Source organism: Watersipora subatra, chromosome 5, assembly GCF_963576615.1.
Source record: "Watersipora subatra chromosome 5, tzWatSuba1.1, whole genome shotgun sequence".
Taxonomy (NCBI): domain Eukaryota; kingdom Metazoa; phylum Bryozoa; class Gymnolaemata; order Cheilostomatida; family Watersiporidae; genus Watersipora; species Watersipora subatra.
The window spans coordinates 7,663,639-7,807,817 of NC_088712.1; the positions used below are offsets into that span (position 1 = coordinate 7,663,639).

Sequence of the window (144,179 nt, forward strand, 5' to 3'; positions counted from 1 at the left end):
GTTTTAGAATGAACAATAAAAAAGTAGTTTGATTTCTGATAAAAATTTTGTCACTTTTAACTGAAATACGGCATCATACACAAAAATCTTTCTTGCAAATTGGGATATCTAAAAAGAACATTAAAAGCATGCAGCTTATGTTTTCAATGTTATCATAAAATATGTTTATAAATACCAAATAAAAATATAAAACTATGGTAAAATTGCGGTGTGCAATGAGAATTCGAGTTTGCAGTGTAAAGTTGAAGGGATGGTTTTAATTATAGCTTTTTGTAGTGATCCTTTCTTGAAAATAGATATGTTTCAGAATATGCAAATAGACAGACTCGCATAAATGCCTATAAAGGCTGGTTCAAACTATATCACAGCATCTGCCGTTGATATCACAATACTACGGTGATTGTCTATGATCACAATGTTCACACTATCACAAACTAATCCGCGTGTGCATTGGAGTTGTAGTGTTTTCATTTTTCTTTTTAAATTTTCACAAAAAAACCTTTTAGTTTTCGCATAACTGAAATCAAATAATAGTCCCGCAGCAACGGTGATGAATGGAAATAAACAAATCAAGCTATCGGCGACCGCAAATTACTATAAGCCAAAAATGTTCACATTGGAAATGCGGTTATCGATGCTTGGCAAAATATCAGGAAATTTTGGCAATTGAAAACTTTCTCGACGTATCCAAATTGTTTCGTCGATGCTATCGCTTTACGGTTCACATAAGTGACGATGAACGCCAAAAGGAAAACGTGTTGCTGCGATGATATGTTTGGAACCAAGCTTAAGAAAGAACTGATAAACCATAAATAGTTCCGCAAGCGATGGCAAGGAACTTTTGTATTGATGATCAACGGATTTTCGCGCCAAGTTTTTGCAAACTGAAAGAAGTTTCTTACAGACCTGATGACATTAACTTCATTAAAATAACTAATAATTTGTGAAGATGGCTAGAAAATATAGTAAATTAGAGCATCGTTATATTACAACATGATTATAGAAGTAGATAGTTAGAAAACATACAAAAACATGGAATGGGTATCGTATACCAAAACTACATAAAGTAAATTTTTGACAAAACTGTGGAAATCTGACAGTTGTACTATCAGAAAATTTCCATGTAATGTTGTAATAAAACTTGCTTACAACATCATTGTATGCAATTTCTCATGAAAGGGACAGATGAGATTGAACTGGCTGTCCCTGAACCAAATGACAAGGATCTTGTCGAAGTCAAGTCAAAATCTTTTAAAACAGACCTCGACAAGCAAGTCACAGGTATGTTTTGTTTGCTCATGCAATTTTTTTGGGCAGGAATACATATATCATATAATACAAGTACAAAATATTGTTTGTTTTTTATTAGCTTTTTTGTTAGCTTTTTGTTTGCTTTTTACTAGCATTTCGGCTTGGTTGTCTTATACAAAAATATGAAAAAAGATTATCAGAAGCAAAAATTTTATGCAGGGGTATACAAAGTTAAACAGATTTAGTAGAGTCAGTATGTTAGTAACAAACTTGAGCTTTACTATGTAGGTATTTCTAAATGTGGTCACACTTACTAAAGATATACTTTCGAGCTGACTTTTGACAAAAATCTCCAACAAGTTACACTTTTGCACGCAATTAAATTAACACAAAATTGAGTAATTCATTGGCTACCAAAATTTATGAATTGTAGAAACTGAGGAATTTTCGTTGGCAAATGGAGATGGACAAAATGATGGAGAGCTCACAGAAGCCAATTCAAAATCTCTTGAACCGGATATCATTGAATTAACATCAGGTATGTTGTTACGTTTCTATGAACAATCATGTAACAACCTACTGAAAGGATTTGCACAACCGTGAAGAGTAAAGTTCCTTTTACAATTAGTTACGTAGGCCGATGCTTTATGGTATATAAAAGATCTACACGCCAAGCAAGTGATATTATTTTTTAAAAGCAAATCACCAGTGCTTTATTAAAAGCATTTTCACTTGTTTTCCTATCTGTCCTGATTACTTGTTAACTAGTGATAGCAAATTTGTATCTTTTTAAAATTTTACTTTGCTAAAAAATACATTAAAAACAAGATCGTTTGAAATGGTCAGGCAAACCAACTGAAGCACATACTAAACTCAGTTTCGTCTGATAGCGCTACTCATATTTCTGTCCATTAAACAATATTGTTCGTATAAAAATGCTCCAATAGGTAAATCCCTTTTACCCTAGGACACTTATGTATTTGCCTCATCTAACTGTCGCGTTTTCGCGGAGTCATCCTCTCGCAAAAATTTCATGTGCGAAACTAAACTGTCATAACGAATGAGCGAAAACGCCAAATTAATTGGCTTTGTTCATCGATAGTCCAAGAAATAAATGGCAGCAAGCGATCAAATTGCATTATCGATTTCGCCTACACCATTCTACCTGCGGTTCACAACTACAAAAAAGTCCCAAATTGAAATTTTTTTCTTATCGGTGAACTGAACCTGAGGAATCTAATTATGTTCGTTCCACTGCATTTATTTTCACATCACTATATTTTCGCACTCATCAAAGATGCAAAATTAAGTTTCAATGGAATTTTACTCTGTATGCTACTCACGAAACTAAATGCTAGCGAAATATAAGTGTCATAGGGTATACATATTTCATCATTGATTTTACTAAGAAATGGAGCTGATATCTTGCGGAATTTGCATTGATGGCTTTCTTTGGAAGCGAGAGAAATAAAATAAATGGTTCAAATTAATAAAGGTTAAATTTTAAAATATGATCTCAATTTTACTGTCTATTCCTTATAGACACGGAGTCTAACAAGAGGCCGTGGTACAAAACTGTGCTCTTGTGGATCTGCGGAATAGACCAGACAGTGACAACCACATCTCACACAATGAATTCCTCACAACATACCTCCCTTGAAGAGAAAAGAATATGGTATATTCTCTGCAATGTCTCCGCTGGTGTTCTAATGGCAATTGGAGTATTCCTATTTGCCTTCTGGGCGTGATAACGTCTTAATAAATTAATAGGCCTATAAACAAAATGACCAAATGGTCAAATTGTTTGGCTTAATAAACTCCCATAAACATATTATATGAACTGGCTCATTTCCATCATTATGCTGTATTAATCAAATTGAATGGCTCCATTTTCACAATGCAGATACTATTTAAGTGTTTTATATTATCTTATAACATTATGTATTAAAATATAACAATTATCGTTTAATACACGCTGCCACTTTTAAGTTGATGCTTGATGGGGGGGGGGTGGGAAAGCGAATGTTAAAATGTAATCTCTGTTATGCGATCCTACAGCACTCCGTGTTGAGGCTAGTGCACACTGTATCAGAGTTGTCCTCTCAGTGCTTATTTAACAACAGTATACCATCAACCAATGACATCACCGAGGTCCTGCAGTTCCTGTATGTTGGGGAACATTACAGCTGTGAAACTTTCCTGAGAATTCGCCAAGCATCCGCGACAGTCAGCAGACCAATTTGACAGTAGTGATTGGCTGTCATGAATTGATTAACCTATATTACATTATATATTACATTAACTATTATATTCTATTTGTGATAGTATCTGCTACCAGGATCTATCATCTTAGCAACTGCAATGCCTAATGAGAATGTCACAAAGCGTTCACTGGTTTAAATGTTGAAGGGTTTGGTATTATGTGAACAATTTTATTTCAATTGATCACCCACTTGTATTATGGTATGATGACTGACATACCACAATATATTGTGCACCAGCATTTAGAGATTTGGCTGGGAACGAAGCAGGCCTTGCTCATATTAGCTAGTGATAATTAGCAAGGTCACCTTCACATTCCCAGTGCATACCCTAGAAGGGTATGTGATGAAACATGAACTAAGCATATTAGCATATTGCAGAATGGCGTATGCAACTGGTTGTTTAAAATTAGACCTGTTTTTGAGCTTGGAGTTATCCACTATTCACCCCTTTTAGCCCAATAATCAGCAGTAATTATTTCTTCAATGTGGTCACACCACGGAATCTCAAAAACATTTTAGCTTAGATCAGTGCTTGATTTCGGTAGACTAAAAACATCAAAATATTTGATAAGATCTCATGCCATGGCCTTTTCTGAAGGATTGCCACACAGGCGCTAAGCCACAATCAATGGTCCCTACATGTACAACCAACAAAGGCAAAAACCACAATAATTCTTATAAAACTGTCAGAGGTGTGTGATTGGAAACTAAAGAGCTCACAGATATTCTCTTCGCTTGGGAAGGGAATGCATATTTTAAAGTGTGAACAGTTGATAAATTAAAGTGTTAACAAGTTAAAAAGTGTAGGCTTACCAAGTTTTACTTGTTCTAAGGTTCTATCAGTGTAAACACCTTAAAAGCGTTGGTACAAGTAAATTATTACCGATTTACTAATGCGAAATCCAACAATAAAATGAGAATCGATAACAAAAAGTAACATTTATTCAGGGAGTCAATTATGTTAAATTGCAACTTTCTCTACTGTTTTGTTAATCACAGGGCAAGAGAAGCGGTTAGCAGATTAGATGACTGCCACTTTGGAAAATCATATGATCAGGTTACTACAGCGACATTTGTAAAATATATCTGTTTGCAAAAAGCTATCAAGCTGTCTAAAGCTGTAAATATGCAGATCTCCGTAATAAAAAAAGGCTAGCATGTGTACGAGAAACTTTTACAAAAATGTATAAATATAAATGAAAAATAACATATACGAACACATATAAACATAACATAGAAGCAAGTCATTTCTAGAGAACAATGAAAATGAACTCTGTGATCGAGCAAATGACTCCACTTGCAATCCTTATCAAAGGTGGAGTGGCAGCAATAGGATCCTACAAAAATAAAGGTAAAATTAATCACAGAGGAAGATTGCCTAACATCTCCAAGTCTATTCAAAAGTGTTTTAGCCATGATTGAGCATGTTTGCGCTTGTCATGACGCTGATTCATTGTGTTCCCATGACTCACATAATTCGCATGATTCGAGTAATTCTCAAGTTGAGTTAAGCCTGGTTCCCATATCGATTGCAAGACTCCGGCGGTAACATGTACAGCAAAACTATGCACGGCGGGATCTGTTCACATAAAAGCCACATCGTTAATAATACCTTATACATAATTGCGTAATCAAATAAAATGTTCGCTCCGCCCTGCCGGTCCTATAATGGTGACCTTTACCGGTACCGTGCATTTTGGGAAGGTTCTGCCTGCGGCCGTTTGCGAAATTTGAACAGCGTTAAACTATTGCGGTGCCGCCGGCAACTACCGGCGGTTCCATACGTTCCCATTTCATTGCTAATAGCACGTGTGCTGTCGCTGGTGCTTTGCGACGTATATGGGAACCAGGCTGTACTTTGCAATCAAGCGTTTCAATGAACACTTGCCATGCGTATTTAAACCATAACTGTCACGAACAACTTTTATTGTATTTACTAGGTAAATCAGACACGCTGATTCCGATTTTGTACTCAAAATAAAGATTAGTCTACTAACCTTCAAAGTCATTTAGGCTTTTTTAAAGCGTTTCAATTTCCGTTTCGAAAACAACACAATCGGCATTACAAGCTCCGCCCATAAATATGTGACGAAACCTAGCTTTTTCAGAAACGGAAGTTAGGAAAGTTTAGTCCGATTTAGAATAATAGAGATGGGTGTCTTAAAACCCATTATTATCTAAATCCAGCCTGTAAAATAATCTCAGTTTTTTATGAAAGGGATATAAACTATTTAAAATTGCTCGCAGCTTGTTACATGACGTTTAAATGGGCTGGACGCCGAGAAAAATTAGCTCAAAAAGCGCGGTTTTATCACGAGCTAGCGTTGTTATCGCGCTTTTTAAATATGCAATGCTAGATAGCTTATCTACCTTTCAGAAAAGGCTGATATTATTTTTAAAGCTGGATTTAGATATTAATAGATTTTAAAACACTTATCTCTATTATTCTAAATCGGTCTAAACATCTCTACATAACTTCTGTTCCTAAAAAGCTAGGTTACGTCAAGTATTTATGGGCGGAGCTTGTTATGCCGATCGATCGTGTTGTTTTCGAGACCGATATTAAAACGCTATAAAAAATCCTTTATTACTCTGAAGGTTAGTGGCCTAATCTTTATTTTGATTACAAAATCGGAATCAGCATGTCTGTTTTACCTAGAAAATACGATAAAAGTTGTTCGTGGCAGTTATGGTTTAATGCCAGCGCTTGACCCCATAGGTAAAGTATTAGCCTAATTAATGACTCTATAAATAGCTGCACAGTCTTGTCCCGCTAAGCAGAATGTTGGGCAAAGCAGAATGTTGGGCATCGGGGACTGCGAAAATAAAAACAACTGAAGCGTGAACATGTTTATAATAGACATGATAATGATAATCTAATCCGCATGATTCCCAAGTGCCATTTCCATGATTCCCAAACACGATGGATTCGATAAAATTTTTCGGGTCGCAAAACTTGCTTAGCTTGCAGGTTCATGCCAGTTTCCATGACAAGGATAGCTTGCGGATCGGCTCAAATTTGCGAATTATGCTCATCATGGAAACATAGTGATAGTCTGTGGGTTGCCATGTTATACTGCCTGCAGTTACTAAAATCACAAATTGATACTTTGGCTAAAACACTCAACAACTAGAAGGATCGATCGTTGCAATTCAAATCAAAGTTCTTCATCAGGTTTAGTTTTTAAAGGTATCAAAGATTGACGCATATTATGTCGTTCAATTGCACTTCCGCCAAAGCAGCAATCGATCCCATGACTGCAGTGTCACAAATCCTTCACAGAGCGGAAATATTGTCAGTGAGCAAAATTGGATAGTAACGGAATAGAACATTTAAATATTTCTTGAGTGATGCCATTTTCCTTGTTTCTAGTACGACTGCAAAGCAATTCTAAACTCAGCGCTACAATCAAATGATCTTCAAAAATCACCGATCAAAGAACTACAGAAAGTCATGGAACACAACTTCCGAATTGTGACTGTTTTCAGCGTGACGACAACCTTCTGACGAAGCATTTCCATATCTGTGATGATTATTCACTATCTAGTAACAGCAAATTTGCCTCCTTTGAAAATGTTACTTTGCTAAAAAGTACTTTAAAATACTAGACTGTTTGAAGGAGTCCAACAAACCAACTGAAGCACTTACTAAATTTAGCTTAGACTGACAGCGCTAGTCGTAGTTCCGTCTAATAGACAATATGGTCCGTATAAAAATGCTCCAATAGGTAAATTCCCTTTATACATATTTCATCATTGATATTACTAAGAAATGTAGCTGGCACCTTGCCAAATTTGCATCAATGTTTTTTTTGGAAATGATCAAATATTTTATGATTAACAAAAAATCTTTACTATAATAAGAGTTGTGTCCGTCCATCTGACGCCGCGTATAATGGGCAGGAAAATTGTATCACACATGAATCAAACTAATATTCAGCTTGGCAGCCAGGCACACTACCAGCTGCACTAATCAACCACCTTGCTGTACCGCGGAATAATTGTAGACATACTTATTATACACAACGATATCTCACAACGCGCATACTGCAAGCTCACTAGTATTGCATAATGTTCAGTGCAGGCTGAATATTACAGAAGAGAAAGCAACTTCCAACCAGGAAAAGTTGTGTTTCATTGCTCAAAAACCCTTGATATTAGAGGGGCGTTATTCAACTGAATCTCTATTTTTGAGGTCAAAAGTACTGCTGATAAAAACTTGGTTGTAATAATATCTTCTAAAAGTACTAATCTAGATACATAATAATCTCAACAGTAGACCACCTCAACTTACAATTGTAAATAGTGAATATCATAGAAGCAAAGACACCATAAAAAGTAGAGCAAACTAAAGCCTTATTACTATGACTTCCTTCTTGCTAACCTCTATAAATAGGTATGAGGCTGGATAAACTTGACCCCTAGTCATCAAACCTGGGCAGCCCATTTAGTAAACGAATAAAGCTAGCAATTTGGTGTGCCAGTCTTGGAATTTAGTTTTAGAAAATTAAAACACATTCTTGAATGCCTGTTATACGTGAGAATAGAACTTCAAGCAAAGACATGTAAATTTTTCACGTTAGAAATATTTAACTGACTTGAGCACTCTCAACACATATAAGAAGCATGCAGAAGAACTAATGTATAAAACCATATTTACGCAATATTACAGTATAGTAAATTTACAATATCTTAGAGTATTCAAAACAATTTATGTACTTTTAGTGTCGTTTTCTCATTTATTGAAAATGAAAAAATACAATAAGGAATCATTGAGTCTTGCACAGTTATATGTACGACGAAACAACTCCGCGTGTCACATTTTAACGCAGTTGGTCAGCGCTTGTCTAACCCAGTATGTTAAAAGCCATTCTACTAACCAAGTTCAATAGAAATGTCACCGAGTTCCTTATCGACAGACTGAAAAAAGGGCCATCTAAAGGTTGTTGTATGAAAACACGGAGACCTGGAATATCCGGATAAAACTAAAGAACACAGAAAAAACAGATACCCATGAAAATTGACCCTCAACTCCAAACCAGAAATGAAGCTGGCGCACTTGACCGGATAATTACTAGCTGACCGAATAATTTGCCTTATCCTTTTGACAGCAAACTTCTGCCCACATAACAGGTTATCATCATAAAGTTAAAGGCCTGGCCACACATAACAGGTTATCATCATAAAGTTAAAGGCCTGGCCACACATAACAGGTTATCATCATAAAGTTAAAGGCCTGGCCACACATAACAGGTTATCATCATAAAGTTAAAGGCCTGGCCACACATAACAGGTTATCATCATAAAGTTAAAGGCCTGGCCACGCATAACAGGTTATCATCATAAAGTTAAAGGCCTGGCCACACATAACAGGTTATCATCATAAAGTTAAAGGCCCGGCCACACATAACAGGTTATCATCATAAAGTTAAAGGCCTGGCCACACATAACAGGTTATCATCATAAAGTTAAAGGCCCGGCCACACATAACAGGTTATCTTCATAAAGTTAAAGGCCTGGCCACACATAACAGGTTATCATCATAAAGTTAAAGGCCTGGCCACACATAACAGGTTATCATCATAAAGTTAAAGGCCACACATAACAGGTTATCAATATAAAGTTAAAGGCCTGGCCACACATAACGAATTATTCCTTCAATCTGACCGAATTCACGAAATGAACAAAATTAAACAACAAATAAAATCCACCCGAAAGTAACGAATTATTCGTTATTTATTATCATTTCCTTTATTATTCGTTACATGTGGTAATGCCTTAACAGTGGTTCGAACAAACCAAATGAGAGCTTTGAGGCTAGAAACCACAGATTCGGGAGACAAACAATGCTGGGCATGCCTTATGGTTTTGACCTCGTTATCAGCATTGTCATCGATAAACGGCGAAATAAGAGTTCAGATTTTTTTCCCAGATGAACCAAGACTATTCGTATGCTGTACCCTGTACAAGCTACTCGACAACTCATAGACTACGATTAATCCACTGCTACAATCCCTTACAATATATATATATATATATATATATATAAAGTACTTTATTGGCAATAATTTCATTTCACAAATAGAAATGTTTTTCAAATTAGGCCATACAACAATAGTAAAACAAAAAAAGGGAAAAAAGCAACAGTTAGCCATTAAAATTGAATAAATAGTCTGACAAATAGTGTTTAAACAGCCTTTCTCTGCTAAGAAAACAGATATTTGGTGGAAGATTGTTAAAGCAGCTGGCAATGACATTTTCAAAATGATTGTTAGTGATTGTATGCAATTTGTTCATATCACGTAAGTTGAAATGAGTTAAGAACCTGTAACTGTCATGTAAAAAACGAGGACACAAACCATGAAAAATCTTGAAACATTGAATTGAAGTACAAAAAATATTTAGCATAGGCAGAGTCCCTGAAATAACTTTACTAATATAACAATGTATTGTTATATTAGTAAAGCTATATATATATTACATATATATTACATATGTATTACATATATATTACATATATATAAATAATATATATGTTAATAATCTCTAATAATATCTAAATAATATATCTAAATATAGAACAAAAGAAATATATATATTTAGATTTATCTTTGTAGGTATATATAGTTATAAATATATGATATATTTAGATATGTATATATATATATCTCATCATATCTACTACATAAAGATGTATACATGTATATATCTAAAATGAGACAATCACTCAAACGAATCCGACATATTCATAGCTTTTTAATCAAAAATCGATGATATGAAAAACATAGCTTTATGGGTAATGAGATCATTCACACTCACTGCGGAGTACTCAGAGGAATAAGAACAAACGGTATCAATTATTGTAGCCATCACATCGTATGACAGGAAAGTGGGTGATAAGGTGGACTTGAAAAAGACATGCTACAATATTTCCAACTACCCTTCAAATTATTGCATAATGTCTATAATGTCTGGCCAGAGTGAACTGGAAGTGTTCTTAGGAGGTTGTTAGCTGAAACTTATAACTGTGTGGTGAGTGCTGAACATTTGGACAAATCAATTTTATTACTTGAAACATATTTCACTCGTGTGCAGAAAAATAATCTACAAAAATGATATAAGTAATTGCTTTTCATTAAATGTAACCATAGCTGCCAAATGAATGGAGGTAACAGTGACAGAAATCACAAATTTTAAAATCATGAAAGATCTTTCTCACACAAATTTTAAAAAGTTTATCTTAGATAAATGTTATGTTATGATTTGTTATGCGAGCGGGCGAAAAATGCGATCGCACGTGAAACGACTGTAAAGCGCACGCATGGTTTGCTTTGAAAACATTGATCTAGTTGTCATTTAATTGAAGACTAGAATGAATAGTCAAACTCTTTAAGATACAGTGATGAAAATGTCCCAAATCGGATGCAACACACTCGGGAACAATGGAAACTTATAGAAATTAGGAAAGAACGATGTTTAACCAAAAACTAGCGTTTAACAGTTCTAGAAAATTCTAGAACATTAGGCAATTTTATGTTAAGATGACTCACCAATAACTGGAAGCGCAATAATCCGTGTTCAGATCTGGTCGTATCGTTTAGGGGTATCAGAGCCGATGATTCTTGCCGACTCGGGCTGTAAGCTTTGCATGAACTCCATACCGCTAGGAGTTGTTTTCAGCTTGATTATATGCACGATCATCACCAGCAACATGGTGAAAAAAGCCAACCACGAACCAGCCTACAGTAATAACATCATGGGTATTAAAACAACTACAGTGTCCTTGTAGAGCAGGGGTCAGCAACTTGCGGCTCCGAAGTTGTATGCAGCTCTTTCATTCGTACACCCCAGCTCTGGGTGGCTGGGAAAAAAAAATGACCCTTTGAACCCTGCTGGAATACCAGCATCCACATGGCTCTATTAACAAATTCTTTTCCAAAGTAACAGCATAAACCAATCCAATTAATTCTTGCACAGGGGGCTAGACAAGAAATTTTACTTACATTTTCAGCCAATTTCAAATATCTTTATCTACTTCCTTCGTTGCAGTAACAATTTTGGTAAGACGATATCATAAAACAACTGATATGACTCGTTTTTTCATGTCATAGACTATTGGGATGCACACGAAAAATTATATGATACTAATAATAATTTTGCAGATTATTTGAGTCCTAACACGATGATGAGCGTTTGCTCGATGGAAATAATGTCACAGTAAAGACTTTTAAAAGTTTTTAAAATTTATCATACAGATTTTTATGTTTTTAGCTTGAAGAACTGTGAAACACATTCTTTTTATATATTTGGTGACATTTGCTGTGTATTGTTGGACCTTTTTAACCAGGGTTTTACCAAATATCATTGGATTATGAGCTCATTTAGATATATTTAATAAAAGTTTCAAATCTTCCGATTGTTGGACAAATTGCCCAGCAATACTGACACAAATCGACAAGGTCAGTCATTACAAATAAAATTTAATTTTCTCTGTAGCACATTGTAGATTTTATAAGCTACACACATAAGTTGTTTATACAACATGTAAAGGTAAGTTAAGAAAAAGCAATATATCATATTATCTTTATAGCCCAACTTCACAAGAGTAGTCAAAGCACTACTAAGTGTATGTACATGTATATTTTTCTTTTTAATAAATGTGCTTTTTCCTCATATTAGATGTCAAAAAGTATTTGCAGCTCCCATTGAGTTTGTTCGAGAAAATAGGGTTCAAATTGCTCTTTGGTATCAAAGGTTGCCGACCCCTGTTGTAGAGTATGCCATGAGCGGATGAAGGCATCAGCGAAGAAAGATGGTGAATGGCCAATAAATAAAGAAAATAATATATTACACAGCTAAGTTTTTAACAACAATAACCAGTAGACCATGATAGCAAGTAAAACCACAAAAGTCAATACCAAATTGTCGAGAATCATAGATTGTTCCAACATTGAACATAGAGGACAGAATGTTCAAAAATAAAATGTTCAAGCGTAGTGTTTGAGATGGCGGTGTATGACCATCGACTGTGCAACTATGGAGTGTACAAATACTGAGGGTGCCATCATAAAATGTAATTTACAACAATAGATGTTACGGGCATAGAATGTTCAACCTTGAGATTTATAAGCTGGCAGTGTATGACCATTGGATGTAAAACAATAGTGCACCCCAGGTTACGGCATTCCTTTTTCAAGCTTTTTTTGCCTTATGATGTAGACCATGAAGTTGTTTTCGTACCCAGGTTACGCCATTCTTTTGCCACACAACATGTTAACAAAATTTTTCTATCAAAATTCCAATATGGCGGTCAGTGTGCTGAATACGTCGAAATCATGAAGATCTCGATATGTTATTTGGCGAGATCCTTACCACAACGCCTGAAAGAGATATGATGCTCGCACTCTCTCTTAGTTCAGCATTCTTGGTGTATTGTTAAAGCTTGGAAGGTGCGAGTGAAATGAAAATTAGTAAAAAGTAAGTGGAATTTAATCTAAGTTATTGTTCAGTTACCATGCAATATAATATTTACCATAAATTTAATTCATTATACATACTTATCCATAAGGACCCAAGACTAACAACTCATTACTTTCAATTGTGTAGTCTATGTATATATGGTAACCTATGCGTGCATGTATTATTTTATAAGCCTATATCATTTACTCTTGCTACTGCATGTAATACTATTACTCATTCTGTGTACAATTGCTGTCTCATGAATTGCCGTCTCTGTGTTTCTTACCTAGTGGTTAGCCATTCGCTACGTCATTCGTTATGTCACACCTATTATTGTGTCATTGGAATACCAGCGGTCTTGGTGTCAAGTTAGCTAGTGCACTATACAAGGATAATAGTACTTATTACAATTTGTTAATCTTGGGTCCTCGCATTGATTAAAAAATAGTAAGAAAATTATATTTAGTAATTAAAATTTTATTACAGTTCATGACCACTAATTACAACAAAATTAACGTAGGTTAATAATATAAGTTAATATATTATTGTTAATTTTTAATATGTACAGAAAAGCGTATATAGATTTTTTCACCAGAGGGTGTTTGCATTTGACAAATACTATGTTGGCACCTTATGATGCCAATGCCAGAACGAATTATTATCATATGGCGGGGGTCCACTGTACAGAGCGAACGAGTATCGAGTGTATAATCAAGGAATGTGCGACCGGTGCGTGAAGTACAATGCGAAAGAAGAGATAACTGGAACGTAGAAGACAGAATGAACCACTTCTAGAGAATCAATCAGCAATACCGTAAAAATTGTATTTGAACGCCACCTCTATTTGACCAACAGTAAAGGAGAAAAGTTGAAAAATAGAATGCCACCCTTTACTTAAACGTCACTTCTATTTGAACGCAACTATATGACATTCTCATTCTTTACGAAACCAGAATAGCAAGTGATCTGTTGAAAAGTGACCACAAAATGGTACAAATGATGGCTTGGTTACATCGATAACAATACTTTTGTTGTTTCTGAGTCTAAGTCCGTTTTCTACATTTAGTAACTACTATGGAATGTTGAGACCAAATCTTGCGATTTTTTATTATTTTAGTGAAAAGTTGTTTAAACAGCAAAGCGTAAAGGTTTTGCTATGAAATAATTGTTTGGACGCTAATATTGACTAGTTCAGTGGTACAGATGGAGAGTTGAGGTCAGCAGACATTGTGGAAACTATTGAACAACGAGAGGAAGGTGATGAAATGGTTCCTGACAAGAGAAACAATCGGAATGCAAAAGACTGAACAAACAATGCAAATATGTTCGTTTCAAAAATGTTAATTTTTGTTTTTAACATAGAGTTGGTTTGTTCATGTTACTCGCTCATGATTATATATTTGTAACATTTGATAGATTATTATTATAAAACTTTTTAAATTTCCAGTTTTATAGCGTATTTTTTGATAGCATCCTTGTAGTTATCCAAACTCTGCTCACAATAGATCAACACTCATAACTGCTTTTCTATTGGACGCACAAAGCTAGTTTTGGCCTGAAATTGTAGCAAACATTAATGTTTATCAATGGGCTTTTATGCAAACACTGTTAAATACAGTTATAAAATATAACTATAAATTCAGTAGTTAGATTGAGATAAAAATTGAAAGCTCTAAAAAGTTGCAGCGCAGGCTATGAGATCATTGTAGGTTATCTGCAAGCAACAGAAATCAACTGTTCGAAATGTTCCTCGGCATCCCAATGCACATTTATTTAAAGGTTGACTTGCAACAAAATTCACATTACAGTTATTTGGTATCAAAAGATTGACTATGTCTTACTCTGCTGTGTTGAAGGTGCCAAATATGTGGAAATGTGATTACAAGCTCTTAAAAGCTGAAAACGAACAGTTAACCGCAGCCATTGCGAGAAAGCCGTAGATTGGAACCCATTTCCAAAACGGCTCAAGCGAGACATAGTTGAACAAGATGGCTTCTGTTTACACTTTCATGCAACCTCATTCGCTGAAATGTTTTCACAAATATACTTCACGTATTCAATACAACCATGTCTATTGTCCTTTCGCGTCTATTTCATCATAATAGTAAAACTGTCATTTGAGCAATGATATCTCAAAACTGACCGTGAAAGCATGTTTAATGTTTTAATCTTAGCTCGAAGGAGTGCATACCATTCGCTGAGGAACATGAGGAGCCTGTTGGTCCCCTGCGATAGTCGAAAAATGCTGCAGAAACTGTTCGCGCAATTTGGCAGAACATATGGGTCACATGGTCAGATTACGACTACACGATTAGACTAGGCTGAAACGATACTGTGAAGTAGCTAGCATTTAGATTTGATACAGGCTTTTCGGGAGAACCTGAAGTATTTGTCATAAACTAGTGCCACGAGACGTTTCATATTGAGCCTTTTGTGGCCTTCAATTTCATGTGATAATATCACGTGTCAAAACAATAACCAAGCTGTTGGAGTACGTCAGCCAAATAAAGAGATTTTAAACTACGGAGTTTTTTGTGATGACTGCGATTAACTGTCCATTTTTAAGAGCTTGTAATCACAATCCCACATATTTGGCACCTACAACACAGCAGAGTAAGACATGGTGACCCTTTTGATACCAAATAACTGTAATGTGAATTTTCTTGCAAGTCAACCTTTAAAGATCTACAAGTTGTAGGCCAGTTACAGCAGAACTCTTGCATTCAAACAGGTCAATGTCTCTCCACCCAAAAGAGAGTGCAAAATACAAGCAACTGTCGCTTTGCCCTGAAATAGTTAAATTTATCTTCCCAAAATTTTGGCAAGTTTTTTGAAACATACACCACTTTTTATTTGAATGACACTTAAAAAAAGTGCCACTAGGAAGAAAGGGTCAAAAAATAGAGCGCCAAGGCATTCGAATAAAAGTTTTTTTTCGCTGTATTAAGTATTTATATGGGAAACCAATTTATTTTAGTATTTATAGAGAAACCATTTGAGTACATTCATGAGGGTACAATGGGTAACTACAGAGGTGTATGAGGAAAGGCGCAGAAGATAAACGACAGCTATAGACTGTACAGCATCATCAGTCTTACAATAAACAAACAGAAAAGGGGCTGCAGATTACAATGTTTACCCAACAAACAGTGCACTAACATAAAGTACAGAAATTTCATAAAAAAGATGTTCCGCGGGCGACATGAAAGTTCACAGGTTTCACTCTAAAATGAGCAAGTTAAGGAGGCTGTAGAGACTTTCGCAACTTGTAGAAACAGGGGTATATTGTTAGGATAGGACGTGAAATCTATAAAAATCAAACAAGAGCATCCTGCAGAAGAGTCAGCACAAATGCAACATAATTTCATGTTACAAGCACTTATATCACAATATCATGCATCTGAAGGCTGGTTCATACTGTAGCCCCGAAGGATGGCGTTTTCTTTTCAGCGTTCATCTTCGACTACATGAACCGTAAAATGAATTTTGCTAATATTTCGCCGAGCATCAACCACAGCCTGTACAATGTGAACCATTTTGGCGATCGTAATTCGCAGTCGCGGATAGCGGGATTTATTCATTTCCGTCTATGATAGTTGCCGCGAGACTAGTACCACAACCAAACGAGCATAGCAAAGTATGAGAGTTTTTACGATAAATGCAAGTGCACACAACTTACAAAAATTATTCACCAAAAACGTCGTAAACCCTTGTGTCAAAGGAAACCCTTGTATCGAAATCCTTGTATCAACAAATTTAACCATTTTTTGTAGTCTTTAAAGTATAGTAACGATACAAAACATATATAAAACTATTTAAACATGCTACCAAGTCTTTGAAAGGTTACTGCAATATCTTAAAACTATAACCCATCTGATCGGATTATACATAAATAGACAGATGAATTCGGCCAAAAATCACCACAAAACGCTTGAAAAGCTTGGTTTAATAAAAGTTAAGACCAGCCTACGATACGCCAATTTAGCAGTGCGCATTTCACAAGAAAAACGTGCTCATTTCACCAGTCTATAGCATTGTTTACTTGTAATCGAATTTATCCGAAGGTTTCTGTAATAAACGTAGACCGTTTGAGGCGTAGACCGATTTACAGGTACGAAATTGTGGTACACAGTTTATTAGCCTATGTTTATTGTCCGATTACCGAAGGTTTCATTAAATTATTCAAAACGTTCGCCAAAATTGTAATCGAAATTCATTTTATGTTATCTTGAACAACTTTCATTTACACTATACTCTGCCAATTCCTGCTGACAACTACTTTTTCAACAACCAGCACTGGCATTTCTTTTTTTCCATTATCACTTATTCCATTATCAGGTCATGGGCTGTATGACCGAAGAATTTCTAGTATGTGATTCAACCACGCGAAAACAAAGAGCTTGCCTCATGAAAAGTTAAAAAAGGATAACACTATGTCACAGATTGTTTCCTGATGTAAACACAAATGGATTTGTGATACTGTGAACATCGTTTGTTATCATCAACGATCACTGAAGTATTGTGGCATCAACGCCGAAATGCAGCAATATAGTGTGAACCAATCTCAGGGCATTGTAGAAGCATTGAACTAAAAATCTGACAAACCTCAGTGATCCTGAGAAGGGAGTAGAAGTTTTTCGAGGTGGTGTATGCAACCATCTGTCCATCCTTGTTTAGATAGCTCATCCACTTTGTGGGCTGATTATTGACCTCCTCACAGCTATCAAACACAATCACATTAGCCGTGCACAAGTATCTATTAATGAAAATGCTGAGCAAAAACTTCCTCGGATTTAAACCCTAAAAGTCACGTCTAAGATAACATAGGGCCGATTTGTATTGATGTGATGAGCAATCAAAATGGTTCACATTTATATAAGTACGACCTTCACATGTCAGTAAAATGATCAATTAATTAAACAGCTGTAATTAAAATGAACATGTCTCTATCAATCTAAATGGTGTCATTTCATTGGCAAAAAACAAGTGAAACTCAAATTAAAACTTATGTATACCACAAATAAAAGCCCAAAATGCCTACGTTTGATCGTAAAACCATTACATCATTCTTGCAAAATAAGTGAAAGGGAAGATAGAGCAGTAAAACCCAACTCAGAGGTTTTACTGCAGTGAAACATTGACAGTTGAAATTAATTTGTTTCATTTTCTACATTTGATCCTTTTACAACCCTTCAACGAAAAGGCATAAAAGCAAGCAATGTTCTCGAGTTCCCGTCAGTCGATCCCAAATATATACGGGTGCAACTTGAAAACGATAGAACGATAGATTTGTCTGGCAAAGATTAAATTTTTGCCAAAGGAGATTTTGTTGACATCTGATTAATGCCAGACTAACCTTCTTCCAAAATCTTCGAGCTCACCACAGAATCTAGCGATACCAGAAGACATGATGCAACTCGAGACAAGCAGCATGAAAGAAATAATAGCGGCAGCAATGCCTCCGATGAATGTTTCCTTCCCTGGACTGTAAAACAACAAATAACATATGTTCAAATGAACAGATATAGAGTTATCCAGAGAATGTATCACCAACTCCATTAAACACGCTGGCAGCCTATAAATCCGGGTACTAACTGATAGCCACTTAATTCCCTTCTCTCATTTTGGCTCTCTTGTAGGCCACCATTTTCCTCTCTAGAGCTCTGTGGTACAGATATTGGAATCCAATATATGTACCACGAACAAAGAGTGAACAAACAGCGTTTGAAAGTCCATTGGGGTATGATTAAAGTGAATGTTTACCTATTGAACGATCTGCCTGCAGCATTCATGAAAAATTGTTCAGCTGCATTAAGCTATTGTAAAGATCTGGCCGGAACTACAGGAAATTATAACCGCAGAAAAGTGTTGTATAAAAAACTATAAAAGTGACAGCAAATTAGGTGTTTGAAGGGTGCAAGCAGGTACCTCAGACCAATCAATCAGCATATTCAGCTATGATGGAATTTCATTGGTCAAAGTTGGCGCAGTTTTCAACTAATGTGAATACCAATGTATGCTATGTATACTGAGATGAATTGACTATTACAAAAACTATGGCAAACGTATTTATGATATCTGGTATGTGTATCAGCTAAGCTATAACACGATACTCGACCTACGATTACTAGTACGTATATCACCTAAGTTGTAACATTACACTTCACCTGTGTTTACATTGTTAGCATTGAAATGATAGCGTGATACTATACCTATGGCTACTAGTGTGCATATCATCTTAGATAGTGGTCCCCAACAACCGGGTGGCGGACCGGTACCGGTGCGTAGATCAATCAGTACAGGGCCGCTCAAGAATTAATTAGTTATTAGTTTTATCTATTGTCTAGAACGAAAAAACGTATGTAAAGGGCTCTCTCTATATGTACTAATACCTTACCAATCTAGTTTGCTATTAGAGACTGTCAGAGATCGTCAAGTGTGTCGACAAAACACATAGAATAAGTAGCTGAACAATTATTCATAAATACTAAAGGGGATATATAATTGGCGTAGGCATCTGAGTGTCGATATACCAAACTTGATTTCACGCGTTTAGGTTTCGTCGAAAGCTATCTTTCATACTAACCTCAAACCCTGGCGACGGTCGGTCAGTCTGACACCCGTTCCCAATACGAATAGCAAAGCCATTTTTTTGTTTTACTTTTAGGTACATAAAATATTTTGCAATATTATTCCTTTGCAGAGTAGACAACGCTGTCTAAAAATGAAAAGATGGACATAGAAGGTAAGCGATCCCTTTAACTTTTTGTAAAATTACCGTTATTATGAACCATAAAAAGAGTGAAATTGATAAAAGTAACAAACTTGTCAAAACAAACCACATGTATTATTACTACAGTTACTGTTTAGTCTTTAAAATAAAAATGTTGAGTCTAGTTATTTTGGCGAGACCATAGGCGTGTGTTTTGAAAGATCTTAGAGCATTTTAGGCAATTGACATATACTTTACAGTTCATATAATGTAAAACCTCCATAATATAAACTAAATTTATATAACACTCAAAGCTTGTGTGTCTGTATGTGTGTATGTCCGGCTATAGCTATTAAAACCTTAGAATGAAAAATCCACCTATACACCTATACCTTATCTCGGACCCTCCTGTTCACATGTATAACCCCTTCCCAATTAAGCCAACGCGTTTGATAGAATTATGAGACGATAAATGTCTTTCAATGTATGCAAAATACGCTACTGCTCTCAGTTACGACGCAACGTCATGGAGAGCGGTAGCATAACTTTATGCATGCTCAATTGTGAGAGCAAGTAGTTTGCTGTTATTAGTAAACTTACTCAAATTAGCCATTGACAATGTGCCACATTGATAGCAAGCGGTAGGCAAGTACATTACTTCTCATTGTTTATAAGCTGATTTTGATTCCCAAAGAATGCCGGGCATTAGTATAATTATAAAACTGTAAATCTTACAATGTTTTGTTGGAGCAATGTGGTAATCAAGTTTGATATGAGTAGAAAAAGGATTTACATTCACTATTATTATTTCAACTACCGGGTCCACAATAAAATTGTACAGCGTTGACCGGTACAGGTCAAAAGAGGTTAGGGACCACTGATCTTAGATACAACATTACACCTTACATATGTTTACTAGGAAGTATATCACCAGAAATACTAAATGACTAGCAAGAACCCGGCATTGCCCGGGTATTAAAAATCAGCTTACAAACAATGAGAGATAATCTAGTTGCCTTCCACTTGCTATTAGCCTAGCACATTGCTGATGGCTAATCTGATTAAGCTTACTAATAAGAGCTAACTACTTGCTCTCACGCTTGAGCATGCATAACATTACACTACTGCTCTCCATACCGTACGCCATGCATGATGTCATAACGGAGAGCGGCATCGTGTTTGCATCCATATAACAACATACAGTCAAACATGGATAATTCGCCCTCGGATAGCTCAAACACATGGTTAACTCGAATGGTTCTTTTGGTCCGTTCCCACGTAATGATAAATTGCTTTAGATAACTCGACCTCAACTCTGTTAACTTGGACAGTTTTTGCCCAACGGCTACCGAAACGGTTGTTATCGCTTTAGAAAATCACTTTATTCCAAGTCATAGAGGTAAACCTCAACTTTTCGTAGTTCATAGGCGTCGTTATTACCATCATCGGCAAAATACTTTTGTCAACGACTTTTCTAAAAGTTTGGTGAAATTTGATTTTTACCAAACACCCACTTAGCAATGGCTTTTCGGAAGCAAGGAAAACTGAGGTAACCTTCGCATAAACTTCAAGGAAGTCGGCAAAAGTGATCTTAGTTAAAACGCTCCAAAGAAAAATATGTCTTTTCTTCTGAGCATTTCAACAGCCATCAAGTTTTGCAAATTTTAATCTAAAAAACGTTCTGGCAATAACATCACCTCAAACAACAAACCTATCTCAAGTGATAGAAAAATCTATACTTTTTCATAAATTTTTTTTAAACTTTACATTAGAAGCATTTAATTTGAAACAAGCCATTTATGCTCGTGATTTATATTATTGTTTGTTTATGTACATTTATCTACTAATAAATACATGGACTTGTGACAGTGCTCTGATAACTGGAACGCGCTGATAACTCGAACACTTTCGCTCGGTCCCGTAAAGTTTGAGTTATCCATGTTTGACTGTATGTCGCCTAATGAATCCATTAAGCTCCTGTGGCTAAATTGGTAAGGAATTGAAATGGTGAACAGGAGCGTCCAAGATCAAATATTCTGCAATATGGATTCGTTATTCCAAGATTTTAATAGCTATGGCTAGATAAACACACAGACACACAAACTTTGAGAAATAAATATACGCGACTTAAGAATACTGGCAAATATACCGTCTAGCTGTGGGCAATACTCTACCATGACTACTGGTATGTATATCATCTAAACTAGCATATTTACCTGTGTACAAATAATGATATACTGCAAGTCCAATAATTTGAAATGTTGAAATGGTTACATATAGCGCCTTGTAATGCACTCATTGCATTCAGCGCCTGCTAAATCATAACATTTCAAAAACTCCTTTATCTCACAGTACACTTTGTGTAGCAACGATAATCTCTGGCATAAAAAGAGCATGATTAGTGCCAAGAAGTAAGCATACCTCTGCCATGAATTTACAATGAGAATTGTGTTCCAGACGATGTATACAACGCTGAAGAAAAGCACTGCGAATCCCATAAACTCTGGATACGTACACTTGCTATGAGCTGACACATTATCTTGAACAACTGTCAGGTTGGTCACCGTTCTACAATAACAAGGTCTCTGGATTATGCGATGCACCCCTGATAGGAGATATAAAATTATGTAGCTTGGAGAAATATGTAAAACCTAATGTATCTATCTGGTGATGAAGAAAATAAAAAAAAATCTTGACCTATTTGAATTTTTCAAGAAGCGAAGTAAATTAAAAAAATTCATTTTGACATGGTTATTACCATTATTAAATTATTATAATTTAAAAAATCTAATGTAAAGCATTAAATTTGCATAAACAAATTGAGAATCCCTAATAAAAATCGAAAGCAAGACACGGAAAGAAAACTATAAACTAATTTAAACCAGTTTTGGCGTGAGAGTAAAATACCCCGCATAATCCTCACTCATATATATCACTCACTCATCATGGGATCTCCATCATACTGAGTCTATAGGTAAGATTGAGTGTATACAATAAAATGAAAAACAAAAGCTTTATTTTATTGATAAAAAATATTTACTAAGCCTTTACATAAGATATTTAGCATCGTCATATGAAGCATTCTTACAGCACATGCAGCTAATTGAAATAGAAATTATTTTCTTTGGCCAAAGAAAGAATCTAGCAGGTTAGTACGAAGTTTTGGCATACAAAGCGAAAGTCACAACAGAATCAATTTGAAACTCGACAATTAACTATACCCACTGATATCCAGTTGACTGAAAGACTAAAAATGACATCACTGCAACTTTAATTCAGATATTGAAACATATAGGGAAATACTAACAATAGAACTAACAATAGAACTAACAATAGAACTAACAATAGAAGTGATTAGAATTTATTAAATAAATAAAGGGCGTCAACTTGAAGGCCAAGCAAGAGGAAATGCATAAATAACACACATTCACATCATCAGAGTATTATTCATACCTAGTCAGATTCCTTCGACACTAGATGGCTCAGGTCTTCATTACACAATTCATTACACAAATTGTCTCCCCATGAGATTACACAGGGTCATACACACCTAAGCTCGAGGTATATATTTCTACACAAGTTTCAATAGGAGCACAGAGTGAGAAATTCACGAAACTATATAAGAGGGTGACAACTTTAAATCAATTGCGCGTAATTACCTGGCAAATCTATTTATAACCAAGCAAGGTGCTTGCACATACGCAGTGACAGAAGTAAACAATGACTGCAAAACCTTGACTATTTACTTGACTAGGAAAAACGCAAGACACTGGACACTTTACTGCCAAGTACAAAAGCGTTGTGACTGTACCAAGTTATTAAAATTGTCACGTCTTAGGCTACTAATAAATCCTATTACCTCTATCTTATTTGAAAGCAACTAAAATAAATGCAAAACTGTGATAGCCATCTTGATATATTAGGTGGTGTGACAACTAGTTTTACGCCTGAAGCAAAAAACTTATCAAATATTCATTTGTGAAAGCTGAAAGTTTTGTTTTAATGTTTGAACACTTTCATTTCAAGCATGGTCACAAAAACTCCAAAGAGCAAATACAACTTGAGCTTGTCTTGTTGAATAATAATAAAAATATAGTCAATTTTCAATATACTGTAGCAAAACACTTTCATTCAGGAAATCATTAGAAAAATAAAACTGATATAATGTTCCAATTTAAAACAACTTACAGCATGATATCGAAATGAGCATTAACTTACATTGACTCTACTGAAGCTCCAATGATGCAATGACCCGAAAAATTCCTCAATACTATAGCGACGGGACAAATGATGAGAAAAGCGAAGACCAATAGGAGGATGCATCCCACAGTATGCAGCAGTGTAAACAATTTCTGATCCATATCTGGCAACACAAAAATCAGAAAAATGTGAAAAACCATCTCAGAGTTGAAATAAATGAGCTAAAGAATCCTCAAGATTGAACTCATTCCTTGAATAGGGTTTAAAATAATGCAATGCATGCATGACCTTGTGCAAATTTCATAAAACAGCAAATGCTCAAAATAATAATGCATTTTAGATACTTTGAAGGCCTATATCGCAACTGGGCTGTGTTCTATACCTCGTAACTGCATGGGTGGTAGCGGTATCCAAAATGATGTATACAATGAAGAAAAACTTGAGAGGAAAATAATGTACTAATGGAAAAGGTTGATGTATCTTTTGAACAAAAATCTTGTTTGACTTTCGCAAATTTAGCATAAAAGACAATACATGTATATGTAGGAAGCCTGCACCACCGGTGAAAATTAATCAGGCAAAATGAGCACTCCAGTAGGGCTATGTATGGAAAAGCTGAGTCCCTATGTGTAATCAGAACTTGTCTGAAGCATACAAATATATACTTCATTTATATGAAGTATATATAGTCATATATGCATATGAAGTTATGATATATATTATTCAAATTTATAGTCTGTTTTACTGATGTTAACTTGGTGATTTTAGAATTGAGCTCTTTGCTCGAATTTCACGTTTTTATTCACATACTTAATATACAGTCAAACTCGGATAACTTGCCCTCGGAGAGCTAGAACACATGGTTAACACGAACGGTTTTGTTTGTTCCATTTCTACGCAATGATAAATTGCTTTAGATAACTCGACGTCAACTTGGTTAACTCAACAGTTTTTGCCCAACGGCTACTGTAACAGTTGTTATCACTTTAGAATATCAATTTATTCCAAGCCATAGAAATAAACCTCAACTTTTAGTAGTTCTTAGACATCGTTATTACCATCATCGGCAAATATTTTTGTTAACGACTTTTCTGAAGGTTTGCAAAAAATCCAATTTTACCAAGCATCCGCTTAGCGATGGCTGTCCGAAAGCAAGGAAAAATGAGCTAACCTTCGAATAAACTTAAAGAAAAATCGGCAAAATTGATCTTGGTTCAAACTCTCAAATGAAAAAGAGGTCTTTTCTTCTGGACATTTCAACAGCGATCAAGCTTTGCCAATTTTAATCTGAAAACGTACTGACAATCACATCACCTAAAACAACAAACCAATCTCAAGTAATAGAAAAGTCTCTATACTGTCTGATGAATTTTTTTTCAAACTTTACAGTAGAATCCTTTTAATCTATGCATTTGATTTATATATAGTTTGTATATGTACATTTATCTACTAATAAATACTTGGACTTGTGACAGTGCTCTGATAACTCAAACACTTTAGTTCAGTCCCGAGAAGTTAGAGTTATGCCTGTATATATTTTCATAAAAATATATATAAAAAAAACCTTTAAAGTGATCAAAAATTTAGGCGAGACAACCTCTTATACTTACATATTTTACCCAATAAACACACAAATTATTCACACATAGGGCCTACTACCTTATTCATACATACCCATATTATGCATACTTGTACTGCTTGTTCAAACATACACTACAAAAGCTTTTATGCTAGTTTTCAAAACTATTGTGTTGCTATTTACACACTGCTTGATCATGAATTTAATCTCAAGTTGTTTACAATGCTTTCTTCCGCCTTGATCTCAACAAAATCAGTGGACTCGTCCATCTATCAGTCACACTTGTAAATCTGTCCAGACTGGCTGTAATATTATATAGACATGTAGAATTACATCGTACTGTAATGTGCCACATAGGTTATGTGCACTTTTACAAGAATGGCTGTTTATAGCACATATATCATGTGTACTCTTACTGTCTGCATATGTGACAGATGGCACCATATCACACTGACCAATTAGATACTGTTTTACTGCCTGCATGAGCAGAAGGCCAGTTGTCTGATAAGTCTTCGGATGTAGTTGACTTATAGTTTTGGCAGTCAGTGAGAATATACTTGTGCTGTGTTGGTTACACAAATACAAAGTTTCACTGTGATAAACGAGGTGCATATGTTATCGCAAGCATAGGGAATATTACAATGACGATGATGACGAACCAAGCTGCTCTTGATCATTGAACAGTTAAGTATACATATACATTTTGACGCTTTATACATATACATTATATCATTTTATGTGTCCAGGGGTATAAATAGGACCAGTTTTGATAATTCCGACAGTGGCAATGTAAACAGCACTAACGATGCAGTGGGACCTGTTCAGGGTATGAAACTGGTAATGATGTAGCTGAACTTGCAAGTAAAAGAATTAAGTTTGCGCAAAGATAATTTTTGCAGAAAATGTGGCACCAGTTACAAGCCTACAGAATGTCCAACATTTGGAAAACAATGTTACAAGTGCAAGGGAAGACATCATTTTAAATCGATGAGCAAGTTTAAAGCTAGGCGAGCAAATACTGTGTTGTTAGGTGAACAAGACGATGTGGTTCAAATTGTAGTGAAATGGCCCAGACTCTGACGTTTCATTTTCTTTTCATATTGCTACAACTCACAAAGTTGGGTTAAAAAGAGCAACATCGAATGTAGGTGGTATAGACCCGATATTTATGCATACACATCGCCATCACCCATGAAGGTTTTGAGCCAGTTTTGGGCAGAGGTTCAATTACATGATCAGATAATGAATGATGTACGATTTGTTGTCATAGCAAGCAATGCAGAACCTCTCCTTAGTATTGAAACTGTATAGGCACTAAATCTTGTAAACTTTACAAATCTGGCATCCGGTGAGTACAGTGTGAAGTTTCCTAAACTCTTCTCAGGCTCAATAAGTAAAGCTGATCACAAAATCAAGTTGTCAATTAGAGAGGACGTGTTGCCAATAGCTCAATCATATTGTAGAATCGCAGTTGCCATTATGAAAAAGTTGGAAAAGCATTTAAGTGAGCTTGTAGCCTACAACATTATTGAAAAAGTAGACAGCCCTACTAGCTGGGTTAGCCCCGTGGTAATCGCCTATAAAGCAAATGATAAAATAAGGCTGTGCATAGATATGCAAAGAGCAAATGCTGCTAATATCAGACGTCACTACCCAGTACCTGGACGAGTTGTTGAGGGATATTAATGGGGTCCATTTTTCATCAAAATTAGATTTAAGGCTAGGCTTTCACCAGTTTGTATTGAGCTCAGAATCCTGAGACATAACAGCATTCACCACTCATGTAGGGCTATATAGATACCAGGGTTTACGTGTATGTCGTAATTTCCATTTCGGTAACATTTTCATAACTCAGTTCTATATTATTTCCATTTCCAAATAATTTCCATATTATTTCCATTTCCATAACATTTCCTTAATTCATTTCCATATTATTTCCATTTCCATAATTTACTTCCATTTCCATAACATTTGAATAATTCATTTCCATATTATTTCCATTTCCATAACATTTCCATAATTCATTTCTATATTATTTCCATTTCTACACGATTTCCATATTTCTAAAATAGAATTTCCATATCCATTTTCATAAAATTATGGAAAATATTTATGTTTATGGAAAAGTAAACATTTTCATAATATGTTTAGCGATCCCTGTTGGATACAAGAGAATATTTGGTATAAACGTTGCTCCTGAAATCTATCAGCGTGCGGTTTCAAATATTATCTAGGGCATCACAGGTGTAGCAAACTTGGCTGATAACATAGTTGCAGTTGGGAAAACACAGCCTGAGCATGACTAAATGTTGCTTGAAGTTCTTGCCCGCAATAAGAAAGCAGATATGACCCGCGACAAGGAAAAATGTGTGTTTAGTCCTCGTAGCATAGAGTTTAAGGGACACCGCATATCACCTGAGGGTGTAGATCCAAAAGCTAGTAAAGCCAAAGCGATATTAGAAGCTACTGTACCATTGACAGTGGGAGAGCTAAAAATCTTTCTGGGACTTGTGGGCTACTGCTCTAAGTTCATTCCTTCCTTGCCAAATTAAGCTGAACCTCTACGAGGGTTGACAATGAAGAAAACATCCCGCACGCCCACATCGCTGAACAGTAGTGAGTTAGAAGCCTTCAATAGTCTTAAAAAAGACTTGGCTGATTACAAAACTCTGGCCTACTTCAATATTAACAAAGAAACAATACTGCACACAGATGCTAGCCCATTTGGGATGGGAGCAATACTCATACAATACCATGGAGACATACCACAAGTGATATGTTATGTCAGCAAAGCCTTAGCAGATGTAGACATGACACATGCAAACAGAGCGGGAAGCCTTGGCAATAGTCTGAGCCTATGAGAGGCTGCACCATTATAACTTCGAAGTTCAGTTCACCTTATATACAGACAACAAGCCTTTAGAGGTGATCTAAGGCAGTAAAATCAAACGGACATCCTTAAGAATTGATAGATGGGTGCTTAGGCTAGTGTTATGACTTTAGGATTAAGTATGTGAAAGACGCTAATAACATTGCGGATCCGTTGTCAAGGCTAATTTGTGTTGCCAAAAGGCCGTCCGAGCTGGGGCAACCTAGTGCTACAGTTGGAAACGTCGAGTTGCACGTCAGGTTCACAGTGTTTAACTCAATCACAGCCATGACTGCAAATACGGTTGAGAGAGCAAGTTATGAAGACTCCGTGCTAAGCGATGTCCCTGATGCACTTACAACTAACAATTTTGCTCCGATACCGACAGAGGTACCGTGCATACACCAAACAATTAAAGATGAATTGAGCGTTTTAGGAAAAATACTGCTTAAGGAAATAGGATAGTAATACCACTAGGGTTGAGAAAGGATATGCTATGGCTAGGGCATGAAGGCCACCTAGGCATAACAGGTACCAAGAGAAATTTGAGATGCAGGGTTCGATGGCTAAGTATAGATGCCGACATAGAAAGGTGTTAGGCATTGCCAAGGGTGTCAGTTGACAGGTCAAACCATCTGTAGAGATCCAGTTTATAAGAGTGACTGATATACCTAATGGGCAGAGAGAAGAGTTAGCCTGTGATTTGCTAGGGTCACTTCCAAATGAGGACCACATTCTAGTGCTGGTGGACTTTCACAGCCGCTGGTATGAAATCAAATTCTTGAAAACAAAAACATGCAGCAAAATTATAGAGGTGCTTAAAGACGGCTCTGAAATTTTTGGCTTTTCAGTTTATCTAAAACAGTCAATGGATCTCAGTACAAAGCGCTAAAGTTTAAACAGTTTTTGCAATTGATAGGCGTACATCACTATTCGGTAATTCCGAGGTGACTAGAGGCACATGGGGAGGTAAAGAGGCGGAACCAATCAATAATGAATTGTGTCAGAATTGCCTATGCAGAAGGTTTAGATTATAAATCTGAGTTGAAGAAATATTTACTGTCATATACGAACACTCCCCATAGCGTAATAGGCAAATCATCTGCAGAAATGTTGTTTGACCGTGAACTTAGAACTAAATTGTCCCAGATTCAAGATATACATAATGATGAAATTGAGTGGTGTGATTATGATAGCGAGCTTAAGCAAAGCATGGTGGAAACCAAGAACAAGAAACGACAACCCTGCACCACTAAAGTAGGGGACATGGTTTTGCTTCGGAGAGAAAATCCCACCAAAATTGAAACCCCTTTCTATCACCAACAATTTAAGGTTCTTGAAGTGAGTGGACCGATTCTAGTTTTAAAGTCTGGGTTGGGCATTATTAGTCATACTAGACCATATATGTTGCCTTTTGAAGATGTTGTAGGTGCAGAGAATCCTGATGAAATACAACATGTCGACAAAAGGAGGGTTCAAGAGGCAGTTGCTGATCACCAACCAATAAGTACACCTGTAACGACTACCACTGAACATAGTGAGGCCCCAGAGCCTATGATGTTACCAGAGCAGACTGGTATAAACGATGACCCGGTTTCAAAAACACTGCTATGAGATCTAACAGAGAATGCCGGCCCCACCTTACAAAACTATTTTACATAGTGGTCACCCTCTAAATAAACAATGACTAAACGTGGGATGTGGTATCTATATATATATATTTCTCAGTCTGTTGGAAATCCGGCTATAGCTATTATTAGAACAGCTGAGCTGGACAACAATACAGACTCAAAGTCATGGCTTACCGTCATTGGAAGCCTAACCTTATTAACTAGCTTAGTGGAGTTTTCTATTGGCAATATGCCAGGCTACTAGCTTGAAAGGTACAGTTGTTTGACAAAGTTTTAAAGCCTTTACAGTTGTTTTTATTTTTCTCTTAATTTATTTCAACTACACGACACACTTCTCTCATATATGTACTTTGAAAATTATAATGGCAAATGTTGTTATATGTTAAATACAAATCAATTTTCTGTCCAAAGACTCTTCTATTACACGGGCAACGCCGGGTGGCACAGCAAGTTATATATACATGTAGAATTACATTGTACTGTAATGTACCACATAGGTTAGGTGCACTTTTACAACAATGGCTGTTTATAGCACATAGGTCATGAGTACTTATACTAACTGCATATGTGACAGATGACACCATATTACACTGACCGATAAGATACTGTTTTACTGCCTGCATGAGCAGGAGGCCAATTGTCTGCTAAGTCTTTGGATGTAGTTGACTTATAGTTTTGGCAGTCAGTGAGAATATACTTGTGTTGTGTTGGTTACACACACACAAATACAAAGTTTCACTGTGATAAATGAGGTTCATATGTTATCGCAAACACAGGGAATATTAGACTGGCTAGCTAGTCGAATGTCAATCAACATGTGAATCAACTACGCTAAAAGACCAGAGTCCGATTTTGAGCTTATAATAGTTCGAAAAATCCAAACCTTCGTTGCAGCAAAAAACTTTGGGACTCGTTGCTTTAACAGAAGTATTGGCAAAATTTCTAGAGAAACTTATTGCCAATCATATTAGACCACCTATCAATGTTAGCACATAATTTTCCACGCAGTATGCTGCAGCTATACTCTTAGACAAAATCCATGTAATAATCGAGCTAAAGTCTGGTTTATTTTTTTGTGAATTAATAATTAATAGTAATGAATATTTTGTGAATTAGGTCATGAATGAATTTTTGCTGCAGAGGATGCAGATACTAATAATCCGTCTTATAAAGATTTGCGTAACCGGCTCGAATCTGTTGCTGCTCCTTCATCATGTTGGTTAACTCATTTAATTTAAAATGCTCTGATATAAAAAGACAAGGAGCAAAATAAAAGGCTTAGACCTATCTGTCTACAACTTTTGTTACATTGAGCCGAAGAAATTTTGCTCAACTAAACTATGATTTTAATGATGAGTCTTTTTGTATTTAGTAAAAAGCCTTAAAAGGTTTTATTAGTTTTGCGCTCAACATATCCATTATAGCCTACTGTTACACTGGTGGAGGCTAATTTTGTTGTATGGAAATAATGCGAAAACATTAATTATACCAATAGGGAATGCAGCCAGACCACAGAACAAGCATATAATGCGTACAAGCAGCAAGACGCCTAAAGATGTCAAAAGATCCAATAATTGAAAACGTCAAAAGAAAATTAGAAACTTCCGAATTGGAAGAAATCAGTCATGGAAACTGCATCAGCACCGCCTGTGGAAACCACCAAAGGGAGGTGGAAGTAATTAAACTTACCAACTACCTTCACCAGAAAACCACCAGAGAAACATTAGAGACGAGTCAAATGAGTCACATACAGATCTGCCACTCCTATCAAACATGACCTAGATACCAGAAGTAAGTCAAGGGCTCCACGCTACATGTCAACATCACATGCACCAGCTGAAGACTTACGCAAACAATATATCTTCACATGCCTGATATGAAGCATTGAACCTTAAGGCTAGCCATCCCACATGCCAGACATCTATAAAAGAGAACAGCTCCAATGACTCAGCGTCTCTAGCTTGAGCTCTGACTCTCTCTCTCTCTCTCTCTCTCTCTCTCTCTCTCTTCCCGAGGGCCTCCTTGGACGCTTTCCCATCTGCCTGCTGAGTAGCCTCTCTTCTCTCAACCAATGGAGCCTCCTTCTCCTTTATCAGCTGAGCCTTTTCTACATCACTATCTCAACTGCTGACACTCTCTACATATGGCCTCTCACGATTCTCGTTTCTCTGTCAAAACTCACAGCTGTACAGGACTGATCAACAAGCATAGACGACCGTTCGAGTAAGGATGTAATTTTTATTAGCTCTTCTAATTGTTTGTCATTAATATTATTGTTTAAAAGTTTGTTAGTTGTGTATTTCAGGATTTGACTTAGGACTATAGAATAAAGAAGTAACTTTTACTGGTAAACACCAGTATTGCTTACAATAGCTTAACACCTTCACTATAGCTGAACCAGTAATAATTAAATTAGTTCCCACAAGATAAGCCAATAAGCAAAAACTAAACACAGTCAAAAAAGAATAATATGACAAGCAAATTCAACACTGCTGTTGTGTGTGAATTCGGGTTAGTTATGCATGACATAATTTCTCCACAGCAACGCATAACCACCTGTCAGCGTCATTGGATGTACAGTATTTTCGTTTTTAACACTCACACGAGTTGGGACTCGACCTAACAATATGGAAAAATAAAAAAGCAACGAAACTTCCAAATGCATTAGATTAAACAAAAACGTTTCTTAAGCACGTACACGTTGCTACGATTATGGATACTTTCTTGCAAATACCGGTTGGCCCAAGTAAGAAACGCATGAAAATAACCATCAAATACAAAACCGTGCAGCATATGAAGCTTTTGAGAAAAGCTATAAATATAGAAATTTTATGCAAGTCCAAGATAATAATAATTTTGAGAGACATCCAACGCACCTGAATATTCGAACCGATGGACGGATAGCTTTCTTTCATGAAGTCTCGTGACCAAAATTCCAACCTTGTGAGTAGCCTGAAGTTCTAATCAAGAATCATTTGACTCATGAATAAATTCATGAAGGAAGAAATATGAATATGATCGGTCGTTTTGCTATCTGACTCTCAGTCTACACAAAGGCGCCTTGATGTGATATAAACATTACCCTCACTCACATGACCGCCCCGCAATTTGGGCCGATAAAAAAGTTATATAAGACGCAATATTTTCGGCACGATTGTGAGTCAATTAAAACGTTCTATCAAATAAATAATTTTTTCAAACAAATACCTAGATGTTTGCGAAACATGCTAGTTGACGCAAATCCGAACAGACAACTCCAAAATGAAATCTGTTTTATCTGGTACTAGTGAAAAATAGTAACGGAAAAACAGCTACAGCTTTCCACAATATATGTACATGTATACATTGATGTAGATGAGTCTATTGAATTGAAAATAGTAAACAAATAAGTGCAATTTGTGTTAGAAGGAAGAATAAAATAATTACAACCTAGGATGTCTACATAGTTACCAAATTAATTGTTGCTAGATTTTACCTTGCCCAACAATAATACTTAACAACTGCTAAAACACTGATTGCAATTTACTCATCAGTATGTGAGCTTTCAACTATTTGCAGTGTTTCTCTATATGCCTTGTCCATTGCATGTTTCACTAGGCAAGCCATTATATTTGTTCTGTACCTTATTGCTATGATAAACCAACTTCAAAACAGAGGCCAATGATATTACTGTGATTTATTTTACAATAAAAAATCGACAAATAAAGAAAAATCGACAAATAATACAGAGTACACCAATAACTGTCAAACCTTATACTACAGGATGTTTTCCTGAGGTCCACCTGCACAATGTTGCATCTCCAAGCCAATGGTAAACATTAAAATGACTAGCAACATCGACATGTTCGGTGTAATCAACCTCACAGCTAAGCAAATTCTTACCCAGAAGTCACCAGGTTATCAGGCTTTGCTTTAGCTACATTTGTAACAAATTTACTAACATAAAATGCTAAATGAAAGCTGTGAAAATTACATAAATATAGATGACATCATGTAAAGCACTGCTATGTTTACAATTTTTGCCTACATTAACTGTCATTCACCATACTTTTCAAAACTGATGGCAAGCGCAAAGCAAATTGAATCTCCTTCTGACTAGTATATCCGAGATACAGCAATCATAAAAGTAGACAAACATCTTTCAGTAGTTGAAACTTATTTCAAGTCTTCTTCTTCGTTTATCTGTTTCTTAATTCGCAGGAGTATGGCAGTCATCCAAGAATCCAGTCTACTGATGCTGTCGTAATCTGTAACGGCAGCCGTGAAATCTTCTGTGCTTTCACCTTCGATGGCTGGTAGTATTTTCTATAGAAACAAGTAATCAAGCCGAGATCATTAGAGCACAGGTACAATTGTCATTTATCTGAATAAAGCAACAATTGTAATCTATCTGAATAAAGCCACAATTGTAATTTATTTGAATAAAGCCACAATTGGAATTTATCTGAATAAAGCCACAATTGCCATTTATCTGAATAAAGCTACATGTTTACAGTTTCAATCACTGTCAGATAGGCTGTTAGCAAAATATTAATAATTCCCCTGAAAACATCAACAGACACACCTGATAGCAACAGTCAAACCTCTACATAACAATTGCGGTAACACAGCTAATGTCCAACAAGCGGTAGAACATTTTAACGAGTCCTTCAGGTTTTTTCGAGAGTCCTAATATTTTCCAACTATTCGAAATATCTTGAATCTTCATTGCCTGAACCAAATTTGTAAAGAATGAAAAGCTATAAAGAAATAAATATAAGGTACATGTAAATTGGTTGAAATTTCACCATATTTCCGAAAATTAGCCTCCAGACCTCTACCACCATCTTTTCCTCAGATAATACCCATGAACTGACCTACTCTTAAGTTTGCACTCTCTAAGGTAAATGACCAATAAAAAACATCTAGTAATTGTTTATTAAAGTATCGTTTTATATCTCCAGTAGCACCCTTCTATGCTGCTTGTTTGTTATTGTTTGTTTGCTGCTATTTGTTTTGTAAGTAAATGTGATTACCTACGGTGTTTGTTGAGTTTTATCAGGCTATTTCGACTGAGGAACGAGTTATTATTATTTACTGTAGTGTATTCTCCTCAAAACTAGTTACTATTTACTAGTAGTGTTGAAAAATAAATAACGTGTTGGTTTACTGAAGTATTTTGGAACGCCCAAACACACTTTAAAGGATATTACAAAACGAAATGCAAATAAACATTGTCACTTGACGCGACCAAACTACATATAACTAAAGTTTAAATCACCCTGTACTAAGCCTATCCTATTGTTTCCTTAGTCGTTTTCATCGTCAAACCCTACGAATGATAAGGGCAATCTCGCACTCCTTGTTTTGAAAGAAACAAAAAAGGCTAGCTAAGATAATGATAAACAGGTACATTCAGGATACACGAGGACAATATGCTATTCCAAGGTCATTCTCAGATGAGTTTAATGTTTTCACACAGCAGCAACATAAAATAACAACCAACTTATGATCTTTGACTTCAACCTGCCTCTTCTCGGCAATTATCTGATGAAGTGTGTTTCCTTGTGGAAAAGTGAAACACCCAGATATTTTTTTTAGGATTTATGTCCTTATGATATACTTTTGATGTGTAGAAGAGATGAAAGCGTGGATTAACATCTAGGTAAGTTGTTGCGATGATAAATACATTTTATTCGTCTTCATAATTAGTTCTTGCGTCCCTTAGCCTTAGGCCAAACCCGAGTCTACTCTTAGACTAAGCGTAATCATAGAACCATGGGCTCACCTCCAAAAATTTGCATTCTCGAGAGTCAGCGAAGGCTGGCTGCATCTCTTTGTACTTGTTGAGGGCGAGCTGACCGTTGAGCACGTCAATGCATAGCTGGCAGAGTACGGCCTTGAAGAAGTGGTCTTTGGCGCTGTATTTCAGTAACGTGTTGTCCATGGCAGAGGTACCCAGCTGCGGAGAAAGAACCAGATTAAGATTATACATGAATATATGTATAAAGAGAGGGGTGAAATGGGCACAAAACCAAAAAACTTATTTTCTAAAAAATGACAGATTATAATCGTCTTGCGGGTACTGACTGCCATTATTAATAACTCTGAAGCCAGTTAACAATTAAGCTACGGATGGCAAAGCATTACGGCATTGCTCTTTTTATTTTAGACTTTTTTAAACATTTGCTTAAAAGTTGACTTGCAAGAAAATTCACATTGGACGCCATTTTTCAGTACTTACTGTTTCGCCATAGCAACGGTTTTAAGGTTTTTTATCTGAGGATTGGGGACTTGCATTGGCTAAACTGATTTTCACATTGCAGTTATTTGGTATCAAAAGGTCCACCATGTCTTACTCTGTTGTTTTGTAGGAGCAAAATATTTGGGAATGTGATTACAAGCTCTTAAAAGCTCAAAAACGAACAGTTAATCACAGCCATCACGAAAATACCGTAGTTTGGAATTTCTTTACTTCGACGACATACTCAAACATTGTGGTTATTGTTTTGACACGTAATATTATCATGTGAAAGTAAAGGCTCAATACAAAACGTCTCGTAGCAATAGTTTATGACAAACACTTCGGTTCTACCGGAAAGCCCGTACCAAATATAGATGCTCACTACTTTACAGTTTCGTTTTAGCCTGGTCTAATTATCTAGTCGTAATCTAATCATGTAGGCCTACCCATACTTCTTGCCAACTAGCGCAGACAATTTCTGCAGCATTTTTCGACTACCACAGGTGACCAACAGGCTCCCCATGTTTGTCAGAAGATGATATGCACTCCTTTGAGCTAAGGTTAAAGAATGAATCAAATTTTTACGGTAGGTTTTGAGATATCAGTGCTCAAAGTGACATAATTACAATGATGATGAAATAGACGCCCAAGGAAAATAGACATGGTTTTATTGAATGCGTGAAGTATATTTGTGAAAAATATTTCGACGAATGAGGTTGCATGAAAGTGTTAACAGAAACCATCGTGTTCAGCTACGTCCCATTTGAGCCGTTTTGGAAAGGGATTCCAAACTACGGCGTTTTCGTGATGACTGCGGTGAACTGTTCGTTTTTGAGTTTTTAATAACTTGTGATCCCATTGCCACATATTTTAAACCTACAACACAGTGGAGCAAGACAAGGTGAGTCTTTTAATACCAAATAACTGTGATGTGAATTTTGTTGCAATTCAATATTCAAAGAATCTGTAGGCCATATTCCAGTTCCTTTGGAGAATCAGTTATATTATGTAACTGACCAAAATGTACACCCGTGTTTGGCCATGACTTGGAAAAGAACCTCGGTGATTGGTTGGAGCAATTAGGAACTCAACATAGCACTTTGTAAACAATAACAATCAATTTTCTCATACCACACAAATTTCTAATTAGGAACATAGTCGTTCTCCAAGCCTTGACCAAACATGGATGGACATTTTATCCAATTAAAAGAAAACTAATGCTTCGAATGACCTGAAATTTGCTGATTCCACAGAAAATAATGTGTAACAGCACGACGTTAGCTATTTGTCCATTGCCAATGTTCAACTTGCAAATGACAAACCCAGACTTTTAAGATAGTCAACAGTATATAGTTGCATGGCTTCAGTTCTGTTTTCACAGCATTGTTCGTCTAATACAAAATCAGTGCAAGTAGCATTTGCCATTTTTATTTGTTGTAAACTTGTGAACACAGATTATTTTTTCAATTTCTTATCATATATGCCTGCTGAAAGTCTTGTTCAGATAGAAGTTAAAATGCACAGTTGGCAGCCCTTGAACCGAGGGAAGTAATTCTATAATTGCACATACATAAGCGAAAAAACTTATTAAAGCAATAAAATTATAAATATTGATTTATTATCGGATTATTTGTCAAACACCCCATCATATCTCTGACTACAATACCTTCAAATGCCTTGCAACGACTTCGCAATTATTTGATTTTTATGTCAGGAATGATTTCTATCATATGATGATCCAGAGTCTTTGAAACACGACAGTTTCGTAAGTGCAAACGAAGAGGTTGATGAAAAACAGAAATTAAACAAAACACTACAAAAATAATAAAAATCCTCAAGCGAAATTCGTTAAAAGTTTATATATAGCAGGCTAAAGTGGAGTAAGTTATGCTGTGTATGTCTATTGCTACCTTTACTTACACTGGCTAACATATTTGTAAAGTAACTATGAAAACCTCATTTTATTAATTATAGCAATACTATTAAATATTTTTTATATTTATAATTGAGTTTTGAAAAATAATTCATAAAATGAGTTTTTAATGCTATAACTGTAGTATTTACTAATTCACTACCAAAGGTTTCAAATGAATTGCAGAAATATTGCTCTAATATATACCAGTTTAAACACACAAACATACAGTATACGTTCATATAACGTAAATTCCACATAATGTGAAGTTACGTAATTTTTTTTGGTTCATATAACATAAAAAATTCCATAAAACTTATGGTTTTAATTCGGTGCAACTTCTCGAATTCGATTAGTTAACCTTAAAATAATGCTTTCTCTTTTCCCGCACTGTGAAGAGAAAATGATGTACACATAGAGGGTTATTCCGATTATATATATATATATATATATTATATACAAGTATGTATATATATATATATATATATATACAGTCAAACATGGATAACTCGAACTTCAAGGGACCGAGCAAAAGTGTTCGAATTATCAGAGCGTTCAAGTTATCAGAGCACTGTCACAAGTCCATATATTTACTTATTTATTAGTAGATACATGTACATATACAAACTATAATATAAATCAAAAGCACAAATGGCTTGTTTCAAATTAAATGCTTCTAATGTAAAGTTTAAAACGTTTTCATGAAAAAGTATAGAGATTTTTCTATCACTTGAGATTGGTTTGTTGTTTGAGGTGATGTTATTGCCAGGACGTTTTTCAGATTGACATTGGCAAAACTTGATCGTTGTTGAAATGCTCAAAAGAAAAGACATTTTTTTCTTTTGGGGTTTTACCCACGATCAATTTTGCCGTTTTTTCTTGAAGTTTATGCAGATTACCTTACTTTACCTGGGATTCGTTAAGAGCAACACTCCGAGGCAGTTCAATTAGAAGTTTTATGAGGTTTTACGGTACATTCTATATCACTCACGCTTTTTTAATAGATACTTATTGAATGTACACATGTATCCTGTGTTTAGGTCAAACGATGAATAGTTTTTTGTAGCTCAGACAACGTATACGTTTAATTACAACATTTTTTAAGACGTTTTAAACATTCAACATTCCGACGTTGATTCAACACGGAATCAACGTCGGAAAACTATTCATCACGGACTAGCCGGGTCACGCACTCAAGGATTTTCGCCACGCACATACAAAACAACATGCGACTTTTGTTTTGTATGTGCGTGGCGAAAATCCTTGCGCCCGTGACCCGGCTAGCCTGTGCTATTCATCGTATCGCAGAATAAATCAAATTTCACCAAACTTTTAGAAAAGTCGTTGACAAAAATATTTTGCCGATGGTGGTAATAACGACGCTTATGAATTACGAAAAGATGAAGTTTACCTCTATGGCTTTGAATAAAGTGATTTTCTAAAGCGATAACAACCGTTTCGGTAGCCGTTGGGCAAAAAAACAGTTCGAATTAACAGTGTTGAGTTCGAGTTATCTATAGCAATTTATCATTACGTGGGAACGGACCAAAGGAAATGTTCGAATTAACCATGTGTTCGAGCTATCCGTGGACGAGTTATCCATGTTTGACTGTATTAGTAACATGACGGGCTAGTTCGCCATGCTGGACCGTCAAGTACGTCAAGTACATCAATCAAGTACATCAAGTACGCAGATAAAGCACAGAGAATTATAAGTAGCTGCAAGATTACTCATAAATACTTAAACGCAATTGATTGTTGTAGGTATTGATGTAGTGTTGTTCTACCAATCTAAATGTCACGAGTTAGAGTATCGTTAATGTAGTATCGGTAATAGAGAAATGATGGACCATAAATTGGCGAAAAGTGATAACAAAGGAAGACAGTTGCCAATACACACTAATATTGCAACAGTTACCCAGAGTTGGTATGCTGGCATTGGGTTGGGTGTGTCAGAAACCCTAGCGGTGGGAATAACGGCATTCTTGGGCTCATTTATGGGTCTGTTAACAAATGGTGTTTTTTAAGTAACAGCACGAACCAATCACATAAATTCTTGCACAGTGCATTAGACCTAAAATTTCCCTCCCACTTTCAACTGATTTTAAATATCTATATCAAATTATTTTGTTATAATAACAATTTTAATTGGGACGATAACACAAAAAAATTAATACGACTCGTTTGTTGGTAGGTAGGACATGGATGATAGGATGCGAATGAAAAATTATACTAACTATAATTTTCGAGTTCAATTTGAGTCATGAAACAATAATGAACGTGTGCTCGATGGATACGATGCTACTGTAAATATTTTTGCCGAGTTTTTAAAATCATATGAATTTTTAAGGTTTTAGCCCGAATAGCTGTGAAACACTTTATTCCGTTTGTTGACCTTTGCTGTGGGTTGCCAAATTATTTTACTAGTGTTTGACCAAATATCATTGTAATACGAGCACATTTAGATATATATAATAAATGTTGAACAACTTTGGATCGGTGGACAAATTGCTCAGGGCAACTGACACACATTGACCAAAACGGCCAGGGTTAAAAGGGTTAACGAAACCTTAGCAAATGAGAGAGGTAAAATACGTTCTTAAGTAGTGCAGACAACGCCAGCATCGAAATGTACAGATAATGTAATTCTTATGGATATTAAATATTTTAGTTTGGTAAGAGAAATATTTCTAAAGGCAAAAAATTAACAAGATTTCCTAACAAGGCAGAGGTCGCCATAAGCAATGTCGTCCAGCTTATATCGAATAAACTAGAGATTTTAAACCTAACTTTGAGTGAGTATAACAAATGGACAGCAGCGGATTGCAACTCTGCACGGTTCAAAATAGAACTGCTACCAACACAGTGAACAGATACCTAGAGGTGATGTACGAGACCTTGAAACATGTATAACTATGTGATGAGAAATAGCCAGAGCATATATCATCACACGGTGATAAGGTATGCTTTGGCACTATCATCATTATGCGCCAAAGCATATCGATGATAATAGTGGGACAATATCATTTTCGATACCGAGCCACTAATTAATGCAATCTCATCACATATTCAGCATGACCTTCTGACGTCAGTTTAGGAGCGTGCGATCCCATGGCTGATGCTCTGAATGAAACACCCACTTGGATAGGCCCAGACTTGGATATTGTACCCCCAATCACCTGGTTGGTCAATTTGAAATTGAATATTGTACCCCCAATCACCTGGTTGGTCAATTTGAAATACACCCCCTAAACACTGGGAGTTCCCTAGAGGGCAAACAGGTTCCACGCCCTGCTAAACATATAATATGATTCATGATTCATGCATTAATAAAGCAGAAACAAGGTACAAACAAAATTCTCAATTTTATTTAAATACGTTTTTATTTCGGATTTTCGTTTGTTATGTATCGCAAAAACGATCGTTTTTTCTTCTGCAAACGGATTATTTTTTGTTGTCAACAGAGACCAATATATTTTAGATTACTATTGGTAAAAATTAAACAAAAAAGGCAATTAACTAACCATACACGTATTTGTAAAAACCGGTCGTGTGGCGACATAATAGTCGCGCAGCCCACTAACGTCAGTATCGCAAAACGGCAAAATGTCGCTATGCCTGCAAAAGGGTTAATAAAATTTATTCCAAACATCAACCATCAGAATATCATTTTTATTTATAAAAAACATGACGAATATCAACGAAATAAATATATCATTCATTCTGAGTATATTGATGAAGGGTTGCTGAGATAATACAGTTTCGACTGTCCCTTTTACCTTCCTTTCCCGTCAGCAGGCAAGCAGCAGCAATCTACATTAAAATGAAGACTGGATTTTCGGTGCAATTTCTGGTATTACTTTGGCTGAATAAAACATTAATGAGCATGGGCCCTTTTACTGGCTTGGTTGTGGAAACCTCCCCCTAAAGTAGCAAATTCACTGACAGTGCTCCATGGTCTGAAAACCCCTCTAAAACGTGATTTTGGACCGGCCTTTTAGGAGGAGTATCAGCCCGGGGCGTGCGATGATTAATAGAGCAAACTAAACAAAATTTTAGTTGATTAAATAAGAAAGTATTGATTTTATTGAAAGTATTGATATTTTTCTACTATTTGCAATTGTTTTTGATGCTTGATCTGGCTGCCAGAATATTTCAAGATTAAAATAAACCAAAGTTGATTGCGGTTCAAATGCTCATAAAAAGTAGGTGTGAATTGAAGTAACTTGTTTTTATAGCTGAAAATGATGATATTGGTGATTGCGTTCTAGTTGCGATCAAGTTTTGAAACATCCTAGCAACCAGACAACCTCAAACGTCAAAATCAATCGCAAATGGCAGAAAAATACCGATTCTTTCTGATAAAATCTGATAAAATTTTGTGTAAGTTAAACTTTAATAGGAGGAAATCACATCTGATTCTCCTGGAATGAGATACTGCCATCTCGTCAGAATGAAATATCGGATCAATTTAAGCTTATTCAAAGGCAGTTTTAGAAATTGCCAATACTTTGCCTGTTGCCCGTGACTATAAGCATAGAGCAAAACATCTACAGATTCAGACTTGTATTCTCCAAGACTGTAAGACAAGCAATCTGATAATTGTTTGACAATCAAACGAGTGAGAGTGCCCCACACTAGCTGTCCATTACCATGGCAACTCACCATTTCAAATATCTGTGCAGCTTTTTCGAAGTCAGGTGGATCGACCTGCGCGCTCAATGTGGCGACCTTGAGGCTGCACTTATTAGCTGCGCTAGTAGACTCCTCTCCCCTGTAGTAGTCAGAGGCTGTGGCGTAGTGCTTGATTGCCTGTAGGTCAGAATATGCATGTCCTTGTTATGTAGGTGTGAGTATTGATTAGGTCTTGTACATGCACGCCTAGATAATCCTTCAGGTGAAAAGAAGTGAAACGACCTCCTAGCCTTGGAACTTTCAGTAACAATAGATGTACCTAACTAGAACTAGAAAAGGAAGCTAATATTATAGTGATGCATAAAATGGAAAGCCGATACACGAAAATAACATAGAGGTATCTAAAATAGAGCTGCTACAAGAAGCTAACATAGAGGTATCTAAAATAGAGCTGCTACAGGAAGCTAACATAGATGTATCTATAATAGCGCTGATACAATAAGCTTACATAGATGTATCTATAACAGAGCTAATATCTGACGCTAGCATAGATGTACCTAAAATAGAGCTGCTACAGGAAGCTTACAAAGATGTATCTATAACAGAGCTAATATCTGATGCTAGCATAGAGGTATTTAAAATAAAGCTGCTACAGGAAGCTAACATAGAGGTATCTAAAATAGAGCTGCTACAGCAAGCTTATACAGAAAACAATGTACAATAATAAAATAAAAGCTGATACAAAAAGGTGATTTAGAGATGTCCAAAGTCTGAGGCGGCTAGAACCTGTACAACACTCGAGTTGTATTGGCTGATAGCAAATGAACTAAATGTCAGCAAGTCAGAGTTCAATTCCCTAACAAGGCAACTGACGATGACACAGAAGGCAACACATTTTTCTCTATTTCAACTGAACCCAACAATGAACACTTGTCAGGATGCTGCAAGGGTAGACATATTTTTAATAAACAATCAATTCCGTCCACTGTAGCTGGGCACATCACGGTTGGTGATGCTCTCTTGCCACTAAGCTCAGAAACACTATGCCTCCATGACGCGCATGATCTGCAAATTGAGCCAATCTACATGTTAACTGCATCATGGGAATGACATAAATCCGCAAGCTAAGCGAGTTTTGCAAGTAGCAAAACTTTAACGAATCCATCCTGCTTGCAATAAAGGAAACAGCACTTGTAGATGATGCCCATTAAAATACCGCGCCAGCTATACAATTTTAAACATTCTCAATACTTACGTCGATTTCTCGATTGAGTTTCACATGTTTGCGTCACTAATTATTAAATTATAGCGTACATATCCTTACTTTTTTCAACAAAGCGCCGGAGTCAATCCGCATCATGTGAACGCACATAGAAACACTCAATTTGCTCGGTAACACAACTCCAAACCTGCATGATGCGAGTCATGGAAACACAATGAAAGGCAAGTCAAGATAATAGAGCCATCGTTTGTGCAACAAAGCGTGTCTACCTTATGCACGTCTTCTACTTGCACACTATGTAAGCGAGCAGATGTATTCTCATTCAGGTGATTGCAAACAGCACCATAAAGGCTCACCAATTCCACGTCTGCTGTCTCTTGCTCACATATCTCAGCAATTGTTATATGGTGCTTTGCAGCTATGGTAAATCGTCCCATGTCTGTATAGATCTCTATGGCTTTGAGAAGACAAGCTATGGCCTCTGTAGGGTCACACTTCCTACAAAAAATAGAAGGGTGAGCGCGTTGCAGACAACCATGAGGATTTAACCACAGCAATCTGATAGACTAAAGGTACAGCCACACATGCCGATTTTCTTGTTGGTTTTGACTGAAACCGCGAAATGAACGAAAAACACAGAACTGTCAGAGCTGTGCAAGCAAATCGAAATCGTCAATGAAACACTTTTAATTGGCTAAACAAATTAGTAGCGAGCGCGATTTTAGCAGCTTTTGCAATTGGTATAGTCAAAGAAACGTATTATGACACACAATAAGAGTATAAGCGCAGTTCAACATAGTACATGCAACTGCTTAGATTGCGCTACTGTTAGTTTTTCAATGTTTCATCACAATTACTACAAATCGTTTCTTTTTTAATAATAAACATTTCTTTTCTAGCAGCAGAAGTTGCGTTGTAGAAATAGTTGCCATCTTTAGCGCAATCAAGTCAGTTGCATCGTATTTACTATGGCAAATCGCGTTAGAATTTTTCTTGTGTCGCATTTTGTGCCTCGGATTATACAAATCGCAAAAGCTGTTACAATCGTAATCACTAATAAATTGTTTAGCCAATTAAAAGCGTTTCATCGACAATTTCGGTGTGCATGCACAGCTTTAACAATTCTGTTAATTTCAGCCAAATAATTCTGTGTTTTTCATCCAATTTGTGATTTCGGTCAAAAAAAAACAATCAGCATACATGTGTGGCTGTACCTTAACCTAGTCATGAGCAAATGTGTTATGGCCTCTAAATTATGTACCCAAAGAATGTATGGGTAAAACCATAACTGATAAAGCACAAACTACAAAAACAATACGAGTAATATGGCTGCCTTAACATTCACAGGTTATTTATATACTACCACATTTTAACCGATTACACAATAGAAGGGAGTAACTGAGAGTGCAGTGATACAGACAAGAGCCTGGCTTTGTACACATTCCTTGTTTTGTTTATACGACGTGCCTTGCGAAAAGTGAGTTTGCGCGATATAAAAAATAATAAACTTCAATCAGATAGTCAATTTTCGTTAATCATAAGCATTTTCCTCGCTTTCTTCGGCTTCTTAGACCATTTGGCCAGTCAAGAATGTTTAAAGGTTGACTTGCAACAAAATTCACATTACAGTTATTTGGTATCAAAAGATTTACCACAGTGTCTTACTCTGTTGTGTTGTAGGTGCCAAATGTGTGGAAGAGTGATTACACGCTCCTAAAAGCTCGAAAACGAACAGTTAATCGCAGCCACATGAGACCGCCGTAGTTTGGACTTTCTTTCCAAAACCGCTCAAAGCGTATAAAGGCAACGAGGACAAAAATACTATTAGGATCTATCATCACAGACCAAATTGAAAAGTAAACCATAGATTAACAAAAGTGGAGAACTTATAATATAGCAGAGAAAAAATCGTGTCATTTTGGATCTCGAAGTGAATCACCAAGATGCAGTCAGAAATAAACAATATCAGCCTAAAACTAATATACTACTCATTGAATTAGGCTATGCTATTTCAGCTTGCATTAATCTATTGATCTATTGACTGCATTTCTAGTATTATAGGGTTTGCACTAAAAGACTCCTATTTATATTATTGCAAATCAAGAGAAGAACATTTTAATTTAAGGTTATTGGTGATAAGGGCTCCAATAGAGGAAATTTCTAAGAGAGGACGATCCCGAATTGACAAAATCCTTCATAAGTTCTATCAAATCAAAGCTAAAGTTGGGCAATGAGATCATGATATATATTACAAAAAATGATGCAATCTCCCAAGTCATAGATAATGTAAGCTGCAGGCCGTTCAGAGACTAGTTGGGTAGAATTTTCGTGAGAGTTACTTACTCTTTAAAGTTTCAAGTATAGCATGTCATCATTATAAACAAGCAGCAACCATAATTATAATTCCACAGTTCTTCCTGAAGTACACAGGAAGAACTGTAAAATTCATGAAAAATTAAACAAATGATACCATATAAATTAAATCCTAATATTACCAATATGTCACGGGAGAGGCTGCTCATGAAAGTGAAATGATGAACTAGATAGGCCTATTATCTAGACAAATGCACTCAAATTTTACAGAACGTCTACAGAGTATAAATCCTTATGCCCTCTAATTTTACTAAATGAAAGACGCCGGTGAGTATACGATAGCAATTTTGATTGGATCAAAGACAACTAAACATCCTAACAACAGATGTGTGAAAAGAGAGTAAAACTAGCAACAGTGGTAAGTGAGGGCACTATTAATATGTGACAAATTGTTAATGAAAAGATTGTAACATTTCACAAACAGGCATGTAACTATTTACCATGCCGAAAACTGCACAAAAGCATGATCTGGTACATACAATGGAGTAAGAATATCCAGTGCAAGTGTTTAGTTAAAAGTAAGTACTACTTACCGATAGCAGTTACCGGCGTCGACAAACGCTGTGGCGGCGTCGTGACGACTGGAGAGCTTCAATTGAAGGTTAGCGCACTCACAGAAAGAGCTTCCAGCGCCTAAAATAGCAGCCAAAACGTAATCTAACTTATAAAATTGTAATCACAGTTAAAATGAAGAGAGAAATATTTATAAGAATAAATAAGTGCTTGACGGATGTTCAAGTGTCTGAAAACAATTTTTTTTAGTTATTTAATTGCTAGATGAATATTATTACTTACTAAAGAAAGTTTGAAACTTGAGCAGAAAAAACTATGCTAAAACAAGTTTTTTGTGTTAGAATTCTCCAAAAGTAGCATCTCGGATAACGGTGCATGTTGCACTTCTCTTTGCAAGCTGTCAGTGATAGAAGCAGTAATTTGAGGCCTTATTAAAGTATTATGGATCAATCGATGTCGCCGACACAAATCTGTGCAAGAAAGTGTTTCAAAAGCGATTTGTTTTGAATTCAGATACAACTTTTGCTCCTTACAAATACTGCAAAAACTTTTATGTAACTCCAAAACTGAAAAAAATTAACTTTTTGCGCTTGTCCATCGTTCTTCACCATAAACATTGTATAAAGAGAAAAATTACCATATGAAGCACGTTGAATCTCTCATAAACACTCTACTAATAAAATAAGACAGGCTAAAGAATGTACTGCTGATGTGCAACAACTTGTCCCCCAGACTCAGTCCTTCAGAATTTTGAGTAAATAAAAATGTAATGATAGTGACATGACTTGCACTTGCTGTGACTGTTATCGTCAAGGGTTAATATCCTACACAAAACATAGTCAGTATTTCATAATTAACACCCAACTGTATATACAACTTAAATATCAGGTTTTCTCGACTTATCTCATTGGTGGTTGAGTTTAAAAGTTTTTCACAGCATGGAAAACCAAATCTCAATTACTAATAACTAACAATAATAGACTAATAATGAGGTACACTTTTGTAAGTTACTTGAACGTGTTAGTTCAAAGCGACATTATGCTGAAGCGTGAACTAATTCATTGTCGCCAAACAACTTACTGGGCAGATAAAGAGCAAACATACTAATTAGCAAAAAAACTCATGGAAAATTCGCTCTTTACAGCTTGTTACTTAATAAACATGACGTGGGGCAATTAATCCTCTATAGTAGACTAAAAAACTGAAACTATAATAATTGTTAATATTATTTAGGAGGGTGCATACTAACCTGACCAATTTTTAGCCATTTTGTAATTGTTAGCAGCTTTACTATACAAATCTGAAGCTTCCTCAAGCTTTGTGACTCCTCTAAAACAAAAAGAAAATGATTGATCAATTCTCAGTTAGTTGATTTTTGGAATTTTACGTTTTAAACATAAGGTTTGAAGACATTACGAGATATCATTCATCAGGCAAATGACACATTAAAATACGAATACTTTTGAAACCAGATAAATGATAAAACTAGAGAAGCAAAAGAAATAGCAAACTATGAAAAAGAAAGTGTCGGCCTACCATTTGCATTACGGTTATTGCGTAGCAGCGAGAAACGAGTTGGAACACAAAATGTGTCACACTTGGTCGACATTACCAAGATGCAAAACTGAATACAATTTTCATTTATGGATCAAACAAAAGGTTTGATAAACTCATCCAGCAATAGCGCTATTCATTCGTCCCACTAAACAAGGACGCGAATTGTGCCAGGGGAATATGAAACTCACCCTCCGAATAGATTGTTTAGGAAGCCTGTGCTCGATTTGATTTTCTTTTCCGCTTCAGCTACTAACTGAATAGCTCTACTTTCATTGGGATCACCCGCCATATTGGGGAAAGGTTGAACTAACGTTAAAAGTAAATTACTTTAATTCAACATTACGATACCAATACCAGTAAACGGGATGATTGATCGGCCCATCCGGAAACACATCCCAATCGAACACGTCACGTGTACGCACGAAACATCTAATCACGAAAGACATTCTTCATAGTGCGGTATTGTCATTAGCCATATCCGGGCAACTAGACGCTCGAGCCGTTGCGAAACTCACATACTAGAATAACAGCAGGGTACGCAGGATAACAGCACACTAATCAACCGGATGACCAGGCGTCTTGCATAATTTACCGAATTTATTGCTAGCTTGAGTGTTTAGTTGCATACAACATGGTGAAAAGGTACTCTCTGATTATGGCTTCTGATACAAAGTTTAGTTTTGACAATTTGGCTCGAAGTACAAACGGCTCTGACTTAGTTCTCTTCCATTTTTTTGCTATATCGTTCATTCTGTCTAAGGAAAAAAATGCTAGTTTTTAAATCTTGCCATTCTTTATTGCTGCAGCTCTTTTGCTACACGGATTATGTGATTTTGCATTTTAAATTGGATAAAACCTGATTGTAGCAAACTATAGGCAACGTTTTGAGAATCAAAAAAAATATTAATTAGTATTCATTCTTATTTGTGGCAAATTTTAGCAGCAGTGGAGCAGGGGATAGCCTTTGGGATATTGGCATAGCGCAGCAAGCAGAGTTATCTAGTAAAGAAGAAATATCAGAAGAAAAGCACATGTTAGTTCTTGGAGATAAGGATTCGGTGGGTTATTTGCCCTTCCTATAGATTATTGTTTTCATCCACAGTTAAATATTTCTATAACAAAATCTTATTATGGTTTTTAGCATTCATTTGGGTAGAAAACAGATAACTTCGAATAAAAGCAAAGGCATTCATTGTTTTTTGATCAAAATGATTGGTTAAGTAGGCCTACATGTCTGATGGCCACAAGTTCTATTTGCAAAAAATGGTTATTTGTGAGATTTTAAAATAATATTAATTAATTTGTTCATCAGCAGTATAGGCCTATATGTGCACACATGTATGACATATTGAACACAATGTTCCTTGTTCTACTTTGATGAGCCAAATAAGTAACTTTATTGCAAATGTGCAATAGACAAGCCGTAACCACAAGGTTTCTATACAATAATGTTGATCCATGAAATACATTCATCATTTCAGATAAACAATAAAACAGTGGTAAAACTTGCATGAACTTGAATGGATTGAAACTTTCAATGATTTATACAAAATTGTATATAAAGTATTGTATATTTATGAAAATTATTATAGTTGAAATTATAATAAATTGTGTATATTATATAAATTAATATATAAAATTTATTATAAATAAAAATATAATAAATTGTGTAATCCCACGACCAAACACTCGCTTCTCTTGGTTTTGGGAGTTTTATGATAAATGCATATGTGCACACAACTCTCGAAAATTATCCATCATCGGTCAGACTCAAACCCTTGTATCGAAATTCATGCAAAAAATTTAACCATTTTTCTGTGGAGTCGTTTAAGTATAATAATGATACAAGACTTGGAAGCTTGGTATTTGCATGGTTTTCATATCAACATGTGTGATGCCACTTGTCGGAAAGCTTCATTTAACAAATTCTCTAGTCCTATGCAGATTTGTTAATTTCTAAATTCTTAACAGGAACACATTATGTAATTGGTTGATTATATTTTTTGGGAATCTATCATAAGAACTCTGTTTTGTTTGCAGGGTAAAACAACACTTGTCCTTAGATTTTTAGACCGAGATGAGACGCCTAAACCCACTACTGCATTAGAGTACACATTTGGACGCAGGGCTAAAGGCCACAACTCGGTATGCCTCTGAGGGTTACGCTGCACCAGTTACTTTTAGTTTTATTTTTTATTTTGTGAGGTCACTTTAATGTCACAGGAAGGTTCCCACATCATTACTCCTTCTCTTGTTCATTGAGTGAAGCAGGCTCCATGACTCCATTGGCCTTTTTCTTTGTTTATTTTGTAGAATCTATGGGCTTTATATGACCAGGATTTAAAAAAAATCTCAATGTATCCCAACTGATCTGATAATTAGTGAGGCTTTTGTGCATTCACTTTTGTCTCATTTGTACAGTATTTAAGTACAACCTCTGGCTTATGAACTTATAGTTCATAAGTTTATAGTAGAATAAAAATTCTATAAGTTGAATATTATATTTATTAAGTTAACCCTTTCACTGCCACCCATCTACAAATTCGAGTATCTGCCTAGTGCCAGCCATTTTACCGAAAATTGCCGATATTGCTCTATGATATGTAGACAGTATTTTTTCAATGTCAATCTCTATCTAGAACATTTTTGTTACATATTTTGTTTTGCCAACATTTTAGCCAACATTGCTATGCAAAAATTCAACGGATCTATACTTTGTGCGATGATAAAGCTATGTGAAGCAACGATCGATGCGAAGCTAAAACGATCCTCCACAGTGTTCCTTACTCTTACAAAACTATTACTTTCATCACTATCAGAGACAGTGCTGCTGCTTTAATTACCTGTATAATCATGAAAATCTGAATCTAAATTAGCTAAAATGTCATCAACATAACTAATTACTTGTTTTCTGACTCATGCGCGGTAATTAATGAACTCACACATAAAAATGTTCGTTTTTAAATTAGAAATTCTCAAACAAAAGTTTAAAATTGCTTCGTTATTTTAGGCTAATTTTATAGACAAAAATTCGGACAAAACTGTCAATTTTATAAAAGTCCTAAAGACCGTGGGTTATGCTGTCGACAAATAATAAAATTAGGTAACTACGCAATTGCCGGGAAAGTCGCAAAAAAGCGTCTATGTCAGTCGTCCCACGAACAAGCATTTATGCTTCTACGGCAGTGAAAGGGTTAATACTTAATTAATAATATTAATTAATAATTAATAATAATTTAATTAATACTTAATTATAATTTAAACCTGCATTTAGGTGAACCCCATGTGAGATCATTTTAGAAACATGACTCATGGAAGTTACCATGCATTGTCCTGGGTTAACCTTTTTCAGCTGTAGGTTATTATTAATGTTCATCTCTTCATTTCTACCTTGTTATTAGGGAAACAACATGTAGCATTAGTTTGGAATCATGGACTGTGTTTAGCTGAAGTAATTTGTTTATTCATTGTGTCATCCATCTGATAATCGCTGTCACATGTACCACTTTTTTTGAGATATTTTTATATATGAACTGTATAGGCTGCAAGGCTCATTATTAACAATGTCTAAATTGTGATAAAATAAAAGTTTACTAATCAGGACCCACAAAGCATCCCCATAGAAGAATTATTTTATGGTGAAAAAAAGGTGAGGTTTAGATACTAACATAAAAATTTGGTGTTTCAGGTTAAAGCGGTTGGTCATATATGGGAGCTGGGAGGTGGAGCATCACTCTGCAAACTTATTGATATACCTATCAATCCCCAAGCGATATTGTAAGGTTTCATCCACATTTCGCATTCTTTAACTCTTTTGCTTTGTGACACTGTGCAGTCAATTTGCTTGTTGCATGACAACCACTAACAGTAGCTAAAATGTATTAGCTGCGCTCTATACAAATATATCGCCAAAATGAGTCGTTCTATACTTTTCCAAAGTTTGTAATAAAAAATGAAGGCTAAATAGCCGGAGCCAAGTATCTGTTTCAATTTTTCTTTTTGTTCTGAACGAATAACACAATTAGAATGATTTTTGCTATGTGAAATCTCGAAGAGTATCTGAATCTGCTTCGACAAATCAAAAGTGTTTTTTGCAAAGTTTGTGATCAACCGATTTAACTGACAAGTTACCCTTATCCAACTCTCGTTTTCACAGATGCCTATGGTTTTGGAAGTTTCTGGTTAAGTATTCGGTCTAAAACAATTTTTGTTAAAGTAGCTTCGAAATAGCCCAAGTCAATGATCTTGGATTGTACAAACTTTAAAGAATCTGCGCCTTTAAGCTTCAATGAATACAAAAGAGCATTGATCAAACAACTTCCACAATCCTATTCATAACCCCCTGTGGTGCTTGATGGAAACATGCCCTCTGTAGTTCAAAATAATAAAGCACTTATGGTGGCAAGATTTTAGAGCTCACTGCGATGGACGTGACTAACATGAAAAGTCACAAAACATGTGTAATACTTCTTTTTGTTCTTATAGCTTGTAATCTTTTGAATTTTAGGGGCAATTTAAAAATTATTCCTCTAAATCATTTTTTTGCATTTTCATGGAACGGAAGAATTAGTAAAACTAGCTAATTCATACATCATTAGCAAGAACCTTTGTGTGCTGACTATGATTCATATTTTCGGCTTTAAGGTTTTCCAGTTACTTCTTAGGATATGAAAAATTAAATTATGCCCGTGTCAACTTATGAATTTTTTTTTGAAAGTTAGTTCTGACTTTTGAAAATTAAAGTTGGTGTTAATTGAACAGTCCCAGATATCAAACTTTATTGCCCCCATATGTTTTTTTGTATCTGAGCAATCAGATGGTAGTGCAATGATGTAAAAACCTGTTACACTACAGTAGGAAGTTTGTGGCTGGTGTTATGGCTGTTTGTTTTGATGACGGTTCTAGACAGTGTAGTAAATTTGCAAAACACAACGTTTAGATTGTCGTAACTGAATTTTGATTTTTCACATTATTATCTCCAGGTGTTTGGCCCAAGTTGAAGCCTTTAACTTCTTAACAAGAAAAGCAAATGGGTATATTATGAAATTTGTTGTCTTGACAGGGATTCAAGCATTGTGTTGGTGCTTAACCTATCTACCCCTAATGACATGTGGTCTACCTTGGAACTCCTGCTATCTTACTTGAACAGCAGAGTAGAACAGTGTATTACTGAGGCTAACAGGAAAGACAGCTCTGTATGGGACAAGTTGAAAAAGTCAACAAGGGAGAGGCTTGGAGGGGACCACATGGTATGCCAGTAATCGGTTCAAACATGATAACTGGGATTGTTTCATTAAGGCCTGTTCATATTATACCACCATATGTCGATGTTTTCCTTTGGGCATTCATCGTCGATTATGTGAACAGTTAACCGATGGCATCGACGAAGCAACACAGATATGTCGGGAAACTTTGCAGCTGTCAAACTTTCCCAATGTTTTGTCAAGCATTGACGACTGTATTTACCAATGTGAATTACTTTGGCGTTAGTAATTTGCAGTCGCAGATAACGTGATTTATGTTCGTTTATGGCAGTCGCTGTGGGACTAGTATTTAATTTAGGCGTAGGAAAACAAAAAAGTTTTCTTGTGAAAATTTAAGAAAAATGATAACACTACGTCACGGTGTATCCGCTGATGCAAACGTGGATGGGTTTTTGTTAATGTGAACATTGTTATCATCGATGACCACCAAAATGTTGTGGCATCATTACTGAGATATAGTGTGAACCTGCCTTAAGGTTGCAATTGAAGGCATGGCATAGGAGATGCCAAAAAAAGTAAATTGGAGTCTTCACTATGATATGAGCATCGTCCGTCTATTCGTTCGAAGCCATGCTTGGAACATTAGGAAAAAAGTTTGCCCTGCACTGGGGTTGAACTCGGGTATTCGAAATTGCAGCCAAATGCGGCACAATGCGATATCAGGAAGTAATGCTACATATGGTTATCACACATGACGATCTCTTCAAACAGACGGGACTACCAGCCTACTGGTTACTAATAGATGTTGCATATAAATGTATCATTTTAAAGATATATATATATATATATATATCACAATATTAAACAGTCATTGGTAAAAACATGTGCAACGGCTGTATCTAAAACTGTTGTGGACACAACTGCAACTGTACTGTTGTGTATACAAGTGTACTTGGGTACTACTATAGTGTATCTGCAACAGTGCTTAGGTATATAAGCACTGTTGTATTCAACAGTGCTTGTATACACGGTTGGTATATACAAGTACAGTTGAATACACTAGCTACTATTCAACTAGCAACTAGTGTATCCAACAGTAGCTGCTAGTTGTACTGTTGGATACCCAGTATTCATGGTACTGAATGAACATTCAATAGAATATTCATGCAAGAGAATAATGTTTATTTAGTAGATAACCCGCTATTGGTGTAAAATAATCAGTATCTACCAGATCACTAAACATATTATGGAAATGTTTACTTTTCCATATCCATTTCCATAAACATAAATATTTTCATAATTTTATGGAAATGGATATGGAAATTTTATTTTAGAAATATGGAAATGTTATGAAAATGAAAATAATATGGAAATGTTATGGAAATGGAAATAATATCGAAATGAATTATGCAAATGTTATGGAAATGGAAATAATATGAAAATGAATTATGGAAATGGATTATGGAAATGTTATGGAAATGGAAATAATATGAAAATGAATTATGGAAATATTATGGAAATGGATTATGGAAATGTTATGGAAATGGAAATAATATTGAACTGGATTATGGAAATATTATGGAAATGAATTATGGAAATGCTATGGAAATGGAAATAATATGGAAATGAATTATGGAAATGGATTATGGAAATGTTATGGAAATTGAAATGAATTATGGAAATGCTATGGAAATAGAAATTGTGACATAAATGTAATCCCTGGTATCTACTATGGAATACTCCATTACGGTACAACTTGAGTTTAATTTGATATTTGAAAGTACCAGATGAGCAAATGGTTTAGGTAATCTACCCAAAAATAGGCATCATATAACATTTAGTAGATTGTAGAATATACTTGTATAAACTATAGTAGCTGAGATTGTATGTACATGTAACCATCATAGGTAAAGTATCATGCCATAGTTTCTATTCTATACTTACTAGTAGTCATAGGTCGGTGATCTTGCTATAGCTTGGATTGCATACATTCCACAAATTGTAGGTAGAGTATCATGTTATAGCTTAGATGATATACATACCTGTAATCATAGATATAGTATCATTTTATAGCTTAAATTATATACATACTAGTAATCACAGGTAGAGTATCATGTTATAGGTTGAATGATATGCATGTCAGTAATCATATGTAGAGTATCATGTTATAGGTTGGATGATATGCATGTCAGTAATTATAGGTAGAGTATCATGTTATAGGTTGGATGATATGCATGTCAGTAATCATATGTAGAGTATCATGTTATAGGTTGGATGATATGCATGTCAGTAATCATATGTAAAGTATCATGCTATAGGTTGGATGACATGAATGTCAGTAACCATATGTAGAGTATCATGCTATAGGTTGGATGACATGAATGTCAGTAATCATAGGTAGAGTATCATGTTATAGGTTGGATGACATGCATGTCAGTAATCATAGGTAGAGTATCATGCTATAGGTTGGATGATATACATGTCAGTAATCATAGGTAGAATATCATGTTATAGGTTGGATGATATACATGTCAGTAATCATAGGTCGAGTATCATGTTATAGGTTGGATGACATGCATGCCAGTAATCATAGGTCGAGTATCATGTTATAGGTTGGATGATATGCATTTCAGTAAACATAAGTAGAGTATCATGCTATAGGTCGGATGATATACATGTCAGTAATCATATTTAGAGTATCTTGTTATAGGTTGGATGATATGCATGTCAGTAATCATAGGTAGAGTATCATGTTATAGGTTGGATGATATGCATGTCAGTAATCATAGGTAGAGTGTAACACTCTCTCTCCTTCATTTCTCTGTTAGGCCTCAATTTTTCGCATAGCTTCAGGGTTTATAATCATTGCCATTTTAGGACGACGATTTGTTGGAACCATTCCGTGTTCCTCTAGTCATTATTGGCACAAAGTTTGACCTATATCAGGAGCTTGATCCAGAAAAAAAGAAGGTCATTGCAAAGACACTTCGATTTGTGGCCCATACTTATGGCGCTTCTCTCTTTGTGAGTCCATATTTTCCATCTTGTCCTATATCCATGTGAAGTGGAGTGAGTACAGTGCATCCCGGGATACGATTTTGATCCGTTCCTTGGTTGGCATCGTATAGTGAAAAAGTTTTATGTAGGGGTATAGAAACAATAGCAACTATATAATGCAAACATCCTCTGAGAAAAATCGTCAAAATCTTATATATAAGTGCTAGGCATATTAAAAATTAGTAACAAAATAGTTTGTTAACCTTCGTGGCTATACACATAGTTACCAACAGTAACTTTATTGTATTTAGTGGTTATAATCTTCAATAAAATGTAGCGTTATAATGTACCAGTATGTACCATAGGGTGTTCAAACCTTCAACAAATAGACGTACATATAACATAAACTTTGAATTCACCTCAAACAAAACTAGCTTACCAAACACACACTTGAAGCAAAGTTTTAGTAGGTATTTTTTAACTATTTTACTGAGTTTCAACTTTATATAACTAAAATTCTATCACTTATCGGTTTCTGCGGTGGCTTTTATTATAACTTTTAGTGTTTTTTGCAAACAAATATTTCATTCTAATTCGGCAAGAAAGTCTAAACAACCCTGTTTTTGTAACGAAATGGATTTTTGTTAGCAGGTTAAGAGAAGTTGTCTGACCACTGTTAAAAGGAAATGCAACTCCAACTTTGCTACTGTTTGTCAAGAAAATTTTTACTGTTTTACTTACAATAATTGCTGAACTGAGAGAAATCGGTCATCGTGTCTCTGTCAGGCGTTGTGAAAAATTTTCAACAAACAACATTCGATGTCTTTGTTATTTCGTCGTACGTAATAAGCATACCGACTGCCAAATTTGAACCCTAAAAATTTTTGTTGATTTCATATGGTAAAATAAGATTCATATGGTGAGGTGAAAAAATCATCATGTTCCACTTCGTAACGGGAGAAATTTGTATATCAGGGTAATCATATCCTGAGGATGCGCTGTACATAGTTTCCATCCTGTCTTATATCCTTATAAATTGAAGTGAGTTCATAGTTCCTGTCCTACCTTATATATATATATATATATATATATATATATATATATATATATATATATATATATATATATATATATATATATATATATATATATATATTCCAAAGTAGTGTGTTAAAGCTGCCAAATAGTGCTCAATGAGTGATCAGAGCTTAAATACTTCATTACTATTAGTTTCATGTCTGTTACGCAGACAATCATCAGATAAAATTGTTTTCGTCCAACTGAGTTATATATAAGAAAGGTGTAATTACTATAACGACTGATAGCTATGTAATTGCATTTCGTAGTGTGTATTTAGCAGAATGTCGGCATGTGGAAGCTAGCTCATTACGCTTGTTGAGTGAGCTCATTTCTGGCTTTGTGAGGATGATATACTTTTCTGATATGCACAGGCCACAATGCTTGGTGGCTGGGTCGTATGGCCTTGCGTGTTGAATGATTTTCCATTTAATCGTATACGATGTGTTCAGGCCTTTTAGCTGCCAGATGTAGTTACTAAGCTCTTTGGCAGATTTCTTGTCCTGGTGCCTGAAAGATGATATGTGGCCGCTGAATCGTGTCTTAAAGGAATTTTCTGTGAGGCCAATATAACTTTCTGTAGGTTTGCTACCGTCGTCTGCGGTGACTACAGCTTGGTAAATGAGCGACTTGCTAAGACAGTTTCCTTCGGGAGGGCATTCATTTGGTGCGCGACAGTTGCATGTTTTGTTGTTTGCTGGGTGCGTCGAGGCGTTGTTCAAAAGCTTCTTATTGTGATTGTTGATGGTTTGTTTGATGTTAGGCATGCAGCTGTAGCCAATCTTTGTGTTGTTTCTATTAAATAGCTTTCTTAGAGGGTGATTGCTCGGAAAAGATTTATTTAATATTTTGATGAATGTCTGACCGATGTTATTTGCCACGTTTCTGCTATATGGTGGGTTGAACCATGTGATTTTTCTTCGTCGCCTGTGTTGTTTAGTTGGTGTAGTGGTTTCATGGGGTGTGAATTTCAGCTGGCGTGTATATCCGCTTGTTGCCAATGCCTGCTGGTACGGTGGTGCTGCTCGGTTGAACTCACTAGCATCGGATGAGATTGCTGATAGTCGGTGGTTGATTGCTTGAGGTAGCTGCTTTATAATGCAGGGTGGGTGGTTGGATTGAGTGTGGATGTATGACGGGATGTTATTGGGTTTGTTGTACGGTGAGTATTTCCCAGTTGTTAGGTCGAATGTGACGTCTAGGAAGTGTGTCCCTTTTTTGTTGGTTTCGGCTGTGATGTTTAGTCCGTGCTTCTTGAATATAAGGCAGAAGTCTTTTTTTAGTTTTTCGGCTTGGCGGGGTGTAGATCTTGTTACTGCTAAACCGTCATCTCTATACAGTCCTAGGTTGATGCTGTGCTTTTTACTGATCTCGTGTAGTAAGAATGAGCCAATTAATTCACACGTTTCTGCTCCGTCGTAACTCCCCATTGTCACGTCAAAATGGGAGTTTTCTCCCTTTTTGCCCCATGTTGTATTTCCATTGAATAACACTGATTGTTTGGTGTGCATGATGATGTCTGTGTCCTCAGGTGTAATGTTATCGTAGTTCGATGCAAATTTCAATGCTGATTGGAGGAGTTCGGCCTAACATCAAACAAACCATCAACAATCACAATAAGAAGCTTTTGAACAATGCCTCGACGCACCCAGCAAACAACAAAACATGCAACTGTCGCGCACCAAATGAATGCCCTCTCGAAGGAAACTGTCTTAGCAAGTCGCTCATTTACCAAGCTGTAGTCACCGCAGACGACGGTAGCAAACCTACAGAAAGTTATATTGGCCTCACAGAAAATTCCTTTAAGACACGATTCAGCGGCCACATATCATCTTTCAGGCACCAGGACAAGCAATCTGCCACAGAGCTTAGTAACTACATCTGGCAGCTAAAAGGCCTGAACACACCGTATACGATTAAATGGAAAATCATTCAACACGCAAGGCCATACGACCCAGCCACCAAGCATTGTGGCCTGTGCATATCAGAAAAGTATATCATCCTCACAAAGCCAGAAATGAGCTCACTCAACAAGCGTAATGAGCTAGCTTCCACATGCCGACATTCTGCTAAATACACACTACGAAATGCAATTACATAGCTATCAGTCGTTATAGTAATTACACCTTTCTTATATATAACTCAGTTGGACCAAAACAATTTTATCTGATGATTGTCTGCGTAACAGACATGAAACTAATAGTAATGAAGTTGTTTTTTATCTAAGGTTTTACATGAATAAATTTTATATATATATATATAAAAATTGTTTCCTTACCCCGGATACCCCGTATGGGTGGTAAATTCTGCTCCAACTCGGGTCTCCTACCAGAGACCTAGGAGTTTGAGCACTCGCCTCAAGATCTTAGCTGTTCCCTATATATATATATATATATATATATATATATATATATATATATACTAGCTGCATTACCCGTGTTCGGGAACAGATTTACGTAAAGCAATAGTTTTATTGAGAGTTGTCTTTCATACCGTAAAACAACTCCAAATATGCAATCTACTGAAATTTTTGTGCTGATCTGACTGCATACACATATGCAGTTGTACATGTCAATAATGTTGGAGAGCCCATTGGAGATATGCAATGTGTTTTACAGCTAGTCTACAATGCATCAGTCTCGAACTACTCAAATCGGCATTGTCCTAATTTTGTACACAGAACTGATAATGAAATTGACATTGCTAGGCAAACTGACGCTGTTCAAACTGGCAGTATGGAAAAGTTTTACATATTTTAAGAAATTCTAGAAAATATTTTGCTGTTGCACTGCTTAGCTATCGCCAGCTTTTATTGAATTGAGACTTCTGCATGCTTGAAACACTAATCATGACTCACCAGCTCTTCATCTATAGCCTGTGTTTTGACATGGTATATACAAACTGTGCAGGAGTAATGTGGTTGTTGATAAAATTTATTATCAATAAAATCTACTATATAAACTACATATATGGCCTCTCGCCTTTTCAACGTAAGGCGTTACATCCGGAGCATTTTTGGACATTCGTCCCATAAAAAAAATTCAACCCTATACTGTGTTGCATGACTGTAGTCAAGCGCGAAGTTTTCTGTCCATACACGGCGCCTGGTAGCAGCTGCTGTAGTTAGTGCATCTCGCTGTTGTCGCCGTTTCATCCGCTCTGAAAATTCAGCTCGGTGAGCAGCTGTTGTAGCTAGTGCATCATGTTCTTGTCACCGCTGCATCCGCTCGGAGGTTTCTGCACGTCTGGCCGATGTAGCAGCTGCTCTGAGTCGTTTGAGTTACTGCTGGGGTCAGTCTAGTAGTCTCTGCACTTCTAGCGGCTGCAGCATCTATTCCGGCCTGCTCTCGATGTACCCGTGTTTGTTCGGCGGTTTCTGCTCTTCTAGCAGCTGCAGCAGCAGTTCCGTTGTGGGCGTAGCTGCGTTTGCTCTGCAGTTTCTGCTCCTCTTGCTGCTGCTTTGCAAATTCGATCTCTCTCTATGGGAATCAATCTGTTTTTGCGTTTGGGCAATAGGCTTTTTGGAAGGCATCGTACTGCTTCAAGCATTTCTGACATTGAATGAGATGGTGTGCTTTTTGTAATATACGCTGCTCGCTTTCTTCTCACCGCTGCCTATCGCCAGGCTCGGAGTGTGCGTGCGAGTTCTGTAGTTTCTGTAGTTCTCGTAGCCTAAAAAAAAGTAAAAGTAACTCAGCTGCAGAAAGAAATGAACATGTTTATTATCACAAACAGTGGCAAATCCAACGTTTTCAACCCTTTCACTGAAGTAGACTCCCTCATGCGTTTTCTATGGTCGACCGCCATAGACACATTTTTGCGACTTTCCCAGCAATTGCTAGTAACTGAATTTTATTATTCGTTAATAACATAACCAACGATTTTTAAAACTTGTATGAAGTGACAGTGTTGTCCAAAGATTTCTCTATAAAATTAGCCTAAAATTTAATTTTAAATCTTTGTTTGAGAATTTCCAACTTAACCACTTCGGGTGCATGCACCGCTATAGCGGCTTCGAGTATATTCTTCTCAAGTTCATTAGCCAGTTTTAGGCTTTGCGTAGTTGCATTACTCATCCATCTATATTTAGAGCCTGCTTACAGTTACACTCTATCTGCAAAGCTAAACATGACCTTCAGACATGTTTGCAGACATCGGACTGGTCAAACAGCTATGGTCAAATGAAAGAATTTCGAGTAATTTGGGTTCAAAGTTCAACATCTAGATCAGTTAGTAACAACGCGTAGTAGTTAGTAGTTGATGCGTATAGGCTTCAATTCAGCGATAGAAATGGCAGACTTCCAGTAGAGTGGTGACGAAGATAAGTTAACAGCTATGGAAAAGACTGTAGATTGCATTGTATACACAGTATGTGTTAATTGTTTGTTATTATATATAGTTTTATACATTTTCATGCTACCCTTATTAGTCAAAAATGTTCGTAAAACATGAATTTTAATAAAACCGCTATTTCATGCTACTTTCAATATTTATTATTTTTAATTTTTGAAATAAAGATAATACGATCAGATACAGAATTTTCTTTGCTTTCCAAAAGTATAGGTGTTCTATGTAAAAATGTGAGTGCTTCTACGGACTTCAATGACTTTTGTTGACCCATGTCATAATCTGTAGAGCATCATGATTTAATTGTACCTGAACGCGAAATTGGATTATGCAATTGTACCCGAAGTGGTTAAAAACAACCATTTTTGTGTAAGTTTTGAAAATGCCATCGAGTTAGAAAACAATTACTTATGTTGATGACATAGCTGATTCAGATTTTTGTGATTACACATATAATTAAAATAGCAATAGCAGTAATAGCAATAACATAGTAAATAGCAATAACATACAACAATACTAACCTTTTCGATGTAGAAATTTAGTAGGTAAAACGCAGTAGCAGTACCCGTGCAAGTTCTGTAGTAGCTGTAGTACTCGTAGCTGGAAAAGAATAAAAGTAACTCAGAACGAAGTGAACATGTTTACTATCACAAACAGTGACAAATCCAACGTTTCCAACCCTTTCACTGAAGTAGACTCATGCGTTTTCTATGGTCGACCGCCGTAGACACATTTTGCAATTTTACCAGCAATTGCTAGTAACTGAATTTTATTATTCGTTGATAACATAACCAACGGTCTTTAAGACTTTTATAGTAGTGACAGTGTTGTCCAAAGATTTCTCTATAAAATTAGCCTAAAATTTAATTTTAAATCTTCGTTCGAGAATTTCTAACTTAAAAACGAAGATTTTTTGTGTGAGTTCATTAAATGTGTCCAAGTTAAAAAACAAATAACTACTTATGTTGATGACACATGACAGATAATTAAAATGCACAAAATATAGATACAACGATTTTTTGTATAGCAGTGCTTGTTAACATGTTGGCAAAATGAAATATATAACCAAAACAAACAGTATAGATGGAGTTTGAAATTGAAAAAAATATCGTATAGATATTAAGCAATATCGGCAAAATGGCTGGCAGTAGGCCGATAGCTAAAATTGTACACGGACGCAAGTGAAAGGTTTATGTAATGGAAGTGTGGCAATTCATATACAATACAACATTGATTAAGAAATACCTACCTTTTTTATGTAGAAATGTAGTAGGTGAGAACTGCGTTTTCCCGTGACCGCAAGAAACCAGCGTTCGTGTGACTTTCTCATTACACGTTGGCAGTAAATATTAATCGCATGTAAATTACTATTCATTAATTTATTTTATTTAATGATTAGTACATTTGTATAGCTGTATAGGCTGCCGAACTCAGAACGGTGCTATTCCACACGGCCGCAATTTTGCTGTTCCGAACGCGCCAATGTCGTTGGGCGCCGTAAAGAGGCGTGCTAACCAGATATGACGTGCTCTGTGTAAAACTATGAATAGGTTATGTATAGTAGAGGCGTGTAGTAACCGGAGAATCCCGTTAACGCGCCCTAGATACCTAGTAGCGGCTAATAGTCGGAAAGGTACGGTACTCTATAAAGCGGACAGACAGATACACCGATAGATAGACAGAGAACGATTGCCATTTATATAGTAGATATATATATATATTTATATATATAGGTAGGACAGGTATGTCCTACCTATATATATGGATATATAATTGTTTCCTCACCCCGGTTAACCCGTTGTTCCTGGGCTGCCATGATTAGCGACTCTGCATTGGCCGTTAGGTTTCCTTTGTGCAGCCACATATATGTCTGCGGAAGATCGCCAACCTTGGATATTTGTCGGCGGTAAGCACCATGAAGAGGTTTCGTGTGCCAGTCAATGATACTATGATATATGTATACTATGATGTATATATATATATATATATATTTGAAAAATTATTGCGAAAAAAGTAAACTTTTAGTATTTGCATTACAAATTTGTTTGTAACGCAAACAAATTTGAGTACAATCGCGTCTGATGAGTGCTTCGCACGAAACAAATTTGTAACGCAAATACTAAAACTTTACTTTTTTCGCAATAATTTTTCAAATACTTCATACTCCACTAGTAATCTTTTAGGTTTTTAGTGTAGAGTTCTCTTTATATGCTTTTGCACTTGCTTTTAGTTAATATATATATATATATATATATACCACGATTATATGGTCACGGTTCTTGCAGTACCCAATGACTACAATATAGCCAGCAAAGAAAAAGAAAAGGTAGAAAAATATCTCTCTCTTGGAGAAGAAATTGAAAAATGCTGGAATGTAAGAACAACCGTAATCCCAGTAGTCATTGGGGCACTGGGCGCAATAACACCGGCGCATATAATGTGGCTTGCCCAAATACCAACAACAATCAACTCAGGTGAGTTGCAGAAAAGTGCGCTATTGGGAACAGCTAAGATCTTGAGACGAGTGCTCAAACTCCCAGGTCTCTGGTAGGAGACCCGAGTTAGAGCAGAATTTACCACCCATACGGGATATCCGGGGTGAGGAAACAATTTTTTTTATATTTCTCAGTCTGCCTATCATTCCGGCTATAGCTATTATTAGAATAGCATAGCTGGGCAACAATGCTGACACAATGTCATTGCCTACCGACATTAGAAGCTTACTAATGCAATGCGCTAGGCCAATTGGCAATGGCCTGCCACTTGCTGGAGAGAGTTTGTTTAAAATGTGAAACTTACACAAGCCGAAGAGCTATCGAGTTTAGCCAGTCAAAACTATACCATATCATAAAAGCTTTAGAAATGTAATCTTTTATCACGTCTGAAAAATGTTACTTAATTATTCTAAAGGGATATGGTTTTCACTATGAGCATTTTAATTATAGACCTATTAACTATACTAGACTGGGCAATGCGAAGCCACATTGTCCTACATTAATAGCCACATTTTTCGCGACGTAACGTCAACGCTTTGTTCACTCGCAGCTGGTCAGGCAAGTGAGTCATTATTGTTTACATTGAAAAAATGACAGAAGACAGCTTTGTTGCTACATCTAATTTGACATAACTACTAAAGTACACAAGATATTGGTTTAAAATTTTAGATGCCAAGCTTATACACTATGCATTTCCTACCCTGCAAATTTGTAAACATAAAGTTGAATATTTCATATGTAAAGTGTCAGTAAAAATGTATATTGATCTATTAAAAAAATATTGCAAAATTATCAATGTTGCCCTATGCTATGGGCTAACACGTCAGATAGCTAGGTGTACAAACTGATTTCAAATGCAAACACACTGGTAAATGGTACACTGATCGCAGTCTGCCATGAACATAAATGTTGGGTCTTAGGTGTTATGCAAACAGCATCAGAAAAATCGTAGAAAACAAACGACAAATAGTACACTTTTCTAGACATATTGTGACAGGCTACACATGACTAAAGACGATCAGTCGGCTGAGCTTTGGTCTAAGATTACTCTTGTTAGCTGCTACCTTTGTAGCCTCATGGTGAATTCTAATTCTGACATATCCGGATGTGCTAGTTTTAACTAATGCTGCCGCCCTGCGCTGTGACTTGAGCATGGAAATTCCTGATGCAAATTGCTTTGTAAAACCAATGAAAGAGTTTTAGTGACCACCAGCTTGTGTATGTCTGCAGTGATTCCTTGTAAGTCGACACACTACCGTATGATCTTTTCTGAGCCTAGACATATCTTTGTGATGACAGGATGAGGTGTAAACAGACCACCTCTACCTTTTACACTGATTAGTGTCGCATCATTCCTGGTGCGTAAACCTGGACAGGAGGCTATAAAGCTGGTGCAGTCATTGCAGTTGAGTTTTAAGCTCCGTACCACATGACCTGCTAAATAAATATCATATGCTAATATTATTATAAAAAGTATATGTATCAACCGTAAAAATAAATTTAACTACATCTCACTGATTTGCTGCAGTATTATTTCAAGCCACTCTGCTACCTGTATCTCTGTTCTATACCCTAACAATAAGTAAAAGTAGCTAATACCAAAATACATGTACATACCTAAATCATGTACCACAATATGGGCAGACATGCAGTTTAGCCCATGCAGCAAGGCTGCAATGTGTGCCAGATCTCTTGTTTTGTAGAAAACTTGGAGGCATTGGTTGTATTTACCTACCGATGTACTCCACTATGTCCGAGACAGATTTTGACAGATCGATTTCCAGCCGTTCACTTGATTCCAAATAATCATGGAAGTCATCTTCACTTTCTACATGACTTTTTTTGTTTAGATGAGAGAAGTAGGGAGCAGGAGCCATCTGAGCTATCACAATCAAGAAACCTAGCACTCGTGCTAGGTGTGATGTCTGTTTTCACTAGTTGAGCTTTCAGTGCAGATTTGAAGCTACGGACATCTGGATTATTGTTGAAACCTCCCTTGGCCCGAATCTTTAAGGACAGTGTTTCTATATGCTCCTGTCCAAGCTTGTACAGAAGCAGATACTTGGCCTCGCGAAATGTTTGAAAAATTTAATTCCCTATTCCAAGGTACGAGGTACGCTTATGTAGAGGGTCGGGAATGATCTCTTCAGATTGCTTGGCGGCTGTTGGCTCTTCATAGCAAAGTGAAGGTTCCAGGACTGGCTCATCTCGGTCTGCTGGAGATGATTTAGATAGTGTTGGTCGGCATAACAGTCGTCTATGCTTTGGTTGAGTCGGTTGTAAATATTTTGGCAGATTATAAAATACCCTTGGTACAGCAGTAGGCTTTACTATGGCAGCCATCATCATACCAGGAGGTCTGCAGGGGATCACTGCCGAGCGCAGGGTATTTGGAAGGCATCCAGTCTTTACGTTTCACGGCGTCTATCCACTTGTTACGTATGTCTAGGTGTTTTTCTTCCAATGGAAAGGTGTGGAAACTGAGTTAACTGTCTTTTGCTGGCGTATTAGAACAACCAAATGCACAGCAAAAATTTTCACTCTTCTTGTCCTGCAAAATAATCAGTAAATGATTGCATTCTTATGAGACCATCATAAAGTAAAAATGTTTTTGTTGGGTTTAGCTACACTTCTAAATATAGCACAGCCATCACCATACTCATTTACTAGCCTATTTCCACCTGCCATGGTGATGAAAAACTTCATGAAAATGGCAACAATCAATATACTATGCGCTTGGCAACTCTTTGTGCGAAACAACTTTTCAAATTGTAGCGCTAGCAATGAACTTTAGAAAAAACATTTTGGAAAAATCTATTATTTGTATGCATATCTCAGAAAAATCCCCAAGATTTCTTGCTCTTCATATGTAGGTATCTCTCACAACCACACTTGAAAACACTTGGAGTAAAATTTACCTTCGAATCATTTCCAGTCCTGGTAGTTGCTCAACTCTCCATGGCTTCCTACTTAAAACTATGGCCTGGACTAGGCAAAGTGAACAAAGCAACAAAGTGAACGTAAACCTATTTTCTGATGTTGTTTGCATAACACCTAAGACCCAACATTTATATTCATGGCAGACTGTGATCAGTGTACCATTTACCAGTGTGTATGCAGTTAAAATCAGTTTGTACACCTAGCTATCTGACATGTTAGCCCATAGCATAGGGCAGCATTGATAATTTTGCAATATTTTTTGAATAGATCAATATACATTTTTACTGGCACTTTACATATGAAAGATTCAACTTTATGTTTACAAATTTGCAGGGTAGGGAATGCATAGTGTATAAACTTTGCATCTAAAATTTTAAACCAATATCTTGTGTACTTGAGTAGTTATGTCAAATTACATGTAGCAACAAAGCTGTCTCTGTCATTCTTTCAATGTAAACAATGATGACTCACTTGCCTGACCAGCTGCAAGTGAACAAAGCGTTGACGTTACGTCGTGAAGAATGTGGTTATTTAAGTCGGACACAATGCTGAGCCGTGATGCATTGGATTGCCCAGTTTAGTATAGTTAATAGGTCTATGATTTTAATAGACAATTTATTACGTTATTAATATTTTACCTTAGTTTTTTTGCCTAGCGATAATAAACCTTGTTAGGAACTGCAGATGCAAAATTGGGGCTTCAGTCTAGCCTTTTTATTACTAAACAACTTCACGCCATGTGAGTGTCTTTAAATTGGGGCGATTAGTTGAAGTGTTATTAAAAACTTCTATTGTTGTCTGGTGATGATAATGAACTGAAATAGTTGATTGACATTATAAATGAAACGAGGAAACAGACATGATTCAATGTACTTGTTTTGTTTTTATCTTTCAATAGTATTGTTGTTCATTGATGAGTAACTATATATTATATTCTGGGTTTGAAGAATCAGATAAATAAGGCTAAAGTTTACTGCCTTTCTATAAATAATCATTCCAATTATATTAAATGTTACTATGCTAAGTAATTAGTTATTGCTTTATGAAGCTCATGTATTTTTGTAGCTTCAAGGTTTTCACCTCTATAGGGTATCTGTTAACATGAATTGTTGAGTACACAATTGGCAGCTCAGTAGTTCTTTGGGCAATATGATTGCTTAAAACTAGTTACTCTTTAAGTTAAGTTGCCTGTGTGTAGCCTACTCAAACTTCAATTTCCAATCAGGCTGTTTTACTGTTTAACATTGACTTCCCATCCACTTAATGTAGGAATTCTTTAGCTGGCAGTGCAAAGATTGGCTGAAAGTTTAACTAAGCACTCAAAGTTGTAACTTTTGAAGTTTTTCAAAACATTCCTCGACTTCATAATGAAAACATCAATTATGTTTCACCCAGTTTTTCCTAGTTTCACCCAGTCGGTCAGATGACATAACCTCTAGCTTAGAACCCATTATTTTTCTATTGTGTCTCCGGAGTGAGGTCTTAATTGAAAATCATTAATACTGTTTGCTCATTCATTGGCTTTTCTACCACTAATAAAGTAATACTGTGGAGGACCGGGACATGCCTGTGTACTAATTACTGCACTCACATGTATATCCACACTGTCGTTTGACCGAACCTCTCGAACTTCCCTTATTGCATGCTTGAACTGCCTTTTTATTATTATATAACTGTATCACTGAACTGCCCTTGTATTACTGAACTGCCTTTTTATTATATAACTGAACTGCCCTTGTATTACTGAACTGCCTTTTTGTTACATAACCATCATGTTGTATCTGGCAATTCCTTTGTGCTATAAATAGATCAGTAGGCGGAGTTAAACGATAGGCGCTGGCTATATAAGCCAGCGCGGTAGGCAGGCAGAGGTGTGCTTGATTTCACTCATACTTGTGCATACTTGTATTAAAGATATCGATAATAAACTGCTATATACTCATACGAACTGCTTCTATTGATGCCTGCCTGGTTGGCTCACCGATTGTATAAGCAGACTCAGTGCAACCAACAGACGGAACTGCCAGGGTGACTCTAAGAAGGCTAGGAGGCGATCCACGGCCTTGTCTAGACTCGATCAGGTGTGCCATGGCACTAGAGATCCAGTCTTAAGACCAGCCATTAGTGGATCCAGACTAGCCTGGGATAGAGATCTAGAGGCAGGCCGGGGGTTTGGTTTCAGAGCAAGCCTGACTACTAGATTCTTGTCTTGGACTGACTTGACCGCCACCGGCAGGTCAATCAGGCCTCGGACAAGGTCAGCCAGTAGCCCAGGTTGCGACTCCCTTGTTAGGACGTAAAGCTGACTCAGCCACCGGAGTCAGATCCTTTACAATACTTCCCAATCAATTTTTTATGTGCTTTTATTTCACATAATCTAATGGCTAGCTGTAATTACTTGCAGTATTTATTAAGAAGTTATAAAAGGATTTTTAAACTCCAGAACAACGCAAGTAATTTACAGTGGTTATAACATGGTGTTCTTTAGCAATCCTGTCTATACCACAGAGCTAGTCCATCAATGTGGTGGAAAAGTAGAGGTGAAGTGTACAAATTTATCAATTTTTTTATTATCATTGTGCATGATATGAAGAGAATGTTTAGGCCTACAATTATACTTCAACTAACGTTATAGGAAGGTATGTGTTGTTGCATGATGGTCTCTACTAAATTCTCGTTTAATACAATTTTTAACAGGTCTAAGCTGGCAACACATAGGATTATATATATATATATATATATATATTGTATATATATTGTATATATATTGTATATATATATTGTATATATATTGTTTATATATATTGTGTATATATATTGTATATATATTGTATATATATTGTGTATATATATTGTGTATATATATTGTATATATATTGTATATATATATTGTATATATATATTGTATATATATATTGTGTATATATATTGTGTATATATATATTGTGTATATATATTGTATATATATATTGTATATATATATATATATATATTGTGAATATATATTGTGTATATATATATTGTATATATATTGTATATATATATTGTGTATATATATATATTGTATATATATATTGTGTATATATACATATTGTATATATATTGTGTATATATATATTGTGTATATATATTGTATATATATTGTAAATATATGTTGTGTATATATATATTGTGTATATATATTGTGTATGTATATATTGTATATATATATTGTATATATATATTGTGTATATATATATTGTATATATATTGTATATATATATTGTGTATATATATTGTATATATATATTGTATATATATATTGTGTATATATATATTGTATATATATATTGTATATATATATTGTGCATATATATATTGTATATATATATTGTATATATATATATTGTGTATATATATATTGTGTATATATATGTATTGTATATATATTGTATATATATTGTGTATATATATTGTATATATATATTGTGTATATATATTGTATATATATATATTGTAAATATATGTTGTGTATATATATATTGTGTATATATATATTGTGTATATATATATTGTGTATATATATATTGTATATATATATTGTGTATATATATTGTATATATATTGTATATATATTGTGTATATATATATTGTGTATATATATTGTACAGTGGTGTGCATAAACTTGGAATCACATTGTTTTGTTCACTCTATATCGAATGGATCTTCCATTTGCTTTCTATTTTCCCCGCCAATTATGATGCCATGCCAGATATTATATATCAATCTGATCAGCAGAAGATGTGCTTTCAAACAATGCATTGATTGATTTAACACAATCATTTCTGAGTGATTTATATTAATGTCAATTAATCTACTAGTACTCAGAAAGTTGGTAAACAGCATGCCTCAACGGTGTCAGATGGTGATCAAGAACAAGGGCTGGCCAATAAAATACTAATGCTCAGCTCAAGACACCTTACCAGTCCTTCTGAAGACCAACAATAACCCAACGGCCCTTTTCAGGGCCACCAATTTGTATAAAAGAGTTTGTTTGTATCCTATTTTATCAATTTTCACTAACAACATTCATAGCCTGCAATAAGTCTGCCTTTCGGTAGATCCACCCCCAGCGATAAAAATCTGAGAATATTTTTGAATATTTGGCATCATCTTGTTCTTCAGAATTTTCCCTTTCAAATGATATATATATTGATGGGGCTGAGGCACTTAACTCCAAAGAATTTCTTAGACAACAGAATATAAACATACAGATTTGAAGATTTAACTGGTGATTCCAAGTTTATGCACACCACTGTATATATATATATATATTGTATATATATTGCAATATATATACAATATATATTGCCCTTGTATATATATATATATTGTATATATATATATATTGTATATATATTGTATATATATATATATATATAGATCCATAAGTTTGTATATGATTCTGTGTGTCCAGCTATAGCTATTAAAATTTAGGAATGTAATAACCGTTTCATGCTGGAATTGATCTCAGAACCTTCCTTTCACCAGGCAAATACCTCACTAGTTAAGCTATGGAGATTCATAGATTCATTGGGCGATATATTTTGCTATCTGGGAGAAAGTTACACAAGTTAGTAAAGCTTGGTCCTACGGCTCTAATTAGTAAGTTTACTAATAAGTTTACTAACTAGCTAAATCAAATTAACTATTGGCGATGTGCCAGGCTAATGGCATGTGGCAGGCAACTACATCACCCGTCACTGTTTATAAGCTAATTTTAAATACCTGTGCAATGAAGATAATTCCGCTAGTTCAATCATACAATAGTTGTTTATAATCTGGTACACCAGAGAAGGCTGAAAGCTTCCAAACGAAAATGTCGGTACAAATCTTGCTTCTTAAATGTAAAGGGTGGTAAGCTATAGAAAGCATGCTTATGCTTTATATGACAAAGACATATCAGGATTTCTCTGAATTGAATTACAGTGATATGTGAAGACTTGACTGTTGAACCAAGCACTGACCACCAGACCTTTATGTATATCACAATTCTATTATTTCACAGTTTACAAGTGCAAAGATAGAATCATCCTTAAACAAAATTAGAAGCGTCATGTCGAGTCTCTTGTTTGGAACCCAAACCAACAGAGCCGTACAGATGGACCATGGCAAACCTCTTGCAATTCCTGCTGGCTCTGACTCATTGCAGAATATTGGTAAGGAAGTACTTTCTGTTTTATTTAGCATTTGCGTGAGAGATTGGATGGTAGAACACCTACATAATTTGACTCCTTTTGTCGGCTTTCTGTTGTTAAAATCGCTTTCCTTAAAAATGTTGAGAGAGCATTATCTACATGTAGGTATGTTGTATAATCAGATATATACCACCTTACTTTAGTACGTATAGTGTACTATCAGGCATGCATCAATGCAGTTTGACTCTAGACTTTTTTCCAAGGAAGAATTTAATGAGAATAATATAATCTGACACAAATAGTTGTTGCGATATTCAAAGACATCTAAGGGTTGTCTCTCTATCATACACAGAAAGGCCGATACTCCGAGGTTAGGTAGATTCTCAGCTAGTCTAATTACTGGAAGTAGCTGCATATTTTTATATATCAGCTAAAGTAATCAATCATGGAGCCATTTTGGATAAATATCATACCGCTATACCATCGCCTAATTTTTATACATGATGGTACATCTGGTATGTGTTGCCGATTGAGCATGACCAATCATAGAATGTGTGTATGGCCATGTCCTATGATCATAAAACTGCAAAGTAAATGTGCATATCATGTGCAGATATATAGTATGCACAACAAAATCAGCGGGACATCAACGCCTAACAAAGGCTACAACCATGCAATATTAACAAAACAGATGAAACCTATACTTCCGGTATCCGTCCATACAGAGGAACACAAGTGTAGATTTATTTTTTGTCAACAGTGTACTGTGGGCTTTGAGAAAATTTTTTTTCTTTTAATGAAGTCTGTTTTCGCGCCATCTACAAGGGTAGTGAGATGTGTTTTTGTATGACACGCCTGAGATTAATCCATTTGTTTGTGTAGTCAAACCAAAGGTGATTAGCGTATAATCACTGATAGTTGTTCTCTCTCGGTTCATCGATTAAAAGGAGAAGATGACTGCGTATGAACCGAATTTCACATCACGATTCGATTCAGTGTTTGCGCATGCCCACGCAGCAGCTTCTTAAGCAAAGTTTTTTGAGAGCATTGATTGGTCAGCAAATGTGTCTAGAGTTTTTTTTAATCCAAATTGTAGCAATAGTCTTGACTCTTGCCAAATTAACTCATGTGATGTTTTGTAGTTAAGAGAAGTTTATATTTGCAATATCTTATTACAATGTTAATCTTCATTGATTGTATTTGTCCTGAGCATATTTTAATTTTTTTGTTTATATTTAATTCTTTTTAAATTAATTAATTTGATGTTGATTCATTAAATTTTAAAGGGGATAACATTTATCAAATTGTATTGGTTAATTAATATTAATATAATTGAAAATGTCACCATTACTTAAACATTTTTTGCAAAGATTAATTATTATTTTACTATTTATTAATAAATATACAAATCTCGGTTCGATGCGGTTCATAATGCTCTCTGAGTAAACTGAAGTAACAAATGAAGATTCGGTTTCATTCAGTTTTCAGGAGAAGACAACTCTGAAATTGAATGCATAATGCAGGTAGACACCGAACAGCTCTATTATTACTTCAAAGCTTGCATGAACGACAACAAAGTTTTAGTAAAAGGGTATTTTCATGCTAGAAGACATAAGCCTAGAAAGAGGTCAGCACCAAAAATCAGTGTGAATCTCCAAAATTGCTAGGTTCAGTTCTTTCATGAATAAAGTTATGAATTAAAAGGTAATTATCTCGTCATTGGTGTATAAGTAACTTTGTCTTTGTCAATAGTAATCATAGTATACCCTCGCGATGGTGTGATGGAAAGCGCCAATTTTTTTACCTCCACTGCTGACAGCCTAACTGGGTATTATCGATTCAAAACCATTAACAGTGAGCAGTTTTGGGATGTCAATTAATAGTGTTTTACGAAGCGAAGTATTGTCGAATCCATTCGAATTTTACCGTGTGTATGATTCGGAGTGGAGGAAACTCCTAAGCCATTCAAGGCAAGCTGGCACACAATTAGAGGATAACTAGCGATGACCTCTGTTACACATGGTATTGTACTTCTATAGGCTCACCACCCATCTCTGAATCAGATATTGGTAGTGTATCAGCGAGGAACCCACTGGAGCTTTGGAAGCAAGCGTTTAGCAAATACTTCCCCCAAAATGACATTCGCAATAAACTGCAGGATGATCCCTCAAAGGATGTGCAGGTAATAAGTGTGTCACATTAATCTACACTTGTCTCCTAAGCTGCAACATAGTACTCTATTTATAATTACTGGTATGTATTTCATTTTACCTGTAACACAATGCGCTACCTTTGGTTACTGGCATGCACAGGGTTGGAAAAAAACTACGGTTTTTATGAAAAAAACTGAAAAAACCAGGTTTTCTTGGTTTAAACCGGTTTTTATGGTTTTTATAATTTTACCAAGGTTTGTCAACTTTAAGTCTAATTAACATTGCTTACTATGTGTATGATTGAGTATTGAACATACTTATATGGAATCATATGTTAAAGATGGTACTGTGGGAGTTATTATGGGAAAAAAGAGAGAAAACGAATAGAAATTTTGGATTGAGTCTTTAATCAAACATGATCGATGAAATACAAAGCAGAAATCTTTTCACATAAAGTGAATATTTTACATACAGCTCTATGCCTAAGTAGGAATTTTAATCCAAGTGATTAGTCGTGTGGTAGTGTAGAGCAAAGCATAATGCAGATGCATTGCTAGTGTTTGGAGCAGTGGCAGATGACTCAACTTCTATCACCTGAATACTAGCATCACTGTCTGAATTGGTGTGTTCAGCTTGACATTTTGCTACGTGAGCTTTAAGCCTATCTGCGATGACCTTGCGTTACGACAGCACACCTATTACATTTTGCCTAAAAACCTTTGCCTTTTGCAGTTCGAGTAAAAAACTGCCAAACGGGATCCTGTTTGCGAGGCATATTGGAAATTTGAGGCAAAACTTAACTTTTAAAAACACAAAAACAACTTGATAAACTAAATTCTAACAATCCAACTACTTTGCTTGTGCCCAATAAATGAAATATCAGTTTGCAAACTTAAATCTTTTGCCCAAAAGGATTTTATTGTTTTAATTTTTAGTTATAAGTAATCCTTTCTCACTGGCCAGACTTGAGAAAGTATTCATTGATTATTAAAGACAATGATTGGATTAGTATATTTCGCTTGGTTTTTATATTTCATCAGTAAAGAGATCATCATATCATTTGATAAAACCAATTGAAAATGGAATTCACTAATTCATTGCTGTGCTAGGATTTCATGTAGTTTCAACATGAGCTCTGCCATCACTTTAATACTGTGCCCTAAATAAACTTCCACAGCTGATAATTACATATAATTGCATTTCTATCACACATAAACCACTTGGAGCTTAAAATATTGTTTTTCGCAAAAAATAATGAAAATACCAAAAAACGCTTTTACCGGCTAATTTAAGCCAAGAGGTTTAAACCGAGAGGTTTAAACCAAGCCAACCCTAGGCTGCATGCATATACTTTAGGCTAAAACATGGCTCTCTACAGATGATTACTGGCATGCATGTCATTTAAGCTTTGGCATGATATTCTACCTATGATTACCAGTATGTATATCACATAGTGCTGCGCGATATTACACCACATGTCAAAACGATATAGTGGCCTGTGAGCAATCGATATCATTCAGTATCGAAACTTTGGAGTTATGCTCTCTTGAAATAGCTTAATGTGGCATTTCACAAAAAAACATAAATACAAGGTCGATAATCGTGGCTGAATACAAAAAAAAATTAAGAGTTGTCTTTTCTCTCTAACTTTATTTAAGAAACTTTTGTTCTACCTCGCCGGTTCATTTCCAGAGGATTATCAAAGATAAAGGAAATTTGCGGGCTCGTAAATAAGTTTTCAGGAACTAGTGCTGTGCCGATGTTGAGTCACGAAAGCCGGCGATAATCGATGTTGGTTCTGCCAACTAAACATAGATATTTATCGTCTTGACATTATATTGAAAACGTCGATATACCCGATTACAGAATCGACCTACAAAACGCCCCAAACTGATATCGTCCCACATAAAATGAACACCTATCGTGCAATATCGTTTTATCGTGCAGCACTAATATCACATATTCTCTTCGGTGGCTTGCTCTCTATGATTGATGCTATACACATAGTCAAAGCTATAGCATGATACTCCACGTATTATTACCCAGTATGCATATCAGCTGAGCTATAGCACCACCTATGATTACTAGTAAGGATTCTTTACATATGCCTATTGGAGTATATATTATCGTAGATACATTATTGTACCATGATATTTAGTGGTGGTATGTTTCCGCCTTTGCTATAGCATGAAATATTTCCTGTTTCAGTTTTCAGAGCCTCTCATAGACAAGCTAAGGCTGGAGAAAGATGATGAGTTGGAGCGCTACCGCAAGGCGTCGGAAAGAAAGATGGTCGAGTTGGAGAAGCAAGCTATGCAGGATGGAATTTTATAGATTTAGTTATTGAATCACTCGTTCATCTCCACTGATCAATTAATCACCTAATACAACTGTGATATGTTCCTATGATCATTGAATCATATTTTGTGTAACCAAATTGGGTTTCTGTTTATTATTTATATCAGTTTAAATATATTGAGCATTTTTTATTAATAAAGTATATAAAATCTAATTTATTAAATGTCACACATTCATAGCACAGTTAGAATAATCTCTGTTCATAGCTTACATTAAAAAGTGGCAGTATTACAAATAAATAAATTTGTACTTAGTAGGGCTTCCATTAACCTGTCTTGAAAAACTTGTTTTTGCTGAGTTGTTCACCCGTCGATCGGGTGAGCAACACAACAGCTTGTCACAAGACGTACTGCACCTGATGCATCAGCTGCACTTATAGGGAGTTGTTCTCTTCCGTCTAAGCGGTTTGGCTGGGATGTTATGTCGGTCACTCCAACAGGTAGTCATAATGAATTTCGCGCAAAGATTTATGTAGAAAAATAAGATTGCATTGTTTAACCAGCGACCAGTCTCTGTGGTTAATTTTGGTAGAACTTGAGAACTTAGGCAACAACAGCGACTAAACATGTCGTTATTTGTGCGCTCAGTCAGTTTTATTTCTATCTTTGTATCAGTCAGTTTTAATTGTTCTTATGGATTTTATTTTCAATTTATTTTATTCTTAAATTCTAATAACTCTTACAACAAAGACTGGTCTTTGGTTAAACGTTGCAATCTTATTTTCTTCTACATAAATTTTTGCGCGAAATTCGTTTTGATTACCAATGGAGCTACCGGCATAACATGGCAGCCAAGCTGCATAGACGGAAGAGAACAACTCTCTTTCAGTGCAGCTGATGCATCAGGTGCAGTACGTCTTGTGACAAGCTGTTGTGTTGCTCGCCCGCTCGATGGGGGAACAACTCCACCAAAACAACATTTTGTCAAGACAGGCTAGGCTTCCATATAAAACTGGAAGTAACAGAATTGTCAGTCTAAGAATAATGTAAGTAGTTTTAGCTATTACAACGGTAGTTTAACAATTACTATGTATATTCTTAAATGCTGACAGAATGTCACTTTAACGCAGCTGGGGTGATCGCTAACTGGGTGAAATCTCCAAAGCTGTAGAATTATTCTCAGCTTTCAAGGGTTGTATGGATGAATGGGCCCGGGTAGCTTGTCAATATGCCGTGAAAATAATACAACCAAATACTTGTGGCCTGCATCTTCTAGCATACAGCCTCTGAAGCAGTTCAAGAGGCAAAGAAAAAACTACACCAGAATGCTTAGCACTTCGTCTCCTAAACATTAAGTCTATCAAACATCTTGGAACACGATAAGAGCTATATATTATCAGTTATATATGTTAAATAGCTTAATATGTTAACATATAATACATTATTATACATGGTATGTTAAATAGCTTATCTACATTTCATAAAAGACTGAGACTATTTTGCATGAAAGCTGAATTTAGTTAATAATGAGTTTTAAGACACCCATCTCTATCTTTCTAGATCAGACTAAACATCCCCAACTTCCAGTCCTAAAAAGCTAGGCTACGACACATATTTATGGGCAGAGCTTGTTGTGTCGTTTGTGTCGATATTGAAACGCTGTAAAAAGCCTTAATGACTTTGAGGGTTAGTGGATCAATCTTTATTTTGAGTACAAATTTAGAATCAGCATGTCTGATTTACCCATGAAATAAAAAATAAACCCGTTCGTGGCAGTTATGGTTTAACATATATCACCCTATACATACTATATATACTTCAGATGCAAATTGTGTATTGAAATATTTGTATTTAGAAACTGCTATTTGTGTTTTCTACCATCTAGCTCATAATCTAGTAGGCGTTTATTAAACAATCCTATGAGTAGCCTGTGTGGAACACCATCTTGAATGCTACCTTGTCGCAGTTTGTCACCTGAGCTATAATTTCATACTCCCCCTATCAGTGCTCATATATATAGCAACAAAGCTCTAGTAAAATCACTTGCATGTATTTGGAAATATTCCTACCAGCGTGTAAATTATCTTTTGTATTAATTATCATATTATCTTGTATATCCTATATTGTTTATCTAACACAGAGCTTTGCTCATCATCTTTCAGTTTAAATTATCCTTTGGCCTAATGAGTCTGTGCAAAGAAGAACATGCCTATAACAATTAACGAACTGAATGATGGTTGGTTTCTTGGCACGCGTAGTTTTTATGGATAAATAGTGCTAAGTATGTAACAGATAAACTTAATTGGAACTTATTTTAGAGTTTTATTAGAAAAGTGTTTCGTTACATACATTTGTTTACTTATTCATACATGTCATCTATAATTTACTGTCAATAGTATTGTCTTTGCTATCATTTATCAGAGTCAATTTAGTTATTTAATGCCTTGTTTATAATCCATATGGTAATCCATGTTACCATATGGATTAGTTGTATCAGCTAGCTAATACAACTATGGTAACTTCGTTAATTATTTAGTCCTTTGTTAATAATCTATGACCAATCAGCTAGCTAATACAATTATAGTAACTTCGTAGAATAATTAAATCACATTTTTACAGCAGCATAAGGTTTGTCAGCTTATTATTCAAATTACAACAGTATAAAAATATGGCACATTTATATTAATTGAAGGTAGTTATGGTAATACAGTAAGTAATAGCATATGTAAAATGTGTTATTTTTGTTACTATTACTATTAGGAACGTTGCGCATGACTGCAAAAAAATTGTACCTAAAAAAAGTGTTTTCTATAAAACTGAAATATTAATAGGATTTTCCATATAAAAACAAGTGTCAGAAATAAGAATAATTAAAAAAACATCCTAAACATCTTCTACCTATCATTCTTATAACTTAACATTTAGTTTGTATTTTCCAAATACTAACAGAATTTGATTTTATCGCATTGAAGTATATGCAAACTTGCTAAAATCTACTGTAAAAGCATTTTCGGGACTTAAATTTAGATAATGGTCAAGTCTACACGTGTGTCTAGCAACAAACTTTAACTGACTCAATATTGGCAAATCATCGTCGCGAAAATGGCATTTGCAGATTCAAACCAATTGTGACTTTCAAGTAGTACTAGCTGTACCACCCGGCATTGCCCGTGGAATAGAAGAGTCTTTTGACAGAAAATTGATTTTTATTTAGCATATAACAACATTTGCCATTATAACTTTCAAAGTAAATATCATGAAAGAAGTGTGTCATGTAGTTGAAATAAGTTAAGAAAAAAATAAAAACAACTGTAAAGGTTTTAAAACTTTGTCAAACAACTGTACCTTTCAAGCTAGTAGTCTGGCATATTGCCAATGGAAAACTCCACTAAGCTAGTTAATAAGGTTAGGATTCCAATGACGGTTAGCCTTGACTTTGAGTCTGTATTGTTGTTCAGCTCAGCTGTTCTAATAATAGCTATAGCCGAATTTCCAACAGACGACACACGGACTTTGAGAAATATATATATAGATTTGGTATAACACTTTAAAAAGCAACCACGGCTTGGATACTGTTGTGTGAATGCCTAGGTACAATGTAGGTATGCAATGTATAGTGTAGCATCCCTCATTCAAATATACCAGGATTAAAAAATTGCAAATGAGCAACAATCTTTAGCGAATTAAACCAAAACTTATTACTAGTAAAACTTGGGTCATACATTTAAATATTACTTGTGAAATTACAGTTATGTTAAATTGAAATTTTTATTAGTTAAGCGTATAAAATTTGATCAATTGAATGTCACACATTCATAGCACCATTAGAATAAACTATTTTCATAGTCTATATTAGGTAAAATGTGACAGTTTCCAAATAAATATATTTCACTTAGTAGATCTTCCATATTAAACAGGAAGTAACAGAATACCCTAAATAGTTTTTAGCTAGTTAGTTAAACAATTAGTCTGCATATTCTTATAGTATATTTTATGCTATATAATATAAATATTATATAACATATAAGCCTAATATATATTATATGTTATATAATATATATTATATAACATATACTATACTTATTAAATGCGTGTTTTATATAATATACAGTGAAACATGGATAACTCGCCCTCGGATATAGCGAACACATGGTTAACTCGACTGGATTTGCTTGGTCCGTTCCCACGCAATGATAAATGGCTCTATATAACTCGAATTCAACACTGTTATAACGAACTGTTTTTTGCCCAACGGCTACCGAAACGGTTGCTATCGCTTTAGAAAATCACTTTATTCCAAGCCATAGAGGTAAACCTCAACTTTTCGTAATTCATAAGCGTCGTTATTACCTCCATCGGCAAAATATTTTTGTCAACGACTGTTCTAAAGGTTTGATGAAATTTGATTTATACTGCTATACGATGAACAGCACGGGTTAGCCAGGTCACGGGCGGAAGGATTTTCGCCACGCACATACAAAACAAAAACAGCATGTTGTTTTTGTTTTGTATTTGCGTGGCGAAAATCTTTGAGTGCGGGACCCGGCTAGCCCGTGATGAATAGTTTTCCGACGTTGATTCCGTGTTGAATTAACGTCGGAATGTTGAAAACGTCTTAAGAATTGTTGTAGTCAAACGTATACGTTGTCTTAGCTAAAAAAACTATTCATCGTTTGACCTAAACACAAAATACGTGTGTACATTCAATAAGTATCCATTCAAAAAGCGTGAGTGATATACAATGTACCGTAAAACCTCGTAAAACTTTTAATTGAACTGCCTCGGAGTGTTGCTCTTAACGAATCCCAGGTAAAGAAAGGTAATCTTTCCATAAACTTCAAGAAAGATCGGCAAAATTGATCGTGGGTAAAACGCTCAAAAGAAAAAGATGTCTTTTCTTTGAGCATTTCAGCAACGATCAAGTTTTGCCAATGTCAATCTAAAAAAACCTCCTGGCAATAACATCACCTCAAACAACAAACCAATCTCAAGTGATAGAAAAATCTCTATACTTTTTGATAAAAACGTTTTAAACTTTACATTAGAAGCATTTAATTTGAAACAAGCCATTTGTGCTTTTGATTTATATTATAGTTTGTATATGTTCATGTATCTACTAATAAATAAGTAAATACATGGACTTGTGACAGTGCTCTGATAACTTGAACACTCTGATAATTCGAACACTTTTGCTCGGTCCCTTGAAGTTTGAGTTATCCGAGTTTCACTGTATATATATATATGTCATATAATATATTACATATAATATATATGTATTATAGACGTGTTTTATATAATATATATATTATGTTGTATAATATATATTATATCATATATATGTCATATACATATGATATATAATATATGTTTATATATAATTTATATGAATAATATATTATATATTATTGTATACAATAATATATATTATTATATACAATGCTATATATTATTATAGTCTTTATATTTCTAAATGCTCACAGAATGTCACTTTAGCATACCTGAAGTGGTTGTTTACTGCGCAAAATCTCCAGAGTCAGAAAAGCATTTCCAGCTTTTAAGGAATGTATGAATGTGTGTGCATGGGTACTTCGTTAAAATATTGATGCACATATTTAATATTATGAACTTTAAAATGTTATAAAAATTGATTGGACTAAATATATGGATGCGTCTCGGCTCTTTCCAACGTTTCCTATTTTTATTCTCCCGTTAACAATTGTCTCTCTTTACACAAGTACTCACAGTTTTGCTACCCCTCATTAGGTACTTTCATGAGAAAGGTTGTGTAATAGACACATACTGGCTTTTTACTTGCTACTGATTGTATATTTGTACTAGCTGTGCCACCCGGCGTTGCCCGTGTAATAGAACAGCCTTTGGACAGAAAATTGATTTGTATTCAACATATAACAAAATTTGCCATTCTAACTTTCAAAGTACATATTATGAGAGAAGTGTGTCGTGTAGTTGAAATAAATTAGGAGAAAAATAAAAACAACTGTAAAGGTTTTAAAACTTTGTCAAACAACTGTACCTTTCAAGCTAGTAGCCTGGCATATTGCCAATGGAAAACTCCACTAAGCTAGTTAATAAGGTTAGGCTTCCAATGCCGACAAGCCATGACTATGAGTCTGTATTGTTGTCCAGCTCAGCTGTTCTAATAATAGCCATAGCCGGATTTCCAACACACAGACTTTGAGAAATATATATATAGAAGTAGAATTACTATTTTTACAATGCTTTTCCGTTGTTGTGCGATGTTACAATCTTTTATAAGACAACTAAGTTACAATGTAGCATTAATCGGAATGTTTAGAAATAAAAAAAAAAGATTTGGATGACAACTTAAACTTTCAATTGCTCTCAAGTTGGTTAGGTAAAATTATTTGCCAAACATATGACTATGAGTGTTCAACTTTACTGGTTTTGCCAGGGTAGTTATTGGCACAAATGAAAAGTGCTCAAATGATCTATTTTATACACGGTAGGCGAACATATAAAAATATTTGCTAAATTGGATTTAATTGTTAGACCTGTTGAACTTGTAAAATATCTATAATTGCAATCAGTAAGAGTTAACACTCAGTCAACATGACACATTCGCTTATTTTTAGTTTGGTCATACAAGAGTAAATATGGCTTACTTTGCAATTTGTTTATATGTTATAAATTGGCTTATTTGATGCCATTACGCTTGACATCAAATAAGACTTAGTTATCATCAGCTATGACTGTTTTTTGACATAAAACTCCTTTTAGGTGGAGTTTCACATTACATATAATTGATCTGCCTGGCCTGTTATGCTTACTAGTATTAAGAGCGTTAAGTATTCCATTAGTCTTAGTAAATCTTATAGGCCTAAACATTTGAAATACTTATCAGCATAAACAAGAAAAATTGTAAATGGTGGGAAACCTTTTAGTGGTCGTTTTTTGGTTTGCTTGTTTAGAAATTTAAGCCACAAGTCATCCAAAAAGGTTTACTGAATGTTTTAGCACTGTATATTTTATGACACCTGACAATATTTGCTAGCAATGCAAGGGCAGACAATAACTAGATAATAAAAAAAGTTTTTCTACTGCTCTGGTGCTGGTTTAGTCTTACAGTGCACTTTTAAGTTATGCGGCATCTATAAAATACTTTGTTATTTAAATATAATCGTAAGAAAATGTCCAAATGGAACTAAAAGTGTTGTTATGCAAACCAGTAAAACCTCCGAATGTATGGTTAATCAATTTAAAAAGGGTTAGAAGCATAAATCAGTTCCTGGATATTTTTCTTAGTGATTTAAGCCATTTTAATTGGTTCGCCAATACACTAATATAAGTTTGATTATTTATATTCAGTGGCTAGTAGGAGCAAGAAACATGTAAAAGTAAATTTAATCTAATCTCGTTACTCGCGAATAGTTTGTTATGAGTCAGCAGCATACCTGGGTTACAATTATAAAATTATCACAAATGTTTCTTTATGCTCATTAAAAATGCTGCACATTTTAAAAAGTTTTAAAATGTCACTTTTTATAGAAAATATATAAAAAGTAAACTGTTATAAAAACTTAGTTGATTCATTTTTTCAGTGTATATCAGAACAACAAACTCAAGCCGTGCAGTTTTTTTCTAGTGGCGGTTGTCACTAATATGCGACGTGTTTTTTAACTCAAAAGTTAGTTACTGTTCAGAGTCATGGGAAAATGCTCCATTTTGCTATTTAAAAAAACTATTAATATCAAAAAACGTCTATTCAATAAACCACCTCTAACTTTATCTCGGTCCCTGTTTGTTCAGCTGTCTGTTTTGCCTGTTGAGAAACTTTATCGGCATAAAAAATTTTTTGATAGCTCGTTCAGCTCATTTGAGTCGTCAATAATAAAACGGTGCATTTTTCATGGCGCAGTACATTATCTCCCCTTGGTGAGAAAAAGATAATTTCTTTAGTAGTCTAATTTTATAAACAAATGTGATCATATTATTATAAAAATAAACTGAACATTGCAAATTTCAAGGGTCAAAATAATGAGATGCTAAAATTTAAAAGAAGTTGACCAAACCTTACAATGGACTTTTGATAATAGTGGTGATGTATCAAAACTTTAGTTTCACTTTAGATGCTACCGGGTAATTTTTGAGCTAAAACTTGCATGTAGGAACTTTGATATTTGATAATCATCGAACATCTTCAACTGTTGTCAATAAATGACAAGAGCCATGTCCAAAGCATATCCATGTCGTCAAATAAATTGAAGAGAATGTTTATTGAAATAATACGTAAAACTAAATTATGACAACAACAGTCTACTTTGGCCATACATGTACCTTTTATTTGTATGCAAACTTCTCTATCAATGCGATCTATATCAGTTCCAATTGTTTAGGTAATAAACAATGACTAGTAATTATGATAAAATGTGAGTTTTTTTAACAAACTCTGGTTTTCTGTCAGTGCTGATATCGACCAAAGGTTACGTGCTAAATTTGTGGTTTTATAAATCAATTTATCTATATTGTCATTGTTTGAGGAGAATGCGTTTGTGCTTTAAATGTGCAAGATTTAAAACGAATATGCCTAACACTATAAATCTTTTAAAGATTTCAACAACTTTTTAATGTAATGATGATCATAGTCCTGTAAAAGTAAAAAACCTAAGTACCGACTTTTTAAATATGAGGCAGTTTTTAAGGAAACAAATTAAAATTGACTCAGAAATAATTATTATATCTTCAAATTTTATCAAACAAGATAAACCAGAAAGTGCAAAAAAACATCTAGTCAAAATAGTTTTGTGAAGCGCTGTCTTATTGTGTGTTTTTTTACAAGTTAGGCCCAGTAAAAGTTTAGATAATCAATGAAGATTACAGCACACATATTCTTAGCTAACTGGCTCATCAACTCGTCCACAGTTATTGGTTGATTCTTTCAACATATTTTGTTTAACTAGAATGTCAAGTGTTTGAACACATCTTTATATGTTACATATTTGTAAGTTTTTAAAATTGACTAAATAAAGTTGATTAGCAGCAAGCATGCCCTCTCTAAACTAAATAATATAAAAAAGTAACCAAATTTGTAACCTGATTTCTTGCACAAAAAGGGTCGAGAAATTTGGTAGATAGAAGCTGATATCTTAACAGAAATGCTACAAAACATTTACCGTAACCTGTAGACCTCAAGTTTATTTTAGATTACATAAAAATCTGCTCAAATGAATATTTTGCAGAAGTTTGGTTTTTAACATACAAATTCTACTAGAAGCAACCCGGCACCAAACTAAATGCTAGTGGTTTGTAGGCAAGTATCATGTAGAAATAAACTCAAGCAATTAAAAAATGAGTGTGCTTTATTTTATTTATTTACCGCATTATTCATAAAGTGTTTTAAAATGTGACAGGCAGATCTAGTTTGATGGTACAAACACCAGTTTCATCTAGGCATTGTAAATATGCTTTTGTTACATATCACTGCACGCCCGCAAGCGAGTTCATGCGAATACTCGGACAACTTTTTACCGAGAAATAAGGAAATTTTTCAAAATCAAAATTTTTCAAAGTTAACTTTTTTGTTTTAACACTAGCTTTCTTTAAACATTTTTTATATAATTTTATTGCTGAACTTTGCATCGCAATATGTAACACAATATTAACAGGTAAAGTAAACATTTCTACTGGACTGGTATTTGCGTTGAAAGCATTTTCTTATAATTTTTCATTATGATACACAAGTTCACTCAGTTCACTGATTTGCGAGAGTTGTAAGAGTTGCTATTTGACATTACAATTTCATGCAAAACTGCTAATTAGAGTGTCATCATTAAAACTGTAGCTGTCAAAGTGTTGGTTTTCTGTTTTACATTTGTCTCAAAACCATTTTATAATGCTACTAACTATTCTGCAATGCTATGCACCTAGTGTAACTCTATCTAAACTAGCCATCGAATTCTATTGAAAGCTAAATTTTTCAACTGATACAATAAGCCAACACAAATAAACTATGTAGCACCTACTGATTTGATAATTTATTTACTGTTGTATTGAGATTACACAAAAGACATTTCGTGTGATTTTCAGAACTTAATTTATAGACTTATAGCTTTTACCAGTATATGAGGCAGGGGATTGAATACTGTTGAGTCTTTGCTAAATAATTTGAATCTACTCAACTCAGTCTCTCTAGCAATAAATAGCTCTATGGTTATATCTCCAAGTGCAGTCATCACTATGGGCTACACTTGAGCCTTTATTTTCCTCATTCTGCTCACTTCAAAAAATAGGTTTTGGTGCTTCTTAGTTTTTCCAACTTTACTTTCGTTTTCCTTTTCATTATTATTATTGATACTATTTAATGAATAATTTAATAATCTTAGCATTAAGAACCTTAAAAAGCTCAAATACTCAAGTACTCTTACAAAAATTTTTCCGTTGCTGTTTTGGTAGTGTAGAGAACTTCCAATAAGTGGTTACACCACTTTTTCAAAGTGTTACACTTGCTGATTAGGGAAATAATTTAATATGTAAATATGGATTTGTCTCCACACATATTTTATAAGTGGTTAAAATAGCATGAGTACTATTGAATTTGCGATTTGATGAATTAGTTATTTTTAGGTCAATTTAGTTACCTTATATGCGTTGATGTCTGTATTGATTGCTTCAAAAACGACAAAAAAATATTCTATTTTAATTTTAAATAAAACTGCATATGAACCAGAGTCAATTTAGACTTGGTTACACGCTATATGGCTCCTTTACACTAAAACTATATATGTGTGTTACTTTTGCAACTGTAACAACAAGGTTCAAAGTCTTACTTTATACTAACTTCTAAATTAATTTCAAACTTTTATATTCTTTCTAATTAGTTAGGTGTTATCTTTTACGTTTTATAGCAAATTTTTGATAAATGAATAAGGAAAATTTTTTTATTCAGTGCAGAACTGTTTCAAATGTTATCCAGAATGTTTCTTTTTATTATAAACTTTTTACTTGTGGTAACGAGTCAAATAAAATACTTGGCACATAAAATACAGATCTCATGTTTATCTTATGATACCTAATTATGAAACTTAATGTCCGCAGATGTTCAGTTTTAAAAATACACATGTTTTTGATAATCTCATAATACTTTCCTAAGTTTCAGTGACTTGCCATTAAGTAGGCTTAACTAGTACTTGTCCAATAAATCCTATTTATAGAGCGAAAAAGGCGCCATGATTTTTTCCACATTTTTCAAAGTCTAACCTGGTGGCAATTATGGCTGCGTAATATTTTATGAGGCTTATCTTTGTTCAAAGTTCAGAAAGTTTCATCAAAAAGATCTTATCAAGGTTTCCGTGTGGCCAAGTTTTTGCACGTAAAATGAATATCTAACAAAACATAAATGAATGCATCATCTTTATTGTGGTAATCAATAGCCATATTTTACAATATGTTTTCCACAAGGTACCTCAAAGTATGGAGTACAAAAAAAATTAAAGCTGACTTACATCTGCATACATACTTCAGCTACTACCAAAACATTTGGTTTCAATTCTACACCATCAAACACTGGAAAAGTGAAAGTAGACAATGATCAAAACAAGCAAGATTTGTGAAGGTCGTAGATTGTCCTCAACATTTCTCATTTAGCTGGAATACCTTACTACATGTATGTTCAATCACATGATATGTGATTGAACATATTATGTTAAAGTTGCTACAGAGCGGTGCATGTTAGACCAATTTTGACAGTGGTTTTCTCAGTAAATTTTAAGATTACATTGTCTAGATGCAAGTGAATAAAAATAGATTATAAGAAGATAATCTCTTAATAAGAGATTAAGCAGATATGTCTATAGGAAAAGACTATATGCTAGCATTAGTGACATTTAGAAATAGCGTGTTTATTGACTTTTTATCACATGCAACATAAAAGTTTTTGTTTTGAGCTGGTTTGATGTGACTAACCCTAGCTTTGTCTGGCCTTGTGTGAATGCTTTTGTTACGCTTTACTGCACACCAAATAAAAAAGCAGATGTTAATACTCTATCAATATTTAACTCAAAATAAATATTTTTGAAAATTAGCAACGAGTCTGTTAGTAACCCACTTTGAAAGTTTTTCGGATAGCACTATATGGTGTTACAGGCTCTGTAAATAATTAGCTAATTGGCTTTTATACATTTTTATCACCAACATTCTGAACTAGCTGGAGCCCTCATCTGAGTAATTCAAGTACGCTTGCATCTGCTACTAGTGGTATGCTCACCATTTTATTATTGGGTCCAACATGACCAGATTCAATTTTTTTCATGAAATCTCATTTTCAAGTAAAAACTCGTATTTTTGGCTCCATTAATTTTTATATGACATTAAAGCGTATGAAAAAATATTTATTAGTTTCATAAGACCTTAGGCTCTACAAATACTTATCTGGTTTCACTATGTCTTGTCTGTGGATGTATCTAACACTTTGTTTCAAAATAGCCAAACAACATTCGATATTTTTCAAACTGTTAGCGATAGTCTTTAAGTTTTTAATAGTCCTTGGCAAGTTTTACTAGTTCGACTACCTACTATGACCACAAAACTATAATTAAAATTTCAATGCCCTATGACATTTATATTTTGCTAGTATTTAGTTTCGTGAGTAGCATACAGAGTAAAGTTTTGCTGCAACTTAATTTCGCAGCTCTGATGAGTGCGAAAATATAGTAATGTGAAAATAAATGCAGTGGAACAAACATAATAACATTCCTCAGGTTCGGTGCACCGATAAGAAAAAAAAATTCAATTTGGGGCTAGTTTGTAATTCTGAACCGCAGGTAGAATTATGTGGGCGTGATCGATAATGCAATTTGATCTCCTGCTGCCATTTGTTTTTTGGACTATCAATGAACAAAGCTATTTAATTCCGTGTTTTCACTCGTTCATTATGATAGTTTAGTTTCGCTCATGAAAATTTCACGAGAGGATGACTCCGCAAAAATGCGAAAGTTAAATGAGGCGAATACATAAGTGTCCTAGGGTATAAACTTGCCGTAAACTTTAAATAAAATTTTAGAGATGGCTAGAGTACAAAGTAAATGTGTGTACAGGATGAGTCATGAGTGATTGTCAAAACTATGATTTTAATATTGTTAAACTATTACGGTACTACTTTAATATTACAAAACTACTATTATAATAAACTACTATTATGAATTTAAATGAAAGACGAATGAGTGTTTTCACACTAGGGTAAAAGGCAGTAGCAAAAAGTAGCACAAAGTTGAACTTAACAAAAATGAATTGGTAAAAAAGCAGAATACAGAACTGCATAGAAATCAGTGGTAAATGTTAAACCAGAAGACAATTATTGTAGAAGCAACTAAATGCAAGGGAGAGTTGGAAAGAGGCCTAAAAATGACAAAAAGAGAAAGAACCAAAAAAAAAACATGATCACCCTAAAAGCATTAACAACTTTAAAATACAATATAACTATTCATTGCCTAAATTTGTGAAACCATCAAGAAAATCAATGACGTGGAAATACTTTTCGTAAGGTTGCATAATTAACCTGTTCACACTATCCCTGTATACAATAATTATTTCCTAATAATAACATTTTGTGAAAACATTTGGTAATATAAATGCTTAAAATCGTCAGCAGTAATTATTCAACAGAAAGCTTTTACTTGGTTTGATGTTTTTTTAACCAAGCAGAAGTCTTTTAATTTACACAATAAATAAATACATATTTAATGTTTGCAAAGGGGTTAGTGAAGTAGTTATGCTACTTACCTATAATTTTGGGTATTATTTGAAGTGAAAGTTAGAGCAGAAGTAAAAGCTTGTTACACAATATTCGTATAAATGTTGCATGATCAGTTTGGCATCGAGGTCATTGTTGCCAAAATATATTTTGTAAATACAAACCAAAGAACCGTGTTTTAGCCAAGTCGTATTTTTGTTAAAGGAGTAGTTTAGAACAAAAATATAATTAAATGGAACATTCAGGTTCGGTAATTGTCTACCAGAAAGGCTGTCTAGCCTACACAGACATAAGCTATCTGATGTACAGTAATAGTCAGATTACAACTACATCTCAAGCGATGTTTATTATGAAAAAAGGGACACATGATCATAACCCAGTGGTTGGGTTATGATAATAGCCCAACCACTGGGCGAGTAACATGTAGCTCCATGAAAAGGCAAACTAGTAATTGTGATTCAGATGGTCACATCCTGATCGAGCTAAAACTGTTTTTTGAGACTAAGGCAAATGTTTTACCACACTCAAAAATTACTGCCACACCAATGCTGTTGGTGTGGCAGTAATGTTTTAGGGTCAAATTGATGAGAATGGTTGTTGATTAAGAAAATATGATGGAAATTACATAAGTGGCACAAACTAGAGGCTTTAGCTAGAAGCTTAAGTTGTGGTATTCAAAAACAGCTTTAAGCGATTGAGATTCTTGACCGATTCAGCGACTGTAATTGGACAAGTAAACTTGTTGCTTAGGTGATATGTTAAATATGAGGAATATTATTAAGGTCAAGCGACTGCCCTTTACTGGCTACTGCAATCTACCCCTGTTTCAGGCAGAGAAAGAGTTTAGGAGTTCAAGGTGAATAAGTTTGTATTTGACTGTAAGCGCCACGATCAACGTACAACAGAGGCATTCACGACTCCACCGGGAGCCTGGACCATCTTGCCAAGTGACCCAATTTACTACCATATAAAAAGAGTGTGGATATGTACAAAACAAGTAAAAACATAGCACACGGTCGAAACTAAATATACTAATAATATAAAAAGAAGCATAAGTATGATTAAATAATTATTGGCAATGCCGATTAAAAACGTACAAAGTAATAAGAAATAAGCATATGCAACAGACAGGGGAGACGAGTCACGATATTTAAAAGGACAAGACAGTAGAAGGCATGTAGGAGTAATTAAAGTAAATGCAACGCCCGCCACAATATTCAAGTTAATTGGTCTGTATGAGTTATCTGTAGAGCTTAAACTAGCCAAGTTTAAGAAGAATGTAGCTGATAAGTTGGCAAGGGTTCACATGCAATAAAATATAGTCTATCTTATGTATATGTCTATGTATATGTCTATGTAGTCTGTGCTTAAATGTTCTCACCACCTGGAGGTGGAGAGAACATTAAAACTTCCCAAATTGATTTGGGATGATGCAATTTTAACAGACGATGTGGACTGAGTAGTAAGAAAATGTCAGATGTGTAGACCAGTCGATCTGGGGGCCTGTGAAATGTGAAAATAGTGAGGTGCCTGTAGAGGAGACATGAGCAATTTTGGCATCAGATGTATTTCAAAGTAACGAGTCACTATACCTGACGCTTGTAGACTGAAATCCCGGTTGGTTTTGCATATGAGGACTAATGAAAAACATGATTACCAAAATTGCTATCTAACTATTCGAACAAATACTTTGCAAAGAGCACCTCAAAAGAACTCCTGACAAACAGTGGACTTTATTTCCCAATTACCGCACTTTAAAAATTAATGGCTGTCTAGAACATTCTAGAACATAGACCACATCTTTAGCTCTGCTTACTAACAACAGCGTAATGGCATAGCAAACCTGCAACTCCAAACAATCAAAACAAAGATGGCTCTAACTGGATGCTCTGTGCAGAAAATGCTACATTCGTACAATTTATTCACAAAGAATGGCGATACTACCTAACAGAATCAGTGTACAGATACAAAATTTGTTCACTGCTATAGATAGCTCAAAACCCATTTATACAGCAGAAAGATACTCACTTCAAAATTTTCAATGTGAGAGACAAAGTATTTGTGAACTTGTTTAATGCAAAGTGCACAACCACATAAGCTTATGGGAAGTTACAGCATTCTTACATAACACATAAGTTATGGTCAAATCTACTCTGGGACATATTGGTGAATTGAGAATATGCTACATGATGGTCTAGTGGAAAGGCAATTTGGCTAATGGGGAAAGCCAAATAGATATGAAAGTCGCTAATGGTGGCAATCTGAATAGTGTTGAACCTGATTATGCACACTTTACTAAAGAATACTAACCCCAGAGCGAAATGGCAATAACAGGTATTAAAGAACTGATTTTGAAGTCATGGTGAGGTGTGGATTATTTTATAACGTAAATATTAAGGTTTTCGCAATTTTGTTTGTGACATTAATTGATTTTTTACTTTTCCATTATACAGAGTCAGGATTGGTTCTATGCATTAATCTATGCATGACAATAACAAAAAGCAAATGAAAATATAGCAACTAAGAAAGCATGGACAAAATTGTACGATAAAATATCAATAAAGTGTCTCATGCCAACAAGACTGTGCATAGAAAAGTCATGCGCTGTTACATCTGTCAAATTCAAACAGTGTTTTACAAAAAAAATGGATATGCATTTCTACAAGTTTCATTGGCTAGAAAGATTTTTCAGCTTTATAATCTTTAACTACACCTGAATGGATAGCAATTAAATAAATATTTAAACTTGAGTCATCATATCTACAGTCTATCTCTAAAGAAGAAAGCTTAAGGTAGGTGTTATATATTCTGTAGGATGAATTTTCAACAAATTCTTGTTTTGAAAATATAGTTTTTTTCAACTCAATTTGTGAAGTTTAATAAATAGAACTTTTCTGAATGCGCAACATATGAGAGAATATTTTGTCAACTTACACGTTATATATACTTGACACCATGGTTTCAGCTGATGTTAGAAGAACGACTACTGTAGCTGGAGAAGATGAAGTCTGCTCTTTTTTTCATTGCTGTTCTGAGCATTAATTTTATCTCTGCACAACGTGAGTTTTATAACTCCTATAATATCATTACCTATAACTATACCGTGTAAGTCATAGTTACCTTAATACAGTTAGTAATATACTGTATATAAACCTCTAAATAAAATGTGATTTAACAAAACTTTTGATGTAACTTCAACAAGGTGTCAAAATAGAGCATGGGATATTGTTGTATAATGGTCAACTATACTCGCCCAGTTTTTAATTTCTTGAAAATCTCACATATGTCACTCTTACCTTTACTTATTCGAGTTTATTGTACTCTCTAAGGTTGTTTACAGTTTGATCAACACATCACTGTAGTTTATATTCCAGTAGCAGAAGCTTTCAAACTAAAATCATTAGTTAGTAATGATAAGTCATCATGCAATATATACTTAAATATAATTAGTATAGCTTCACCTGCTCCAGTAAGCAAATAAAAGTTTTAGCTTTCTACCAAATTGCAAGGAATTTATCTGTACAACAGTTGTGCGGCCTTCACATTAAAAATGGAAATCTTATAACAAAAGCTGACCTTTAGCTCTTTACAGAAAATCGCTTCTCAAAATTCAAACCTGTTTTAGACAAACAACAATGCGTTATAATTTTTTGTGCATAAGTTTTAGCTAAATATCATTGACTTGTTTACTTTGTTTAAAATCTTCTATTAGAGCAGAAAGATAGAATGAACAATATATTTTAGTTGCCGATAAACTGAGTAAAAAGCAACATGCAAGAAAAATATCAACAATGACACTTATAACTTATTGTTTTAGAGTGCGCAAGCCGAAATGATTGTAAGGGATTGCTGAGATGTAAAGATTGTGAAACAATGGATTGTGGACGTTGGAATGGTGCCGACCATTGCTATTGTATAACTTGTGAACAAGTATGTGTACGGATAAATGGTTGTGCAAGGACTCGTTGTGTCCCAGGGAAGAGTCATTGCACATGTGAAGGTTGTGAACCTGATGAAAATGAGCAAACATGTCGACAGCATTGTGGAGTAATCGGATGCAAAGCTGGATCTCGCAATAGTGAACGAGAGTGTGTCTGCAAAAAGTGTTTCATGCGGTACTATTTTTTTTATAATGTAAGAGAAATAGAGAAGTAGTAAGATAATTAATAATAATCACATAATGAACGGCATTATGCTAGTATATACATTTTATATTATATTATTAGCTGTATTATATATATAGTAACACATTGACAACTTGCTGATTGGTTTAGAAAAACAAACAAATGATTTACTAATTAATAAACTGTTTCAATGTTTTTTCTGAAGTATAATGTGTCCTTGAATGAACTTTCTAATGAACTTTGTGTCTAACTCTAATTCTGTTAAAAATATTTTAATATCTAATTATGTTTGCTATTATTGTGTTTGTTATCTACAATACACTTTTATAGGAGTTGTACACTCCAGAGTCACTTGCATAAAGGTCTTTGTGAAAGTAATGAAATATAACTAAACTTACTTTTTTGTTTGCTTTATAACTACCTTCATGATAACATGGACCACCTTCATGATAACATGGACCAACCTCATGATAACATAGACCACCCGAAAAATGATGAACTAAAAAGTAGCCTATTAAAACTAATCATGATGTCACACTTTACCTAAAAAATATGTAAAAAGATTTAAAGAGCATATTCGGTATAGCTAAGGCATATCATTGCTCATTTATTAGTTAGCAGCTAGTGGTATATTTCAACATTTCATGAGTAACTTTTTAATTTAGTGTCCTATTTGCTTTGTTGACACTTAGTAAACTGTTTTCAACATCGGCATTATTTTGGCTGATGACTCTTTTTATCAACCCGAAAAATAATTTTTGGTGCATTTTTGGCATTTTAGATAATGGGTTCTGCTAAAAATTAGCAGTAAAATTATTGGCATAGCTATTGTTTGAAAGAAAAACAAGTGAATCTGATATAAAACAAAACAAACCCTTTATAATATTATACTAAGCTTGGAAAAATTGGAAAGTGGTTATGTTATGATTTAATTTGCCTGTTTTGATTTTACCACTTGAATATTTCAAAAAATTTAACTTCATTGTTGCTTTTTCGTACCGCTTGTGTTTAAACAAAAAGTTTGCACCTGTCTTTTTTCTTCATATTTTCATTGTCAACTACAAAAATATTTAGTTAAAAAGTATAGATGTTTGGAAAAGCAAGAACATTTTTTTGCAGTCAAGTATTACCAAAAGTGCAAAAATGTAGAAGCAAAATTTGGACGTCTATCACCGGGACAAATGCTCTCATGAACAAGCTGGTGCAGAAGTCCTAACAACTGTTTGTAGTTAAGAAAGATAATAATAAGGTAGGATAGGTTAAGAGTCATTAGCTAGTAAACTTGCAGCACTGTTGCTAAACTTTGTATATCTGTTGCTTCTTGAAGTGTCAATAGAAGGTTGATTATAAGAAATAAAGGTACCTAGAAGAAAAATTCTGCAGTCAACCAGAAGAAGAAGTGGCTAGAATAGCCAGACTGAAAACAGGCTGCACAATATTAAAATTCTGCAGTCAACCAGAAGAAGAAGTGGCTAGAATAGCCAGACTGAAAACAGGCTGCACAATATTAAAATTCTGCAGTCAACCAGAAGAAGAAGTGGCTAGAATAGCCAGACTGAAAACAGGCTGCACAATATTAAAATTCTGCAGTCAACCAGAAGAAGAAGTGGCTAGAATAGCCAGACTGAAAACAGGCTGCACAATATTAAAATTCTGCAGTCAACCAGAAGAAGAAGTGGCTAGAATAGCCAGACTGAAAACAGGCTGCACAATATTAAAATTCTGCAGTCAACCAGAAGAAGAAGTGGCTAGAATAGCCAGACTGAAAACAGGCTGCACAATATTAAAATTCTGCAGTCAACCAGAAGAAGAAGTGGCTAGAATAGCCAGACTGAAAACAGGCTGCACAATATTAAAATTCTGCAGTCAACCAGAAGAAGAAGTGGCTAGAATAGCCAGACTGAAAACAGGCTGCACAATATTAAAATTCTGCAGTCAACCAGAAGAAGAAGTGGCTAGAATAGCCAGACTGAAAACAGGCTGCACAATATTAAAATTCTGCAGTCAACCAGAAGAAGAAGTGGCTAGAATAGCCAGACTGAAAACAGGCTGCACAATATTAGAATGGTTTTAAGGAAGTAAATCATAATCAAGTAACCAGATAGTTCTGGTTTGTTGATGCTTAAGAAATCACTTTGTGATGGACCATTCCGGGACCTCCCGAGATGGTCCATCACAAAATGATGAACAATCACATAATCCTTTCAAATTTTATGCACCATCCCGGTGCATAAAACTTGAAAGGAAAGAGAACAAAGTGAACAGCAATAAAGCAAATATCTAGAGCTAGTTTAGCAAAGTTGGGCACTCCATTTCTGCTTTTGAAGCCGTCAAAACAATTACACAAAAGGAGAGGAAAGCATTCAGACCGGTTAAGTGGGAGGGAGCAATAGCTCTAAAAATAGAGTCAACAACAAAATTGTCTTCATTTGGCTATGCAAGAAATGCAGAGGATAAAGAAGTGCGGTGGCCAATGGCCAAAAATATATATTTTCCTAAATAGCCGTCAATCTGACTTTCCATTTTAGAGAAAGGCAATTAAAGAAAAGTATAAATCACAGACACTTGATTAGAAACCCAATCAGCTTTAAAGAGAGTTTGCAGCAAGCTCTAAAAAGATACGACAAACTTTCTCAGTGTGTTGAGCAGGCCAACCCTGTTTGCTCAACACAGTTATTGAGAGCGTTTGATGCATTCAAAAAACTGCAAAAAAGCAAAAGGTGGATTGATAGCAAAATATCAGGCTGTGGCATTTTAAGCAAGATCACATGATTTTCAGGTTGGAAAGCCAACTAAATGCTTGTAGAACGTAAAAGTGATAAAAAATAGAACGAAAATACTCGTCTTGCAAAGCAGTCTTGACTATCTAGTTTTGCTGACTTGGCTCTCTTCAAACGCTTTTCTTTGTTTTTAGCAAAATATTGCAGTTATATATTTACTATTTTTAAAGCTTGCTGGTAATATGCATCATAGCTTGATTGGCTGCCTCCCATGTTAGATAAAAGCACCTTTGAAAATCAGCTTGACAATATTGTTCTAATGCAATACTCAGTTTTCCAAGAAACAATCAGGGCAATCGAAGAATGTGCAACTTGGTGTTATATTAGATCCCATAAATAATAGGTATTTATTACACCAGTCAAGACATTGTTTAAACTTTAGCAAACATATGCTTTTTGATTTGACTAGTACCAGTTTGCCTACTTATTGTGAACATCCTTTTGTTGCACCTAACTGCGCACAAGTTTATATTGCTTTGGTAAACACAGAAACTTTCCATTCTTCTGTTTATCTGAACATTCATCAACACGCTTTTTACTGCGTACTTTGCAAATGCTTCGCTGTGAATATACACACAAATAGTCAAAACGAATAATAATACCACATTAAAAAAACATTTGCTACATTGCATTTTTAAATAACCTCTTGAAATTTTGGAAAGATAATTTCAACTCTGTTATAGAATGTTGCCTATATTTAGTTCTCCTTGTTGAGCAGAAAAATATTAACCCTTCTGAATGCAAAATAACATGCTGACTTTTTTTCTAACTTGTCTTAGATCCCTAAATACATGAAGTTATAAAGCCTTGAAAACCTAATAGATATATCTAACATTTGATATTTATTGCTTGCAATTAACTTGTGATGAGAGTTTGTGATGCAATTTGTTGGAGCTTTTAATTTTTTTTATTTAAACTTGTTTCTTTTAAAAAATTCATTTATTTCTTTGTATGATTTTCATTTCTGTATTTTTACATCCTGCACATATAAATATTAAAATACCACAAAAACTTAAATTTGAATGCATGTTGCTCTATTACTGAACTATAATGTCTCCTCTAATAATGCGCCATATAAGGGAATAACGGCGCATTACTAGAGGAGACATTCAAATAAACAGTGGCACAGTATTTTTCAAAAAAGTTTATTTAATTTTTGAGAAGATAAAATCAATGTAACCCTTTTACTAGTGACCTGCATGTTGCCTCTATTTTGTGCACTCCTTTGGGCAGACAGGTACTAACTCTTTTGAATGCAAGGATTTTGCTGTAACTTATCTAAAACTTGTAGTTTTTTAAATATCATAAATTGGAATGCTGAGAAATATGCTTAACAGTTGACTTTTTATTGCTGGCAATTAACGTTCTTATAGCCTGTATTGCGATTTTTTGGTTTTTTAAATTTTATTTCATTCTAAAGTTGTAGCTATATTTTATAGTTATATTTACCCAAAGTTGAATAAAGGCTCATCACATAATTGATTTTTTTCTACTATTTGCAGTCAAAACAGGCTTTTAATGTGCAATATGAAAATTGTTCAGTGCATTGATCTACCATAAGCCAAATTTAGATAACTACAATAATACTATTAAACATTACTCCATCGATCTAAAAATTTACGGGCTATATACATGAATTAATAATAATTCATCAAAACGACAAAAAATATTTTCAAGAGCAAAAGACTTGAACAAGAGTTTTGAAACAAAATATATTTCCATTGTTTGCTCAGCTACTTGCGTTCTGATTGTTGCTTTTGTCTGGAACTATTTCATTTTTTTTTCTTGTGGTTCAACATCTTTCACAGCATCTGTTGACACACACATGTCATCACAAGAACCAGTTATCCAAAAAACAAGCTTTCACATGAAAATGGGACTTCATGTTAAAAGGTAAATCTGGTCATGCTGCGCTGAATAATAATACATTGAACGAGCCATTAGTAGTAGATGCAAACTTACTTCAATTACTCAGATGTGGGTTGCAGCTAGTTCAGAATGCTGGTGGTAAGACGAATAGAAGCCAATGATGTTAGTTAATTCATTGCAGAGGATCTAACATCATATATGGCTATAAGGAAAAACCATTAAAGAATAGAGAAGGTATAATATTATTATGCTTTATTATGTATCTTGGGGTGTTTATTGATGTTATAAAAAATCAAGGAAATTGATCCACCAGAAGCTGAGATATAGCCAGTCAACCATAGGTCTACCTGAAAACGAATTGGAGGAAAAACCATTCGAAAACCCCAAGAATTGTGACATATGAAATTGACTTACTGGACATGTGCCGGAGTTGTGCACCCTTACCTCCATTAGGTATACTGATTGTTTTAGGTTGCGAGATGTGAAACGCTTTTCGCGGTAGTAAAGAATTTACGGACTAGCTTTGGTTTATCAAAAAAATCAAGCAAACATTGTGTGGTTAAGGCATTTGCCCACAACCCACTGCCATGATTTTTCAAAACAGAAGAGGAGATTTTGACTATTGTGCCTCAAACTTTAACTCTATCTGCACCGATATGGATTACTAGCACGACCCTTTCTCATTAATTTTGAAAATATTTACGTTTAAGTTGAAACTTGGTAGAGTATTAACCACAGATTTTTTGCTTTGGTGCGCATTGAAACATAACAAAAACATTTGCACAAGGCTCAGAGAAAACTAGATTTAGTCACATCAAACCAGATCCAAAAAAAACTTTTATGTTCCGTGTGATAAATGAAGTAGATAACCACGCTGTTTGCAAATGTCACTAATGCTAGTATATGATCTCTTTACATGGGCATACCATCTTAATCCTTTCTTCAGAGATTATCTTCTTATAATCTGTTTTTATTCATGTGCGTCTAGGCAATGTAATTTGTAACACCTACTGAAACAAAACACTGTCAAAATTGGTCTAAATTGCAATGCTCTGTAGCAACTTTAACAGGTATGTTTAGCGTAGTAAGGCATTCAAGCCAAACAAGAAATGTTAAGGAAAGTATACCACCTATTGCTGAACAAACTGCTACACCTGTACAGTTTAGAACAAAGCCATTTTTCTTTTAATTTATGTCAGTGATTAATTTCTCTCAGTGAGAAGTCTGTTTCTTTCTATACCTATCAATGTAGCCAGTCGCACTGAAGTAGGACTCACTTGCAACAAATGATAGACAACAGGCTACATACTGTTAAGCCGCTAGTGTTGTTTTGTATGATGCAAACAATATATTGTATCGTGAGGATCGAGAGAGAGATAAATAACTTTATGCATCGTCTGCTCAAATAGAAATATTGATCTAGAAATAATAACGACTGTTGCTACTACTACTACTACTACTACCACTACTACTACTACTACTACTACTACTACTACTACTACTACTACTACTACTACTACTACTACTACTACTGCTACTACTACTATTACTACTACTACTGCTACTACTACTACTACTACTACTACTACTACTACCACTACTACTACTACTACTACTACTACTACTACTACTACTACTACTACTACTCCTACTGCTATTACTACTACTACTATTACTAACACTGCTACAACAACAACAACAACAACAACAACAACAACAACAACTACTACTACTACTACCACTACTACTACTACTACTACTACTACTACTACTACTACTACTACTACACCTACTAATACTACTAATACTACTACTACTACCTCTACTACTAGTACTACTACTACAGATTGTGGACACACTATTTTGGCTGTTTGTGGAGGAAAGAGCCTGGCCTCTAACACTCCATGCAGCCGCATTCTACGCAGGCCTGTATTCCCTGGTTGCAAGTTGGGACAGCTACAAATGTTAGGCAACTAGTTATGAACACTTTGGGGTTTGGGAGGCAGTGTAAGCCCCAGTGGTTTTCGGGGCATTGGCTCAAAGCTCTCAACCTTTCAAACATCAACAACCCTCAAAGTATGCATAAATGCAATCAATCGTAAGCATAAAAATCTACATAAATATTTTGTTTATGGAAGGCAAAACTTTTTCTTTATTCAACGAACGATATAAAACTCATGACACTAAAGATTTCTGTAAGGGACATTGACAGAACAGGAGGTATTGTTTCTTTATTGCAATAGCTCTTGTTCTGTCAATGTGTCCATGGCAGAAATATTTCACAACTGATTCTGTATGAGCCTGCCCTATTTAGTGCTCCTCATCCGTGTTTTGATTCGCTTCAATGCAAAAAAGATCTCTCATTCACTGCATTAGTGGCAGGCAAAACTAACACTAGATTATCGAGCCTCCCCATTTTATTGCTAGTTGTGCTAAAGCGCTAAATTACTAAAACACTAGAGCGCTAATAATTAGTAGTTGGAAATTTCAAGTGAATGAGCTTAGACTGCAATTTTTAGTACTCAGCCGCCGAAATCACTAAAAAGTTGGATCGGCTCAGCCGCCCAGCCACCACAGAGAATACAGGCCTGATTCTATGCAATTGCCATATTAATGCAGACAACTGAGCTCTTGTCACTTATTAGCTCCGGCTACTCCCTAACCAGCTTTTCAGCTATAGAAATGCCAGGTGTATGGTACCAACGTGGTTCCACAATACCTCGAGTCTTAACCTGAGTCGTGGAACAAAATCCCATGGTAGCCTCGACCGGCTCTGGGTCCAATTTATCTTTTTCTTTAATTATGATGCCTTATTTAATGTTATGCATTGATTGTGTATCATGTGATTTTAAGTATTACATATAGTTTGATCTTTAAACTGGGAAAAGCTGGCTGCTTCAACCAATTATAAAATAAAAGTTGGACAGAAAACCATGAGCTTGCAATATAATAAAACCAGCGTGTTTGTACCTCGTTTACAAGCTTAGCGCTTCTGGTCAGTTTTTAGCACAAGTATTGGTGATAACTGCAACTTTGCTTCCTAAACTAGCACTGTTAAGTTGTTTGAAAAAATCTCTTACTATTGTGTAGGTTGAACTATGTGGTGTCAAATAAAAAATTAAGATGAAACTTAGTCCAATTTTCCCCAACAACTTTGTATGTAGAAAAAACTTTGAACTAGTCTCCACAGCCTTGCCAATCATGTATTTTGCTCCTAATTTTTTGCCAGCCAAATTTAATGTTTTTAGTCATTATGTGTACAAACTGACATAGCTATACTGATTTTTAAATGCTCTCTTTATTATGACAAATAAAAGTCGATTTGATCTGTTGTAAGATAGAGGTCGAATACAATTTAATAGCACTTTATTTTCTCTATCTTACGACACTCATATTGTTCACATAAAATACATATTTGACTCATTAGACTCATTTTGAAAAACCAGTTGGATATTACCACACAAAAGATATGTTAGAAACATCTCATTAGACTGTCACCACCTAAATGTTGCAATGAAGACAATGACCGACTGGTAGCGCAATGTTTATGAAATAATCGGAGATAAGTCAACAAAGATTTTCCTCTCCATGATCTTTACGATGGAATCTGTTATAATGATATGTTAATTATGGTCTGGCATGGTCATCCTTCCAATCCGTTCAAGTGTCTTTGTATCTTGCTTCCTGTATGAACAAAGGTTTTTCTATTTAATTGATATCGTAGCCATTCGGTTCTGGGACTCTATTGTTATTGTGAATAGTATATAAGGCTGTGTATGAGAATCAGTAGTGTGCCTAAAAATTAGTAAGCGAGCTGTGAGAGCAATATATAATAAAGTTTGATAATAATCCAAAAGCACATATCTTATTCGATATGAAGACAGTTGGTAGTCTAACAACTACACATCGCACCCAACCATTACACTGTTCATCAATTCAATAGTCTTCCTCGCTTTAACTACAACGAGCTAGCTATTTTGATAAATGTTATATATAGCCAATTTAAAACCATCATCATACCCAAACTTAAAAAAAGTTTTTTTCAAGACTGGAGACATACAAAATTAAAGCAACTCAAAACAAAATTGTATTATGCAATATTGCACCAACATTACACAGGTTGTATGCAACATCTTGTTGTTGAAATACAAGAACTAGACATTCGATTACATTTAGCGCTCATGCATTTTTTGTAGTAGGTTATGATTCAATAAATGATAAAAATTGAAAATATTAAAATTAGTTTAATGACAAACCTTTGGCTTGCTTTAACGTAGCTTTACTGAAAATCAATAGAAACGAACTTTGCTAGGCTCATTTCAACTTTTTGTTGAACTTAGTTCAATAAACAGTAATGAGTTTCTACCTTACAAAATTAGGTTTTTTTACTACAAGATAAACAAAAATTTATTATTCCTCTCTAGAGAATAATTGGGTCTACAGTGCTGCAACTGCTAATATTTTTTTAGGTGATAACATGAATCCAATAAATCAGTTTAATAAAGAAAGTAAGCATTTCAACCTGACATGAAGTAGCAATTGCAGACTTTTACATTAGGTTTACCAACTATACAATTATTTTTCCTTATTAAGATAAAGACGTTACCAAGGTTTATAAGATTTTTGAGATGCTAATTAACACAGATACTTACATCGCTTTTAACTCAGTCAAATGATGATTCACATTTAACGAGCATTAACCCTTCATAAATTTCTTATCATGCTCTTCAAAGTCACGTTTGGTGCAAATTATACTCATTTCACACTTAATTAAGTTGACCTTCATTTCAAGGTTTCAGTTTGGTAGTGGGTTGTTTATACGTTAAAATTTTCTATCCAACAAAAAGTAACAAACTAAAATACATACTGCTGTAAACATAAGCAAAGTTGACCTGCCTCCGCATATGTGTTTTAATAATCTCCAGAAAATGTGTCAAACTCTACATCGCCAGTTATAAGAAGATTAAAAAAGAAGACCTTCATTAAAGCAAGTTGGATATATAGAATTTTCACCAAATTTTTCTTTTAGCTAGAGATTTTAAATTCATAGTTTTTCAAAGTCGCTGTAGAACAATAATTGTTACTTATGGTTAACTTTTATACAAAGCTCCTAAAAAATTCTCATCAGTGTTAGAATGTGGGATTGAGCTCTTTGCACATATCAAGCTGCATGTTAAATCGAAATTGGCTTGGAAAAACAGAGCCAAGAATGAAGCCGCTTACTTGTGAAAGTTTTATTTGCAGAAGAAACAAATGTAAGGTAGTGAGACCACTATTTTTTGCAATATGATAAAAACCCATATTTCTACAGAATATATACGGGGAAAACTGCTGCAAATGCCAAAATTACACTATGAAGGCAGATTAATTTTGAAAGTTTCGCATTAGATTAGAACAACTGAAGCAGTATTGCAACTTACAAAAAACACATTTTTGTATTTCCACTCTATTTGGCAAATTAATAAACCACATCCAGCACACTTACTTGTTAGTAGATAAAAGATTCAGATGTATCAAGCCAGAAATGCACCATAAATTTTGTCTAACATTCTTCAAAGCTAATTTGGTGGTGTTTAAACTTATGTAGTACTCACTGAGGTTGAGCTCCATTTAGTAACTAGAAATATAAAAAAGATCAAAGCATTATTTCAGGGTCGTCAATTCTAATTTTACATATACCACAGTTTACCAAGTCTGATATGAGCAACTTAATCTTACACTGCAGGATTTGCAATGAAATATAAGTTAACTTCTCCTGCATGCTTAAATATATTAAAAAAAACACCAGAAACGAGAGACACCAGAAACGAGAGACACCAGAAACGAGAGACACCAGAAACGAGAGACACTAGTGTCACCAAAAATTATCTCAAAGTTCAAAGTTTTACTTTGAGAACACAAAAAAATCAGATATTGAAATGCATCAAACCTTAGTGCGTTGTGTTGTTTTTAATTAGATCTTGCCTCATTAAAAACAGTATGTTAGTGAATGTTATAATTAGTTTAGTAAAAATTGTGAAATCAGTTTGGCATCAAAGTTTCAGGTGGTAGCAACTTGGAAAAAAATTACAAAAAACAACCGTTGTGTTGCTAAAATTATTCATCATTTTTTTATTTTACTGAATTTAGTTGACAAAACTAAACCTAATATCCTTTTAATTTAAACCAAAATGAATTTTTTTTATTAGGATAAACATCATCCTTTTTTATCACTTCAAATAAATATTTACACTACTGCATGTTCTTTGACTCGATTGTAAGATAATATTATAGAGCCAATATTTTCAGTTTGTTAGAAACTAATTTTTTATGTTTCGAAATAAACAGAGTTCAATTTGCAAAACTTTACATTAGGCATTGGCAACTAAATTCCTCGGTTGCCTTAAGATAACAATATCAGGGAGTTCACTGCACTATATTTAAAAACTCACATTATTGAACAAGACAGGCTCCATTCACTTATTCTAACCACCAGGAATAGTGAGAATCATAATTGCCTAATATTGAGCTTGCTCTTTGCTTAAAGTTCATAAGAAATGTCAAATGTCAAATGTTCAAACCTGTCGCAAAACTTTAGTTTTGTTGTTGACTTGCCAGTATGACCAGAAATGATCACAAAGCCTACAGGCTCAAACATCAATATAGCAAACGCAGACTTTGACCAAAACATGACAATATATGTAACATCTCAATCTCATTTTTCTTCTATCTGGATTTTTATAACATCTTTTCTGTTTACCTTGCTAAAGAGTGATGTATTACACACAGAAGGTGACACTAGTAGTATAGATATAGTGAGATACAATGAGTAGTATAAATATACATTGCCAAATGAAAACATTTGTTTATCAGTAAGAGTCATAGACAATATTATTCATATAGTAAAAATCTTAAAAATTTGCATGTTTTATGTTACCTGTTTATCCAACTCATTGCATAAGTTTTTTGGAATCTGACAATGACATCTATTTCGATGTGGTCAACACTACCATAGGCTAAGCATTATTAATTTAGCGGCACAGTTTGTTACACCTCATTGCACACCACTTCAAAAAATTTAAGAGTAAATATCTGATCAGTTTTAGCTGAGAAGTAAGTATTTTTAGAATTTGCAATGATTCTGCTACCAGTAAACTAGCTATACTTGTCATTTGTACAGTTTCAAGTCTGAAAAAAATTTCTAATAGTCTCAGACGGCTATAGCCTTTGTACAACTAATTAGCTCGAGACAGTTGCAGCTAAGCATCTCAATTACAAACACTCTGAAGTAGTTGTGATAGACACAACTGAGTGTAATTATTGTTATATAATGACAGATATGAGATCAAGTCACACCACCTTTTAATATAACGCCTCATTTTAACTTAAAAACATTGTAGTTACATAAGCGACAGCTTTCTTATGAATATAGAAGACTTCTACATACTCCTACATACTCCTATATACACATGCTTGGCTGTTTTTGAAGTCCGGACAACTTCCATTACTTCCACAGCTTGTATGCCACAATCATTGTATTGCACAAGTAAAATGAAAAAAAATTAGTATTATTGAACATAATATATAACTTCATAATTTTTTTTAATTTACCTTAGCAACCCTAAATGTACCCTGTTTGAACTGAAATGTGTTATGAAGCGCAAAAATTTATATTTAGATTTTAGGCAAAGTTCTATATGTACCAATAAATATTTGACATAAGTTATATATATGTTTCCTTGTTTGTAAAAAAATCCTAACAAGTAATTTACGTTATTGTGCTGCTAAAGCTGGTGATAATTTAAATTGTTACTCCTCAAGGGCCATGCAATATAGACTGGTGATTACAATAGATATCTAACTCTCTCTCAAACCTGACTTTTAGTAAACGTAATATTTTTAAGGATAAGGCTTATTTTTACATACAATTAATAACCTGTGATGTGTTGTCACATCAGGTTAGTTCTCATGAATTCTACTTAGAAAGTAGCTTTAACATCCACATTTAATGTGTTTTTTACTATCTTTGTTATAAATCTGCAAAATACAATTTTAGTCTATTATTAGCATCTCATATGGTTGAAGTTTTTGGAGATCTTCAATGAACTAATTTTTTTGGTAAAGTTGTGCAGCTCTACAAGCACCTCAGTAAATCTTTCAAATTTAGTAATAATGCTTTTTGAGTAAAGTGGACAACTTCTTAAAAGTGGACAACTTGTAATAGTTACAAAAGTGCCGCTTTTCTATAATACTAAAAATTTGCGCATTAAGAAGCGTAGCCTGAGCTCAGCAAGTCAAATGCTTCTTAAATGTTTTATAAGGCAACGACCCGAGTACCATGGTATATAAAATTATGCAGTCATTACATGTATGTTTAGGTTAACTTATTGGTTAACTTAGTACAAATTACGCTTAACAAAACAACAAAACTTTGCGCTTTAATACTAGAGGAAGTTGCACACATACTAGAAGTAATTTGAAAGTGCTTATACATGATTCCTTAGTTTTAAAACTGCCGATAGTTACAGTTTTCTGCACCTCTGACTGCGACAAACTCTAGAACTTTAATTTAAAACTCATCATCAAAAAACTTTTACAATTTAGTACGTTTATTTATTAGTTAAGCACTATATTTTTGTCTCTGAGCCAGTTTTGCAGTAAACATATAATTTTCCAAGTTTTTATGACAGATTAACTTTTTTGCCAAACTCTCCTTGGCGTAAAAATATTCAAAATCCGCAATGTTTATCCTCTGTAGTTTTTTTGCGCAAAACTTTTGATGGCAAGTAAAAAACCTACCTACTTAACAGTTTGCAGCTCTCAGGTTTATTTGTGAAAAAAAGGAACATGCACCCTATTGAATATTTGGGGTTTCTTTAGCTTTTATTATTTACATCTTTCAAAAGCCAAGTACCTACCTGAAGTTTAGTAATTAGCCATTAAATGCGTTTTAATGTTATTTGAGCAAAGATTTACATTTATTGAGCCAAAAATGCGATAAAATTTTTTAAAACATTCAGCATTATACAACATGGCCACTGTCACAGCGATTCAGTTTTCAGTGAGGCTGAATTGTATTGAAAATTTAAGGCTTTGCTCAGAAAAATTTTTTCCCAATTTTTCAGCATTGTAATGGCTTGATTGTGAATAACAATCGCACATTGAACTAAACATAAAGTAGTGCGTTGTCTATAACTGTGTCAATTTACCTGAAGATACATTAAAATTTTTTTCAGATAGTCTGCCATGATTATAAACACTCTGCACTGAACTAAATTTCAACCGTTGCTGTTGAATATGTCAACTGCAGACATTCTGAAATACAATGTAGATGTATTACCCAACCGAAGTACAAATGCATAATATCATTAGTGACACACTCCACATGTTATAAATGACACATAGCATGACCAGAGTTCCATCTTTTTAATATAGCATCTTATTTTACTTGAAAGCATGTTTATTGGTAGAGAAGATTTTAGTTAGGGCAACTATATAATTACGGAATACTCATTATATACAATACCTCTATTCACAAATCTTATGAATTGATCTACTTAGTGCTTCGTTTTTACTGTTTTTTACTCAAACAAGTCTCTATATGATGTTCAGAATATTAAAAATAAACTTATGGCTTCTATTAGTTTTCTAAAATTTTACTAGTTTAACCAGATTTACATTTTTTAGTTCCAGCAAACCACAAGTTCAATAAAAAGTTTCATCATATATTTTTGTAACTAAACACTTACACTATAATTCCCGAATTGTTTTTACTTATCTGGTTTTAAAACAGCTTGTAAACTTCTCCAAATAGATTGCTTTCTATCTATGCTAGACATACTGATAAACAAAAGCTTATCATAAAAGGGGATGCACAGGTTTTCACCAATTACCATGATAACTGTTATAGGCCTATATCACTATACAAAAGAAAGATCAATCTGAGTGAACCTAAACTGATACAAGAACATGCAGCATTAAACAGTTCTAATAATATTTAAAATTAATCTTATTTAAAAACAATCTTAACATGCTTGATTCTTTTTTATTTGAAAAGTGTTTTTTTTGCAATAGTTTTCACTGTCATACCAAAAAAACTGAAACTTTTTGTATTAATTCATTATGTTAGAGGAAGTTTCTATTATGGTAAATGTGACCATTTCGTCAAACTCTAAAAAAGAGACTCAGAATCCAAAATAATTATGCTTAGCATGCATTAGGCTATCATAATAACATAATGCTTTGCTTATCCAGCTTGAGATTTGTTGCAAAACATGAGCACAAATTAGTTAAAACATTTAGGTTAAAAATAGTCAACAAGCAGAGCATGCCCTAGATCTGATGCACCAATCTGATGCCATGTAGTAATGATAACAAGCAGAGCATGCCCTAGATCTGATGCACCAATCTGATGCCATGTAAAAATGATACTGTACAAACTTATTATATTTTGGTAACTCATACTGAAACTTGGTATATAATCACACTAAGTTGCAAACTGAAATGTAGCTGTAGTGAGGCCAGGCATAAACAATAAAAATGTGTGAAGAGAGATGAAATAGAGATAGTGCATGTCATTGCTAATTTCATAGCTAGCTGTTGGTTAATTTTTATTTGTTTTAAACAACTTTTGAATGTACAGTAGTCGTACCGGTTTGGTTCATTTAGTTTGCACAAAGTAAGTTGTTTGCTACTTATGCATTGTTGACACATTATTTTGCATCATTATACCAATTTGCAACAGATATTTTGAAAACATTACTTCCTGCGCTTGTGATAATGTACAACATAATACCTGCTGTTATTAAAGAAAAAAGAATTTTGAATATGACATCCTAAACCACTTATGCCATTTATATAGTTTTTGCATAACATAAGTTGGCAAACAATTCCTTTTGCAACATAGTTATTGACAGAAACTATAATCCGCTGAGGTGAAACTTTATGATGAATAATTTAGTATAAAAAGGTTTTATAGACTATGTAGTTTACAAGTTAGGACTATTTACACTTATCCTTGTGAATATTAAGTTTTAATAAATATGTAAGCATATTCTGGTCAAAAAATTAACTCGGTAGCAAAAAGGTGAAGCTATTAAATTCTTGACAGGCTCAAATGTGGTAATTAAAACCCCACAAAACCTTGATGTAATAAAATGAACTATATGTTTTAATCATCACATCCATCTAGTTAGTATTCTATTATCGATAGCTTGTTTGGTTAAATTAATATCAAGTAGGTGTAAATAATTATGGTATACTTATATATAATATGTAGTTTGACCAAACTAGGTAAACAGATATCCACTTGATTAAGCTTTGATGTCAATCGTGAAGACTACCTGTACAAATGCTGTACCGTGCCTACTAGCCAATAATGTGTCGTAAGTCTCGACCCAACAAAATATGACAATATTACACCAGAACAAAAATGTTCAACTCTAGCAGATATTAAAGAGTGTGGTAGAAGTTGTGAGTGTGAAATTAGAAGATTGTATTAAAATGCTTGATTATACTTGAAGAATAGAGAAAGCATAATATTATTATGCTTTATTATTTATCTTGAGGTGTTGACTGGTGTTTTAAAAAAAGAATTAAGAAGATTGACCAACCAGAAGCTGAGATATAGCCAGCCAAACATAGGTCTACCTAAAACGAATCGGAAGAAAAACCCTTTGAAAACCCCAAGAATTGTGACGTATGAAATCGACTTATTGGACATGTGCCGGAGTTGCGCACCCTTACCTCCATTGCGTTTACTGATTGTTTTAGGCTGCGAGGTGCGAAACGCTTCTTGCGGTAGTAAAGAATTTACAGACTAGCTTTGGTTTCTCAAAAAAATCAAGCAAACATTGTGTAGTTAAGGCAACTGCCCACAACCCCCTGCCATGATTTGTCAAAACAGAAGAGGAGCTTTTGATTATTGTGCCTCAAACTTTAACTCTATATGCTCCGGAGATCGTCTGTTGAACGAACGGCGCGTGTATAGTCTATGCCGGTCTATAATTTACAATATCCACTATTCGCAGTTCGTTTACCAGTCGAATAAGAAACGTCGATGTAAATTTTTGTTCCTTTATCATCTTTGTACCTACTGCAGCATTCAGTTGATTTTTAGGATTATTGTCACTGTTAATTAAACTGTAAGTTCACTACAGCCATAGTTTTGAAAAGAATAACTTGACCGTGCTGCTCTTGTTGTAAGAAAAGAAAACAATTTTTGATTTGATTCTTCTATCTATGTTATCTATAATTGTTGTTTTTATGATTACTTAATATAATCATAATGCATATTATACAAAATAATAATATAACTATGTATATAATTAACGATGTAATTAATATAATTTGTAGAAAATTATTAATGACAACCGAGATTGATGATTGATTTAATTGATTCCATTTATTAGCTAGAGATAAAAAATTTGAACAGCGCTAAGGATGAGTCTGAATAGGGAAGCTAAGTGGGAGAACAACAAAACTGAGCTGAACTAGCAAGATAACAAAATGTTTCGACATAATAGACGAGTGTAATTATTTCATGCTAAAACTAATCTACACGTCAGAGGGACTGGTTCGGAATTTTTGGAACAATGATTATTAGGCCCAATTTGATTAGTCTATACTTTCTAAGACTAAACCAATTCACATTTCTAATATTTCTACAGCAAAAAGACCTTTATTGAAGATGACCTTTTGTCAGATTGGCCAGAAACTGGCAGCCACACCAGCCAATTTGGAGGCAGAGGATAAGCCTGTCCGAGCAGACAAAAAGGAAAACGTAATGGAAATTGCTGATCAGTTTGGAACAATACTTTCTATTCTTCATGACGACCTTAAATACTCAGAGGTGTGCTGCATGTGGATAACCAGAATGCTCAATGATTCCAATTAAACTAAGTAATTAGATAAGTCTTAGAGGAAACCGGAGAGGGTTTAAATAGATACAGATTTCTTTTTAAACATACTTTTGAATTTACATGAGACCTGGGTGGCACCCAATGAGCCAGAGTCAAGCAGCTGTCATTGAAGTGCAAATGACCATCTTATATTGTCAAGATAAAGTTTGGAGCATGAAAAGGTTTCAAGTGATTTTGACAGTGTTTTGGATATTAGAGCTTCTTTTAAAGTAAACCTTTTTAAGCAGGCAAACACAATAAAGAGTGAAAACTACTACCAATTTAACCAAGTCAAGATAGACTTTAAGAGCAAGAAGAAATACAGTTAATATTAAATAAAGTTTTCTACTAAGACAATGTTAGATCCCACACTGTCACTCAAACTATTTAGACCATCAACTAACTAGTTTGAGAACTGTTGGACCACTCACCTGACAGACCTTCTCTTGCACCTTATGACTACTATCTCTTTGGTGCTCTAAAGTTCTATACTGGACACATTTATACAAAAATCTACAATGAAGTCAAAGCTACTGTGGATACTGGGCAGCGGCCCTGAGCTCTGGACCTTTTAAGCCTCAACAACTCTCAAAGTATGCATAAATGCAATCAATTGTAAGCATCACAATTTACATAAATATATTGCTTATGGTTCATGGTAGGCAAAACTTTTTCTTTATTCAAGGAACGATATAAAACTCATGACAATACAGATTTCTGCAAAAAAAGTTGAAAGAACAAGAGCTATTACTTATTTATTGCAATAGCTTTTGTTCTGTCAATGTGTCCATGGCAGAAATCTATCACAACTGATTCTGTATATTTTTGTATGGAGATACTTCGAAAACAAGAATCTACATGTGTTTTAACATCTTTATATATGAGTAAATATTAGAAGATTATTTAGACAAGCCTGATAGTGCTCCTCATTGCTGATTTGATTTGCTGTAATGCGGAAACGTATCTCTCACTCACTGCATCAGTGGCAGGCAAAACCAGTACATACTAGATTAGTGAGCCTCATCGCTTTTTGCACTAGAGCCCGACCAGCACTCGTAATTAGTAGTTGGAAATTCCAATCGAAACAGCTTAGACTGCAACTCTTAGTACTTAGCCGCAGAGAGTCACGAACAAATTAGGGTGGCTCAGCCGCCCAGCCACCCCAGGGAATACGGGAGCGTGGGCAAGATAAATGAAAATTTGTTCTAGCGGGACACTCCTGAAAATAAGAGGGAGAAAGCGAGGATAAAGTCGATATATATATAAAGTCGAGGATATTCGATAAAGTCGAATATTTAATCTTATAATTAAATATTGTAATTATCTTATAAGAATCGTTAAAAAAATAGCATCACCATTCTCGTAACTTTAACTGTGTTGGACATCAGTTAGAATACCAAAGTACTCAAAAGTGTCCAAATTGTCAGTTACTTTGAAATCAACAAAAAAGAAACGATAACTTTTCAGTACTTCTATGTTAATTACAAAAACCTTCGGCAATTCAACAATGCTATAGACTGTTGAAATGAGCACGGTTTTCTTTTGTGAAATGCGCATGACCTAATGGTTTTATTTTCTGTCGCTCGGCGTTTTGTTGTCCAGTCTTAATTTTGATAAAAAGATGGCTTGTCAAGTTTTAATAATGATTTTAGGCTAATTTAATTTGTCTATTTGTGTATAATCCAATCAGATGGGTAAGGTTTAGGAAATTTTCTACAAATAATAAAGAATTGGTAACATATTTAAATAAGTTTTTATGTGTTTTGTACCGATATTATACTTAAATGACTCTATTGAAAAATGGTTAAATTTGTTGAAGAGATTTCGATATAAGGGTTTGCGATGGCCATTGATGAATAACTTTCGTGAGTTGTGTGCACATATGCATTTATCACAAACCTCCCAAACAATCGCTTTACTCGTGTTTGGTCATGGGAAAAAAATAAAATAATGAACTATTATAAAACATTAAATATATATTTATATTTAGGAAATAACTTCTGCAGATGCAAAACATGCCCCTACAACGATGCTTTAAATTCTTGTCAAATGAATTCCAAAAGTCGAGGATGCCATTCAAAATCAGTTTGAATTATACTCATTCAGTATGATAGTAGTAGGTATTTTGTTTGCGTGGAAAATCCTAGATGAGTCTTACCATTATCTAATGACTAATTTGGAACGCTCGGACACATAATCTATCTCAATTTTATACATCAGCCTTATATACCGCTTATACAGTGTGTTTAATTTGGAGAGTTAGTGTTAAAATAAACACCTCAGATTTCAAAGAAGTCCAAGGTAGCTGGAAGTTAAAAAACTTTTCTCAAACATTGACCAATGGTTATCTGTTTGAAAACATCTTTAAAAAGTTGAGTATCTTCTAAAATTTGTTCCTTTCTGTCCACTAATTTGGAATAAATTTGTTTCAAGTGTGACTTAGATTTCATCTCCATCTTTGATACAAAATAACACCTTTATTTGAGAAATAAAATTTTCAAATACAAAACAATTTCAGGTGTGCAGATTCTTACAATTATATATATATATAATTTTTTACTAATCTATGTATATACCGTATGGAATACATATATGTGTATGTATATGTATATATATATATATATATATAGGCCTATATATATGTATATATATATATACAATGTATATGAGTATATATAATATTTGTATATATACACAAATGTATATGTATGGGTATACATATATAAACATATTTTATACCAATTGTTACACCAGGTGGCCTTTATCAAATGGTTGTCATGCTATATTTAATAGCCATTCACATCATGCCGATGTCATTTTTATATCTATAATTATACATTTGACAGCAGCAACTTTAGTTGCAGTTTTTCAGTACACTTGCTAAAAGCCCACCATGAAAATCTCATCAAAAATACTATATTTTTTTGCTGTAAAAACACTAATATATGGATAACATATGTAGGCCTATATATATTCCTTCCTTAAATATATATATATATATATATATATATACACATATATATACTTATATATACTTATATATGTGCATATATACATATATATAATATATAATATACAATATATATATATATATATATATGAATTATGCAAAGCAACATCAAAGCGTCACAAAGCCATTACCGAATACAAGAAACGCCTTCGGCAGATTTTACGGAGCCAGCTCAATGTCAAGAACCAAGTCATGGCAATAAACACCTACGCACTGCCAGTAATAAGATATCCAGCAGGCATAATAATGTGGACTGAGGAAGCCATCAAAGAAACAGATATAGCAACTCAAAAACTGCTGACCATGCATGGAGCACTCCACCCAAAATTTGATGCTACTAGATTGTATTTTGATAGGAAAGATGGCGGTAGGGGACTCAAAAGTGTACAGCAGACAGTGAAAGAGGAGGAACAAAGCATCAAAGCATATGCAGCCTCCATGGCCACTTCAGATAAGTTGCTAGCTGAATTTCAATTGGCTGCTCTTACAACGGACCTACGCCCTGATGATGAGGAAATTGACTGGCACACGAAACCTCTTCATGGTGCTTACCACCAGCAAATATCTAAGGTTGGCAATCTTCATCAGACATATATGTGGCTGAACAAAGGGATCCTATCGGCCAATACAGAGTCGCTAATCATGGCAGCCCAGGAGCAAGTGTTCCCATCAAGGCAACTTCAAATGAAAATTTATCACACTAGAGACGATCCTAGATGTAGACTGTGCAAAGATGCACCTGAGACCATCCAACACATCATCAGTGGATGCAAGCAGCTAGCAGGAAACACATACACTGAGCGGCATAATCATGTCGCAGGTGTTGTGTATAGAAGTCTATGTGACGAGTATGGCCTTAATAAACCACAGCACTGGTGGGAAGCTCCTGGTAAGGTCAATGAAAATGATCGCGCTAAGATCCTCTGGGACTTCCACATCCAAACTGACAAGCATGTCCTAGCAAACCAACCAGATATAGTGGTGGTAGACAAGGAAAACAAGAGGGCTACTATAATAGATATAGCAGCACCCAATGACTACAATATAGCCAGCAAAGAAAAAGAAAAGGTAGAGAAATATCTCCCTCTTGGAGAAGAGATTGAAAAATGCTGGAATGTAAGAACAAATGTAATCCCAGTAGTCATTGGGGCACTGGGCGCAATAACATCGGCCCATAAAATGTGGCTTGCTCAAATACCAACAACAATCAACTCAGGTCAGTTGCAAAAAAGTGCGCTATTGGGAACAGCTAAGATCTTGAGGCGAGTGCTCAAACTCCCAGGTCTCTGGTAGGAGACCCGATTTAGAGCAGAAACTACCTCCCACACGGGTTAACCGGGGTGAGGAAACAATTTATATATATGTTGTAACTAAAAGCAGGTGCAAAAGCATATAAAGAGAAAACTCTACACTAAAAACCTAAAAGATAATTAGTGGAGTATGAAATATTTGAAAAAATATTATGAAGAAAGTAAACTTTTAGCAATTGCGCTACAAATTTGTTGCGTGTGATGCACTCACAAGACGCGTTTGTACTAAAATATATATACTATATATATATGTATGTATATACATATATATACGTATATATATATATACATATATATATATATATATATATATATATATATATATATAATACATATACAGTGAAACTCGGATAACTCAAACTTCAAGGGACCGAGCAAAAGTGTTCGAATTATCAGAGCGTTCAAGTTATCAGAGCACTTTCACAAGTCCATGTATTTACTTATTTATTAGTAGATACATGTACATATACAATCTATAATATAAATCAAAAGCACAAATGGCTTGTTTCAAATTAAATGCTTCTAATGTAAAATTTAAAACGATTTTGTATCAAAAAGTATAGAGTTTTTTCTATCACTTGAGATTGGTTCGTTGTTTGAGGTGATGTTATTGCCAGGACGTTTTTTAGATTGACATTGGCAAAACTTGATCGTTGTTGAAATGCTCAAAAGAAAAGACATCTTTTTCTTTTGAGCGTTTTACCCACGATCAATTTTGCCGATATTTCTTGAAGTTTATGCAAAGATTACCTCGCATCCTAAAGGCGATCACTACGTGGATGTTTGGTATAAATCAAATTTCACCAAACCTTTAGAAAAGTCGTTGACAAAACTATTTCGCCGATGGTGGTAATAACGACGCTTATGAATTACGAAAAGTTGAGGTTTACCTCTATGGCTTGGAATAAAGTGATTTTCTAAAGCGATAGCAACCGTTTCGGTAGCCGTTGGGCAAAAAACAGTTCGAATTAACAGTGTTGAGTTTGAGTTATATAGAGCCATTTATCATTGCGTGGGAACGGACCAAGCAAGTCCATTCGAGTTAACCATGGGTTTGCTATATCCGAGGGCGAGTTATCCATGTTTCACTGTATATATATACACACATATATATATATATATATATTATATATATATAAATGCTAAGTAGATGGAATTCCTAATAGATGAAGACGGCCGTTCGGAATGGCTAACCAAAGGACGAACTGTATTTCTGATAAAAGATCCAAAACAGGGACCAATTCCCAAAAACTATCGACCAATAAAGTGCTTGCCCACCGTCTTGGAGTTTTACTCAGGAATAGTTGCAGACAAGCTAAAAGAACACATGAGTCACTATATGCTAGTGCTCAGGAAGGAATTGAGCGCAACACCCGAAGAGCCAAACATCAGTTAATGGTGGATCGGACAGTCTGTCAAGACAGAAGGAGAAGGCATATCAATCTTGCCATGGCTTGGACTGACTGCAAAAAGGCCTACGACTCAATTCTCTATAGTTGGATACTTGAGTGCTTCAGTATGTACAATGTTTACCCTGCTCTTGTGGCATTTATCAAAATGTCATTGACCAAATAGAAGACGGAACTGGAGGCTAATGGCAAAAAACTAGCAAGTGTAAAAATTAAGCGAGGCATCTATCAAGGTAACTTCTTTTCACCGCTGCTCTTCTGCATATGCCTAAACCCTTTAAGAAATATGTTGGAGAAGAATCAATATGGGTACCAGTTTACCAGCGGCACCAAGATAAACCACCTCTTCTACACGGATGACATCAAGCTGCACACTAACAAAGATAGGGACATTGACTCGCTAATACACCGCACTCAGGTATACAGCAATAATTTAAAAAATACTTTTAACCTTGGCATTCTTTTGGTTTACTGCTATTTTTGTGCAACACTTCTTCTGAAGATTGCATGGTAAGCGTGATAGAGTGTATTTAAAAACATTTTATTATGTTTATTGCAGATTTAATGTCTATCTTTTGATTAAGTTCACAAGTTTATTATACTCACTGTAAGATTTTTGTGGTATATGTGCAGCTGATCTGAGTTATATTTGAAGCTTTCTATTGCATTAAGGTTGTTTCTATCATACATGTACACGAAGGAACACCAGTTTTACTCATAGTAATTGCAGTAACAATTGTGTTTGGTTCAATACTCTTGACGCATTTGTGAGCATTAAAACATTCTTATGACATTAGTCTGATTGAATCTTCTCATTATTTGCAAAATCTTTACTTTCCTTACAAACCAAATTTATCATGGAACCTGCTGATACAAAAGTATATAAGAGGCAATATTACTAAGGATGATGGTATAGCTCTAGACTTACCGGTACATATTTAGTTACATTTAATGTACTGTACATTCAAGATAAGTTTTGTGCAAATATAAACCTATTTACCTTTAGTTTAAATTTAGTTTGTTGTTATCAAATCTACGATAGTAAGCATTCCAAAATGCATTTAGCACGCAATTTTGATGGCTAATTGAAAAAATCTTCCATGGCAGTATAAACATCTCTCATGCGCTACTAAAAAAAGCTATCTAACTTATCGTTAATAAACTTATCGTTGTAAAGCGGATTGTAATCTACATGAGTTGGCATTTTGGGTTACAGCTGGTTTGCTGGCCGTAAGAAATTAGCAAGTATCACGTGAGTTGATTGCAATGCCTACAGCTGGTTGTAGGACTCAATCAACTTTGAAGAACTTCGAATCAATTGCCGAGGGAGCAATGGTAATGCCGAGACTTTTGATTGCAAAACAATAGAAAGTGCAAAAGCAATAGTTGAGAAGGAAACAACTAAACATACACGTAGCATATCACTTAGAGTAGTCGTTATAGAGTCATTAGTTGTTTTTAAGTAGCTGGAAGCTTTAAAAAAGTTACAGGTCAAACAAAGTCAGCGTCACCCTTGCTGCAAAGCTGAAATAAGGGACAGTGATGCAATGGCCTAAGCTGTGCTTGTAATCAGGTGAGTCTAAAACAAACATGATATATATTTGTATTGAATGAGGAATAAAAATAAGCAATTAGCAAGTAATTATGAAACAAAATCCAAGTTTTTTTTATTATTTGTTTTCAAACATTTTGGATAGACGGGCAATTGTAGAAAAAGAGCTTGATATATGATTAAAATCCTTTTTGGCAAAGCTTTTCATGCTGACATTATTTGCACTTCTAATTGCGTGCAAAACTCATCCCCGAAGGTTTGTTGGCTAAATGTACATTGACAAGTTTTCAATTGCTCTTAATACCACCATGCATATTATTCAACCAAATTGTAACAAATGAGCGTTATCACTTAAACATGACTCTATACATAAACAATTGTTGCAATATAAAACTGCAGCTTTTAAATGCAAGATTGTACTAACTAAGGTACTTTAGAAATCTATACTTTTCATTTAAAAACATTACAATATTGCTAATAGCTGCTTGTATACAGATATACTTGAGTAAATCTATCAATATAGATGTGGCCTAAAAGTAAACTGCAAACCTGATCACAAATCACAAGGCCGAAATGAATACATCAATATCGGCCTGTTTAGAAAACATCAGTTATCAAGTTTGCAACCCATTTTCAGCGAATCAAGCCATCTATTAAATCAATTAAGATGAGTTTTTCAATCACCTTGATTTAATTGAGCCAGGCAAGCCTCCTATGATATGACCCACTCAGGTCAAGCGAAAAAGAGTTCAAAATAATTACGCGTGACAGTAAAATGCATATTAGTAATTACAATAAATTGGAACACAAATTGTACCTGACAGTTTCAAAAACGGCTTTTTTTCCGTCTTACCTAAAAGGTTATATTCATTTATGGTCAGTAGTAATATTTTTGAAATTTAAATAAATGAACTTATTGATGATGAAAAGAAATGGAAAATAAAATAATGCTTCCCATAAAACTTGTTGATGAAAGGCTTATTTGAGAATCAATATAGCTATAGCCATCTGTATTATAATAAGTTGAGTTAATTGAGGTAGTGTTAGCATATTTAGTAAAAACATATTTTAAAATTCTTTTGGCAGTATGTGATTGAGTGGTTAAAGGGGGTGTTTAATATTTCAGCAAATTCGCTGAAATAAAAATAAGGCGAGTTTTATTATCAGTTGTTTAAAATTAAGTGTAACTTATCAGCTTATCAAATACACTGATTAGAGTTTAGCTGAGATGATATTTGTCAAATGTTGAGCAGAAATATCTGTTTAGTACTATTTGTTTTTCATCATCCGCATTTGTGTTTAATTATAGCAATTTTGAGAAAGTTAATTAATTTAGTTTGCTCAAAAATTTGTTAATTTTTTATTACATATGTAGATCAGATGGCAACTTGAGTAAATAATGAAAAAGCTAGGGACAATTTATTTACATTATTTTTGCAATTTTAAGTGTTGTCTACATCTTTGCCTAAAGCCTGGTTCCCATATCGATTGCGAGACTCCGGCGGTAACATGTGCAGCAAAACGCTTGCGACGCTAGGCTCACCGGCATATGTTTACATAAAGCCACATCGTTAATAATATCGTAAACATAATTGCGTAATCAAATAAAATGTTCGCTCGCCATGCCGTTCCTAAAATGATGACCTTTACCTGTATGGTGCATTTCGGGAAGGTTTTGCCTGCGGTCGTTTGCGAAATTTGAACAGCGCTGAACTATTGCGATACCGTTGACAACAACCGGCGGTTGTCGGCTAATAGACTGCGGTGTGTTGCCGGTGCTTTGCGACGTATATGGGAACCCGGCTTTAGCAGTCATTTTTTTCTTTACTATAGTCACCTCAGCCAAATCAAGACCAGCAAAGCAGAGATTTCTTTTTTACTGGCTAGTTAATTTGCATTACCTCGGTATAATTAATTTTCTCTTTTGCCTGAGTTTTGTATTAGAATAAAATATAACCTGATGATGAAGTCAAAATAATATTGCCTGTGATAATTAGTAATCAATAGAATACACAAAGCCGCAACCATCCTCAAAACTTGGGAAATAATTTTTTACTCTTGACGTAAATTTTGTCATCTAAGAAAAACCAGATGAGCCAATCATATTTTTGTGCTCAATGATCATCTAGTAATCCCAACAAATCTGATATCACATCCGACTGATGTTAACCATGCCCATGCCCAATCTGCATGACTGTTGTTTTGAGACACGTAAAATGATGCTAGTTTTGATATGTATTATGTCTTTTTAGCTATACTGCCATTTTTAATGATAGTTACACTGTAATGCATAATAGTAAACATTTTTTATTGATTATCATCTGGCATGTTTGAAGTGGCAAAGAAAATGCTATTATAAGCGTTTTGGCTTCAATAAATATCAATCTTGTTTATACCGAACATGGTTGTATATGCTTAACTGTTACATTTGTTTTTTGTGAATCATTTTTATTTGCTATTAGCAAGTTGTATCTTGTGTTAGAACAATAAACTGAGTCATGAATACAAATGAATATTTTATGGTACGTCAGATATTTTGATCGTAGTTTTGACTAGTTTTAGCTAAAGCCGTGTGGCTAATAGTTTCTGTTTCAAAAAAATATATTTTTACTGTAGCAGAAAAGATTGGCTACAGTTTCAAAAAAGTATACCATTGGTAATAATATACAATAATATATTATTCATATATTATTTATTAAGAGTCGGTATTCGTTGCGAGAACTAATGAAAGGGTGAGAATTCTAACTATAAGCGTGTGTCAAATCTGGCATATGTAAATATGCAAATTCTGAATAATGAAAAAACACAAATTGGGATTTGATTTACAAAAATGGAAATTTTGTTTGTCATAATGCAGACATGAGGTGTTGGTTATCAGTACCTTTAGAATAAGTAGAACACCTAGCGAATTTCTCTGCTCTGTGCTATATTAACCAGGAATACTGTGTTTATTATTGCCTACTGGTAATTATGTACAGAGCTTATGATTTAGCCTTTTTTCTAACAGTATCCTTTACAACTAAACATGCATGTTGAAGAACCACAGTTTATATCTAGAAAATGAGATCATCTTTGCAGTCTGAGTTCTCACAAAGGATTACTTGTTTACCTGCTAACAGTTAGTTGTTTTGCCTACCGTTAAATCTCACTACTACAATCTTGAAATGATTAGAAAACAGTTTGGACAATTCATTCATTTTGTATTTGTATTTTGGAAGTCGATCATTCAATTTCTGCTAGATAAAAAGTACATCAGATATCAATAAAAAAATGTGGAGTTATTTCATTGTATGGTGAATCATCGGGGTGTATTTAGATAAAACAGCAAAATCTCATAACAGCTAGTTGAAGGCTGCATTTTGGAACAGCAAATCTTAGAAGTACATAGGTGGTATGTATTCACACTTTTTGCAGGTACATTCGCCAGCTCCATTAAGGGATCCATTGTGGCACCCTTTATCTTTGCAAGACTGTCGACATGAGCTCGAGTCGCCATTGTGAGGGCATCCGTCACATCGGCAGAGGTCATTATTTGGAATGCAATCTGCGCTTGAGCATCCGATTCCACAAACACAGTGTGATTCGCAAGTTTTGCATTCGCAGACATTGCCAACACAACTTCTTGTCTCACAGTCACCACATGTTATCAGCCCTTCGCAATCGGATGAAATGATACATGACGATGAGGCATCAACTAAAATTATTCATTAGAGCATGAGGATCATCTATCTCTGATACCTCTGACTCACAGAGATTTACCTAGTTGCTCGCCAGTTAAAGATTTTTAATTTTATTCATTTACCGGTATATTATTTTTCAAAAGCATTTTTGGCAGATCATTGTGTAACATGCATTTGGAACAAAAACTTACAGAGCAATTAAAATTTGATGAAATTATTGCTGACGTAAAGACAGATAAGCTCTATTAAAAAGTAAAGCCTCCAAAACAAAATCCTGGCAAATAATAAGTGAAGGCGGTAAAAAATAAACTCTTTTTATTGCCATAATAGTGTAAAAATGGTGCTGGTAAGTCCTTTATAATTTTGCATCAATGCAATAATAGATATCTGTCTGCGTTATCTTGTGTAATTACATATATAAAAAAATTGCACTTGCTAGATATTATTTTCGATAAAAAAATCCTTTATAATGCAATATCAATTTTTTATGATTAAAAATAAGTGACTTTTAATTTTAGACAGAACTTTAATCATGGTAGTTGAAAGTGAAGTATGTTACTTTCCTGCACTTTTTTTTTCTTTATGCGCAACGGTCAATAGAGCTATCCAATCACACTTTGATTAAAATTTATTTTTTTACCAATTTTAAATATTTTGTATCCCACAGAGTTAAAATTCAGACTTAGATACAATTATTACAATTAGGTAATACAATACTATATCAGTTACTACTAACCTTTTGTTGAGAAGAACTGTATGAACAGAATAGCACTGATATAAATAGCACACTTCATCTCTGTTGTTTGTTTGTCTGATGACCACAACTGAAATTATAGAGTGTTGAATAATTAAAAAAATAATAACCAAGTTCTGAACATAAAAAATTGAACAAGAAAATAATTCTCCTAAATCAAGATCATGCTAATCTGTACAATAATTACACAAAGTTTATCTTACCTGCCTTAGAATGTTCTCATGTGAGATTGCCTATACATTTCAGTGTTTGTGTTTATATTAGATTGTTGACCAATCACACTCAGTTTAGGACACGAAAGCTTTGAAGTTTATTTGACCAATTAGGATTAAGATAAACGGAATCTGGTGAGTATGTTTTGACTTCGCTAGTCAACAGGTGGCTGGTATTGGATGCTAGCTCAACCAAAGCGTATCTTTTACATGCTATTGGTTTTGTTTTATACTTTATAATTAGTTACCAATTAAATATTGACAATGCATGTTTAGATGGTGTTTTACTATCATGATGCTGTGTGTAGCTACATTGAAAAAAAGAAATGAGAATGACCAAAATTTTTTATTTTTACTAATAAGCATCAGGAGGATTTTATCGTATACTCATAATTTTTAAACCACCAGTTTGAATTTTGGTTAAATCGTAACTAATCACCAGTTTTAAATATGTTATATTACTTACAGTGTTAAAATATAGACTAACTACAAATACTAAAATTGAAAACTACAAATATGTATCACAAACAACTAACATTTTGTCGAGAAGAACGGTATAAGTAGAACACCAATGAAATAACTAAAGGTACAGTCCATTTTTGTTAGGTTGCAAGCTAATCACAACTAAAAATATAATGGGTGAACAATTCGCTAGATAATCTAAGATTTTTTAATTACACAAACTGCAAAAGGAAGTATGTTCATTAGGAAAATATTTTGCTGATCCGTAATTAAGTAAGTACACCAGTTGTATATCTCTTGACTTTATACTTTATACATGAAATCAGAATCTGCCAATGCATTTCATTATCAGCTTATATTTTGCCATATTATTTATGGTATCCTCATTTATTATAATCTAGCTCCAATATATGTCACAAAGGATTTATTTTGTTGTCAAAAAAAGCATTTCAACTGGTTAAAAATGTACATTATATTCCTGCATATATTATTCCAACAAATGATTTTTCCAAATCTTAGCATCTTCTTACTCTGCCTTTGCTAAATGTTTATTTTACTTCAATTCATGGTTTCAAAATTTTCCACGGTTTGTGTCCTCGTTTTTTAAATGACAGTTACAGGTTCTCAACTCATTTCAACTTACGTGATATGAACAAATTACATACAATCACTAACAATTATTATGAAAATATCATTACCAGCTGCTTTAACAATCTTCCAACTAACATCCGTTTCTTTCACAGAGAAAGGCATTTTAAACACTATTTTTCCAACCATTTATTCATTTTTAATGACTAACTGTTGGTTTTTTTCTTTTTTGTTGTTTTTATTTTACTACTGTTGTATGACCTAATATGAATAAAACATTTCAATTTTTGAAATGAAATTACTGCCAATAAAGTACTATATATATTTTGTTACCTTCCGGATGGAATATAAATATCGCTGTTAAATTTAATATTAGATTGCTGTTCAATCACATGTGGTTTGAGATTCTTATGTGTTGATGCCTATTAAATCAATGTCATTTATCACAAAGTGAACTTTTTGGCAATGTGCATTAATTTGACCAATTACCTCGTGGTTGATACTAGATGATACAGAAACAAAAGTGTATGTCTTGACATACCTGTGTTATCAGTGTTGTTATGCAATTTAATAATACTTTTTATTTACATCTCAATGATTCTTCATTGATTTGACTCCGAAACTGTACAGACAGCATTATACTGTAAAATCATGTCAATGTTGCAGATATCCCAGACATTTAAATCTATTGCAGTCAACTGCACTCTTTTCTGAAAAAAATGGTGGCAAACAAATTTGTGTTGCAGATTTACACGGCTATATATGTTGCAGTCACTAGGCTGATATCCGCTAAAAATATTAAACTGTGAAAAAACTAGTGGTTCTTTTCAGGGCACTTATAAAAGTACAATAATGTATTCTTTTTAATTAAAAAATAAGTAAAAAGGAGAATGTAACAGAACTTGCGATGACTTATCTTCTGGTATGCATTGTGAATGAGTGGGCAGCGGTTGATACAGTAGAAGGTATTGAACAAAGTTAAAAGATAGTTGCTTACATTATTCAGATCACTAGAATTGTTTTGATACATGGTTTTATGCATGCATTCCAAATCTTTGCAAGTTATGGTAAAATAATTGCAATGCTAGACTCATTTGAACAGGCGTACAAAAGCTTTCTGACGCCACTCATGTAAATCTCAGCATTGAAGAAAATACAGGGTACGCCAACCATACTTCGCCTTCGATTCTCATCTAATCAGCTCAAAAAAGCTGATATCAAAGCCAACCGATGTGAAACCATGCCCATGCCAAACCTGAATGACTGCAAATTTGACCCACCTAAATTGACGGTAGCTTTGATATATATCAAGTCTTACTAGCTATATTTTAATTTGTATTAATAGTTACAATGAAATGCATAATAACAACAATTTCTAATTTTTCATATGACACTTATTTATGTCAGAAGTGGTAAAGGGAAAAGACATCAGCATAGAATTTTGGCTTTAATACATACAGTTCTGTTTATACCTAAGATGGCTGTAGATGCTTTACTGTCACATCATTCTGTCTTTGTGTGTCCAAAATTAATTTTTATTTGTTATTATGTCTACATTTATATTTTATGTTAAAAAATAAACTGAAACACAAATATGATTGGAATTATATATTCCATTGCATGAAAATATCTTTTTACTGTAACAAAAAATGTTAGATAGTTTTGTGTTTCATCAACTCAGCAGAGCTTTAGCAATATTTACGATAGAATGATGTTACTTGAACTATAAGGGTTTCCCAAATCTGGCATAAGCGTGTATGCAAACTTCAAAATATGTGAGATTTGGTTGGTTTATTATAAAACTATTAGTTGAATCAAAGCTTGAGCCTGTAGTTTATGAGCTGGTTTAATAAGTACAAATAACTTTAATATGATACAAGTTATATTGGAGTAAAACAAATTACTAATTTAATTGCCAGACAAAAACACCATTCTGTAATTTTATTACTGGTTCCTGATGCTATCAAAGAATAAAATTTTGTGGGTTGCTATTGTAACCATTTTAGTCATTCATAACTTTTGCAGCCAAAAAAGTGCAACGTAAAAGCTCTCAAGTTGATGGCCCAACAGTTTTCAATCTAGTTGTTTGATTGACCCAATGGTCTTAATGTCTTTCTTAACTTGAATGCGTTGGCAATAACTTTTAATCTTTCTTCTGTTTTCCTGGTTAAGAAGGTTTACTGCAATCGGACCCCTCAAATCTTAAAACACTGTCAAAATTATTGTTGACAGTACACTACATCTGTATTATCAACATTACAGACATTTTAACTGATCTGTACTTTTTTGTGACAGGAGATGACAGGTAATTTCCCTCTCAGAAATCTACATGTACTGCTTTCACTCTAGCTCAAAGTATGTCACAAAGGCTTACAATTTATATTTAGCTCCTTATGCAACTAAAGTTTTGCGATATCTATTGACTTTTTTAGTTTTGCGGTATTTAAATATACATTTTAAGGAATCTGCCTCTGAAAAAGATTTCAAAGAATCCGGATTTTGAAAATCAAGTAATCAATTGAAAAGTGATGCAAGAAAAACAAATCTGCTCATGAACTTTTAATATACACAATAACATACTTTATACTGAGTTTTGAACCACTGAATAACCACAGCTAACATATTAACATTGCAATATTTAACCAAAAAACTTTGGAGAAAATTTAAAAAGTACCTTTATGTTAGTTCATGTTAACTATGGCTGATTTATTAGCTAGGTAGTTGTTTATCTCTGTTTTTTAGAAATCGTTCTTTAATTGTTGTTGAACTAGCTTATTTTATTCTTACTGTTTGCCTGCTTAAAAAAGTTTACTGCGATAGGGCCCCTCATATCCTAATACCCTGTCAACATCACTTGACATTTCTCACTGATCTGTACTTCATTGTGACAGGAGATGACAGGTGTTTTCACTAGGCTCAATCTGCCAGTTATAATCTAGCTCATAGTCTGCCACCAAAGCCGACAGTTTTTTTTAGCTGGATATGTAACTAAAACTTTGCGGAATCTAGTCATTTTTTTGCTTTGTGGTATTTAAATATAGATTTTAAGGAATCTCCCTCTTTCAAAATAGTTTTGAAGAATCCGGATGTTTGAAACTCGGTTAATCACTTTGCAAGTGATACAATAAAAACAAATACATGTATGAACTTTTAATATGTGCAACCAAATAATTTGTACTGAGTTTTGAACCACAGAATAACCACAGCAAACATATTAATGTTGCAACATCTAACCAATAAATGTCGGAAGAAAATTAGAAAGTAAATTATGTTTAGTGAGTTGGTTTCTGCATAGATTGCCTAAGACAATTTTAATACATCCTAAAACACAATTTTAGTGTAATCTATCATGCATGTTAGGTTTTATTTGAAGAATTTTCATACAAATTACATTTTTTTTGCTGGTTTTTTGATTAAATAACAAGTCTTTGCCGGTGTTTCATTAGAGTGTCATTAGATGAGTTATACCTCTCCATCAACATCTACAATTACTATGTACGACAGACTGTGTGAAAGCCCAAGAAGAAGACTTTTGATGTACATCAACATGACACACGATCCTGCCTCAGCCGAGCTGCTGTTAGACATGAATGATCTAACCGAGTCAATATTTGCCAGTTTTACCTTCATTAAAAAAATTAAATTTTAGTAGAAAGGTAAAGGTTTGGCAGAGCTTTTGAGGGAAATACCCTAAGTTTTTGAAGTGCTGGCATTTTGTCAACAATTTATCATTGACAACGAGCTCATCCAGTTGTAGCAGACATCTCTTAGAGCTAGTAACTTTAAACTCGTAGAATCTAAATAAGTAGCTTTTATGTGTTTGCATGCCCTGAAGGCAAAAGTTCACCAATATTTATTACTATTGACCAAAAATCGGAGAAAAACAGTTTAGAAACATAAAAGCTCAGCACAGTGGCCAATATGCAAATTATACTTACAACCCTCTCTTCAAAATAAGTATAAGCTCTTAATATGATGTCAAGATAAGCTTTTATTAAAACTGTTTTATTGTATTTGTCAATGATAACTCAGCCTAAACGCTGTGAGAGAAGCATTTATTGTGTATCAAATTACATCATAATATGCAGTATTATTAACAATTTGCTATATTCAGACACATTGGTAGAAATCTTTGTTTCCATGGTTTTCAATTTCACGATGGTAGTTTGTATAATTAGAACTAAATCAAACAAACCGAATCTGAATGTTAACAAGCTGTAAAAACCTGATTACTAATCAGCCTAAAATACATGTGTTCTAATTTTAAAACATATTCTTTTGTAATGTATTATTTACAACCTATTCATAAATGAGTCATTTTCTGTTGCACAAAATTGAATACGCCTAGATGAATTGTAACTTCTAGATTCTAAATTAGGTATTCTAGTAAACTCAATAAGTATTTCACATAATAAAACTACCTTTTGAAAAAACCCATCTAAAGTAAAATTTTGAATCTTTTTGCTTCATAAAATTTAATGATATTTAGACTGCCTTAAAACGTTTTCTTGTTTGGCAATAAATTGTTTGCAAAATACATTTTTTAATTTAAGTATAATTTTCTTTTCTGTGATTAATAATTTACTCATGTGTTTAAACTTAATATGCAGATATGCATGCGCAGATGTTTTCCACTCGCCTTGCCAATTCTGAATCTGAATTTAAATCTGAATCAGCTTGTATTATACTAATTCAGTATAGATATACTAGGTATATTGTTGGTGTGTAAAGCCGAGTTAAGACTTATTGTTATGAGTGTATTTAATGAGTAATTTGGCACATTTTGAAACATAATCCTTCTCCGTTATAGACCATCAGCCGTAAATACCGCCTTTACCATGTATTCAGTGTTAAGAATTGATGTTACCATAAACATATCAGATCTCAAACAAGTCCAAGGTAACTGGAAGTTAACATCTTTCTTCAAACTTTGGTTAACGGTTCTGTATTTGAAGCCAATGTTAAGGTTCTTTTAAAAAAGTGTTTTTTGTGTCCAATAATTTAGAGCAACTTTGTTTCAGGTGTGAATTGAATTTTATTCTCCTTTTTGTTACGGAAACACACCTGTGTTTGAGACTATAAAAGTTTTAAATACAAAAAATGTCAGATTTTCAGATTATTACAGAAGTATCAATCGAATATAAAACATAAGCTATTGTGTAGGTTAGAAAAATTAATTACACAACTAGTTATTTTTTACCTGACCAGTGGTGTAATTACATTTTACTGTTTTTGCAATATTCATAAATTATTTTACATCAATAGTCAATAGATGTTTATAAATAAAAATGCTTTAAGAATAACAGGCAAAAACAGGGATATATATCCGAAAACCAAGGAACCAGCCAGTTCTGCAACTTTCCTAAGCATTGTAGCAGTTAGAATACAGTAAATCAGCAGTTAGTCTTGAGAGACAAATATTAATAACTCTTCATTGAGTACATTATAGATATAGCTTTTAACATTATTTCATTATAGAAACTTTTATATTATATAGCAGCACTAGAATATGACAAAGCTATTTATAAATTCAAATACGTGTTTTATCTAAAAATATTGACAAAATGCGAGAAGAATAGCGTACAGTGACAAAAAATTTTGCTTTTTAAAATTTCCTAACTAATAGTATTTTAGAAATACTGCGAAATTTATTTCAAACTGTCATTACTAACTGTTTTTGAGTTATGACCATTTTTATAAAAATTTTTGCCAATGCACAATAAGTTTTGTGTGGCGTTTTGGGATCCCGCTATCAGTGATAAAAGCCAGCTCACAACCGTGAGTCTAAAATAGTATTACACAAAGAATGGTACAAAAACTGTAAGGATAAAAATGACACTTGGCAATAGCCTAAGGACAATTATGAAAGATAGGCATAATCAAAAACAAAGGGGCAAGAGAGACAAAGAAACGCATGGGTAGAAAGTGAGGGAAGCGCATAAAAGGTGCAGCGAGGCGAGCAAAGAAAAAAGCGCATAGAGAGAGGAGTCAAAAAAGCCGCCGAATAGCATTGGCCAAAGTAGCAAAAGAGAATGCAAAATGCCTGTTTTTGAAGGATTTACTCATCTACGATGAAATACACTACAAACACAATTTTGCCAAAGACGTAGCAAGCCAGCAAGTCTTAAAGTCTTGAAAGAAGCAGGGTTTAATCAACCTCCTGATAATAGAAAGAGCTATCACTACACGCGCCGTACACACACTCATTGAACTTAAAAAGGACATATCAAACTGAACTAAGAAGAAGAGTGTATTATTATCTTTGCTTTACCTAGTAAGCACTGCCATAATTATTGTTATTTTGATATTGTGAACACAAATAGCTCAAACTGCTATGAAAAAACTGTCTGTCTGTTATTGCTTCTTGTAAGACAATCCCTTACAGACAGTTAACTGGCATTAATCTTAGCAATATATTAATAGGTGATCAAATAAAATAGTCAAAACAAATTAATCGTTACAGGCTTATAAACGGCCTTGTTATCGAAAATGCAAATATTCACATGTCTTAAAAAGTTTTGAAGATGTAGATTTATACTGTATATGTTTAAACCATTGCGTAATGTCCCCATTCATACAGTATTGGTTTGACTAAATAGACTCTTGTTTATATTATACCAAATATAACATTCTACTTCATTCAAACGGTAGATATAGTTGTCTGACATCATATAGGCAAAGATAGAGCTAGCAGCAAATATAGGGCTAGCAGCACCAGCATTAATAGTTGTTGGAACAATAGTTGTTGGTACTAAACCATAGTTTGACTACAACCTTTGTTATTGTCAATATCTATTGCAGTTCGATTACTTTCAGTAATTATTAGCATCGCAAACATGGATTTATTACTTAGTGAATAATTGTAAGCTGATATGGTATTTCGGTCAGGCGTTGAAATTTTCATGTTTAAAAATCTGATTATATCACTTTTTGTGGTAGCTTTTCTGCTTAGGATTGCAAACCTATACACAGTATTGTTAAAGATGAACAATATTAACATATGTTGAATGTTTTATGATAAAGATTTATACTCCTATAAGCTTAAAAATTTGCGCAATGTCTCCACACCTACAGTTGTGGTTTACCCGTGTCAACTCTTATTTACACTTGACTACAGCTCATTTTTAGTTCATATTCATTGAGTACTGTGACATAGCAGTGTGAGGCTATGTAGGCATAGAATGAGTGCGTATCAACACAAAAAAGTAGGTAATGGCAAACTTGGTATAAATTTATGAAACCACAAATGCAAAATAAGTACAAAATTATGTTTTTATTATAATTCAGTGCACCGTCTATTCATTTATGCTAGTTTTTATATTATCCAGCATCATATAAACATAATTATATAAATATTGAGACATAACTCATGAATAGATCTCAATTACAAGATAAATGTAATTTATAACATGCTGTCCTTTATCTGCCCAAGTTACCAACTTTTGTTTTAGGTAACATTCTTAACTTTTTTTTCATAGTGGCTACACCAGTCCTGACAATTATTTAACTATTCTTTCAGTCTTGATCTTTATTTCTCTGCTGATTCGCAATTAATCATGACAATATCTCAATAGGGGAGCAAATGGAGTTAGTTTAAATTATACTTGATGTATTCTAATAGATTTATTGGAATCAAGGCTGATAATCTGATTTTTTGGCCTTCTAGACAGTTGAGCACCAGCTACTTCATGTCGATGTGTCAATTTATTTTTCCTGCCTTATATTTAAAACTTTATTTGGCTGCAATTACCAAAGGGAAATAATCGAAACAAATCAAGGTATTACCTTGTTATATAAGTCCATCTATCCATAATTTATATGCAAACTAATTTGATGCTAAAGTTTGAGCTCTAAAAAAACCTTTGTAAACCAAATTAAAGTTCTCACAACTAAGCAATAACGATATATTTAAACAGTTATAGAGCCTTTTAATGATAGCTAATGTTGACCAGCGCTTGTTTATTAGCTGGTTGTTTTTTTGTTTTTTTCTTTTTCTAAGTTCTTTTTATACTATTTTAACGAGCTCTTGCACCTGTTTGATCAATTTAGCCTATATTTTTACATGATAAGATGCTTTTAACATCTGTGTTGATTTTGTTTATGTCAGTTGTTATCACATTCCAAAAAATACAATTTATTTGCAATGCAAAATTTTTAGAGAACTTGTTGTGATGACGATCTGTAGTAAATGTATTGCGTTTGTTGGCATTTTTCCAAGTTACTAAAAATTTTGGTAAAACACATAATGAAAAAAATTTCACAGCAAACTAAACTTCAAAAGATCTGAAACTGCCTAGCTTGCAACCTGATTTTGTGAGCCTATCTTAGTTTGTAAAAAAGTTACAAAGATGGTTTTTCAATTGTTTTTGGGTTAACTTACATGCTTGAGCAAATACTCTGTTGTACACAGTGTACACTTACTTTTATATAGCTGCCAAAGAGTGTTTTTAATATATATTACTTTTGAGGTAATAAGTTGAAAATCTTTCCACATATCAGAGACTGTGAAATGATGTAGAAAGCAAATTGTTCAAAGCTGTTATTATGACATATATGTACCTACTGACCTCAGCTGCATTATGGCACTTTTAAAGCTAAAGAGAACAAAACTTATTTTGAGCAAAACAATATTTGAGAAAGGAAGAGAAGAAATATGATTCAAACAAGTCACTCTTTCTGCCTATCATAATTTACTTAGTGTGTTTGTGCCCAGTCAGGTAGTAGCCTAAGTATCAGTAACCATGAGAAACTAAAAACTGCATTACTTGGTAGTTGCGTTTTTACAATAAATAGGTATAATATTTCTGATGCGATTTTTCTGATAAGTTTTCGCAAGTAAACTGAAAAACTGCGACTGAAACCGCTGTTGTTGAATGTACAATTACAGATATCAAAGTTGGATCTGACATGAATAGAAGGGATATCTAATCTAGCATTGCAAACAGTTGATAAAACTCAGTTGGAGTAGTAGTTTAAATTAAATAGCACTTCATTCACATTTAAGAACGTTTGAGAAGTGGTATCAAGTATATTTGAGATACCTAGTTGTTTTCTTGCTGATATAATAACTAGCTGGTGTTTTGTTTCTGCATTTATTTAATACATTTTTTACCTCGTTGATTTATTTATTTTATTAACTTGGTATCTACTTTTAAAGTACTTTTTAAAATTTGCATTATTTTGGTTTATGATTATGCTGTGCCACATTGCTATTAAAGAATGTGTGAGAAGAGTAATGGGGTATAGTTAAAAATACTTAAGTTTGTTTTTGCTGGTTTAATGACTATTTTGATTCAACTCAACTCCTTGTAATACCTACTATAGGATTTTTCTAGTATTTGTTTAGCTGATCTGAGTTCCATTTGAAGCTTTATTTTGCCTTAAGGTTGCGTTTATAATACATGAAGAAATGCAAGTTTGGGATATACTGAATGCTCAGTTGTTTTTTGTTCAGAACTCCTGTTGCGCTTGTGAGCTTTATATGAGCTCCTGATGCTTTCAAGCTTTCAATCAATCAGACAAAAGCTATTTACATCTTTAGTCGGGTTGAATTGTCTAAACTTTGCAAAACCTTTGATTTTCTTAACCAAGTTTATCGAAAAACCTGCAGTTGCAAAATTACATATGTTGCAATATTATTAAAGCTAATATTATAGTTTGACACTTAACAGTACATATTTATTTACATATAATGTACTGTCCTTTCAGGATGAGTTCTGAGCAAGTTTAAACTTACCTAACTTTAGTTTAAGTTTAGTTGCTTTGCTATTAAGTCCACGACAGTGGGCATTCCAAGATACATTTAAAACAAAGTTTGATTGTGAATTAAAAAAATCTCCCTTGTGTTATTAAACCAAGCAGGCGGTTTATCCAAAATTCCAACTAACATGCTAACAAATTTTTTTTATATGACAAACTACTTACATCAAATTGTACTCGAAACAGATATGATTATTATTTTAAAGTAGAATATCGACTACATTGAGGGCCCTTTTGTTTTAAGGGCTGATTACCTGAATGCAAAAAAATCAGCCAACAGTATCATGTGGTTTTATTGCAATGACCATAAAAAGTTGTAAGACACCATTACTTATGATGTACCTAGGTTCAACTGCCTGGTGAGCAATGATAATGCAATTATTTTCAATAGCAATATCAAGAAATAAAAAACAAACGTTTAGAAGGGAAAACGAAAGTTAAAAAAATTAACCTCTCATTTATAGTAGTATGTATAAAGCCAGTAGCTATTTTTTAATATTCCAAAATTTAAAAAAAATTAGAGGCTGGTAAAGTCAGCACCATCCTTAAGAAAGTTGAGACAAGAGACAGCGGTGCAATGGGCTAAACCGTTGCTTGTAATTAGGTGAGTCTAAAACAAACATGCAAAATATTTGTATTGAATGCGAAATAAAAATAGCAATTATGAAACTGAGTCCATTTTTTTATTATTTTTTTCTCAAGCTCTTGATCTTTTACAGCATAAAGCTTTCCATGCTGACATTATTTCCACTTCTGATTGTGTGCAAAGCTCAGCTCCCAAGGTTTGTTGGCTAAATGTACCTTGACAAGTTTTCTATTGCCCTTGTTGCCTTGTATATTACTTGATCAAACTGATGCTCATGAGCATCATTAATTAAAATAAGGTAATGAGGCAATCTAGATCTTTCATTTAAAACATGACTCTTTTGTTTATAACTGCTTGTATAAAACTGTACCTAGAGTTAATCCAGTTAACTAAATACAGATCTAGCGTAAAGTTAACCACATATAATTATGTTTTTTTCAAAAAATCTAAGATTTCAAAACAATTAAATAGACTGTCAAATGTGAACAAGAGAACACGAAATATGATTGCAATATTTTTTACAAGCTTTTTATGCTGAAATTAATTGCACGTTTGACTGCGCGTAAAGCTCAGCCCTCCATGATTTGTTGGCTAGAGGGACCTTGAAAATTTTTTATTTGCTTTTAATACCACCATGAATACTACTTGCCCCAGCTGGGGCAGATGAGCATCACTATTTTAACATGAAGATATGCATAGATAAAGTAATGCAAGATAAAACTGCAGGTTTTCATTATATGATTGTACTAATTAAGGTAATAAGGCAAATTAGATTTTTTTGTTTATGAAACAACAAATACAACGTTTATACGACTGTATCTAAAGTAAATCTCTGAAACAGATGCCATGTGAAAATCAACCACAGGTCTGATCACAGATTGTGAGAATTAAAGGAAGACATCGAGCATATTGGACTTGTTGGGAAAGCATTAGTAATTAAGTTTGTCACTTATCTTCAGTGACTCAAGCTATGCAAGCCTCCTATTATATGTTTTAGTACAGCTACACAAACTTATGCATTTGATAATTCTATGACTCTATAGATAACACTTCAATTGACTCATACTAGGGATTCAGCACAACCCACTCAAGTTATACGGATGACCATTGATCCAGTGTGTAGCTTTTGATTAATACTGCTAACTAGCCGCCTTAACCTCTATTTTAATTGTTTATTGTGAGGAATCTTGTTTTTAAACATAATCTAATAAAACTAAAATTTAGCTGCAAAATTCATTTGACCGAAAAAAAAAATGTTAAGATGCGCAGCCATTAATTATTTAAAATTATTAAATAAAAGCGACATAATTATAATTAGTCATGGCAAAGAATGTTAATAATTAATATGCATTTTAATAATTACAATAGCATTGAACAAATATTTTTCACTGACTGTTCTGTGTTTATCCGTCTAAAAGGTTTTGTTCCTCGGTGGTCCGTAGTGGATTTCTAAAGCTTAACTGAAGGAATTTATTAAGCATGGAAATAAAAACGATAAACAAAAGTCTACCGATCAAAAAATTGTTGATGAAAGCAATGATATACAGCCCCCCAAAGGTAGCCAACGGCTCTCATATGGGCGGGGTTTAATGATGGAGCTCTGTTGGGATGAACCCGAACACGGCACCCGAACAAACAAAGATACTGAATAAAGCCCCTTGTAAATTTACAAATATTATGAATCATAGTGGTTATTTGACTTATCTGTTGAATTCATTTTGTTGTCAAATAAATATAGTATCCCAATATTGTCACCGTTATGATCAGTCAGTTGCCATTCACAAGCATTCGTGATATTAACAGTCACAATCGTAAAATAGTCCAAATTTAGTTTTATATTTAGATTTTAAGTATGAAAACTACACTGCAGAGCTTTGCCTGCTGTCCCATCTTATTGGCCAGGTAAAACAATGTGACAACAATGAAAGACTTAATATTAATAAAAAACTTGAAAAAAAAGGCTGTTGTTCGGGTAAATTTTATTCAACTTTAAGCATATATTACGACCTTTACCAATTTTAAAATTGCTAAAAGTAAGTAATTTGAAATTTTTTATTTTGCATAGATCCATTATTTTGGTCAGGTATCACCCGTACATCGTAGAAATTCAAGATTTGCTACTGTGAACCACGGGGTCTACTGACTGAATGAGCTAATGAACTGATAACAGCGAGTTGTGTTTTCCAAAACCTAACAAGGCAACGCGACCGCTCCGCGAGAGTTGTGTTTGCTCCGAAACCCAGGCTAGCACAATCTTAACAGAGCTCCATCATTAAACTCCCCCCCCCATATGATAGCCGTCGGCTAATCTTGGGGGGCTGTCTATCATTGATGAAAGGCTAGAAGTAATTTATTTACACTAAAAAGTTATTTTCTACCGAGACTTACAGATTGGCTTGTGCAGTGGTTTTTTGCTTTGCTAGAGTCACCTTGGACAAAATCAAAAATAGCAGAAAAAGATTTTCTCTTGTTTGCATATTAATTTGTATTATTCTAGTGTAAAATGCATTTCATAGTTTGAGTTGGTATTATAATATGACGTAACCAGATGATGTTGTCAAAATAGTATTGCCTCTTATAATTAGTCATCAATTAAATGCACAAAGCTATATCTATTGTCAATCATAGGGCAACAAATTGTTACTCATTTTGAAGTAAATCTTTCCATTCATAAAAAACAGAGCGGAAAAAACATGTCTTTACCTCTAATTATCGTCTAATTAGCACAACAATCTGATGTCGCAGCAAACTGATGTTAAACCATGCCCATGCCTAATCTGCATGACTGCAGTTTTGACACACCTAAATTGATAGTGGCTTTGATATATATCAAGTCTTACTAGCTATACTTTCATTTTTTTATTTATTTACAACCAGGCTAAATTGCATAATAACAACCATTTATAATTTGACATGTAACAGACACTTACATTAAAGTTTACTTCCGAAGTTGCAAATGAAAAATATATCATCGCAGAATTTTGGCTCTAATAAGTACATGTACTACTCCGTTTATTCCAAAATGGTTATCTATGCTCAAAATTTTAATGTTTTCTGTTTTAATCAAATGTGCTTGATTTTTTTGTAAATAAATTGATGCAATGGCATATACGTCTAACCTTTGGCAATCACACGTGCATAAAAATGTATATCAGATGGTCTTGTTGGGGGTTAAAAAATTTAACATAAAAAGCACTATTTGGCAAAGCCTACTAGCAATATCAGTTCTGTCAACACTGACACCAAGAATGTTCAAAAAGAGTTATGGAGTACGCTTGGAATGCTCTATAACACTTTTCACACGTTCTTCATGTCAGTGTTGCAAGAACAAGTTGAAACTGATCTTGTAAAAATGCTTTGCCAAATAGTGCTTGTCATGTTTGAATTTTTTTAACTCACAACACGGCCACCTGGTATACATTTTTAAGTCCATTTAATTGCTGCAGATTATGTGCAAAGGCATCGATTTATTTACAAAAAAACCACGCAAATGCCTGTACTTAGATACCACACAAAAAGTCTTATTCTACTCACAATATCAGTTTCGTGCAAAACTGACATAAATAATGTGAGACAGGCAACATGAAGTACGCCTGACATACTCCGTAATGCTTTTATTTTATTTTTTCTCTCTCTATTTCTCTCTTTCTTTCGCCCTCGTTTCTCTCTATCTCTCTTTCTCTTAATTTTTCTCTTTCTCTTTGACTCTCCAAACAGAAGTTTTGTATCGCGAGTAAATAAAATATTAAAAGCTTCACAAGAATTTCAGTAACGTTTAAAAACGTTAAAAAATGCTTTAAACTTGCAATACTTATTTTTCTTGCTGATTTAATATTTTGCTGATGGTTTATTTTTCTATTCTATTTTCTGCACACATCAACCTTGTTGTTGCATTGGTTTGGTTAACCTTATTGCTGGTGATTTGCTAGTGTTCTCTTTGCTATTTCTACTTGCTATTGATACGATGTAGAATGTTGTTCGTTCTTTTTGGTTTTCATGTGGGAATATATGACAAAAAGTACAACATATAGCTTTGTAGTTAGTTAAAAAAGTATGTGATCTAATTAAAAATTACTTGACAAAGCGTACTCGCAGTGAAAGGTTGAATATTTTTGTACAATGAAGCATGTGTGAGAAGCATTATGACTCGTATTCAGCATACTTAATCTTTCTCAGTGCTGCTATAAAAGTTATAATTTGGTTTACTTCTACAATCTATTCATACGCTTTTAAAACTGTGATTTGGTGTGTTCAGCTACTCTGAGTTCTATTTGTTTAGTTTGCTTAAAGTATGACAAGCTTGTGGTGAGGTGCTGGTTTAAAAGTGAGTTAAAATCTTGTTTTTGTCTCTTTTTTTGCGCACAACATGATCAATACTACTGAAAGTCTGCAGCTTTGGCATCATCCTCGGTAGCATTGCGTGGAGCCACAATCAACTTTCATTCAAAATAGAAAATACCAGCATTTCACAGCTAACATTTAAGGATGTTTAGAATGTCTACAGTAATTTCCTTGGTTGACATTGACTTTTTTGCTAAAAAAGGTTTTCACCTATATATGAATAAAATTCTATGATTATTACCTTGCTCATCTGTCTAAATCATTTGTCTAAATCTGACTAAACTTTAGTCTAAAGTGAACTATGCACCATTTTCACATTAAACAAACTTCGTAAAGTTTAACGATGTTTAGACTGCCTACAGTAATTTTCTTGGTTGTCATCCACTTTTTTGTTAAAAAGACTTTAGTATTTAAATATAAAAAATGTATAGTTTTTAGCTTGGATGTTTTTCTAAATTGAATATGTAAATATGCACCCAGAGATGTGTTCCACTAGTCTTTCCAGCTATGTTTACCGCATTTATAAAGCATACTACTTGATTTCCATAGTAATTTAAATTTTTTTGTAAATTATGATTTTTGGTAATACTACGACCTAGCTATATTGATGTTTTAGGTTCAGCCCATCAAAACCGGTTTGCATTATGCCCATTCAGTATGATGGTACTATGTAGGTATATTGTTTTTATGTAAAGTCCTAGATGAGTCTTACTGTTATGATTATATTTAATGACTATTTTGGGACCGTCAGACGCATAAATTTTCTCATTTATAGACCATCAGCCATATATACTGCTTACACAGTGTGTTTAGTTATAAAAACTAGTATTAACTTAAGCATCTCAGATCTCAGACCAGTCTAAGGTAACTAGAAGTTTGAAATTTTTCTTCAAATTTTGAACAACAGTTCGCTACTTGAAGCACCTGTTAGGTATTTTCTGTAAAGCTGTTTTTTCTGTCCATTAATTTAGAGCAACTTCGTTTCAAGAGTGACCTGAATTTTATCTCCTTCTTTTATACGGAATCACACCTATATTCAAAAACATAATATTCAGCGTACTAATATATAATAGCATTGTATAACCTAATAGTATAATATCTAATTTTAAATAATAGTCAACTATCTCATATAACATAATATAGTTTAATATTATATCATAAAACTATTATAACATAATTTTTAATTAAATTCAGTGTCTATGTTGCATGACAATATTGAAAGTAAAAACTCTTGCACATATTATATTGTGATGTTACATTTTCTAGCAGACTATAACCACAAAATGCACCAAAGTTATCATAAGTAACTATACTTACTAAGGTTGACATATCGTTGTGTTACTATTTTTTATTATTGATTTAAATGATACTTACCAGACAGTTTATTCATTAAATATCCACTATGGTTTTCTCTACCACTATATACATCTATACAATACTTTCCTCCCATGATGCCAACACCTGAGCGTACCAAAATAATATAATCGTATACCAAATATTTTTTAATGTAGCAAAACAGACTATGATTACCTTTTACTCGCTAATGATTTCATACCTAATGTATATTTGTGCACCTTGTCAGTTTTTTTTTGTAATTTATTTTAACAAGACACTTCTTTCATTATATGGAACTTAACCCTTTCAATGCCATTCATGTACGTGTACAAGTTTAGCTATTGGTCAAATGCCAGCCACTTGACCGAACATTGCTTAGTTTGCTTCATGACATGTACACAATTTTTTTCAATTTCTAACTCTATTTAGGACATTATTGTTATATATTTTGTTTTGTTATCACGTTAACAAACAGTGATATGCAAAAACTTCGATGTATCTATACTTCGTGCATTGCTAAAGCTATGTGAAGCTACTATCACTACAAAGCAGAGCTAAAACAATTTTCCACACCGTTCCTTACTCTTACACCATTAAGGTCGATGCAGCAACTTTAAATGTCTGGGTAGTCAGCTATTATCATCTGAATCTAAATGGGCTATAACGTCAGCAAAACAAGTAGTTTTTTTATTTTCGTGCTTAAAAGATACTTACGAAAGCCATAATACATATATATATATATATATATATTATTATGCATATTCTAAATACTTCGAACGCCTGAAAAAAAGAGTTGAAAAATCCCTAACAAAAATATAAAATTGTTTCGTGAATTTAGGCAAATTTTATAGAGAAATGTTAGGACAACACTTTCAATATTATAAAAATCCTAAAGATAATTAGTGATGTTATCAACAAATAATAAAATTAAGCTACTACGTAGTTGCTGGTAAATCAGCAAAAATTCCTTTACGACAGTCAACCAAAGATTATACATAAACAGCCGAGAAAAGTATGAAAGTTACAGTTCTTTGAGAGAACTTGAAAACATTGACGGTCGTTTTTTCACCTTATTTATTTGAACTGCGAAAAAAATATAATGAAAATAAAATAAAAATAAATTGTTTTGTCGAAAGACTTTTCTAGTACCCGGCATGGCCAGGCATTTATCTAGTTTAGTATATATTGTATATATCTTAAAACTTTAGTTTATGATAGAAAGTTTTATACTATATGACAGCACAAAAATATGACAGAATTATTTATAAATTCAGATACTGTATTTCATCTGAAAATATTGACAATTTGGCTGTAAAAAGAATAGCATTAAAAAACAAAAAAGGTCTGCTTTATAAAGTTTTTTTTAACTAGTAACGTCTTAGAAAGAGGGTGACTGCAAAACCTTTTTTCAAACTGTTATTACTAACAGTTTGTGAGCTATGGCCATTTTTGTAAAAGTTGGTGTCATTCTTGGAATAATTTTCAGGTGTCATTTTGAGATCAGAATATCATTGAGAAGTGTCAATGAACCTAAGATAGATTATACAGAAGAAATTATACAAGAACGAAAAGTATATAAGCTAATGACACTTAGAGCCCTATAATAAAGTTTAATCAGCGTTTTGGTAATAGAAATAGCTACAATGCCTTATTAATACAGGCCTCCTTTACAAACACTCATTGAACTCAGCAATATCATATCAAGTGGAGCTACTGTAAGTATGCAAGCATATTTTTATTTTTGAATCGAATAGTTTAACAAGATCATATCAAGTGGAGCTACTGTAAGTATGCAAGCATATTTTTATTTTTGAATCGAATAGGTTAAAATACTATGAACAAAACTGTTGGTCTGGTATTACCACCAGGTGGTTAACTGACATTAACCATGGCAATATATTAATTGATGATCCGATAAAGATACAGTAGTCATACACACTAATGATTACATGCCTTTAAATTGCTTTGTTATTTAAAACAGTAATAGTCACATGTCATAAAGAATATTTATGATATAGATTTTATCGTATGTGTATAAATTATTGCATAATGTGTCCATACACACAACCTTGGTTTGCCTACATTTAATTTTATAATGTTTATGCTAAATCTAGTGTTCTACTTAGTTTGAACAGAAGATAAGTCGTCTGAGGCCATGTAGGCCAAGATAGGGCAAGCAGCACCCCAATCGATAGTTGTTGGCACAATCAGCACTAAATCATAATTTGATAAGAAATCTTGTTTTTGGCCCCATCTGTTGTGTCGTCTATCTATTGTACCTTTATTACTTTCAGTAATTTTTAGCACCATTTACATGAACTAATTGCTAAGTTAAAATTAGTCAGGTTAATTGGTATTTTGGTCAGGTGTTGAAACACTCCTAATTAAAAAAATTCAATTTCATTATTATTGTTGGGGTAGACTTTCTGGTTACAATTACAAGCCTATAAACAGTATCGTTTTTTTATAGTAAACTACTAACAGGTCTTCAATGTTTTGCAATGAGTAGTGTGATATAGCAGTCTGTGGTCGCGTAGGCAAAGAATGAGCTAACATCAACGCAATCAAGTAGATAATTGCAAACTTGGTATAAAACTATGTACATGTACATTAGGTACCAAATTATGTTTTCATTAAAATCTAGTGTACCATCTATCCATCTCTATCTGTTTTCACATTACCCAGTATCATATACCTGTACATAGAATTATTAAAAT

General features: G+C 34.2%; 4 protein-coding genes and 1 long non-coding RNA gene across 8 annotated transcripts in view; 2 read left to right on the plus strand and 3 right to left on the minus strand.

The window, feature by feature from the left end:
• LOC137396977 (sodium/glucose cotransporter 4-like) overlaps nt 1-3,181 on the plus strand; it is a 21,247-nt gene extending 18,066 nt beyond the window's left edge. For all 3 annotated transcript variants that reach the window (XM_068083258.1, XM_068083260.1, XM_068083259.1), the window contains 3 exons: nt 1,180-1,281; nt 1,685-1,789; nt 2,794-3,181. In XM_068083258.1, coding sequence (XP_067939359.1) covers nt 1,180-1,281; nt 1,685-1,789; nt 2,794-2,999 — 413 coding nt within the window. In that variant the 3' untranslated portion in view covers nt 3,000-3,181. The remainder of the gene's footprint in view (nt 1-1,179; nt 1,282-1,684; nt 1,790-2,793) is intronic.
• Nucleotides 3,182-4,439: 1,258 nt separating this feature from the next.
• On the minus strand, nt 4,440-32,964 carry LOC137396771 (uncharacterized). The gene is made up of 7 exons (XM_068083082.1): nt 32,842-32,964; nt 23,905-24,049; nt 22,108-22,254; nt 18,331-18,459; nt 17,580-17,694; nt 11,066-11,255; nt 4,440-4,852 (listed from the first exon to the last, which is right to left on the minus strand). The coding sequence occupies exons 2-6, from the start codon at nt 24,045-24,047 to the stop codon at nt 11,094-11,096; spliced, it is 696 nt and encodes a 231-aa protein (XP_067939183.1). The 5' UTR covers nt 24,048-24,049; nt 32,842-32,964; the 3' UTR covers nt 4,440-4,852; nt 11,066-11,093.
• A 657-nt stretch (nt 32,965-33,621) lies between these two features.
• On the minus strand, nt 33,622-48,803 carry LOC137397656 (alpha-soluble NSF attachment protein-like). Its single transcript, XM_068083957.1, has 7 exons — nt 48,589-48,803; nt 48,093-48,172; nt 46,864-46,963; nt 44,314-44,455; nt 42,766-42,912; nt 35,733-35,906; nt 33,622-34,270 (listed from the first exon to the last, which is right to left on the minus strand). Exons 1-7 carry the CDS (start codon nt 48,687-48,689, stop codon nt 34,121-34,123), a joined length of 894 nt encoding a protein of 297 aa, XP_067940058.1. The 5' UTR covers nt 48,690-48,803; the 3' UTR covers nt 33,622-34,120.
• A 127-nt stretch (nt 48,804-48,930) lies between these two features.
• LOC137396373 (cytoplasmic dynein 2 light intermediate chain 1-like) lies at nt 48,931-77,302 on the plus strand. Of its 2 annotated transcripts, none has more exons than XM_068082624.1 (9): nt 48,931-49,042; nt 49,341-49,458; nt 50,441-50,545; nt 52,089-52,177; nt 53,463-53,649; nt 56,482-56,628; nt 72,508-72,658; nt 74,677-74,819; nt 76,999-77,302. In XM_068082624.1, exons 1-9 carry the CDS (start codon nt 49,032-49,034, stop codon nt 77,122-77,124), a joined length of 1,077 nt encoding a protein of 358 aa, XP_067938725.1. In that variant the 5' UTR covers nt 48,931-49,031; the 3' UTR covers nt 77,125-77,302. The 2 variants fall into 2 exon arrangements, with proteins under 2 accessions (XP_067938725.1, XP_067938726.1); XM_068082625.1 differs by having other exon boundaries at nt 48,942-49,042; nt 49,344-49,458.
• A 45,668-nt stretch (nt 77,303-122,970) lies between these two features.
• LOC137396969 (uncharacterized) lies at nt 122,971-124,401 on the minus strand. Its single transcript, XR_010978683.1, has 3 exons — nt 124,383-124,401; nt 124,162-124,249; nt 122,971-123,439 (listed from the first exon to the last, which is right to left on the minus strand). It is a non-coding gene; the product is annotated as an uncharacterized lncRNA (long non-coding RNA).
• Nucleotides 124,402-144,179: the final 19,778 nt, after the last annotated feature.

Excerpts from the sequence above, each read along its gene's own strand:
- LOC137396771 (XM_068083082.1), bottom strand. The coding sequence starts at position 24,047 with ATGGATCAGAAATTGTTTACACTGCTGCATACTGTGGGATGCATCCTC. Across the intron at positions 18,460-22,107 it reads ATTGTAAATTCATGGCAGAG|TCCAGGGAAGGAAACATTCA; the intron begins GTATGCTTACTT and ends GTTGTTTTACAG. Across the intron at positions 11,256-17,579 it reads CCCTTCTCAGGATCACTGAG|GCTGGTTCGTGGTTGGCTTT; the intron begins GTTTGTCAGATT and ends TTATTACTGTAG.
- LOC137397656 (XM_068083957.1), bottom strand. The coding sequence starts at position 48,689 with ATGGCGGGTGATCCCAATGAAAGTAGAGCTATTCAGTTAGTAGCTGAA. Across the intron at positions 42,913-44,313 it reads AGACAGCAGACGTGGAATTG|GCAATCAAGCACTACGCCAC; the intron begins GTGAGCCTTTAT and ends TCTGACCTACAG. Across the intron at positions 35,907-42,765 it reads CTGCACAGATATTTGAAATG|CTGGGTACCTCTGCCATGGA; the intron begins GTGAGTTGCCAT and ends CTTTCTCCGCAG.
- LOC137396373 (XM_068082624.1), top strand. Across the intron at positions 52,178-53,462 it reads ATCAATCCCCAAGCGATATT|GGATTCAAGCATTGTGTTGG; the intron begins GTAAGGTTTCAT and ends TTGTCTTGACAG. Across the intron at positions 53,650-56,481 it reads GGCTTGGAGGGGACCACATG|GACGACGATTTGTTGGAACC; the intron begins GTATGCCAGTAA and ends TTGCCATTTTAG.